General features: G+C 41.0%; 3 protein-coding genes across 6 annotated transcripts in view; 1 reads left to right on the top strand and 2 right to left on the bottom strand.

Moving 5' to 3' along the window:
• Window positions 1-7796: 7796 nt before the first annotated feature.
• GIPC1 (GIPC PDZ domain containing family member 1) lies at window positions 7797-63810 on the bottom strand. 2 transcript variants are annotated; one of them, XM_083354402.1, is made up of 8 exons: window positions 63756-63810; window positions 51460-51782; window positions 51005-51190; window positions 49264-49444; window positions 35052-35164; window positions 34492-34573; window positions 34133-34269; window positions 7797-7894 (listed from the first exon to the last, which is right to left on the bottom strand). In XM_083354402.1, the coding sequence occupies exons 2-8, from the start codon at window positions 51730-51732 to the stop codon at window positions 7865-7867; spliced, it is 1002 nt and encodes a 333-aa protein (XP_083210528.1). In that variant the 5' UTR covers window positions 51733-51782; window positions 63756-63810; the 3' UTR covers window positions 7797-7864. The 2 variants fall into 2 exon arrangements, with proteins under 2 accessions (XP_083210528.1, XP_083210529.1); XM_083354403.1 differs by lacking the exon at window positions 7797-7894 and having other exon boundaries at window positions 31611-34269.
• A 6483-nt stretch (window positions 63811-70293) lies between these two features.
• DNAJB1 (DnaJ heat shock protein family (Hsp40) member B1) lies at window positions 70294-74448 on the bottom strand. The gene is made up of 3 exons (XM_083356962.1): window positions 74115-74448; window positions 71751-72307; window positions 70294-71351 (listed from the first exon to the last, which is right to left on the bottom strand). The coding sequence occupies exons 1-3, from the start codon at window positions 74323-74325 to the stop codon at window positions 71121-71123; spliced, it is 999 nt and encodes a 332-aa protein (XP_083213088.1). The 5' UTR covers window positions 74326-74448; the 3' UTR covers window positions 70294-71120.
• A 26397-nt stretch (window positions 74449-100845) lies between these two features.
• Window positions 100846-144179, top strand: part of TECR (trans-2,3-enoyl-CoA reductase) — a 47794-nt gene continuing 4460 nt past the window's right edge. Inside the window, exons 1-12 of one of the 3 annotated variants that reach the window (XM_083357056.1) lie at window positions 100901-101008; window positions 122369-122419; window positions 124282-124519; window positions 128402-128453; window positions 129169-129213; window positions 129629-129732; window positions 129817-129932; window positions 134367-134472; window positions 134981-135053; window positions 136068-136111; window positions 137652-137709; window positions 141451-141539. In XM_083357056.1, the coding sequence (XP_083213182.1) occupies window positions 124508-124519; window positions 128402-128453; window positions 129169-129213; window positions 129629-129732; window positions 129817-129932; window positions 134367-134472; window positions 134981-135053; window positions 136068-136111; window positions 137652-137709; window positions 141451-141539 (699 nt within the window). In that variant the 5' untranslated portion in view covers window positions 100901-101008; window positions 122369-122419; window positions 124282-124507. Of the gene's footprint in view, window positions 101009-122109; window positions 122420-124281; window positions 124520-128401; window positions 128454-129168; window positions 129214-129628; window positions 129733-129816; window positions 129933-134366; window positions 134473-134980; window positions 135054-136067; window positions 136112-137651; window positions 137710-141450; window positions 141540-144179 lie in introns of those variants that run through there. The other 2 variants (XM_083357055.1, XM_083357054.1) reach the window with 2 other exon arrangements.

The following is a 144179-nucleotide window of genomic DNA, read 5'->3' on the forward strand; positions in this document are numbered from 1 at the left end:
GGTGAATTGTATTTTGGGGTGTAGGCTATTGAGGTGTGTGAGGAAGTCATCCAATTTTTCTTTGCCGTGTGGCCAGATTACAAAGGTGTCATCTACGTATCTGAGCCAGAGTTTGGGTTTGTGGTTGGATTTTTCTAGAGCGAGGGTTTCAAAGTGTTCCATGTAGAGGTTTGCGATGACAGGTGAAAGGGGTGATCCCATGGGTGCTCCTTCCATTTGTTTGTATCTTTGTCCATTGTAGATGAAGTATGTGTTTGATAGGCAGTGGTTGGTCAGATCTAGGATGTGTTTTGGGGGGTTGTATTTATTTAGGATAGCTGTCAAAGCTTCTTTGATTGGCACTTGGGTGAAGAAGGATATGACATCAAAGCTCACAAGTAGGTCACAGGGCTGTAAGTTTAGTTTACTTATGATCTCTATGAATTGGAATGAGTTTTTTACGTGTGAGGTGATGGAATTTGCGTAAGGCTGTAGTTGTTTGGCAAGAAATTTGGCTAGATTTTGTAGAGGTGAGCCTATGGAGCTGACTATGGGTCTGAGTGGGGTTCCTTCTTTGTGTATCTTGGGCAGACCATAGAGCTTAGGACATCTGGATGATTTTTCTCTGGGAATGATTGTTTGCTGGATCTCTTCACTGATGAGGGTGGCTTTTATTTTGGATTTTGTGGTTTTTTCCAGGTAGGTGGTGGGATTTGTCTTGAGGAGTTTGTATGTGGAGTCTTGGAGTAGGTTGGATAATTTGGTATGGTAGTCAGATGAGTTCATTACCACCGTGGCATTGCCTTTGTCTGCTGGCAGAATGATTATGCTGGTGTCTTTTTTAGGTTAAGTAGTGCTGTCTGTTCCTCTTTGGGTAAGTTGCTTTTGGGTGGTTTGCTGGTGAACGGCTAATCTTGTCCTTATATCATATTTCCCAAGTCTCTGGGTCACCATTATCCTGATTGCCATCCTATGGATAAGTTTACTAAAAGTAAAAGCCAATTAACATATACATTCCCTACATTCTCTTTGTTTATTGTCATTACGTAATTGTGGTCATGATTATTTGTTGGAGCGCAGTCAGTTTTAAAATCTGGAGTGTCACATTGTCTGAATTAAATCAAATGTTTTCTGGGTTCAGCTCCTTCAGACATGTTTAGAGACTGTCAGTGCTCAGTTGGGCTGTGGTTAAACTTGTTATGGCCTGTCTCCAGTGATAGTCAGGAAACCGTGTCTGAAGCAGAAGTGTGAAAAGCCTCTGGAGGCCCAGGAACCTTGCAGCTGTTCCTGTGCCGATAGGCATGATCTGAGCCCAGCGAAAGAGCAAACATATTCCCTCCCTAAGCCAGAACGTCTATGCCAGAGCCCACCCCTCCAACTGCAGCCACCCCAAGCATGAGGCGTTTCAACAACCTCTTTGGTAACCCTGTCTGGAAATAATTAAATAGCTATAAGTCTCCAAGAGAGATTGTAAACCTTTCAGCTGAAGAGCTGCTCAGAGACAGGGTGTAGCCTAGAACAGAAGTCCCCAACCTGTTGAGCACCAGGGACCAGTTCCATGGAGAGTTTTTTCTGCGGACCATAGAGAACATGGTTTCATGTACTGCCTGCATCCCGCACATGGGGCTTTGCTTGTTTGCGCAGCCCTGCTTCTGGCATGCCATGGCCCAGTGCCGGTCCACGCACCGGGGGTTAGGGACCCCTGGCCTAGAACATCTGCACATTCTCTTGGGTTTTGGAACTTGTTGGAACAACTTTACTTTTCTCAGGAAGTCTTGTCTTGTGAATATTCTTGTATATAATCTTTGCTTTTTGCTGGTCTTATGGGAACTGGCTCCGGCTCTTCTGGCAGAATTCCCTCACAAGCAGAGTCCTTCCTGGTCCCATTCAATTCCAAACTGAGTTTCCACCTCCCTTCTACAGGGAGTTTTGCAGATCATTGGGACAAAATCCAGGCAACAGCCAATTGGCCAGTTTGTTACTGACAGGGCAGGGTAGCTCTTAGCTCTATCAATCAAAAGTCCTCACGTGCAACTATTCTGTATTTTCCCATTAAATGGAAAATACTTAGAAGTTAAAATAAAAATGGGAATTGAAGAAATGGGGACACAGATTAGGGATAGTAAGAGATTTGTATGTCTTAGTAAAATCTATTAGTGCTTCTGAGCACTTATCTGATAAAAGCATCATCAAGATAGCTTTCTTTGGCTGTGACTGCCTGATGCTAAGATTTGAAGAACAGTGCTTCGGAGCAGATTATAATCTCCTTTCACTGAAACATGGATTCTAGAAAAAAAAGTCACTGCTAAAAATAAGCCTAGAAAACATGCACAATAATGGCCCCAATTCAGAGGAAATGAACCAGGATTCCAGAGAACACAATTCCTTGGACAACCCTGGAAAAAATCCACGGTACACAGATTTTAAGTAACATGTGCGTGAGAAATGAAAAATAAATATAACTGTGTAGCAAGAGAGGCGTGGGAAGAGAATGGGAAAATATCATCGTTCATCCCAAGAAGCTTTGGCACAGAGTACTACCACCTCCTAAGCCCTCACAAAGCAGATTTTGTGTTATCTTAAACAAAGCTGGCTTTATTGCAGAAGTTGTATATATACAGTACATCAAAGCAACATAAACAGAAATGCATTCACTCTGCCTAATATTTATGCCATATATTTACTAATGGAGATTACAGGACAGTGCCATGTGGCTTCTGCAGAGGGATGCTTGTTCTGTATAGGTCAAGAAATAAGAACTATTGTGTGCAGATGCTATAAGGTAGCCAACTTCCCTGTAGAAGGAAGTGATGAGGCAGGCGATATGCTTGCATGTGCAACATGTTCTTGGAAGAGAGAAATCTGCTTTAAGCTGTAAAATAAATGCACACAAAACCAGAATTGAGAAGACAGCAACAGATAGAAAATGTCACCTCTGCAAAGAAGATGAAGAAACAGTGGACCACTTAATTAACTGCTGCAGGAAGATCACACAAATCCAAATAGGTGGGAAGGTACATAGTAGCTAAGTTATATCATAAAAATTGGGGCCAATCTCTTGCTCTGTGGAAAATTAAAAAACCAGGATGAAGACATTCTCCCAATAAACGTAGAGCATTATTTCTTCCAAAGCGTGCTGTAAAACTGAAAATAATCCCAGCAAGCTTGTCTGTTTCTGGAACATTGGCTCTAGCCCGTGAACTGAATGTTGGTGGTCTTAATGTTGCCACTGTATATATTTGCACCAATAATGTTTACATGATTTCTCAGTGTATTATTGAATCTTAACAGTTGTTCAGAAATCCGTCTGTCCATCCTTCCATCACCATCACAAAGGATGACATATTTATCACAAAGCAGAATGCTCTTCCTTCAAAAGCATTCTAATATCCAAAGTATTCCATGGGCCTTCTCGGCTTTGGAATTAAAATGCTGTTTTAATGATACCAGTGTGATTTTTGTAAACCTTGTTGCCTATCCGTATCCTGCCTCTAGCACAGAGGTCCTCAACCATGGCAACTTTAAGACTTGTGGACTTCAACTCCCAGATTTCCTCAGCCAGCACTGGCTGAGGAATTCTGGGAGTTGAAGTCCACAAGTATTTGCCAAGGCTGAGGACCCCTGCTGTAGCATGTCTCCTCTCATTCCTTACTGAATGCTACCATTCATGTCCCATTATATTGACAGTGATGGGCTGATTTTTCTCCTGGTTCTCCACCACACATCACCAAATGCAGAGAAATTATATCGGTTAATCACACCACTGTTGTTTGGAATGGACCCAGTTTGATTTCAGGATTCTTCATTACCTCTAAGTTTTTTCCTATGTCCTTCCTCTTTTACTGCATTCTATCACAACCTGAGCTGAGTAAAAAAAAATTTACAATCATGACTAGAATTAAACCTCAAAGCAGTACCTTTATAAGCCTTTCTCAGTCCTTCCTTTTATTTCCTTTCTTTATGTCGGCGCTGAATATCACCTTTCAGATTCCTCCATGCTCTGTTCTAGGCGTTGCGGGGGGGGGGGGATGCTTCTGCTCCTTTGCTGTTTTTGTCTTGCACCAAACTAGTAAGGACCATAAAAATCAAAACATTTACAGTATTACCAGCTGCCAGTATACCCCCACAGGTAGACCTTGCTTAGCAACTGCCCTGTTTAGCAATTGTTTAAAGTTACAACAGCACTGAAAAAGTAATTTTATGGCCAGTCCTCGTATGTACAAATTTCCTAGCATGGCTGGCTTCCGACAAGCAGCATCAATGGAGAAGCTGGCAATAAGATCACAAATGCTGTGTGATGCAATGCCTCATCATCACTGAAATCGGAAGTGATGTCATAAGCCGTTGCAGTCCCATGATGTTTTGCTTAGCAACCCCATCACTTTGAGATGGGGTTTCTGGCTCCAGTTGCAGTGGTGGGATTCAGCCTGTTTGCACCACTTCGGCAGAACCGGTAGCTAGTTTTTTGTTCCCCAGGCCCAGCATGGACTTCCGGAAGTGGCATCCACACAGAGAACTGGTTGCTCACATATTTGAATCCCACTGCTGCCCAGTTGTGATCACTAAGCAAGGACTGCCTGCACTGTGCATGTTGTGTACTGGGTTCGTTGCGCAGGAATGAGGACGAGGTGGGTGAGTTCAGCAAAGATCATGGTTTATTGCTTGCAGGATCTGAACTAGAGAACTGGGCTGCAGATCCAGCAATTTATACCCTGGCCCCTAGGCGGCGGCCAATAGGTTTGAAGCAACCTATTGCCGCCCTAGGGGCAACTAATAGAAGCACTGGAGACGGTTGTCTGAGGCGCTGGGAGCCGTTAGCTAGCTCCCCACTCAAACAGCCTTCCAGCCGTTACCACGTGGTGTTTAACAAAACAAGCCCAATACATTACAGTGCAGTCTGACTAATGGACCGTCAGAGCAATACAGCTGGATCCTACCTTTTAAGTAGGTAAGAAGAGAATGAACCAGATGAGGCTGGCCAGAAACTGCACAGGAGAAATGTGTCCTCATCAGTGTAAAATGGCTAATGAGCATTGTTCAGATTCTCCTTCAAATAATGTTTTAAAAAGCTTTGTAACAGTCATTGGAGGCTGTTTCTAATAGGGAAACACCATTGTATCACCAGTGCAGTATAGCTCAGGATGACTTAAGACTGCTTCACTCTTGGACCGGGGAGGGCTTGAGGGGACTAACCTCCTGAGGCCATGGCAAAAAATGATGGTGCCAGGACATGTTTGTTCTGTCGTCAGGGGTGAGTAGGGAAGGCTCAGTGACTCACAAGGCTGAGTCTATACCAGGGGTAGGCAACCTTGGCTCTTTTATGACTCGTGGACTTCAACTCCCAGAATTCCTGAGCCAGCCATGCTGAGGGGAAAGGGAGAGTTTCCAAGCTGAGCCATGCTGGCTCAGGAATTCTGGGAGTTGAAGTCCACGAGTCATAAAAGAGCCAAGGTTGCCTACCTGTGGCTTATACTGATTGCCCCATTTATTATCAACTCTGCATCAAAGGTACCAAATAAGAAGAAAATGTTCTGGGACCATGTCTAGTATTTTTCTGTGTAGTGCTTAGAAAGACCCGGTATTTATATATTTATTTGGCAAATTTACACGGCCACCCCCTCTTCCCCAAAGAAAGTCTAGGAGGTGAACAGGAAAAAAATAAAAATAAAAACACAGCAGGAAACAATGTCCAAGAAAAAACCCATTTAAGATGCCCTAAAGAACTTTCCAATAGCATGAGAAAGTCCCCAACAGCATAAACCAACAAACACCACATGCCGGGTTTGGTTAACATTCCAGCTGCCATGCCTAAGAGAAAAGGCCTTTCAGAAGGCCAGCAGAATCAGGACCATCCAGGTTTCAGAAAGAAGACAGAGAACAACAGCGAAGGCAGATTGCCTGGTCCAGCCAGCTGCTCCGCTAGCTTCACAGAGCAGGGCCACCCTGATGGATCTGATGGAACAGGCAGAAACTGCAGGTAGGGGATGAACAGTCCTACAAGTACCCAGGACATGTCAGGCTTTAAAAATGACATCTGGCACATCAAAACCTACTAGAAGACAGTGCAGCTCACAAAACAGTGGTGTCATACAAGTGTACTGTAAGAAGTTCAAAACTATATTTATTGCCACTTTCTGTGCAATAAATAGGGCACTTTGTAATAAGCCAGATAAGGAGTGATTAAGCCAAGAGCGACTATCAGCAGTGCCTCCTGATCTAGGAATGGGCACAATTGGCCCACAAGATGAATTTGTGTAAATTCATTTGGTCACTGCTGTTACCTGCTTCTTAAGCATTGTCTCAAGAATTTGAAATAAAATGTATGGCTTCTAGATAGGGTTGGGTATGAATTTCTCATAAAGACTAGCTGTATTCAGTGGGTGGTGATACCAATAAATTGGAATGGAATGAACTCCACTGAAGTCAGTTGCATTTAGCATTTTCCACAGTGGTCAACTGCTGTGAGTGAGAAAGACAGCCTTTATGATTCTCCCCAAATAGGAAAGAGAGATGTAACTCCTTCCAGCTAATGTTACCCTGCAACTGATGTTTGGAGGTATAATGCCTAGAGGTGTCATTCAGTATTTTAGATTGGTGGTCACTGATAGCCCTCTACAAATTTATCCCATTTTAAAATCATCCAAGTTATTGGCCATCACCAGGGCTTTTTTTGTCATAGAACGCTCAGAACGGAGTTCCAGCACCTTTTTTGGATGGAACCTTGTAGGGTAGGCAAGGTGGGTTGTGTGACATGTGTGAGTTCCGGCACCTTTTTCTTTTACAAAAAAAGCACTGGCCATCACTGTGCCTCATGGTAATGAATTCCACAGGGCAATTATGTGTTTTGGGAAGAAGTGCTTTCCGCTACCCATTTTAGATCTCCCAGTCAACTTCCCTGGACAACAGTTAGCCTACGTTTTCTTGTTTGCATTTTATATATCTCAATCATATTGTCATGGTTCCGACAGATGAAACTCTTCAAAAGAACTTCAAGACATTGTTTACCTTAAAAGGATCTTTTATTTGAGTAGCATAATATCGGCACTTACATAATCAAAGCCTAAAACCGAATTCCCCTCCCAGGGGCACATAGTATCAAAGCACAATTCCCTCCTCCAGTTAACAGTCATAAATCACATTCTCCAATTAGCTTGAAGCACAGTTTCCTCTCCAGCTCTCCAGCCCACCAATTCTTTATCAGCTCCGAGTTCAATAACCTTGATTCTTATGCTAAGTGTAGTGTTGTTATGTCTAGCTGGACTCTCATTTACATGCCCCATCCCCAGCATCATCTAACTCTGAAAGCGAAAAGGAACAAATGCCTACATTTTCATCTGTTGTCAATGCGAAAACATCCGAAGTTAGCAGCGTTGACACATATCCTCTGTTATTTTCCCTTTTTCCCCAAGCTAACAAGTTCCAAAGTTTTTAACCTTTTCCTATAGGGATGAAGTTGAGACTCTTGATATTTTCTTTGTCCTCTTCTGAACTTTTCCCACACTCTTTTATAACCTTTTTCCTAGTGCATTGACCAGAAATGTACACAGCATTCCAGATGTAGACTTACAGTAGATTAGTATAACAGCACTACAATATTAGCATTTTTATTTTCAATCTTTCCTAATAATTGCAAGCATGGGATGTCCTTTCTCTCAGCTGCTGAACACTAAATACACTTTTTAATTACGGTAGATTAGCCACTAAGATCTGAAGATTTTTTTTTCCTTCTTACAGGCAGTTCAGCCCCATCAATGGGTACAAAGTTGTGTTTTGGGGGATCCTAGCAAGAATTGTTTTATGTTTATTTTAATGGAATGGAATTTTTCATTTGCTTGACCATTCATCCAGGTTAAAAAGATCCTTCTGGAACTGCATCCACTTTTGATCACCACAATGTAAAGAAGGTGTTGAGGTTCTAGAAAGAGTGCAGAGAGGAGCAACAAAGATGATTAGGGGACTGGAGGCTAAAACATATAAGGAATGGTTGCTGGAATTGGATATGTCTAGTCTAATGAAGAGAACGATGAGGGGTGACATGATAGCAGTGTTCCAATATGCCCCAAAGAAGAGGGAGTCAAGCTATTCTCCAAAGCACCTGAAAGCAGGACAAGAAGCAACGGATGGAAATTAATCAAGGAGAAAAGCAACCTAGAACTAAGGAGAAATTTCCTGACAGTTAGAACAATTAATCAATGGAACAACCTGCCTCCAGAAGCTGTGAATGCTCCAACACTGGAAGTTTTAAAGAAGAGATTGGACAACCATTTGTCTGAAGTGGTATAGGGTTTCCTGCCTGAGCAGGGGTTGGACTACCTCCAAGGTCACTTTGTTATTCTGTTCTGAATATGTCTGCCTTGGGGACAAATTCCTTGTGTGTCTAATTACACTTATTTATTTATTTATTTATTTATTTACATTTATATACCGCCCTTTCCCTGAGGACTCAGGGCGGTTTACAGGGAATTAAAAAATCCACCATACAAAAGTTAAAACCAAATTAAAAAATATTAAATTGACCCTGTACACTTAAAACCCCAATTAAAAATTTCTCCTCAGCCTGGGCCCGAGAGCTCAAAGAGCCAGGTCTTCAGGCCCCGGCGGAATGAACGGAGGTCGGGGGCAGTTCTCAGCTTGGCCAAATGGGAACTGGAAACTGTCCTATCTGTAAACTAGTCTACAAGGACAGATTATTTATCTAGGGTCTGTAATCTGTGCTCTTCAGGCAGAAATTAGGTGTCCAGCTCAGCCCTTCTACTCTATTGAGCCTCCATGCTATCAGCCCCCTTTATCACAAAGATCCTGCAAGAGAAAGGCAGCGTGGACAACCGTGGTATCTGGCAGGGTGAGAGCTATGAACCATAAACACAAAGCTTTTGCTGTGTCCCTGCATAACAGATACAGTGCCCTTGCTGACCTTAATAGGGATCTTAAGGAGACAGGTCAAGGTAGTTGTGATGATAACTCAAATAAGCAGGGGATCGTGGTCTGAGATGAAGAACTTGTTTTTGACAGGGAGAAGTGCGAATCAGGTACTACACATCAGTCATTTAAGAAGAAAAAGGCATCCAAAAAGAGAAGTCACCTTCTGGTTGGTGATTCAATTATAAGGGATGTAAATTTAGGAAAGGACACAGAGGTTTCAAAAGAGGTCAGGTGTGTTCCAGGTGCTACTGCCAGTAGGAACAAGAAGCGTTTTTTTAAAATAGTCAAGAATGCCAGCAAGGACTGTGATGTGGATTGTTATTGTACATCTTGGCACTAACGATCTGTTCCAAAAAGATATACTCTCTGTGCAGAATGATTTCCAATGCTTGGGGCAGGAACTTAGCAGGATAGGCTGTAGGCTTACTTTTTCAGAGTGTATAAGGAGCAAAATAGAAAAGGCCAGCGTATAGCAACATGTGGCTAAAGCAGTGGTGTAAAGGGGAAGGATTTGGTTGTATTAGTCATGTTGTCTGTAGATGGTTCAATGAAAAAATGTACAAAAGAGATGGTTTGCATCCATCTAAGAAAGGGACTGAGTTACTTGGCAATAAATTCACAAATTTTCTGGAGGAGTATTTAAACTAAACAATGGGGACAGTGAATTAATTGATACAGAACATTCCTGTCCCCAGCAATATAAAAATTATAGGTTATCAGTGCATGTAACATAGATGTGTATGTGGACAAGAATATCAACCTTTCTGTCAAGCAAAATCAAGCTTTTAATAGCAAGTGCCACACAAAGTGCACTAACCAAACAGGTGGTAAGAAAATAGGGGAACTCAGGCACCACACAGGTTATGTAGAAAGTAAACACAGGGTCAGTCATAAAGAACTCAAATGTCTATACACCAATGCACAGAGTATGAACAGTAAACAGGGTGAACTAGAAATTCAGGTAAATGGGGGCAGATATGATACTGTTGGCAAATCTAGACAGCACACTAAAAAGCAGAGACATCACCCTGTCAACAAAAGTGCGTATAGTCAAGGCTATGGTCTTCCCAGTTGCAATGTATGGCAGTGAAAGCTGGACCATAAGAAAGGCTGAGCGCCAAAGAATTGAAGCCTTTGAACTATGGTGCTGGAGAAGACTCCTGCAAGTCCCTTGGACTGCAAGGTGATCAAACCGGTCAGTCCTAGAGGAGATCAACCCTGACTGCTCTTTAGAAGGCCAGATCCTGAAGCTAAAACTCAAATACTTTGGCCACCTAATGAGAAGGAAGGACTCACTGGAGAAGAGCCTAATGCTGGGAAAGATTGAGGGCAATAGAAGAAGGGGACGACAGAGAATGAGGTGGCTGGATGGAGTCACTGAAGCAGTAGGCATGAGCTTAAATGGACTCCAGAATTAATTTAATTTAATTTAATATTTGCATTTATATACCGCCCTTTCCCTGAGGACTCAGGGCGGTTTACAGGGAATTAAAAATCAAAACATACAAAAGTTAAAACCAATTAAAAAGCATTAAATCACCCTGTACATTAAAACCTCAGTTAAAATTTTCTCCTCAGCCTGGGCCCGAGAGCTCAAAGAGCCAGGTCTTCAGGCCCCGGCGGAATGATCGGAGGTCGGGAGCAGTCCTCAACTCTACCGGCAGCTGGTTCCAGAGGGCAGGCGCTCCCACTGAGAAGGCCCTATCCCTGGGTGTCACCCGCCGGCAATCTCTCACCGGCGGAACCCTGAGCAGACCCTCCCTGTGAGAGCGCACTGGGCGAAGGGCGTTTGATGCCGGCAGCAGGTGTTCCCTCAAATAACCCAGACCCAGGCCATGTAGGGCTTTATAGGTGATAACCAGCACCTTGAATTTCACCCGGAGGGCAACCGGAAGCCAATGCAGCTCGCGGAGTAGAGGTGTTACATGGGAGTATCGGGAGACCCCCATTACAACTCGCGCGGCCGCATTCTGCACCAGTTGAAGCCTCCGAGTGGTCTTCAAGGGCAGCCCCATGTAGAGAGCGTTACAGTAGTCCAAACGGGAGGTCACAAGCGCATGAGTGACTGTGCGTAGGGCGTCTCGGTCCAGATAGGGACGCAACTGGCGCACCAGGCGAACCTGTGCAAAAGCCCCCCTGGTCACGGCTCCTATGTGATCTTCAAAATTGAGCCGTGAATCCAGGAGGACGCCCAAGTTGCGAGCCCTATCAACGGGGGGTAACACCTCACCCCCCATCGTTAAAGGTGGAATAACTTGGTTAACCCGAGACGCCGATATGCACAGCCACTCAGTCTTGGCGGGATTGAGACGAAGCCTGTTTCTCCCCATCCAGACCTGAACCGCCTCCAGGCACCGGGACATCACGGAGAGGGCATCACTGGGTTGGTTCGGGGTGGAAAGAAAAAGTTGGGTATCATCAGCGTACTGGTGATACCCCACCCCAAAACCACGAATGATCTCGCCCAGCGGCTTCATGTAGATGTTGAACAGGAGGGGCGAGAGAACCGACCCCTGAGGGACTCCACAAATGAGAGACCTCGGGGCGGATCTCTGCCCTCCTGTCAACACCGACTGCGAGCGGCCCTGGAGGTAGGAGGAGAACCACCGTAGGACGGTGCCTCCCACTCCCAACCCCCTGAGACGCCGCAGCAGGATACCATGGTCGATGGTATCGAAGGCCGCTGAGAGATCTAATAGGACCAGGACAGAGGAGCAACCCCTGTCCCTAGCCCTCCAGAGATCATTCACCAGCGCGACCAATGCCGTCTCCATGCTGTGTCCGGGCCTGAAGCCCGATTGGTACGGGTCCAGATAATCAGTTTCCTCCAGGAACAGAGGGAGCTGATGCGCCACCACACTCTCAACAACCTTCGCCAGGAAGCGAAGGTTGGAGACTGGACGATAGTTGTTTAAAACAGCCGGGTCCAAAGCAGGCTTCTTGAGGAGGGGTCTCACCACCGCCTCCTTCAAGGCGGCAGGGAAGACACCCTCCTTCAAAGAAGCAGTTATTACTGCATGGAACCAGCCTCGTGTTCCCTCCCGAGCCGCATAAGCTAGCCAGGAGGGGCACGGATCCAACAAACAGGTGGTGGAGCTCAGTCTCCCCATGATCCTGTCCACATCATCAGGGGAAACAGGGTCGAACTCAGTCCAGATAACGTGCTCAAGACCGCCTGATTCCTCCACATCAGTCTCTGCCCAGTCAGAGTCCAAGCCGGTCCGGATCCGAGCGATTTTGTCCGTCAGATGATGACTAAACTCCTCGGCTCGTCCCTGCAAGGGATCCTCCCTCACCTCCTGGTTAAGGAGGGAGCGAGTCACCCTAAACAGGGCGGCCGGGCGATTATCTGCGGACGCGATAAGGGCGGCAAAGTAGTTAGACTTCGCCGTCCTTATCGCCGCAAGATAAGACCTTATGAAGGTTCTTAACTGCAATCGGTCGGATTCGGATCGGCTGGATCTCCAACCGCTCTCTAGACCTCGTCTCCGACGCTTCATCTCCCGGAGCTCCACAGAGAACCATGGAGCCCAACGGGATCTGCGCCGAGTCAGAGGTCGCATGGGTACAACACAGTCGAGTGCCCTGGTGGCAGCCGTTTCCCAGGCCTCCACCAGAGCATCGACTGGGCTGTGGGTAAGGGTGATAGGTATCGGCCCAAGCGCCCTCTGGAACCGGTCCGGGTCCATTAGGCGCCTGGGGCGGAACCACCTGGTCGGTTCCGCCGCCCAGCGGCGGGGGATGGCATGACGGAAAACCAGCCTCAGGAGGTGATGATCTGACCACGACAGAGGGGTGATGGACGGAGAACCCCCTCCCAGATCATCCAACCACTGTCCAGACAGGAACACCAGGTCGAGAGTATGATCCCCCTCGTGAGTAGGGCCCTCAATAACCTGGGTCAGGCCCATGGCTGTCATGGAAGCCATGAACTCCCGAGCTAACTCCGACGACCCCCCCAGTGATGGCAGGTTGAAGTCACCCAGGACAATAAGCCTGGGGAACTCCACCGCCAACCCTGAGAGGGTGTCGAGCAGCTCAGGCAGGGCTGTTGCCACACAGCTGGGCGCCAGGTATGTGAGCAACAAGCCCAACTGAACCCGAGGACCACATCTCAAGAGGAGGGATTCACTCCCGGCCATCTGGACAATGGTGGCCTCCCGGGGACACAAAGTCTCCCGAATAACCACTGCCACCCCACCACCCCTGCCCTGAGCCCGTGGCTGGTGCAGCACCCGGAAACCTGGCGGGCATAACTCGGTGAGAGGCACCCCTCCCTCCGAACCCAACCAAGTTTCCGTGATGCACGCTAGATCCGCACATTCCTCCTCGATCAGATCACGGATGAGGGGAGCTTTGTTAACTACGGATCTAGCGTTAAAATAGACCAAGATGGTAGAGGACAGGAAGGCCTGGAGGAATGTTGTCCATAGGGTCGTGATGGGTCGGACACGACTTCGCAACTAACAACAACATGATACTGTTGCCATTACGGAAACATGGTAGGATGAAACCCACAAATGAAACACACAGCTAGAGGGTTTTAAATTATTTAAAAGAAACAGACCAAACAAAAGAGGAGGTAGAGTTGCTCTCTATATAAGAAATAACTACATCTCTACAGAAATAGAGCACAACAATGATGAAAACTGTCTTGAATGCATTTGGGTCAATATAAAAGGGGGGGGAGGGCGGAATGACATCGCTATAGGTTTATACTATAGGCCACCCAAACAAACAGAGGAAATAGATGAACTTTTTGCTAGTCAGCTAACTAAGATATGTAGGAAGCACATCACAATAGTAATGGGGGATTTTAATTACCCTGATATCAACTGGGAGACAAACTCTGCACTGAGTGGAAGATCAAATAGATTCCTGACAAACCTAGCAGACAACTTTGTCTCCCAAAAAGTAGAGAAGGGAACTAGCCATATTGGATCTAATCCTCACTAACAGAGATGAAATGATAGAAGGTGTTGAAGCTACAGGAGCCTTTGGGGTGGGGGGAGTGATCATGCAATATTGGAATTCAACATCATGGAAACACAAGCAATAGAACACAGTCAAGCTAGAGACTTTGACTTTAAGAGAGTTAATTTTAATAAACTTAGAGAGAGCTTGGGAAGGATTCCATGGATGAGAATCCTCAAGGGGAAAACAATTCAAGAAGCTTGGGAAATTTTCAAAAGTGAAATAATAAAGCCCAGGCTAGCACAATACCAACAAAGAAGAAAAATAACAGCTCTCAAAAGAAACCAACATGGCTGCATAAAGAACACTCTGGTAAATTGAAAGATAAAAAGGACAAGTATAAAAAGTGGAAAGAGGGGCACATAACAGCAGACAGCCCATGCCTGCAAAGTTGAAGTGAGGAAAGCTAAGGCTCAAAATGAACTAAGGCTTGCGACCAAAGTCAAAAATAACAAAAAAAAGCTTCTTTCAACATGTGAAAAACAAGAAAAAAGTTAAGGAAATGATTGGTCCATTAGTGGGGGAAAGTGGCAACAAGGTGACAAGCAACAGGGAGAAAGCAGAACTATTTAACTCATTTTTTGCATCTGTCTTTACATAAAGGGAAAAAACAGTCCAACCTATCAAAAACAGTAGCAAAAAAAAAAAAAAACCAGATTAGAAACACAAGTTAAGATAGGCAAGAAAATGGTGAGCACCTGTCCAGCCTAGATGAGTTCAAATCACCAGGACCAGATGGATTACACCCCAAGGCTCTCAAGGAACTGGCAGATGTGATCTCAGAACCACTGAACTATATTTTTCAAAGATCCTGGAGCACTGGGGAACTACCAGAGGACTGGAAGAGAGCTGATGTAGTTCCCATCTTCAAAAAAGGAAAAAAAAAATAGATCCAAGAAAATACAAACCTATCAGCCTGACCTCAATACCTGGGAAGATTCAGGAAAAGATAATCAAACAATGAATCAGCGAACACCTTATAGCAAACAAAGTCATTACTAAAAGCAACATGGCTTTGTCAAAAACAGATCATGCCAGACAAATCTTATTGCATTCTTTGACGAAGTGACAAAATAAGTGGACCAGAAGACTACTGTGATATAATTTGTATAAGGGCTCTGTTCTAGGCCCAGTGCTCTTCAACATCTTCATCAATGATTTGGACGAGTGGGACTCATCAAATTTGCAGATGACACCAGGCTGGCAGGAATAGCCAACACTCCAGAAAATAGGCTTAAGATACAGGAGGATTTGAACAAACAGTACTAGGCTGCATTAACAGAGAGAGAGAATCAAGATCATATGAAGTATTAATACCACTTTACAATGCCTTGGTAAGGCCACACTTGGAATACTGCATCCAGTTTTGGTCATCACGATGTAAAAAAGATGTTGAGACTCTAGAAAGAGTACAGAGAAGAGCAACAAAGATTATTAGGGGACTGGAAGCTAAAACATATAAGGAACAGCTGCTGGAATTGGGTATGTCCAGTTTAAGGAAGTGAAGGACAAGGGAGGACATGATAGCAGTGTTCCAATATCTCAGGGGCTGCCCCAAAGAAGAGGGAGTCAAGTTATTCTCCAAAGCACCTGAAGGCAGGACAAGAAGCAATGGATGGAAACTAGTCAAGGAGAAAAGCAACCTAGAACTAAGGAGAAACTTCCTGACCGTTAGAACAATTAATCAGTGGAACAACCTGCCTCCAGAGGTGGTGAATACTCCAACACTGGAAGTTTTAAAGAAGAGACTGGACAGCCATTTGTCTGAAATGTTATAGGGTTTCCTGCCTGAGCAGGGGGTTGGACTAGATGACCTCCAAAGTCCCTTCCAATATTATTATTATTATAAGTATTTAAAAAAATCAATTTCAATTCAATTCATAGTAATTTTTTATCTGTTTCATGAAAGGAAGTCCTCACTGTCACTAAGTTTACTCAAAAACTTTTGGTGAAGAACTTTGTCAAAGGGTTTTTGAAAAATCCAAACTGTGTCAATAAGATCACCTCCATTCATTCAGCAACACTCAAAACAGTCTAAACTATTGGCAAAGCAGGATGTATCTTTGTAGAACCTGTGCAGCTTTTCTTTCAACGAGGCTCAGTTCCTTACGTCAGTTTTATTGTGATTATCATTTATACAGAACTGCTGCATTCCTTTTTAAATATTGCTGTCATGTTTGATACCTTTCAGTCATCTGGCGCCGTGGCTCATTGGAATGATAAATAATAAAATTTTAGCTAGAAGTTAACAATTTCACATTTGAATTCTTCAAGGGTTCTTGGGTGGAGACACCAGGACCCCAGTGATCTTTAACTACGCTAGTCTCTCATCATGTTCCAGAATATCTTCTTTCATTATTTCAAATTGACTTAGTTGTTCCAATTCTCTCCCCAAGATCAGTTCTGCTTCTGGTTCAGGTGTTTGTCCTCTATCTCAGAGGTCCCCAACTTTTTGGACACCAGGGACCAGTTCCATGGAGAGTTGTTTTTCCACGGGCTGGAGGGTGTGTGGTTTTGTGTGCTGCCTGCATCTGGCAAATTGGGTTTTGCATGTTTGTGTGGCCCGGTTGCTGGCATGCCATGGACCGGTTCTGCTCCAGGGCCCGGGGGTTGGAGACCCCTGCCCTATCTTATCTCATAAAGGCACAGGCCAATAATTCCTTCAGTTTCTGTTCAATCCCCATCCACATGGTGAGGACCACTGTCATTCTAATGGCAGCTTTTCTGCTTCCTGCATATTGAAAACATCCCTTGTCCCTTTCGTGGTTGTTGGTTTGGTTTTTTTTGCCTTACAGGTTGTCCTTGACTTACATTTGACTTACTGCTAAGCTTGTAAGCCGCCCTGAGTCTTTGGAGAAGGGCGGGATATAAATGGAATTAAAATAAATAAAATAAATAAATAAATAAATTTGGTTGTTTAGTGGCCATTCAAAATTATAATGGATCCTCCCAAAAGGTACTTACATCTCAGATTTGAAGTTCTGACAGCCACCCAATTCAGACATGTAACTGCATATTGGCCACTCAGCAATTGGGCTGCATTTATGTCTGTTTTACATAGCCTTGTGGTCACATGACCACAATTTACAACATTTTTGCTGGTTCTGATTTTTGACAAAATCTGCCCCTAGTAAACAATGGGTATGCTTAATGATCGTGGCATTTGCTTAATGACTGTGGTGCTCACTTTATGGCTGCCTTGTTCACCTAAAGGCTGCCACAATGTGACCTACTTAATGAGAGGCACAAAATAATGACCATAATTGTGGGCTCAATTACTATCAAAGACTACCTGTACATACTGAACAATCCCTTTTCTCTTCTGTATTAAATCACTTACATGTTTTTTGCCAGAGTTTGCCTGTCTTGTTAGTTCTCCTCATTAGGATAAACTTCTTCTTTCTTGCCATTCTTGTTTCTTCCTAGGTTTGATTGACCCTTCCTACACAACACATTCCAGTTAAGCCTCAGCGATTATGTTTTTATAACCTCTGAGCATTATGAAGAGATTAGTTCTCTTCTTTTCCCTATGTCTGCCTTTTACCTCATTTTGCCACTTAACTGTTTGGGTATTTGTTGAAGTTTAATAAACGTCACGTTATTATTATTATTTTTTGCTAGATGAAAGTGAGTGGCATATATGGGTCTGCTCCGACCTAGATGCAGAGATTGATGAGGAGACTGCCCGGTGCATAAAGTCCTGGAAATTAACCCCAGTAATTTTCAAGCAATTATTCTCTGGATTTTAATCCCATGTATATCCCACCCTTCTCCGAAGACTCAGGGCGGCTTACAATTTAAGCACAAACCAATGTGCTTAGCACATTGTTTATTGTAAGTTGCCAGAGTTGTAAGATTTACTGGTATGCACTTTGGTTATTTAGGCAGAAAGGTAAATCAAGTAAGAAAAGTGCAGAAAAGTGTGAAAGACTCTGCAATATATCTGATTCCCCAGAACTCCTCCAGGGGATTGGAACTTCAGCAAGGAAAACAGTTGTTTCCCAGCCAGCCTTCCAAACTGCACCCCACATGCTCCCCACCAATTAGTTTTTAACCGAGGAATCTCAGGCTTAAGGAGAACCAACATTCCTGGGTCATCATGAATTTGAACCATTGTTAAACAAATGGTTTATTTCGAGGGCTACCTATACTCCTCAGAGTAGAGATACAAGAATTCTTAGCACCTGATTTTTGCAAGAAGCAGCCTTCCATCGTGTTCAGGCTCATGTGAAGAAGTTGCATGCCACAGGGGAGAGGAGTAGAGAGGGAGAGCTTTGCATCTGGCTGAAATTGTAGTTCCAGACAAAATTGAGTTTGTTATCCTATCCAGATTACTAAGAACTTTGATTTCTGAGGATTAATACATTGAGGACGTACATGAAATACTGCACACAGTGTAGGTATCAGGTCCAGCTCTGCTCTCTGTGTTATTTGGAGATTAACACAGGGCAATGAAGTCTCTGTGTTAGAGACCTCAGAGTCAACATATAAAGTGAGGTAACAACATGACATCTTCATTTGCAATTCAGAAGAAGGACTTGTGTTGCTTGACACAGCAACTCGGTAGAGTAATTTTTGTGTGGTACTTTGCTTGGAATATTGCTAGAGTAAAGCATATCTTTGAAACTGTACCCTCATATATGTATGGTTCCTCTGTATTTGGTAACCCTAGAGATCCTGCAAATTTGGAAAAACTATTGAAACTCTTCCATTTTCTTGAAACGTATTTACTGTTTATGGCTAAAGAACATTCCATCCAATGTTTAAGGAGTTTTAGGTGCCTTTGGTTCTGTAAATAGTTTAAATCCCTTCTACGAGAATCTGTAAGCCTTAAAATGCTTGTTTCTTTTTCTTGGATTGTCTTCCGGGTGAGATTCAAGGTACTGGTAACAGTGTTTAAAGCCCTTCATGGCATGGGGCCGGAGTACCTTGGGGAACATCTGCTGCCGGCATCAAGCTCCCTGCGCCCTGTGCGTTCCCACAGAGAGGGCCTCCTCAGGGTGCCACCGATCAGAGAATGTCGATTGGTGGTCCCCAGGGGGAGATCCTTCTCTGTGGGCGCTCCGGAGCTGTGGAACCAGCTACCGGTAGAGCTCCGGATGGCGCCCGATCTTCGCTTTCGTCGCGATCTCAAGACGTTTCTGTTTGTTCAAGCCGGCCTAGCCTGATGGGGATTGGTGGGGTTTTTATTCTTGTGTTTTAATTTTAACTTGGCGTTTTAGAACTTGATTCTAACTGTTTTAATATGGGCAATTATTTAATCTTGTTTTAACGTTTGTATTTAGTATTTTATTCTGCCCTGTGAACCGCCCTGAGTCCTCAGGGAGAAGGGCGGTATATAAATATTATTAAATTAAATTAAATTAAATCCTTAATTTTAGGAGATTTCACAGGGCTTCTTTGAAGTTGGGTCTATGATGTGTTCGACCCAAGTATTTCCACCTCTGTAAGAAGAACATCAGTCCAAACGCCAAGATAATGTATGTTTTTCTTCTAAGGCTGGCTCTTCCACCTAGAGTGCGAACTCACCTTTGCCAGTAATGCTGCTTCCTTGGGCAGCCTTCTAAATCATTAGTGGTGTACAAATTTTTTCCCCAAACCACAATGAGCAGTGAGCGTGAAGTTCAAGCCCACCCATTTTTGCTTCAAAGCCAATAAATTGTAAATGCCAATCACACTCCAGAGATCAAGGCGTGATGTTTGCAAACATGGAGGTGCAATCAATATGTCCTTCCATTTCCCCACAAACAAGAACTCCAGAACTGAGTCTCTCCATACATATGTGGATGGAGGCATGATTGAACGTGGGAGGAGGGACCAGGCAGGGCAGTTTTTCTAACTATTCCCAGTCAATATCACTCAGTGGATTCATATGCTGGGTTGTAGTCATGCAGGTTGTTTTCTGTCCTGTTATGTCTGCCAATGCAGTGCTTCTTATTCCAGAGGCTTTCCTTTCTCAGAAGAATGAGCACAATCAGCTTGTCACACACACCCAGCAGCAGAGAGGCAAGTGACCTGTGTTCGTATGGATGCTGGGCCTATGAAGGAGCAAACTCCCAATGATTTTAAAAGGCGACCATTGCCTGACTATTCTCTGGTTTCTTTCTCAATCATAGACTATGCCCCTGTGATAAATAAGAGGAAAAATGAGGGGAGTGGTTTCCCTTACACAGAAAAATGCTGCACTTTTTAGCTTTCTGCCCGTCTTCATCTAGGTTCATCCAAGTTAGAGGGGCCCACAGGGGAAGCAAAGAAGGGGAACATTCCAGGGTAGAGTTGAATTCAAGAGAAGAGGGTGTTTGCTTCTTCTGCACCTCTAGTTCTATCCTCAAACACCTCTTAGTCTACCTGCCCATCCTGCCTAGCATTGACTGCTCTACTCATCTCTGTAGCTCATTTCACAATCCCCTAAATCCTAAAATATCCTGGCATTTACTGAAGCCTAGATGCAACCTGATCCAAAGAGATCCCAGAGCATTCTGCTTCTTACCATCCCGGGATTCTCAATTATCAAAGGGTGATCACCGAGGCTCAATAGCGGTCTGACCAGGCTAAGCTATAAATTATTTTAGCTCTTTTTAGCATGGCATTCTTTAAATATCTTGCAATTTGTTCATCATTTCATCTCTTTCTGCCACCCACATCTGTTCTGGACTGAGATGATCTTCATCTGCATTTCAACCGTGCCTATAATTCATTGCCTTTAATGTGTGCTTGCTATAAATCTACTTAAAACACTGGAATGATATGTGTGAATAATGAGTTTTCAGATTTATATCCATACAAGGTCAGAATAAGCTCTGTTTGGGTGCCATCACCCAGCTTTCCCTACCTATGTCCCTCCGGTTGTTGGAGCCTGCATTGCAAGCCCTGGCAGATGTTGGAAGTGCTGGTCAGGAATTCTAGGAGCTGCTAGAGAAGGCAACATATTTCAGGGAAAACTGCGCTCGCCTGATAAAGAGAAACTGAATGCTGTAGTCCACATCTCACCAACCTCTTCATGATTGCATCAGAACATACTTCAACTTAGTAAGTTGGCCATTTTCTGAGCTATCATTTGCAATACATATCCCTGTCTTCTTTATCCAGTTTTTAACTTTTGTTTTAAAGTTCCCAAGTCATTTCATAGGACACTGACTTCCAGGCTTGATGGACCTGCGGTCAAATTGCACTGGGACATTTTCATATTCTTAACGCCTTACCCAGAGTAAGTTGCTGGATTTTTATATTATAAAAACAAATGTGTTTTGCCTTTCTTCTCATAATTCTTGAAGCAGGTTGAGTAGCCATTTCTATCAGTTTTTATTACATGTATGTTCCCAGATTACGACTGAAATCAAAATCTCCTGGTCAGAATGAAAATGTGGGACAGATGCTGTCAGTTCCACACACGATGCTTATTGTCTGCCATGGAACTCTAAACCAGCATTCGTCAACCTTGTCAACATTCAAGAGGTGTGGACTTCAACTCCCAGAATTCTTCATCGAGCATGGCTGGCTGGGGAATCCTGGGAGTTGAAGTCCACACATCTTGAAGTTGACAAGGTTGAAAAACACTGCTCTAAACTATGAAAGGGTTGGATAATGCAGTTGTATAGAGCAGGGGTCTCCCCAATCCCCGGTCTGTGGACCGGTACCGGTCTGCGGCATGGCAGCAACTGGGCCATGCAAACAAGCAAAGCCCCATCTGCAGGATGCAAGCACCACACAAAACCACACCCCCTCCGGTCCACAGAAAAACCTCTCTCCACGTAACCGGTCCCTGGTGCCCAAAAGGTTGGGGACCTCTGGTATAAAGAAGGAATTATGTAGGACAAGCAACCCCAATCTTCCCTGTATCTCACCTTAAACCAATGACTGGAACCATCTACTGAAGGGGAATAAAGACGATGAGAGTTATGAGAGGTAAGACATACCATATGAAGAAGCCATCATTGTTTATCTCACACTGGCTATTCTAGGAGTGATAGATGTGAGATACCCCAGAGTGAATGAGGCAGGTTTTCAATTTGGGATAGGATGAGATATCAAAAACCATTCTGTCACATAGGGGAAAGATAATGAACAATGGTCAGAGAATCTCATCAGCTGGTAGCTTGCTTTGTTAGGCAAAACAATGCTTACTGATCTGTACAGTTCAGTGATTTGTTCTATGATCTGAGAGAAAGATTATCTACTGAGTACAATAATAATCAGAGAAAGATTATGGAAACAAAGTTAAGAAAAAACACAAACCAATCAAAGCTACAGCCTTTGGTTTTGAGCCATATAAAGATCTAGAGGGGAGGATTATTGACAATATGGCCATATTAATGACTGACCTAATGGTTATTTCACTTGACAAAATGAAATAGTGTTCATGAAAATCTTGCCACTTCCATAGGTTGTTGTACTACAGCTTCCATTAACACTATGTTAGCTAAATTGACTAGATTGATCAGAGTTATAGTCCAACAAACTCTGGAAGAACACAGGATTTTCACTCTTGGTATAAGAGTGAGACCTGGAAGACTTAGCTTTTTTTTCTAGCTTAGTACAGTCTTCTGTGAGTAAGTAGACTCAATGCAATGTTTCTCCTTCTTACATTTGTATAGAAAAAAACATTAGCAGTGGAACTGGAGTTGATATAATCTATGCATTTACATGGGGTGAATCCTGACAGGCAGATAGGATTCCCTAAGAATCAAAAATTCAGAATTTTTGCAGTAGGATAAATATTTCTATGTGGGGCTTTGATGCTACTCCTCCATGTGTTCCCACACTTTATTTCCAACTCATCTGCAATAATATGGGCAGTGTTCTCTTTTCCATCTTTGCAATGCCATCTATCCATCCAACATCCATCCATCTGTCTTCGAAAGTCCCAGTGGAAATGTAGTATAATTCTAGCTTTGGCTTCAGTTTAGATCTTTTGGCCATCTTCATCCTTGCTTGAGGTTGTTCATGGACTGGCTAGGCATTAGCTGGAATTGAGAAGAGGCGCCTTGGTTGGAGGCCTACTGATCTTGCATCATAAAGCTAATTCTGTTTTTAAGAAGTAATGCCATAGCTATCTTTACCATAAACCAAAGGATTCCTGCAGTGTGAGAACATTCAAATATTTCCAGTTAGTAGTTATAGGCTGCCTGGAATTGTGGGGAGGGTTCCCAAACTGGGGTGGGGGAGGGAGAAGAGGGGAAAAAACCCTGCCTGGTTTGTTTCTATTTTTTGTCAGTGCCCTTGATCTGGACAAGCCAGGAGATTAATGTTTTCATAGTATCACCATCAACTAATTTCTGCAGATTGTACTGATGGTAGAAGCATGAAAGCAGATGAATGATTGGGTGGCTCACTGCTAAGAAAGCAGTTCCTATTCCTAAGCAATTTTTATGCACTATTATTAATAGCACTTTAATCAAGGGTTCAGTGGGATGTCAGGATGACTTGCTCCCAGATGAAAGCTCTGAAAATGTTAATACTTCTTCCATGTTTAAAGCTCTGTCAGCCTTGGAATAGGACAGGAGTAAATACAAATTGTAGCCCAAGGAACTGCTGATACAATTCTACAAAGGAATTATTGAGTCTGTCATTCACACCTCTATAACTGTCTGGTTTGGCACAGCAACCAAATGAGACAGGCACAGACTTCAACAGATAGTTAGGACTGCAGAAAAAATGATTGCAACCAGCCTGCCTTCCATTGAGGACCTGTACAATGCATGAACCAGAAAGAGGGCTGTGGAAATATCTACAAACACCTTACATCCTGGACATAAACTGTTTCAACTTCTTCCCTCAAGACGCTGCTACAGGGCATTGCACATCAAAACAACCAGACACAAAGACAGTCCTCCCCCCACTATCACTCTGTTAAACAAATAATTCCCACCACACTGTTTATGCCATGGGGCTGCATTAATTATCCTTCTCATCTGTCCTATTACCTATTTCCTTAAATTCTTATGACTATAATGTTGTATCTCATGATTTATGTTGATTGCTTTTATTTAGTATCCTATTATGATTTATGTTGATTGCTTTAGTATCCTATGACTATCACTGAGTGTTGTATCTATGACTTATGATGATTGTGTTTTATGATTATTTAAGTCGGGTTCGCGGATTGATGAGACGCAGGTGTAGGTGTGTGTATAATCTTTATTGGTGGTAGCGTGGTCTGAACGGCCGGACAATGGTTACCTGGGCATGCTTTTATACCTGCCCAGGTGAATGCCTGACCAATAGGTTTGAACCTTGGTTTCCCGCCGGCCAGGCGGCCAATCCCTTTAAATCTGGCTTTTCCGCCGAACGTAGTTCCTGCACGGAGCTGTCCAGCTCTGCGCTTCCTGATGTGGCTGCTACATGTGTATGCGAGCCCAGCATACACTACAATTATCACTTGTTGCTTGTATGTACACTGGGAGCTTATGCATTGGAGACAAATTCCTTGTGTTTGTCCAATCACACTTGGCCAATAAAGAATTCTATTTCTTGGGGAAATGCAGCTGGCTGTTAGGTAATGAAAAGAAAGGTATCTAAGCCCCTTTCCCCAACTTATGAGTAAAATCTTTCAGAAAGCAAGAAGAAATCTAGCCAACATAGACTTCTATGTGCGCTGAATAGAGGGAATGGTATTTAGGATTTATTTTTATCTTGCATGGGCTCAAGGCTAGTGCCTGGTTTCTTACAAAGTTGCTGATAATCTGGAAATGTGTTTCAAGAAGCCTAGATGACTTAAATGCCCTCGCATTTCTCACTTAGTAAGTGAGAAAGAGACAAATATTCTTCTTCCTTTGACATTGCTCCTATAATCTGTGCCAAGGGGAAGAAAGTAAGATAATGGCTGCTAATGCCAACTGAAGGCATTCAGTGCTACATCAATTTCAGGCTGTTAGATACCTTTCTTTTCAATTCCTAACAGCCAGCTACATTTCCCAAAAAACCCCCACAACAGAATGAAAACTCCAGCATCTTCCTCCTTTGGGACAGATTCTGCATTGCTCTGTTTTGTAGACTGAGAGGAATGTCCATATAAGGAACTTTCCTCACAAATTGTCATATTTCACATTCAGTTCATTTTTGTCATCCCTTTGAGATTCCTTCCTTCCTTCCTTCCTTCCTTCCTTCCTTCCTTCCTTCCTTCCTTCCTTCCTTCCTTCCTTCCTTCCTTCCTTCCTTCCTTCCTTCCCAAGACACCATCAATACTAGTTAACCCATTTTACATTTTGTTAAAGCCTGATGGACACTTGGATCACAGTCTTGGTGCAGAATGCGGCCGCGTGAGTCGTGATGGGGGTCTCCCGATACTCCCATGTAACACCTCTACTCCGCGAGCTGCATTGGCTTCCAGTTGCCCTTCGGGTGAAATTCAAGGTGCTGGTGATGACCTATAAAGCCCTAAATGGCGAGGGTCCGGGATATTTGTGGGAACACCTGCTGCCAGCATCAAGTTCCCTTCGTCCAGTGTGCTCCCACAGGGAGGGTCTCCTCAGGGTGCCACTGGTTAAAGACTGCCGGCGGGTAACACCCAGGGGTAGGGCCTTCTCAGTGGGTGCGCCTGCCCTGTGGAACCAGCTGCCTGCGGAGCTTAGGACTGCCCCCAACCTCCGTTCATTCCGCCGGGACCTGAAGACCTGGCTCTTCGAGCTCTCTGGCCCAGGCTGAGAATATTTTTAATTTTAATTTTAACTGGGTTTTAATTTTCTCAGGGTTCTATTTGATCTCTTTTAATTTGTTTTAACGTTTGTATTGACTGTTTTTTAAATACCCTGTAAACCGCCCTGAGTCCTTCGGGAAAGGGCGTTATATAAATCTAAATAAATAAATAAATAAATAAATAAATAAATAAATAAATAAATAAATAAATAAATAAATAAATAAATGAGGAGCAATGACAAGTCTATCAAAGTCCCCCCAGAGAGTCTATTCTGGGAGAAGAAAATGCCTTTTCTTTGCACTCATTACAGGAAAGTTAAGATTTCTTGTTCTGGAATCATTACTAGGGAGGAGACGGAATACATTAAACCCACAGCCTGCAAACCAATGTTTTCCTTTGACATCCTGGCAAGGGTCAGCAACTTTGTGGAGAACAGGTCCGTCTGGTGTACCTCCTTTTAGGAGTACTGTTCTCCCTCCCTCCCTCCAGAATCCTTCTGCCAAAACTGAAACCCAGGTGTGAGTGCCAGAATGGGAAGTGTTCCTAAAGGCAGGGCTTCTCGTCTCTCAGACCCAAAGAGACATGGCATCTTGCTGTCTCATTCCACCTCATAAATCTAGGAGTAACTTGGCAAGATGAGCCTATGCTTTATCTGTGCCAGAGCTGGATCAAAGTCTTACATTTAGCCATGAGCTTTGTCCCTGGAGCCAACTTTGGAGCAAAGCCAGGAGGAGATGGGCAAAATGTATTTTTGGACTTCAGAGGAAAGAGATTGAAGCAGCATCCACCTTTTCAGTTGTCAGCTTGGAGACATTTACCATGACTCCTAAAAACACAAACATCATTTTGTGGAGCTGACTTTTCCTGAAGTATTTTATGGGCTACATGAACAAAACTTCACTTTTGCTCCCTGGCAGTGTCCTACCTGTTGCATCATTCTTGTGCCGTACTTAAGTGCCTGAATATAAATACAAAACATTACAGTAATGTAGAATATGTACATAAAAGCTGTGTACATAAAGGTGGTGTGCATCTCATGGCATTCAAACTACTATAAATTACAATCTAGGATAAAATAAGAGTGTGTAATGTTGGCAAGTCACCCTTCAAAGGATGTTGGGAGCATGTCTCCCTTTACTAATGAAAAGTCATTATTTTGTAAGAAAGATGCCTTGAACATTAGAAGAGACAAAAGTGATGGGCTGTTCTGGAAGTGAGACTTTCTTCCCTTATATAAAGAATATTGAACTGATGTATACTGTATGCATAGAAAATGAGTAAATGGGTAGAATTTGTTTTAAAAAAACATTTGGTACTATTCGTTACCTTGGTCTTTCACAAAAGAATGCCCCGAAGCTGCAATGGGATACAGTTCCCAATTACTGTTCAGATTAAACTATTGTGTAAGAAACCAGTCTTGAATGGACCTGCATTTCACTGGGTTGAGGAAACTTTGAACTAAGTATGATATTTACAAGCAAGAATGTTCAACTGTTTTTTTCAATATTCCAAAGAACTATGATTTGCTTTGTTCTCATTCAGATTGGCTGCTCTTGCAATAGCCAGTGGAATGGATGGCTTTGGGACCTAACAAGCTTTATTTAAATTCAACCTGAGCCCCTCCAATCCTTCTAGCCAAGGCTTAGCAAGCAGCCTAGAGACTATATACCAGGGGTGTCAAACTGCCGGCCTACTGGCCGGATGCATAATACCCCAGCTCCGGCAAGGGGGAAAAAGTCACGATACATTGCGACACATCACGTGATGCGGCGAGCTTGACACCACTGCTATATACCAAGGTCAGCTGAGATTCTCTCTCTCTCTCTCTCTCTCTCTCTCTCTCTCTCTCTCTCTCTCTCTCTCTCTCTCTCTCTCTCTCTCTGGGTGTAAGCATGGGGCCTTGAAGTAGATGCATGATTTCATGCTGAATTCTTTGATTGTACAGTAGGTAGAATCTGGTTCAAAGTCTGCTCCAAGATCAGTTTGTCAGCTTCACAATAAACAGGTGGCATTGGAGCTACAAGAATTTAATTTAGTGTTAGCTTTGAATACGAGATTGCCCCAGGGGAAGGCAGTTCCTTTAGGACTTGTGCAAGCAGGCTTAGTGTTCAGGTGATATATGTGCATTGGGACAGATCTCTATAAGGTTTGGCTTACCACCTTACTCTTGAAATGTATCGTGGCCCCACCTGGTGGCCATGTCTGCGTTAGTTAATACAGCATATGCATCTTTCAACCTAATTTCTGTTTTGCTTGTGTCAAGAAGGGCTGATAGTCCTCCTGGAAGATGGAGATTTGGTTTATGATCAAGGAAGGATTCAAAAAGAAGAGCCACGTTTAGTACAGTAGTTAAGGCACTAAGCTGGAAACCAGGAGACTGTGAGTTCTAGTCTTACCTAGGCACAAAAGCCAGCTGGGTGACTTTGGGCCAGTCACTCTCAGCCCAATTCACTTTACAGAGTTGTTGTTATGAGTAAAATAGGAGAAGGAATGAGTATTAGGAATGTTCGCCTACTTATTTCTAAAAATAAAAAAAATAAAAAAGCAACTTTTTCTCTGAACAGATATCTGCCGGTCTTAACAAGCTGAAGATGCTGATGATTGAAGCTCTCCTGGACCTTAATTTTGATGGTGATCAATCTCATCAGAAACCCTAAATCCTGTAATATGAAGACAGGTTCATCCAAGTCAATGAAACTTACACTTTTAAGGCAGAATTCAATTGGAGCAGATGAGTTATGCCCGTCTTTCGATTGCATGATAGGCTGGCTGCCACAGGTACTGTTTTGTGGCAGAAAAATTGTACCTCTGCTGATTTTACAAATGTTACCTACTCTTATTCTTTTCAAACATATTAGCATCTTAAGAAAAAAAACTCAGGGGGAAGAATCAAATATCAGTTCTTAGAACCAGCTTTCTTATGTGTAACTTGTGAGGGTTTCGGCTGTTTATTTTCACAGAAGAGCCGAGTTGGAAGGGACTTTGGAGGTCTTCTAGTCCAACCCCCTGCTCAAGCAGGAGACCTAGGTCCTGTGCCATTCTCATGACCAAACCATGAAATCTAAATACTGCATTTATCCGCAAGGAACAGAGTGGCTAGTGTTCAAATTGCTTATTTTAACAGGCTGTTGAAAAACGATAACCCAATACAGCAGGCAGTAATTGTGAGCAGGTTGCTTGCCAATTCCATCTGGGAGACTAAAAATCAGGCAACTGCTGAACACATCTGGATTGTATTCTGTGTCAGCTGTGTTGTGTGTTTGTCTAGCATTTAGAGGTAATCTATATGAGAGACCTTAAAAAAAATAGAATCCACTAGGAATGTGCTCAGTGACTCAGTTATCACGCAGGATCTATCAATCTCTTCCAAGCTGGTGGTTGCCTGCAAGGAAATATTTTCCACCTGATGCTCAGTGTTAAGTTGCAGTGATTCCTTGCCTTCACAGTCCTGAGGAATGGGGTTTGCAAGTGGTATCTGAATGGTTACAGCGCTAACCTATCATGTACCAGATTCCCACTGAATCCTAAATTCCTCCTGCACTATTGTGGAAGGAAATATTCTGAGGACACAATAAAATTTGCTGCTGCTACCTTTTACAAAGCAAGATTAATTGTGGCATTCATCATCATGTAAAAGAGTTACAGGCTGTTGCAGTTAAAAAAAAAAGGTTCCCAGCCATGAGACTAACTGGAATTTTTTCTGTGCTCCCTACCCCAGCCTCATGAAAAGAATATGAGTTGCCTGTGTGATTTAGAACTTCCTCTTATATCTAGATGGTCACAGATGGAACCAGAACGCCAGAGTCTTTTCTCATATAGTCGCCTAGTCTTTAGACACTCTTCCAACAGTTTTCTGGCAATTGTAAATTAATGTCCTTATGATGGTCTAAACCAGGGGTCTTCAAACTCGGCTTTTATGACTCATGGACTTCAACTCCCAGAATTCCTCAGACAGCCTGCCTGGCTGAAGAATTCTGGGAGCTGAAGTCCATGAGTCATAAAAGGGCTGAGTTTGAAGACCCCTGGTCTAAACCATCAGGCTACCTACTCTACATCATAGATGCACAGAGTTCAGCTCTGTGAGAACATATGATATTGGCAGAGGTGCTGTTTGGGACAAGGGAGCCCATGGAGGGAATGGCAAAAATAAAAATGGGAAGTGAGCTAGGATCTAAAAAGATTTACTGTACATGATATTCTGTAACATTTTAAGGTGCCACTAGATTTTTTTTCCCATATAAGACACTAAAACAGTTGCTCTTCTTGAAAAGATTGTGGTCATTAAAGAATGTCACACCATTAGACTCAGCCTTTTCAACTATCAATTTTATAACTCACATCCGGCATACTGAAGGTAATAGGAATTGTGCTATTCCTGTGGAGAGGCTATTCAACAGTGGCTCTGGATTAAAAACTGCCCCGTTCTGGGCTCCTGCAAATGGATGGTTTTCATTTGTGTGAAATCCATTGGGGCAACTGGTACCCACATATCATCTGGCTAAGCATCAACCAAGACAATGCTGTGAAGTGTGAAAAGGACTGTTCATGAGGATTGAGCCACTTAGCTGGAGTGAGCCACTTAGCTGGAGCAAAGCTTTTTTTTACAGCCATGCATCTATGCAAGGAGTCCTTGGTGTTGGGAGTGTACAGAGCGGGCTAATTCTAACACAACCTCTCAACACTTGACAGTCCCACCAATTTCCAGCAGTCTTCAAATTTGGTCTTTATACATAAATTTAAATGGACCCAAGTAGATCGCAAATAAAGCAAAATCAGGAAGTGTGAAGACAAGTTTAATAAACACTATCCCAAATGCTTTAGTATATTCTTAGAACACATTTTGGAGGCTATTGCTAAGCACATTGATTTGTGCTTAGATTGTAAGCCGCCCTGAGTCTTCAGAGAAGGGCGGGATATAAATGGGATTTTAAAAAAAATGAAAGGGGAAGGATAGGGGGTCCTTGCCCCACCCCCACCTCAATGTTTTCAGAAGCAGACTAGAAGCTGTGGTGTTCCCAGCCTTCCTCTACTGTGCTAGTCTCTTGACAGATGGAAAAATATTTCATCTGGCACATGAGCCTAATGAATCTGATTAGACCTGAATTCCATCTCATCTTGTGCATCCTGAAACAAATTGACAAACTGACCCTATCTCATTGTTTGTTCTTTATATCCCATGGGGGGAAATATCCCATTTCCTAGCCAAAACCTAATCAGCAACAGGGTATGTTTATTCCTGCTCTGGGCTTCTCAAAGGCACAGCTGATAGTCCCACTCCAATGCTGGCAGAAGCATTTGAGGCAAAGCCTAGCATCCATCTGCACTGTAGCCTCTATGGGACAGGGAGTGCCTTCAGTAGAGAAGCCGAGTAGTAAGAAGGCCCTCTAGCAGAAACCACTTTAAAAGGATGCAGGAAAGAGGGGGAAGCAGTATTATTCTTTCTTCAGATCAGAGGTCCCCAACCTTTTGGGCACCAGGGACCGGTTAAGTGGAAAGAGGTTTTTCCACCAACTGGAGGGGGTGTGTGGTTTTGTGTGCTGCCTACATCCTGCAGAGGGGGCTTTGCTCGTTCGTGTGGACGGGTTGCTGGCGTGCCGCAGCCCCGGTACTGGTCCACAGACAGGGGGTTGGAGACCCCTGCTTTAGATAGGGTGGGTGGGGTGGGGGATGAGTGTTTCAGTTGATTTGGGCCATACTCATTTTAATTTTCACCAGTCTCCTGCAATGGTTTCTCTTCAAGCTGGCAGACGCTGGGGAGTCAGCATCTGCGTTTTGCCTCTTGCCTATCCTTTTTACATACGTGTCATGACTTATATTAGAAAGCCTGTGGTCAAAGATCACGATGCTGTTGATCTTTGTAAAGCAGTTCTGGAAATGAATGCTTCCCTATTTAAAGACCGAGGGCATTCTAAAAGATAAGATCTTTAAAAGATTCCTTCAGAAAATCTCCAATAACTTTAATGTTTGACTTATATTATGTAGAATATGAAAGGATGGATGTGGGGAAAAAAAAAGCTTTTAAATACCCCAAGTCCATCGCATAGGACTGCGGAAGAATCCCAGAAGGCCTATCAAAATGCAATTGTTTTATTTATTTATTTATTTTATTTTAATTCCATTTATATCCCGCCCTTCTCCGAAGACTCAGGGCGGCTTACAAGCTTAGCAGTAGCCTTCATTCTATGTATATGCCTGCTTATTAGGGCTTTCACACACACACCCCCAAGCGGCATGATTACAAAGTCAGCTTAATTGCCCCCAACAATCTGGGTCCTCATTTTACCTACCTCGGAAGGATGGAAGGCTGAGTCAACCTTGAGCCTGGTGGGATGCGAACCTGCACTAATTGCAGGCAGCTGGTGCTACTTAAGGAGGCACTAGCCCACTGCTCCACCAAGGCTCTGTTTGTTGTTGTTGGCTCCATGCAACAGATTCTCTGGTTCAGCTTCACCTATAGAATCCTTTTCAGTCATCTACAGATTGCTCCACGTGAGCGGGATATATGCCAACTCGAGAGAAAGAATACCGCTGCCATCCCATGCACATCCTTTTTAAACTGCAGCTGTTTATAGGGCACGGGTCTACGAGAGAAATTTCCAATGCTTGAGAAAAAAGAAAGGGCAGTAAAGTTTCTCAAGGGAAGGCCGCGCCAAAAAAAAAAAAAAAAAGCTAAAATAAAATGAAGACAAAACTCCGTCGGCTGCAGCTGGTTTCTTCCGTACCGCTCTGGATATGTCTCTTTTCCCAATATGTAATACAGATTCTCCAACCCTTTCCACAGGCTCGCTGCCTTCTTTCCCCTGTTATCGGTTTGTTCATTAGGAGTAACTGTTCTAAACACACCACCGTGCACACAGTTTAATAGTACTGATATATTTTATCTTAAAGACAATTTACTTGCAGAATACAAAAGTATGCCCAAGGAGGACATGGGGCCTGATTTCCTTAAGAGGTTTCCAGTGCCAGGACACGAGAAACGGCAAGGCTGTTAGCAGAGCCTCACATGCTCTGCGCTCGAGGTACAATCTAGAGGTCTGCAAGCTCTATACCAGGGGTCTTCAAACTCGGCCTTTTTATGACTCGTGGACTTCAACTCCCAGAATTCCTCAGCCAGGCATGCTGGCTGAGGAATTCTGGGAGTTGAAGTCCACGAGTCATAAAAGGGCCGGGTTTGAAGACCTCTGCTCTATACCTTACCTGGAATTAGTGTTTTAGAGATACAGTAGGTGAGCTGAGGCTGTAAGGTGTATGTGAAGGTCTTATTAACTATTGGGTAATTACAGTAATGGATTGTGGCACAGGGGAGAGGCCCAGAATTTGAGAAGGAGCACATGGCTGAAAGAATATAAATAACAAGAAATTAACTGGGCCAACCCTAGGAGGTAGGTCAGCAGGACAAAATTAGTTCAGACAGGCATTCAGAAGGGTATGCCCATAGAAAGACAACAAGGGACTTCTGCTGTTGCCCTTCCTCCTGGAAACAGTCCCCAAATTTTTGGGGGAACCCCCCCCCACAAAAAACCCTACTTTTGAAAAGAGTTTGCTATAGCCAGCCTAGAAATGGAATATCCTAGAATCAGTGAGGTGGAGGAGAAAATGCCACTGAATTAATGATATTCAATACACTTCCATCCCCTGAAAGAACACACACAATAGCCTTTGTACTATCCACACATCACGAGTTGCCAGGGATTAAAAGCCCAAATATAGAGCTAAAAAGGGCAGGGTGGATGAGGCTGAAAACGGCACGTGGTTCTGAGACTGTAACCTTCAAACAGCAGCATGTGCCAGGCCCAATCCATAAGGACAGGTACTCGGGGGTTAGATGTTACATACGTATGCTATATGTGCTCTCTGTACTGACTGACTGTGTGTGGATTATTTTCCAGCCACAATACTTGAGGCCAGATCAGGTTCCGCAATTGATGCCTAGCAGAATCAGCAGTGATACTTGATACTGGAGGGAGGGGCTGTCTGTATGTGCCTCGTACCAACACAAATGACAGGTGAACTGGTGAAGGGTGATCAAGCTTTCAGAAGAACTAGGACATGTGTCTCCTCAGGCACCAACCTGCTCAGAGGAAATATGCAGAGCTAGGATCTCTCCTCCAGTTTTATTAGAACTGAAAAAGCCAACTCTGTCCGTCCTTCCTTCAGTTCCCATGGAGAGTATCTGATTCTCAAAACAAAAGCTGCTTGTCATCCACCTAAATCTGAATTGATTTTCCAGTTATGTTTGCTCTCAAACCAGAATAAACTTAGAAATCCAACATGCAGCAGCCATACCGCTCTAAGAAATAGCAAACTGTATGAAGCAACTGGTAGCACCTAGCTCAGAGTAGGAAACAGAGCAAACCGAATGGCTTGGTTGTACCCAGGGGCTGAGGGAATTTCCAACAAGAGGGGGCTGGAAGCAAGCAACAGCAGCAGAAATTCTGCCCCCAGTTCACATTACACTCCAGTCAATAATGCAGATTACTTATTGCTCTAGGGCTCCTTCCAATCAGTGGGCCCAGCATCCAAGGTGAGGGCGCTGTAGTGTTCCAGATTCACCACCAGTCTGTCCATAGTTTCTGTGGGAGGGGGGGGTCTAGTATGTTTACAGTCCTAGTAGCGCCCAACCTTGGCATCTCCAATGCTTCCCCAGACATCAAAGACAAACTCATCCGGGAAGGCAAAATCACCCAGCTGCTCATCCAATGCTTCTGCAAATTCATCAGGATTTTGCTTGTCCTTGCCCAACTCCACCATGGTAGCAGCTGCAGAGGAATAAAAAATCAGAAATAAACATTAATTCTATCTCCAAATACTTTATAGGGATATATGCATAGAGCCTACAGAATTAAACATAAATCTAAAGGACACAAGGAAACCCTCACATTTATTTATATTCCTAAGCACAGGAGTAAAAACAGGTAGGAATAGGCTGTGATCGGCTGCCTTAGCAAATTAGGATCCAGATTAAAAAAAAAAAAGCTTACCTAACTCTGTGTCACGGATACCCATGTAGCTCTCCAGAAGATCATCCACCTTCTCAATGGCCTTTTCCTCAAATGCAGAGGGCTGTGAAAAGAAAAAAAAACATACTTACCAAAATAGCAACAATATTCCCCTTCTGCTAACTGAAAAAAACAAACAATCCATATAACTATCCCCAGTAAGACAGAACTGATGGTGGTTACAGTGCAGCAAAACAGAGATAGGAAAAACGAATTAAAAGAAACAATACGAAAGGGGGAAGAATTCTGATCCAAGATCCGCAAATGTAAGTTTGGTACAGCAGCCTGTTTTTATTATTATTGCTTGCCGCTGATTCTGTCGTTCCCACCACTTTTTTTTTGCCACACAGAAATGAGGAAGGAAAGTGAGGCACAGAAAGATGAGGCAGCAGAAGTGATGCTTGGTGTGTTACAGGACATACTTCTCAACAGAGCTTTGTAGCTATCTGCTCTGTCTTATCCTTGGATGGAAGAAAGGGCTCCACTTTCTCAGCAGAGCTACTTATCTTTCTAACCAATGTAGTTGGGACCATGGAACACACCTGTTCTTCTACGGTGGCTGGCCCCTTGGCCCGAAGACGCAGAGTACCCCTTCCTGTGCCAAGTTGAGCACATCCACTGTTTTTGCCTCCTTTGGACCTTTGACTTATCATGTCTAGAACAGAATAAGAAAATGTTTGCTGAGCCTTTGTTTGGTTTGCACAACAGAAACCCCTGCTTAAAAACCAACACAGCAAAGCTTACTTGCATGTCCCCAAGCAAGAACAGCAGAAAAAAGGCTTATTTATCATTAGTCAGTATTATGTGTTCATAAACAAGTGTTATTTTTTAACTCTGGGGCGTGCCACTGCTGACCCATATTTATTAGGGTTTCAGTTCGCTTGTTAACATCATAGACACACCATTATATACATAGACCCTGACCCAGACAGATAAGTTTTTACATTATTGCTTTAGTGAAATGTTTATGAATTTAAACTCAAAGAATATCAGGAGTCCAAATCCCCAACCAAGAACAATGAATCCTTTAATATCGGTGACTGCTAGTAAAAAAATGCAACTTCAAAAATGTTAATTATAATAGCCTGGAAAGAGCATTATAAAATCATATTTCAAAAACGTAAGTGCACACGTAGGAAATAGACTGTCATTGGAATTGGGAAGGCTATTTGGAATAAAACATGTGAGACAACATATACCAATCAAAACAGAAAAGAAAAGATCTTCGAAACATAAAAAAGTATCTGAATTGCAATACCAATCATAGGACAATATACCCAGAATTGGAAGAGTGGAATGTCAGGGAATCTGATTTTTAAGTGATACTTCGAAAAAAATTACTATCTAATGCAGGTCTTCTACATTCATTCCTCACTCATTCCAAATAGGGAAATGATGATAATAATCAAGTTAACTTACCCCAGTAAGTACCTGTAATTATACAATTCTTTCTGGCATGGCCTATTGGAAATCTGAGTGTACTTAAAAAGGGAACGTCACCTTAAGGACAAATTGGAGTACCTATGCCGGGGGTAGGCAACCTTGACTCTTTTATGACTCGTGGACTTCAACTCCCAGAATTCCTGAGCCAGCCACGCTGGCTCAGGAATTCTGGGAGTTGAAGTCCATGAGTCATAAAAGAGCCAAGGTTGCCTACCCCAACCTATGCCAAAGGTGATGTGGCACCCATCAAACTAAATAATGACTTTTGTGGTCCCACAGCACTTTTGCCTTTATGGATCCCTCCTTCCATTAAAAATGATATTACAAATTATATTTTATATAAATTTAATATTTTTGTCATATTTGTACAAAGAAATAAGGAATGGTAAATAATCTAAATACTATTTTGTAATAATAAAGAGTTGCAGTTTAATTATGTCTATTGCACATCATCATTACTAAATTGAAGAAGTCACTTTTTTGTGGGCCCTAGGCACTGCGCCTATTGTACTTAACGGATAAGTTGTTCCTGGAGCACATATCGTAAATTAGAAGAGAGTGCTGCTTCCAGTGGAACAAAAAGGAAATATATAGTTTGCCAACGGATCCACATCTCTTCGGAAAGGAAAAAGGCCAAAATCCAGCTCTATAATTAACCAAAGGAAGCATGACCAAAAAAGTTAAGTAGATGCAATACATGGAAATGTTTGCATATTTAAAGAAAGCCGTCACAAGGACTTTGCACAAGTTACTTGTCGTGGTTCCAGGTATCACTGCATATCTTCTATGAAAAGAATGTGTACTCCTTGACAAATTGCAGTCCCCATTTCCTTTGGTTAGCCTTAGCAGATTCTTTCCAACTTCAAGGCAAATTTAGACGGATCCTTCAGATAAGTATAACTTTACCACTGCCAAGGCTTGCTGGAGAGGAATACAACTGGCACTAAAATGTGTCCTTGCTCACTTCCTATAAACAAAATTTGATGTGGTGAAACTATGAGCTGTAAGAGTCCTAATCTCCTTGCTATTTCCCTTGTTCTGCAATCTCTTGTATCTCCATTGCCATCACTGATCTGTACTCAGTCTAGTAGCAATTAAGGGCCTGCCTTCTGCATGTACGGTAGCTGTCTAAAAAATGGTTTGGTTAACTGAATACCTTTTTTTAAAAAAAATAAACCTGAAACAACTAATTTCAAAGTGACTCCTGTTAGAATACTTGAAGAATTTATTTTCTGGCTTCCAGATACATTACAATATAAATAATCCTTTTTTAAAAAAAAGAAAAAGAAAAGGATGAACCCAACACATTTTGTACTGTAAAGGGAACATTTCATTTCAAAGGGGATAATAATATCAGATATTGTTCTGCAATTCTATTTAGCATGATTGGTAAGGATCTAACTGAGAATATTCCATTTACACAGTCATTCTCTTTTAACATGTATTTCTATGGGTTCTTGAGGCAATATTTTTTCCTTCCCCTCTCCCCAGTCATAAGCTCTTTTGAAATCCGCAAAGGAACTGTTCTTCCTTAATTGTACATGTAACAGAATATTTAGTAACTCATTTTCAAAAATTAAAACTAGTTTCTGGCAAATTGCTGCTATTGTAACTGTCTTATGGAGAATGCCCTCACAATTTAATACAAACGATAAAGGCAAACATGTCTGTATATTCTTAAGGCTGAGGAATGTTCTATTTCTGGCATTTTTCATTTCTACCCTAATTAGATTACTATAAAAGTTATCTGGAAACAAGATTTAAACCAAGCAAAAACATGTTTCTTCTGAATCTGATTTTAAATATCTGCCAGACAAGATGGCTTCTGAATATAGGCCTTGAACATGCCAGTCCCAAAAGAGAATTTTTCTACCATTACTTGTAGTTTAAGAAAGTTTTTGCTTACTATCTGTCCCTCTGACATGGGATGTTCTGTCCTCTTTCCTTAATTTCTCTCGGGTTAGCAGAAAATATAACTTTCAATAGGTGAACACTGTCCCATTAATCCTTAAAAGAAAAGATTGTGAAGCCAGACTCTAAGTTTTAAAAAATAGGCAATAGGAGGGCAGATACAGAAGTGATTTCAAATCTATCAAGTAAAACATTTTTTTCTTCTGCAACCACTGGAGAGCAAATTAAGAAATATACTGTAACATTAATTCTCAAACCTAGTGACTGGTGCTAGTTATCCACTGAAGCAATAAAGTATTCACGAAAAGGGAGAAAAAGTTGAGAATTATTTTTATTATATTTGTGGTACTCGATTGTATCAAACATTTACATAAATATTTTTTTCCTTAAAAAGTAATTTTCATACTAATTCAAATCACCACATTAAAAGAAACTGGTTGGTATACAGGTAGTCCTCAATTTACGACCACAATTGAACCCAACATTTCTGCTGTTAAGCAAGACATTCGTTAAGTGAGTTTTGCCCCATTTTATGACCTTTCTTGCCACAGTTGCTAAGTGGATCACTGGAGTTATTAAGTTAGTAACGAGGTTGTTAAGCGAAGCTGGCTTCCCCATTGACTTTGCTTGTCAGAAGATCGCAAAAGCTGATCACACGACCCCCGGGACACTGCAACCGTCATAAATATGAATCAATTGCCTAGTGTCCGCATTTTGATCATGTGACCACGGGAATGCTGCAACAGTCATGTGAGAAACAGTCGTGAATCACTTTCTCACTGCCGTTGCAACTTTGAACGGTCAGTAAACAAACTGTTGTTAAGTCGAGGACTACCTGTACAATAATGACTCTAGGGCAGCTTTAGGAAGGGAGTGAAACAAATTCCGAAGCTTTCAGATGTATCTTGCCGCCTAAAGAAAGCACTACATCTGTTCTAAATTATGGGACGGAGCACTGAGTGTGTGTGGTCCTGGAAAAAGAACTGGCAGGTTAAAGTTCCAATTGGGATTGGAAGGACACGCTATTCTAGGAATGGAGCTGGACAAGACATAAATGCGTCGGCATGATGTTTCAAGAATAGTTCATGTTGCCAGACTGCAAAATAAACATCATAAAGTCGATGCGAGGATTACAGCAATCTTTGGGTAAGTACGTTTATCAGGGGGCAAGCAGACTTTAAAATCGTATCTGGGGGGCACATCTGGAACAGGCAATTGGGCTGAAAAGTAGTTTTTCGTGTCCCCACCACAGAACTGCTTAGAGACTAGAGAAACTCTGTCAAAGACAGAGCAAATGTTGAAGAAACCGCGGCCAGATATATTACTAATGTAATTACAAACTCAGAATCTGAAACGGTAAGAAAAGGTAACGGGATATCCCTGGGTGAAAGTTTTGCATTTATTTTTCTTGCCTCCAGAGATCTTCCTTTTAAAAATGAATCTATAGTGTCACTTTACTTATCATGATCCGGAACTTTTGTCACGTTTTTGTGTTAGCTAACAGCGTAATTCCTGATTTAGAAAAGATTAACAGGCCTGGTCTTGATTCTAGGGATCAATGTGCTTTTTTTAAATCTTTACTTATTTTCAGTCCACTGGGTTCACCTCGTTTGGCCTTACCTATAGCGACTCATCTTTAGCATTTCATCTAGGATTCTTTCCAAAACTTATCTAGCAGTGCTGGGGGCCGAGCTGGCAAACTGCAAAACATATATGACATTCTACAGCCCTTCCCTCTCTGGCCTCTTCCTGTATCTAACCAGAGAGGAGAAAAACATAGTGTGAGCTTTAGGTGTGTTATGTATACTAACTAATCATGCACTTGAATAGGCCACTTCTCAGGAATTGGAAGTCAACACCATTTATGTGCTTTGCTTGTTTAGGCACGCACAGCAGTAATGCTGCTTTTATTTTATCTGTACTTCCAAAGGACACAAAATGCCAGGAGATGGTTATGCATTTTCTTATTGCCAAAGTCAGAGACCGTAAAATAGTTAATAAAAGAGCATGCCACGGGGAAGATATCACAAGCAAAACAAGCCAGTGCAGGTAGTCCTTGACTTACGACAACAATTGAGCCCAAAATTTATGCTGCTAAGAGAGACGTTTGTTAAGTGAGTTGTGTTTCCTTAGTCTGTTAGCAATGTAAGTTTGGTCTAGAACAGGGGTGTCAAACTGCCAGCCCAGGGGCCGGTTTCATCATACTGAAGCCGCACCCACCCCATTGCCGGCAATGCAAAAAGAGTCGTGATACGTGATGTGACGAGTTTGACACCCGTGGTCTAGAATATTCCTGGTCATTTTCTTAGCTGGGCACCCAAGCAACAACTTTTCTTTGCAATTTACTGACAGCCAACAAGTATCCAGGACAGTACTCATCCAAAGGGAGAAACAAAGGATACGACAAAATGTGATGTGTTGCTTTACTCTGAAAACTACACGAAAATGTGGTGTATTGCTTTGTTTTGAAAACTCAATAATTGGGGCTAAACCGGAATCACAGCTTAGGTCAATGTTTGGGATTCACATATTTATTTAGCCAAAATGTACCTTATTCGGTTTTAGTTTAGTGTGCAGATGTGATTGGTATAAGGCAAGTTGTGACGTGTTCAGACGTATGGTGACTTTTTAACCCTTGCTGGAGCTGGGGTGGGCACGGCTTCCACGTGTATTGAAATGCATTGATTCCTGGGCAAGTCTGAAACTGGGCATGCTGGAATCCAAATTTAATTCATTTTGGGAGAATTCTAATACTTCTCCTCTAACCCTAACATACGGTATTTATGTAACCTGTGGTGAGAACGTTTTACTCAAAAGACCTGCTATGGTTAAAAATAATGTGCTGCTTTAATAACCCATGGTTGGTTTAAAAGACATTGATGCAAGAATCTGAACAGAAGGCCTATACTTCCTCCTGTGGCTTCTCTAAGATATTTTTCTGTTGCTTTTAGTAAAGGGTTAGTGGCTAAATGAAAGGAAGGTTAAAAATGGTAATGGAGAAAGATGACACTGCTGCAAGGAAACCAAAATCACAGAAAGAAGAGCTCTGTCACAGAATGAACATATGATGGCTACAGGGGCCTTGTTATATTCCACAGATACATGTGATCCCTCTGACAGGCAGCATCTCCTAAGACTTAAGAAAATCTCCCCTTGATTACTTTTACCCTGGCCTTAATTCAGACTGTAGCTACCAGTTTTTCATTGCACTGTTAGTCACCAGCTTTTCATTTACTATCAATTACCAGATTCAGAATGACCACATCTCAGAATATGGGAAAGGAAAGGAGAGAGGAAAAAGGAGAAAGAAGATTTTAAAATGTTAAAATATGAGATGCTCAGAGATTCTATTAAAACAATTATGGCATTTACTGAAATGTAGAAATTTGGTTTATGCTTACAAACTGCTGCAAATATATATTCAGGCAGATATATTTAAATATGGTTGTATGTATAGAGATATGTTCTGTACCAGCCTACTACCGGCCCTGCAGAAAAGGCAGGGACAACCCCTTTACAAGAAGGCAAGAGGCTGGAACTAAGCCTGCCAAATGTATTAACATAAAACAGAGTAAAACAAGACACGAACCATGAAACAGGAGCTATTCAAATGGTTGCCTTCAGCAAACCAGCCCTCCCACACATTCCCCTTTTAAACAGTTCAGGGTGTGGCTTCTCTCTGCCTCCTTCCGAGGTGCCCCATTGCCTTCCTCTGTTTACTCCTGATTGACTGTCTCCTGCATCGGGCGTCCTTGAACATGGCCAGCTGTGGGTCATCTTCATCCACGCTGTCAGGCTCACACAGCTGGGTCTGCGTCGTAACCAGGTGGGAGGGGCCTGGCTGAGGGCTCTGCGGAGCCTCAAGGCCATCATCAGCAAGCTCTCCAACACCCTCAGCAAGCTCTCCAACACCCCCCTCCTCCTCCTCTGAATCGTCCGACCCAACTGCCGAACCCACAGGCTGACCCTGAATCACAACAAGATACTTTTTCCACTCACAACACATTAAATGAAATATTTATGTGACCTGAAGAGAAACCAGTGTATAGTTGTAATGTTTAAAATTACTTTTCATTATGTTATAATATTGTAAATTCAGTGTTGCTGTCCAAATCTCTTATTCTGATCATAGATCGAATAAATGTGATGAACATGCTAAGTCTACTAGTTTTCAAAAAGATATTTGAAAGAGGGCCTATATGTTCCTATCTGGTCACTGTTACTATATGGTCGCTGTTCTATTTTGGACAAAGAAAACTAGCAGCATACATTACATTTCAGAACAGTTTTTTGAGAAAGGAAGAAATATTGTCTGAAACCAGGGCCTCCATTTCATAGCTCAATTCTCTTACAGTCAAAGATACCTGCCCGGAAGTGATTGAATTGGTTAGCTTAAAAAAACCCAAACAGTATAAGAGATTTCATTTGAAAAAGGTATCCATTCTATTCCTGGTTAACCACCTTTACACAGGAGTAATGGATGAAGAAGCAATAAACACAATTTTCCTGCAGACTAGCAAATATTCATTCGGCAGGAGTATAGTGAAAAACTGATGCACATACAGCACAATAGCTTCAGCCAATGAAGAAGTAAAGTGAACAGTCAAACACCATCACATTTCCCAGAACCATCCGATGAGTCACTCAAGTAGGAAGGAATCTGCAATAGTAGAGGCCAACTGAAGTGATGGATAAGCTGAAGAGCAAATCCAGATGTACTGAGAAACTTGAACACTTAACTAGAAGTAGTGTTAGGAAGCATTATAAATATTGAGTGAACTAGAAATACACAACTCTAAAAGTGATCATGTAGCAGGTGCTATTAAATGAAACAGGTTAGGCTCTAGAAAATACTCAGGGCCAAATAATTTGTATAATAACTAGCCTAATAGAATTGAGGCCTTTGAACTGTAGTGCTGAAGAAGACTCCTGCGAGTCCCTTGGACTGCAAGGCGATCAAACCGGTCAGTCCTAGAGGAGATCAACCCTGACTGCTCTTTAGAAGGCCAGATCCTGAAGCTAAAACTCAAATACTTTGGCCACCTAATGAGAAGGAAGGACTCACTGGAGAAGAGCCTAATGCTGGGAAAGATTGAGGGCAATAGAAGAAGGGGACGACAGAGAATGAGGTGGCTGGATGGAGTCACTGAAGCAGTAGGCGTGAGCTTAAATGGACTCCAGAAGATGGTAGAGGACAGGAAGGCCTGGAGGAACGTTGTCCATAGGGTCGCGATGGGTCGGACATGACTTCGCAGCTAACAACAACAAATAGAACCAGGACAGAGAAATTAAATGACAGCAAAAATTGACACTCAGCACCACCTGAGAATATTCAATAAACACATGCAAATACACACATCCTCACCAAAGGAGCTTCTTGCATGCCTCACCCCAAAGCTACAATTCTCCTGCTTCATACTCAGCTAATGTAGATCACATCTCAGAATTCTGCGGGACATCTATAGGCTACTGCCCCATCCTTCTTCCCAATGGGTTGCCACTATACCCTTTGCTAACCATGCTATCTTTTCCTCAGGGCTTAACAAAAGTTCCAGATTGAGAAGCAGAGGCCCACAGTTTTTTCCCTGGCTTTGTCAGCCAAATTTCTAAATGTAATCAGCATGGCACCAAGAAAAGTCTGTGCACGCATGTATTAGTATATGCTGCTGAGTAAGAGGAGGGCAATCAAATGTAGGTTTAAGGCAGGGGTAGGCAACCTCGGCTCTTTTATGACTCGTGGACTTCAACTCCCAGAATTCCTGAGCCAGCAGCTGGCTCAGGAATTCTGGGAGTTGAAGTCCACGAGTCATAAAAGAGCCGAGGTTGCCTACCCCTGGTTTAAGGGAATGAAAATTCTTTTTCACCGTTGACTTTTCCCCCCCGCCCATCTGAGAAAAAGGGAATGAAGATGAGAAGTGGGTCTTGAGACGCTCTGTTTTCAAAAACGTACAGGATCCAATCTGGGTCAGTCACTGGGACCAGAGGTTTCGTCTTCTGAGCTTTTGGACTCATGCTGGAGCCCCATCCTCGGGGAACCTCTCGCTAGCTCATTAAAAATGTGCATACAGCTTCTCTCAAAGGTTTCCTCTTTAAAAATGTATTGGCCACATTCATCAGCAATAGTCCTATGTCACTAACATAGTCAACTCAAGACTGTTCCTATTTGCATCTGCTCCATCTGCTCCATGCGTGAAACAGGATGTCTCGTTCTGTTATTACCAGGCAAGGCTGACCATTTCAGAGTAAACATTTCTTTCTGTTGCAGAATAAAAGGGGGGTTGGGGGCGGAAGAGAGAGAACTTCTTACTGGATGATGCCATCCTGACCTCTGCTGGTGAGAAAATATTGCTGCATTGTAATTCTAAATGGGGCAGATGTACTATAGGATTTCTCAACTTTAAGAGAACTTTAAGAGAAAAGTATCCGTATTTTTGTATCCTTCCTGTCTTTGATCAAGTACCAGAAATGTCATTCCACCACCTAACGCTTCAGATATTAGCATTATTTACATACTGTTTCATCATTTTTAAAGAGCAGGACTGTTTCTCCTTTGAATTCTTTCTATCACGAATGGTAAGAGACAAGCAACGTTTGTACTTGAAGTCCCATAGCAAGATCTGCCTGAGCAGGGGGTTGGACTAGATGACCTCCAAGGTACCTTCCAACTTTTTTTTTTTATTATTATTATTATTATTATTATTATTATTATTATTATTATTATTATTATTATTATTATTATTATTATCTCTAAAAACCTTTCTCCTTTCCCTCCCTTAAATTTGTATGACCCACTGACAGCTTAATTTGGGAAAATATTCTCAAAGAATGACTTATTGAAGGTTAAATTAGAGGAAATACGTTCCCAGAGCAGATCCCTACATATCCCCGTATGTTTTATAGCAGGGCTTTTCAACCTTTTCACCCATTGTACCACTTTTAGGATATGGCAACATCCGAGTACCACCAGTTGCCCAGCAAGGTGTCAAAAACTTGATGACCAAAAAAAAAAAAAGGGATGAAGTACAGGTAGTCCTCGACTTACAACAGTTCGCTTAGTGACTGTTTAAGTTACAATGGCACTGAAAAAAGTGCCCCCCAAGCCACAGCTGAGCAAGACACTTGCCTGCCCGCCCAGCGGCGCTCTTCCTCCTGTCCAAGGTTTTCATTGTTATGAGCATTTCTGTTGAGGATAGGCAGCAGGGGTGGGGTGGGGGTGTTTGGTTTTTATTCCCCCCGTCTGCTGGTTTTGGTCACTTCACATGACCCTGGGACACTGTGACCGTCATAACCAACATTCCAGCTGATCGGATCTTCTTCTGGACTCAGAAGCACCAGGATCAGCACCAAGCTCCAGCTGGAGTCTGGCGCTAATCCTGGTGCTTCCGCTGAGCCCTGACAGCCCTGCAGCTCCAGCCGTCTCTTGCTCAGACTTGTGTGGTGCTGCCACTGGTTCAGCTCATCCCCCTCAATGTTGTGAGCATTTCTGTTGAGGATTGGCAGCGGGGGTGTGGGAGGTGTTTGGTTTTTATCCCCCCCTCCCCTCTGCTGGGTGGTTGCAGCAGGTTTTGGTCACTTCACGTGACCCTGGGACACTGTGAACGTCATAAATATGAAACAGTTGCCAAGCATCTGAATGTAAATCACAAGACCCTGGAGATGCTGAAACATTCCAGTTGATTGGCGCTTCTTCTGGGTTCAGCAGACGTGCCAGGATCAGCACCGAGCTCCAGCTGGAGCCTGGTGCTGATCCTGGAGCTTCCGCTGAGCCCTGACAGCCCTGCAGCTCCAGCCGTCTCTCGCTCAGACTTGTGCGGTGGTGCCACTGGTTCAGCTCATTCCTCTTCCCCATTACCACTTTTCTAGGATTGTCACGTACCACCTGCCAGGTGCCGATGTAGCACAGGTGGTACCCGTACCACTGGTTGAAAAGCCCTGTTTTATAGGATATTTGGAAAAGAGATCCTTAAAAATGAGACAGCTGATGATCTTGTGCAAGTGAGAAAATTTTAGACTACAGGAAAAGTCCCAAAAGGGCTTTTTTTCCAAAAAGTAACTGTACTTTCTTTCTTTTTTAAAATTTCGCTTCTCACCCGAGGAGCTTCTTCAGTTCAGAACTGAAGAAGCTTCTTGAATGAAAAATGCAACTTTTTCAAAGAAAAAAAAAGCCAAGAAAGTCTAGTTGCCTTTTTTTGGGGGGGAAACCCCACCTTTGGGACAATCATGACCTGGATGACTGAGAATCTCCATAGACGTAGTGTAAAAATAATAAAAAAAAAGATATACCCAGTCCCAAGCTGGACACGGCAACATTGGTTCTGCAGAATTCCTACGGAACTGTTCCTTCAGTCTGGTCTCTTGAGTTCCTTGTGCTGTATTGGCTTCAAGGGAACCCACTACTCACATTTCTATATGCATTCTTTTTAAACAGGTTGGTTGCTCCTTGCATTGGTCAACCTAGGAGGCGTGAAGCCCTGAAACTCAGCAACCTATGCCAAGTTTAACACAAGCACTTAAAAGTATAATTAAAGGACTCCGTTCCCGTACCTGTGTGGTTGGGCGTTCCGTTTCCAGTGGCTGCTGTTCTCAGGGAAGCTCCAGCTTCTTTGGCTAGTTCAACAGCTAAACTCCTTTCTCAAACTCAAGCTGCATCTGCCTGAACCCAGATGACTGCTAGATGCCAACCAAGACATACAACCAGCCCAACTAGTGGCTAATAGGACAAATAGTTAACCAGTCAAACTATAATGTCAAGGCTTGTAAAAAAAGTTCAATCTATTGATGATATGATGGAAAAAGGGGAAAAATGCAATGCATGGAGTAATCAAAGGCTTAGGCTTGCCAACTGGAGAACGCTTTTCATATGCTGGATAATGGGAGCAGTGCTGATATTTCAGCAGAGAGAGCCACCAATTACAGTATAGAATTGTGAGTATTAAAGCTGTATGGGGTGCAAGGTAAGGGAATACTGTAGGTGTAGCAAAATTTGATTGCCTGATTTTTTGTTTACAAGCTCTGGAATGGGAGGGAATGGAAACACAGTAATGGAGTTTTGTGGATGTGGCCCACATGCTGTTTAAGAGGGCAAATTCCACTTGCCCTATAAGTTGAGTGCCAGTAAAAATAACTCACTGACACTAAGGAACTACCTCAAGTTCCTTGATATAAACCATGTTGTAAGCTGCCTAAGAGTCACCATGTGTGACCTGGGCAGCCATATAAATTTGTTTCATAAAATAACATCTTGAATTAAATTCAATGCAGCAATTTTTCCTAATTTCATTATTACTGAGAATGATAATCTAGCTATATGTATTTCAGCACAGGATGTAAATGTTGTAAACAACATTTACATCCTTGACTGAGTTCAGTTTATAAAACAAGGAATAATCAATAGTAAAGGACTCAAATATAGGCTACGTTATCTATTACCCTGTTATCCATTGCCCTAAGTCACAGTGCTGGTAATCATGGCTTTTTAAATAAATAATTGACTGGGTTCAACTCAAAACACTAAAGAAGAACCTGTGAACTAGAAACCACAAAAGCAGACATTCATATACTGCAAGCCAAAATATGATTTTACTTTGGGCTTACTGAAGTTAATGAACCCTGTCAGACATTCCATATGAACTTTATCTTATTAAATTAGAGACTTGCCAACTTCTAGAGAGTTCTGAGTTCACCTGCCATGAAAGGTCCACGGAATTAAGTCTTTAAAATGTTTTATTTGCTAAAAAAAACATCAAGTCAGAAAAACATGAAACACAAATGTCTGTCAAAGAAAGCTCTCAAAAATATTAATTTTGAGTTACACCGGAAACTCAGAGGAAAGCCCTGAAGAAGATGGCCTATAAAAAGCTTTCCTGGTAAGTTTCGCTACAACTACTGGCATACCCATGTAAACAACAGGTGCGTTCAGATTTGGGAAGAATTCTTTAAAATGTTTTGAACAAACAGCATAATGGGCTGAAATGTTTGTGTTTACACCAATTCCACATTTTTGAAAATCAAGTCCTAATGAGAATTTTAGTTAGAAAAGTCTTGAGTAACTCCAGTATAATTGTACCCAAGTTCTTTGTGCTGGTGAAATAATGAAGGGAAAACAAATACTTTAATATATCAGGAAGCTACTTCATTGCTACATCTGTATCTCTCGCCTTATTTTAAGCCAGGGCTCTTCAAACCTGGCCTTTTTATGACTTGAGGACTTCAACTCCCAGAATCCCTCAGCCAGCATGCCTAGCTAAGGAATTCTGGGAGTTGAAGTCCACAGCTCATAAAAGGGCCAAGTTTGAAGACCCGTTTTAAGCTTTATATCACATACTGCCTTTTTGCTCCTACATGGATATAACACAGAAGACTAAACAGAAATTATATAACTTTGCAGTTGGAACAGAGCAGCAACTTTACTCATCAGAATACAGAGCATAGATAAATTAAGGGGATACATCTACAACCAAACTATTTTTTAAAAAAAAAATGCCTGGAGCTCCCTAGATTATGCTGCTAAAATTTGCCAACAATTCAAATTACTTACATATTACAAACAAATTACTGGCAATTTTAGAACAATCCAAAACTAAACACCCTGCATTCTTCCACATTGCTGTTAGCACTATTTTATACAGAACTTAAAATAGATAAGTCTTGAGTTTTCTTGGCAACAATACCAACAATGATTTGCCGCTGTATCCTTCTAGAATATTTTTCCAACTTCCCAAACTTGCTTATTACCCAACTATTTCCATATGGTTTACTTTCTAAAGATTAACCAGCCTGACTCTGCTTAAGTTCTTAAAATCAAGCCAAGGAAATGATCAGTTTTGCTCTTAAAAATATTATATACCCGTGATTTAATTGTTTTTGTCAATTTTCTCATTAAGCAAACCTTATGGTCAGTTGAGTTCATTTTCCTCATTTCCAACCGGTGATCCAAAGGATCAACTCTGAAAAGAGCCCAGCCATCACAACATTTCTGACAATATAATTCATCTGGACAAAACTATAACTTTAATAAACAATGTCAATGAGAAAATATGTGTACTGCTAGTTTGCTTTTCTCTGACTTGCCTATTTTTTCACCTGATGCAGTTTAGAGCAGGGGCGTCAAACTTGCCATGTCACATGAGTGTTGCGATGTATGGCAACTTTTTCTCCATTGCTGGAGCTGGGGTGGACGCGGTTTCGGCATGACGCATCTGGCCTGCGGGCCGGCAGTTTGACATCCCTGGTTTAGAGCTAATATTATGTTAAATCCAGTTTCATATTGCTTCCTATATAAAATCATCTCAAGGCAATTTGAAATAAAAATGTGCAATAACACATTGCATTAGAAAAATAGCTGCATATTTTCACTTCTCAACAATCGGTAGATTAGTAGCATTATTAACATATACATACCAAAAGCCTTTCGGGGTTCAGTCAGCTTCAGAGTAAAAGTGCGACCTTTGGGCAAATCCTTGAGCATTTTTGCAACCTCATAATGCCGGCAGCCAATGAGACTTTGACCATTGATGGACTCAATCATATCTCCAACATTAATAATTTGGATTCGGTCAATAACACTCCCTTCCTTGATTCTCTGCCAAAAGAAGTGAACAATCACTATGCAAATACAAACCAAATAAATTCTGGATGCTAGGTAATTTGAAAAATTTAGAATGAAATGCAACCCAAAAAAACCCTAGATGAAAGTAGCATTCCATACAACAGGGGTCCCCAACTCCCAGTCCGCAGCATGCCAGCAAGCGGGCCGCACAAACAAGCAAAGCTCCATACTTGGGATGCAGGCAGTATTCAAAACCACACCCCCTCTGGCCCACAGAAAAACCTTTCTCCATGGTACTGGTCCCTGGTGCCCCAAAGGTTGGGGACCTCTACCTTACAATCCTAGTTCCCCAAACAAGAGACACACTCCTGACTAAGTGACAAAGCATTTAATCAGAACAACCATAATGGCAGAGCTACTCTTCTCTTGAATACCTGTCTTTTACTGGGTTATTTTTTTGGTAAAAGCTTTGCCAAGACCCTAGTTACGGAGCTTTTTGCTTTGTGCACAACCTGGCATTTCTTTGAATTGCACAGAGAATGTCTCTATATCAGGCCTTCAAGTTACTAAATATATATGAGCAGAAAGAAATCAAGCTCAATAGTAAGAGTGTAAACCTTGCAGCCCAACAACTCTCTATTTTACCTTAGGATGTATGATGATCTAAAATAATGGTTATGCATTACGCTAATCCAGAGCTGAACCTGCAACTTCTACTTGAGAAACGTGATTCATAATTACACTTACAACTGACTCACAGGGAAGACGAGTAGTGGCCCAACCAGTCTACTTTACTCATTTCTTCTAAAAACAACAACCCCACAATAATTCACACCTTGAAAGAAGGCCATGTCACTAACACTACGCCCTTAGACACAGTCTTAGAAAAAAAAAGATCGGATGAATGAGATGAATGTGTATTAATCCCCAGGAATTTATGGCAGCAGATCTTCTAAAACTATGTTTTTCTTAATATCTGGTAAAGCAGGATAATATCATTCCTTTTCCCTGACACTACAACTTAGAACTGAATGAGAAGACTGTCCATGTTCTGTTTTATATATTTACTGCATGTATCAGTAATCACAATGTCTTTTGTGTGGATTAAGCCCATGAAGTCAATGTAAATAATTCCTGTCTTTAGAAGCTCATTAGGAAGTAGTTACCTGAAAAGAAGTAGAAAAAAAAAGAGAAAGACTAAAACCAGACCCAATAAAGCCTCATTGTAGCTGCTTTAAACTTTAAAAATCCACTTATCTCTGTATAGCAGAGATTGAAAAAATATAGGACCTGATAATTTCGCACGCCTTCAGCAAATATGTTATCCATGAAAGGCCTTGTTATGAAATCACATCATTTTTGGCTCACTTTGAAAAAAAAACATTTTCTCAGAAAGATGAAAAAGGAAGAAAAAAAATAGCTAAGATTGGATTTCTATAAGCAATTGAAAACCTTTGTTTTTCAGAACTACAGTTTTTTTGAAGGACAGAGCAAGCAAAACAACGGACAGAGAAAAAGAAACCCAGAATCCTACCACCCCAAAGAGCAAAGCAAGAATTCAGCAGGAGGCTATATGTGACCATTCAAAATTACCTTGATGAAAGCATAGCCTGCACCATTGTCGGTGATAGTCAGGCCCAGGGCCTCCTCAGATTTGAACACTTCCACTTCTTTCCTCTGGCCCTTTGTGTGGGCAAAGATAAAATCTTCCAGGCCAATCTGACCACCCAATAATTTATCCATGTCCACTTTGTGGGTATTTAAAGTGCAGAACATCACCTAGAAAGAGATCAAGGACGAACAGTAAGAATCTGATATCGTTTGAGATATTGAGGGTGCAGGATATAGCTGTTCCCTTAATCTATGCAATAAAGGACCAGGAGACCTTTGATCACCAGCAATCATCTAGATTCCACGATATGTATCTAGACAACAAGCAGATATATTAACATCCTCAGTTCACCCAAAATTATTTCCCCATAGATCAAGTCTTATATAAAATCTACCAAACGTGCAATGTAATCAGGTAATACAAAAGATGTGTTTACCTCAGTTGGGGATATATTAAAGGCCTCTGCAATTTTGCTGTATAGTTCCTTGACATTAGTAAAGCCCTCGATCCGACCAGTGGGACTTCCATGGGCTAGCTGGGTGTGGAACACAAGTCGAGGACGGAGGCTGGCCGGTGGAGGGGGGAGTCCAGGCTGAAGTGCTGCCATGCCACCCACCCCCATCCCGCCCAGGCTACTGCGGATGGGCTCAGCTTCCTCATTTTCCACCAAAGGGGGGGCCTTCTTCCGGCGGCCTAGTCCAAGCGGCATGAGGGAAATGCGTCCAGCCACTAGTAAGAATCAGCTACCAAGATATTGACCTAGAGGTAGATAAGATATGGATGAGATTAATTACAGTCAAAAAAATTTAAATTGTATTTCTTTAATATATTTAAATTAAATATATTTAATATTTACATTTATTTATTTAAAGGCTTTTAAATCTTTTACAATTTAATAGATAAAGCTATCTATTTCACATACATGACTGGGTGGTTTACAGCAATTATAACACCAGAAAACAATAAAAAATACAGCCATGTTAAAATCATTAAAACCACTATAATAAGCAGCTGAGATACAAAGCTTTTCAGCTGCTTATTGTAGATGACCAGGCTGAGCCTGAGGGAGGGGTTCCAATGTGTCATCAGTCTTGTCCCTTTGCGCCCACAAAGCCAGCCACCTTGATTCTGTTGACTCTTAAAAGGTAAAGGTAAATGTTCCCCCGCATGTGCGTGCTAGTCGTTTCCAACTCTAGGGGCCGGTGCTCATCTCCGTTTCAAAGCCGAAGAGCCAGCGCTTGTCCGAGGACGTCTCCGTGGTCATGTGGCCGGCATGACTAGACGCAAAAGGCGCACGGAACGCTGTTACCTTCCCACCGGAGTGGGAAGATCAGGCTAATCTAATCTCCAGGGTGTAATGTTTCAAAGATGGGTACCATGGCAGAAAAGGCTCTCCCCCTGGGCTCCAGCACATGACATTCCTTTATAGATGGGATCCAGTGTATGCCTCTTCTGTCAGATATAATGGGGCGGGTAGATATATCTGGGGAGAAGAGGTCCCTCAAACAACTCGGTCCTACGCCCTGTATGGCTTTATAGGTCATTATCAGAACTTTGTATTGCACTGGTACTGCAACCAATACAGCTCACATAACAAGAGGTGTAATGTATGCTAAACAAGGAGCATACATAATCACTCATGCATCAACTGCAGTTTCCAGATGCTCTTCAAGGGCACCTCTATGTATACAGAATTAGAGTAATCCATTCAGGAGTTAACCTAAGCATCAGTGATCAACAACTGGAATGGTCCAGGAATCGGTGCACAACACAAAGCACAAAAGCTCTCTTGGCTGTGACTTCCACATGCTTCTGGAATGAGTTGTGAGACTAGGAGGACTCCCAGATTGTACAAAGTGTCTATCTGGGGCTGTGACACCCCTTCAAAACAAGGGCTGATAAATCCCAGGAACCAGATGGTCCTAAATGCCAAAGCCATTTAATCTTTAAAAAGTTATATTATTGTCAGGTGAGTTATATTATTATCAGGTAAGGCCAGGTAAATTCACAGGTGATTTATGCAACAGACTTGCATAAAATTTTACCAGTCACATAATATGGCAATGTGTGGGCTGGGAGCACATAATCAACCTGAGAAAAGAACTAATATTTCTTCAATTCTTCTTCAGAAGCTTCTCATCGTAATCAATGAAAACTATTCTTGCAAAAACATAACATGCAACTGGTTTGTTTTCTATGATATATGGAAACTATAAATTCATCACGGTGCCCAGTGGACATATGCCCAACACATTTATTATTTTCACAAGTGCCATAGATTCCAACTTAAAGGAATGAGTCTATCTATGTTCACACATTAGAAAGAAGGAAAAACAGTTTAGTAAACTCAAAAGTGCATGTGTTTATGTGGTACACGTCACAGTCATTTTTAGTGATGATCCTGATTAATGACTATTTGAAAATATAACAGTATTTGAGTGACTGTATTTTAAAACATTTTTGCTAAAAAAAATGGCATTTACTTCTGCTTTTTGGCAAAAGTAGTCCCTAGCGAACAATGGGTGCACTTAACAACCGCCACAAAGAAAGTTGTAAAGTCAGTCAGTCACGTGGGTGACCCATTTAATGACCCCCTGTAATGGGCAGGGTTCATTACAGTTGTCGAGGACTACTTGTATATGAGAATTATAGCTAGTAAGTTCAGATGATGAAGAAATAAGTTTCTGTTTCAATTCTATAACTGTGACCTGCCTTAAAAGATTTCTTAATTAATGAAATGCTCACAAAAGAAGATCTGAATAAGTTTCGAAGAAGAAGAAATAAAGAGCATAACACGGAATCACTTTATCTGGAAATGGATTTTTCTCAACACCTGAACTTCATCATGTCACAAAAGTGCAAAGATGAATTATGACTGCCAGACTCTGGGTCCTTACTTCCAATCATATCAAGCGCTTGTTTAACAGTATAAAAATCTAAAGCTCACTTGAACTGTGAACCAGTTATGAAGTATACTTGTCCTTGTACAGAAGGGAAACCCTCTGTGCACGCTTCCTGTCTCAGACTGTTCCCCATCTGAAGTCATCCCCCATGCACCACTACCCACCTTTCTTGACCTGCATGGCAACCCTTGTGCCCCACACCTTCTTTGGCCCACATACTTTCCCCAACATGCATAGCACCTCTTGGGCACACTCCAATGCACTCCTTCTGATCTGCCCCCCAACCCCCGCACACCAACCCTGACCTACATGACACCTCTCATGCACTCCCAAGAATCCTCAGGCTCCCTTCATGACCTGCACCACCCCTTACATGCCCTCCCCAACTTGTGCAGCACTTCTCATAACACTTGATACACTTTTCTTGACCTGTGCTGTGCCCCCTCCCACGCGCTACCTAACCGACAGAGCATCTCTCTCACACACTCTCCCATGCACCCTACTGTACTGCATGTCTCATGCATTCAAGGGAAGGAAGGAAGGGAAGATAACGACAAAATTATATGGAGGGAAGGAGGAAGGAAGGGAAGAGGGGAGAGAGGGAAGAAAGGGAAGGAGAAGGAAAAGAGAGCAGGGGAAAAAAAGATTTCTGATGCTTCCTGCCACCTTCCCAAAAGGAAACTCAGTGAGGAAACTGGCAGGAAGTCAGAAATCATTCCTGCTTCTCACTGCTTCCCCCCCCCCCATGTGCTCATTTTATTTCTCTGTTTAGGTAAGAAATATCTCTGAGACAATGTCCCAATGGGGCATGAGTTGTCTAGCACTGAATAAGAGGCAGTATAGGTACCCTTGTGTTATAGTACTATGAAGTACTATACTTCCCTCCGCCCTGTGCGTTCCCACAGAGAGGGCCTCCTCAGGGTGCCACCGGTCAGAGAATGTCGACTGGTGGCCCCCAGGGGGAGAGCCTTCTCTGTGGGCGCCCCGGAGCTATGGAACCAGTTACCGGTTGAGCTCCGGACGGCGCCCGATCTTCGCTCCTTTCGCCGCGATCTAAAAACATACTTGTTCGAGCAAGCCGGCCTGGCCTGAGGGGGGATTGGTGGGGTTTTTATTGTCATTTTATTGGGGTTTTTATTATGCATTAACTGTATTTTTAATGGGCATGTATTTAATTACTTTTTAACTTTTGTAATTCTGTGTTTTATTCTTGCCCTGTACACCGCCCTGAGTCCTTCGGGAGAAGGGCGGTATAGAAATATTAATAAATTAAATTAAATTAAATATATATTTAACATTGAATATCAATACAAAACTGTACCAGCCAAGGCACAGGAAGAAGATTTCGCTTTAAATACGAAGGAAGGACTGCATTTCACTTATAGCAGTACGGAAACTGCAGTACCATAATTGAAAAACAGAAATGCTTTGAAGGAAGGCACGTTGATGTTAGACAGTTAAGTAATAATTCTGCATTTACAGAATACAAGCAAAATTGAATACCCGAGACATCTCAGAAAACAATGGTCATATCTTTCAAAGAATATAGGCTTGGCAGAGAACCTTAATTATATGAATGAAACTCACAGGAAGGAGTTCTCTGAATGAGATATAATGGTAGATTAGAGTATTTTATTACCCTACACAGCATTTTCTGTGACTGGCAGTAGCCCTCTAGGGTTTGAGCAAAGAAATTGCGCTATTTGCTGAGCCTTTTTATTGGCGTTTCCTGGGTTTTAATCTGGGACTCGTTACATATAACACATGTATTTTCCTGTGAATTACAGTTCCTCCTTTAGATAATTAATCACGAGATAAGTGGCCTGCTTCTTGTAGCCTGGGCTGGTTCACACATGAATGCTGATCACTTGATACCAATGACGTGGAGCAATTAATTCTCATGCAGGAATAGACCAACCTGGCCCTAATGCCACGAACTATAGGAAGGGAACCTCTTTCCCTCACTCATTGTCAAAGGCTACATTTCCTTAAGTGAGAGATGTCATATCGGCAGTGGGAGTGTCCAAGATTTTTCACTCTGTCTTATTCATATATACTTGAACTAAGATATTGACTGCATCTTGTTAGATGTAAAATTTTCTATAGCCACCCATCTCAAATCAGTGACTCTGAGAAGAAAATAAGATACTAGACTGAAAGCGGAGATCTATTCTTATGTACTAATATTTTTAACTCCTCCTGCACCACATCAAAGGATCCTTAGAACAATGGAAAAAAATATACAGACTAGCAGGCATAGCTACATTTTCACTCTTAAGTAGTTGCTTTAATTTTATACTCGCTATATAAGAAGCCATTGTTTGAATCTTAATTTGGGCTTGTATTTATTAGTCTGTGTTCCAAACCATGTACATTTACACACACATGTAACTATACACTTTTCCCTTCCATAGTAATCAATATTATAAACAAAGCAAAGGAATAGCAACTGAAAGACATGAGATAAAAGAAAGGGAAATATAGCTCAATCTGGTTTACTCCAAAGTCAATCGCTAATGCACATAACTTTTCACTGTTGCTTCTATCATGTCCATACATAGATCACTTTTTATTCGTTAAACATCCCAAACATCCCAAAAAGAAATATATCAATTCTTTTTTTCATATATTTGTTTTGTAACCCAGTGCTGTTCAATCTCTCTGTATGACTACTTCAAAGCGCTTCTTCCTTTTTGGCCACCCACTTTTGTATTCGGCCCACATTCATTCTTTCATCCTTCATTTATTCTTGACCCCATCCCTTCTAAATTTACACACATTCTGTCCAGCGTTCAGTTTAGTACTGCTGTATATTTCTTCTCAATACCCTTTCACTTTGCAAAGTGATCAAAAGCACATTCCCAGAGACATACACTATTCTTCCCTGACAAGCATTCATTCCTCACAACAGATCACATATTTCCACAATCTTTCTGCCAGTATATGCATAGCTTACACAGGGCAAACAAATTAATCTATTTGTTTTAGTTTTATCATTTATGCATAACTTGCAGTTTTCACCCTGTCTTCTTTTCAAACACGATCCCTTTATTTTGATATATTGATTTTCAGGTGCATACTTCTATTCCTCATTGGAATTTACAAGACAACAGTTGCTGCAACTAACTTGAGTTCTCAGCCAAAACTTTTCTTCTGCATACAAAAGTTAATGCTCATTCACAGCCTCAACCCCTCTAGTGCCACCATAAACTTTCCTGAAAGGCTTATCCATAGGACGCTGAGCTTGTCCATCAGAAGGTCGGCAGTTTGGCAGGTCGAATCCTGAGTGCCGCGTAGCAGAGTGAGCACCTGTTACTCGTCCCAGCTTCTGCCAACCTAGCAGTTCGAAAGCACGCAAAAATGCAACTAGAAAAATAGGGACCACTACGGTGGGAAGGTAACAGCGTTCCGTGTGCCTCTGGGGTCTAGTTATGCCGGCCACATGACCACGGAGTCGTCCTCGGACAAGCGCTGGCTCTTCGGCTTTGAAACGGAGATGAGCACCGGCCCCTAGAGTCGGAAACGACTAGCATGCATGTGCGGGGGAACCTTTACCTTTACCTTTTCTCAACCTTTTGGGCATCAGGGATTGGATCTGTGGAGAGAGGTTTTTCCACAAACTGGAGGGGGTGTGGTTTTGTGTGCTGCCTGCATCCCAAGGATGGGGCACAGCCTGGTCTCTGGCATGCCACAGACTGATGCTGATCCACAAAATTGGGTTGGGAACATCTGCATCAATGACACAACATTTGCATTAAACAGTCAAGGAGGCTTCACATAGCTGTGCTTTACTCTCTTAGACTTTTAGAGCATTCATTTTAATTTCATTCTTTGTTATACCACTATCATTCCCATAATACGAATTTCTAAAACATGTTTTCCAGCATTCCCTGATTTCAGGGGGTTCCTTTAATCACTACTTTACAATAATTCCTAAGGAATAATTGAGGATTCCAGAATTCTTCCCTTTAGTTAAGAAAAGACCAACTTAAAAAAAAAACCACAGAGACAGCTCGTAAGTAAATACCACCAGATAGAATAAACCAATGTTTAAAACAATGTCAGAGACAGTCAAGATTTTGTGTTGGCAGTTGTAAATAGAAAACAAATTATATGTTACTATACTGTTGAATCAAAGTCAACCATAATAGAGGCAAACCACATCTTTGTTCCAAATATATGACTCCTTCCTTAAAAGATGGTTACTGTTGTTGAGAAATTACCAGGACACAAGAACCAGCACAGCTGCAAGCTATGTGCCCCCCAACAGTGAGAATTGCAAGTGTCACAGTAGGCTCCATTCCAGAAAAAAGCTTCCAATCTGTCTATTCTCAAATCAGGGTGGAGAACACCTATGCAAGTTGATTCAAAGCAGAGAAACTGGCTTCAGGGAGTTCCTTAGAGGGTGGGACGGCAAGGAAACACAGCCAAACTATGTTCCACATAAAGAATTCAGCCAAGTTACAGGGAAAGCACTGCACAATCTAAGCACTGCCTTTTTACCCTCCAATAACATTACAATTATCCAACAGAATTTGGTCTCATTTCATATTGCAAGTTCCAGTATACATATCCAGCCATTTTGAGGTCCTAGATATAAAATAGTATTTTGTACTTACAGCCTCCTTGGCTGCTTTCTTAAACTCAGGCACACAAACCAAGATCTTATCTTAAACCCATTTTATCCAAGATCCTCTCGCCAAATTTAGATCTTTGCTTCAATTTCTAAAAACTGCACATAACAACATCCACATTCTGAAACAAATCCAACAGAACTATAGGAATTTATACATTTTTAAATTAACTCTATTTTTTCAGGTCAAGTGTCCAAAGTGCTGAATTAATTGGTGTAGACAGAAGACACAGAGTGTTGACATATCCCCCCCATAATACAGACATTTATGCCTCCAGCCTTCAACTTCTGTACAGCAGTCCTGAATTTCAAGATTTGGGGTGCCTGAAGCAGATATAATTTTGGGAAGTTAAAGAAATCAAGAACTGTTTCATGAACTTCTTGTAAAGCTGTTCACTCAGTCTTGATGACATTCCATATTGAAGAAATGTATCTGTAATGAATTTGTTCAGAATTCTAAGTTCTGAACAAATTAAAGCTTCAAATAGATCAATCTGACAAATAGGAATTTTGTTAGCTGCGAAGTCGTGTCCGACTCATCGCGACCCTATGGACAACGTTCCTCCAGGCCTTCCTGTCTTCCACCATCTTCTGGAGTCCATTTAAGCTCACGCCTACTGCTTCAGTGACTCCATCCAGCCACCTCATTCTCTGTCGTCCCCTTCTTCTATTGCCCTCGATCTTTTCCAGCATTAGGCTCTTCTCCAGTGAGTCCTTCTTTCTCATTAGGTGGCCAAAGTATTTGAGTTTTAGCTTCAAGATCTGGCCTTCTAAAGAGCAGTCAGGATTGATCTCCTCTAGGACTGACCGGTTTGATCGCCTTGCAGTCCAAGGGACTCGCAGGAGTCTTCTCCAGCACCACAGTTCAAAGGCCTCAATTCTTTGGCGCTCAGCCTTTCTTATGGTCCAACTTTCACTGCCATACATTGCAACTGGGAAGACCATAGCCTTGACTATACGCACTTTTGTCGACAGGGTGATGTCTCTGCTTTTTAGTGTGCTTTCCTTCCGAGGAGCAAGCGTCTTTTAATTTCTTGGCTACAGTCCCCATCTGCAGTGATCTTGGAGCCCAGGAAAACAAAATCTGTCACTACCTCCATTTCTTCCCCATCTATTTGCCAGGAATTGAGAGGGCCAGATGCCATGATCTTGGTTTTCTTAATGTTAAGTTTCAACCCAACTTTTGCACTCTCCTTCTTCACCCGCAACAAGAGGCTCTTTAGTTCTTCTTCACTTTCTGCCATTAGAATGGTATCATCTGCGTATCTTAGGTTGCTGATATTTCTTCCAGCAATCTTAATTCCAACTTTTGATTCATCTAGCCCTGCCTTTCTCATGATGTGCTCTGCATATAAGTTAAATAGGCAGGGCGACAGTATACAGCCTTGCCGGACTCCAGCTGAAAGGATGTTTGCCAAGTCCCTGCTTAAAATCTGTAATAGAGATGGCTGTGAGATCACTAGATAACTAGCCATCCAGCATCACTTTTTTATGGCTAATGCATATTCTAGATCAGGGGTCCCCAACCCCTGATCCATGGACCAGCACTGGGCTGTGACCTGTCAGAAACCGGTCCGCACAAACAAGCAAAGCCCCATCTGTGGGATGCAGACAGTACATGAAACCCTGCCCCCTCCGGTCCTCGGAAAAACCTCTCTCCACGGAACTGGTCCCCGGTGCCCAAAAGGGACCCCAAAAGGGACCTCTGTTCTAGGTATTAAGTAAAACTGTTATTTTCTTCTTTTAAAAACTCTGCTTCAATATGGGTTTCTCAATCCAATTGGATCTTAAACATTCATTCTGCTGCCATCTCCAGCTATTAGTGAAATATACCTTTAGTTTTTGTCTATCCCCAGCATTCTATTCCTGCCTGCTTATTTACATGGAGATGTCTCACTAAATTTAAGAGCTTTTCCTTCCAGGTTAGGAGTGCATGAACATATATTCCCTTTGAAATATGCTACTTTGCTATCCTTATTTTAAAAACTTGGTAACTTTACCAGATGTTGTGACCAATACTACTACTAACGTTTAGATTTTATAAACAAGGTGACTCCTTTAGGACTTAATATTTTAATTACTCCTCAAGGAATAAAGAAAGAGAAATAACAGATCTTAATAAAACTGCATCAATATCAAAGCATATTTTTATTAATATGCACATTAATAAACACAAAATAGAAAAACGACCATTTCTTACTAATATGCAAAAATTGTAAATATGCAAAATTATTAGGAGTAATATATTACAAATACATAACTTCTACGTATTAAGAACAAAGTGAAAGAATAGTAATATTTTAAATTATTTAGGCAGAATATTTATGGAAACACAAAAATTCTTTTTCCTTTATTATATTCAGTCTGTTCCATAATTACCATACAACTGCTTATCAGCAGAGCTGCAGCCTATTTAGCCTTGTTATTTTCTCTAATACGATAAGAACATTATGGCTGTGGCTTTATCCTAGGACCTCCTAGGTCATTAAGACATATGTGAGCAAAGGTCTTAGCTATACCAACATATTGTGATGCAAAGTAGGAAAGGAACATTTCAGGATTTCAACCAAGCTATTTTTGTTTTACTTAAAAACAAATATTAAAAAGGATGGCTAAATATCAACTGAGCTCATGCTAAACTGTTGCTCCCTTAATTATCAGAGGAAAGATAACAAATAATATCCCTGGGCTAGAGTAGTTGTATTTTTTTTTTACTCAGGGACTAATGGTGAATGACCTCCTCATGACAAGCTAATAGACATTGGATGGGAAACTAGAGAAAAGATGAGCTATCTTGTAGACATTTGCATAGAACACAGAGCTCATTAGGAGCATTATAACTATATGCAAGAATACATAAGGTAAAGGTAAAGGTTCCCCCGCACATGCGTGCTAGTCGTTTCCAACTCTAGGGGCCGGTGCTCATCTCTGTTTCAAAGCCGAAGAGCCAGTGCTTGTCCAAGGGTGTCTCCGTGGTCATGTGGCCGTAATGACTAGATGCCAAAGGCTCACAGAATGCTGTTACCTTCCCACCATAGTGGTCCCTATTTTTCTACTTGCATTTTTGCGTGCTTTTGAACTGCTAGGTTGGCAGAAGCTGGGACGAGTAACAGGCGCTCACTCTGCTACGTGGCACTCGGGATTCGACCAGCCAAACTGCCGACCTTCTGATCAACAAGCTCAGTGTCCTAATCCCGAGCCACCGCGTCCCATGCAAGAATACATAGCATAGCATATATGCTATAAAAGACGCACATTATTAGAAAGTTATATCATATTGATACATCTTTCCTAAATATTTTGCTGACTTCAAAGTCTTAAAAATTTCAAAGTATTTGGAATGATACCAAATAGAAAAGAACATTAAATGGTTAATGAGGTTAATATGGATAAAAACTGGTGACAGGAGAAGGCAAGGGGAAAAAAGCACTTGGCAGAAGGCTGCTAAGGTTTATTTTAATTCCATTTATATCCCGCCGTTCTCCGAAGACTCAGGGCGGCTTACAAGCTTAGCAGTAGCCTTCATTCTATGTATATGCCTGCTTATTAGGGCTTTCACACACACCCCAAGCGGCATTATTACAAAGTCAGCTTAATTGCCCCCAACAATCTGGGGTACAATCTGGTTACCCCATAACTATTGAGAGCCCTATCAAATCTTTATTGGAAATCTTCCAGAAATAATTTTAGAAATTTGCATGATTTTCTGGCAAACAGATAATGAACTTGGTATTTAAAAGCTAAGCGATTGTTCAAGATGTAGACGACCAGTCCTTTTATATTCCATTGTTCGGTTACATTTATTCATGTATTTATTTACTTACTACAACTTACATCGTGCTCCAGTCAGAAAGGATTCTGAGAGAAGGACATACCCCTCTATACAGGCAGAGATCAAAAACATGACATCACAAGAATAAATCACTCACAATCCCCAGCTAATGTCTAGTTTTGGCTACAGTCTGGGTCTGACCACCATTGGGTTGATGTAAGATACCGGTCAAATGATATGGAAATCTGAAGTCAGAACTATGTACTATTACCTTACCTAAATAAAATGTAATTCACCTTAGCATACAGGGTAAAATAAAACCATGGATTATTGCTTAATGGCTACTAGGCTATACGCATTATTCAACTTCTGAAACAGCATAATTATAAGAGGGAATCCTTGTTAAGATTAGCAATTCATGTTACAAATCCAATCAGAATTCAGTGAAAGGATAATCTACAAATAAGAGAAGTGGGAATTTTCAACAGTTTGGAAAGCTGCGCAGAACACATTGAGAAAAATTAAATCAAATCATAAGTTTGGTTTTCTGTTCAGTTTCTTGGGAAAGACAGGAAAGTCGGTTTCCTCCGCGAGTCAGCATTTGGGTGTAGCTACCAAGTTACCTCTATACTTACACCAACAATTAAAGGAAAACGAAGGTCAATCCTAATCCTCCCATCAATGAGAACAGAGGTATTATGAGGAACAGCAAAAGCTAAACAGAAAATTCCCTACATTTTGAAGGTAGGTACTAATTAAAGGAGCCACTAATTAAGATTCCCTCCTTGATTTAACTCGATTCACTGCCTGTAATCCGAGGGCCGTGACATCTGCTTAGAATTTACACCACGGACGCTCACTTTTAATTTATCCGTATCCGTGCCCCGCCCCGCCCCCCCTCAAAAGCGTGAGAAAAAAAGAAACTTAATTAAGTGCAAAAAAAAAAAACCCGACACAATCTACAACTTCCATTCAGCGGCTCTCCGATTCCTGGTTCCCGCCTCGACTGACAGTTGTCCCAAAAAGATGCTCGCGGGCAAATGGACTTCATCGGATTGAGCAGCGCTTTCCAACCTTAGGAACTTGAAGATGCGTGGACTTCAACTCCCAGAATTCCCCAGCCAGCATAGCTGGCTGGGGAATTCTGGGAGTTGAAGTCCACGCATCTTCAAGTTCCTAAGGTTGGGAAACGCTGGGATTGAGTATCCAAGCAACCCCGGCCGGGGTTTCGACATGTGCAAACACGCAGGAAGCTTGCTGGGGGCGGAGGGGGGGGAAGAGTAGGGAAAGAGCAACGGATGCTCGGACGCCCGGGTCCTTCTCCAGCTTTTAGCCCCACTAAAAGCTTCCTTCGTGCCTGAAGCCCCTTCCCGCTCTCGGCAGTTCTCCGCGAAACCATCCGCCTCTTTCCCCCTTTTTCTTACCCCCCAGTCCGTTTCTTCTCCGGGCCCGTCCCTCAGCCGAACTACAGCCCGACGCCGCCTGCCTGTCCCTCAAGAGAGGGCGGGACCTAAAACGCCGCCTCCCAACCAATTGAGGAGCACGTCGCATTTTTTCCTGGCTAATCACCGAGCTCGGCTCTCTTGAGCCCGGAACATTCCTGGGCTTTATGGTTAACTTCCCTCCTCCGGCTTCTTCCCTCCCCTCGCCAAGGTGCTGTGAATGGAGCGGATTGAGGCGTGGAATAGAGAAAGGGATGTACCACCTTGGAAAAGGGGACGACGGAAAGTACCATCAAGGAAAACCGTAGGGGCAAGGTCTCGCCCTAGGAAACATCACCACAACGCCCAGTTGGCGTTTGTGGTTGCGTAGCCTTCCACCGGCCAATTCGGTCGCTACAGTCAACAGAGTATTAATGTCAAAGCAGAAGGGCGAGCCGGAGAAAACCAGGTAGCCAAGGGAGGACGCCTTATCTCAGGGGTCGTCAAACTTGGCCCTTTTATGACTTGTGGACTTCAATTCCCAGAATTCCTCAGCCAGCATCGCTGGCTGAGGAATTCTGGGAGTTGAAGTCCACAAGTCATAAAAGGGCCAAGTCTGAAGACCCCTGCCTTATCTGTACCTGCTGCTTGTCGGGCGGGCTGTGGAGGGAGAGGAAAGCGGCTCGTATGCAGCGATTTAATTTCATTTTCAGTGGAGCCAGATTTGGCTTGTGAAGCTGGGTTTTTAGGATCTCTCGTGAAGGAGAACATAAAATAGGAAGCATCACACATTTCCCTCTACTATTTTTTTTAAAAAAATTAATACATAGGCCACCCCATCTGCTATGACTCTGGACAGCTTACAATCTAAGAGAAAAATATAAAAACGAGAAACCTAAAAACTCCGGAAAAAATAGCGGTCATTTAACAAGCAGAATACTATACAAGGGTTCATCACCCAGTTTAACTCAAGGCCTGAGGATAACCAAATATTTATAACCAAAGTTTTCCACATCTGTCAGGACCTGGCTTTGAGCAGCTCATTCTTATTACTGGGCAACTTTATTGAACAGAAGAGTAGGATAAAAAGGCTTTAAATGAAGTAATATATATGTGTAATGGACAGAAGGAATAACATTGAAGAATAGGAGAAAGCCGCAACCAAGACAACAATCAGGTGTAAGAAATCTGAGTCCTGGGCAGGAATGCACTGTACTGTAATTTGAGAAAGCATCTGGGAAATGTCCCTCCCAAGTTCTTATGAAGATATTGGTGGGGGGGGGGGGGAAGTGTATTCAGAGTTACAAATTTCTATGTTCTAATTTTTAAAAACAAAATTAGTACTAACATATATAACTTTGGCTTTCTACTTGGGTCTACCTTAAAGAATGGACATATTTCAAGGTCCCAATTAGTACTAGATTTGGGGAGGGAAAAGAAAAACCAATGAAATCAATATATCTTTTAAACCTGCGTAGGTGTAGAAGGGATAGCAGAACCAGAGCATGGAGCAAAAAGGGGGATCAGTCTAGAATCCCTACATAGCCACAAGAGAACTAAGTCTAATTCCCCTTGAGTTCTATTGACCTTTAGCTAACTGTAAGCAAGTATCCACAGTGAGTTGAGAAGATTCCTGTGCATAGGCTTTTAGAAACAAATTAATTTAATTGAACCTTCATGTGTGGATCTGGTCAATTGCACCTGAGATTAGGATGGACTTGCAAGCGTAGGAACAGTGTCTTGGGAATCCGTTCCTTAACAACATAGTTTCTATGAAATTTCTATTCTTTTCCCCCCAAGAATTTCAGGATATACCTGTATCTCTCAGCCTCTTTTCTTAAATTCATATTTGATAAACTTGGTTAGGGTGAAGAGTGAAATTGGTTTGACAGCAACATTTGTTCATAGATGGGAATTTGGCTAGAGATGGCATTGTTCCAACATCATGAGCTTTGCTCCTATTTTTATTCCATTATGGAGGTACAGATAGTTCTTGATTAACAACCACCCGTACAGCAACCATCAATGTTGAGACGGCACTGAATAAATGATACTTCTGGTCCTTGAAGTTCCAGTTGTTGCAATACATCACATAATTGCAATTCGGGCACTTGACAACCAGGTTGAACTTACAGTGGTTGCAGCATCCTGTGGTCATGTGATCATCATTTGCAACCTTCTATCTTGGCATCCCACAAGCAAAGTCAATGGGGAAGCCATTGAATCTGTGGGTTCTGTTTCATAGATCTGACCATTTGTATTTCTAGCACAAATGTGCTTTGATCTTCAAGTTCTCAAATAAATAAAACAAGATTTAACATGACTACGGGAAATGTTTGGAAGCTGTTATTCCAAGCAAAGGAAATGCTGCAAAAAAAAAATGGTAGAGAGGATGTACAAATCTTTGCATCTGCCATATTCCATTTTTAAATCTATAAACAATGGCACATCAATAAGTATGCATTAAAACTTGCTGAAATATGTCATGCAGAACTTTGTACCATGTAAAGATTATTCCTAGTTTGGTTTACTTTGGGGTCAATTGAAACACACCATGTGATTGCCTAAATATTCATATTCAGGTGTGTATGTTTGTGTGTTATATAAAGAAATCAGTCATTTTTATTTAAAGTGAATTGAATGCAACAGTGAAATTTCCACATTTAAGGTTTTAGCTTGCTGTAAATGGAACAAATTTTGAAACAGTGTTAAAGCATAATCTAGACCAGACATGTCAAACACAAGGCCCGGGGGCTGGATCCGGCCCGGGAAGTGGTTTCATGTGGCCCACAAAGCCATCCTGGAAACAGTGAGGGAATGGCCCCCACTGCCTTGGCCCTGGCCTAGAGACCCTCCTTCTGCCAGAGACCCTCAGATCTGTCCCACTCCTGCCCAGGCCCCCATAGGCACCCTTGATGCCAACAATGTAGAGCTGGCCACGCCCACCCTGGCCATACCCACCTGGCCCCTTGAGGGCAATCGCAATGCTGGTGCGGCCCTCAATGAAATTGAGTTTGACACCCCTGATCTAGACTTATAAACCTATAGAAACAATAGTTGCTTTAAATTCATGAAAATTAGAATATAGCTAATGGGGAAAATATACATCTAGACATCTATATTGCTATTGCTCTACTTCATGTAGTAGGTTACACTTTGGAATAATCCTTGCCCTTCTACTATACAGAGACATGATTTTATACCAACCTGTTTATATCAATATAGGATACAGGTAGTCCTGAACTTACAACCATATATTTAGTGACTGAAGTTACAATGGTATTGAAAAAAATGACTTATCATTTTTCACTTATGACCTTTTGCAACATCTTAATGGTCATGTGATCAAAAGTCAGGCATTTGGCAACTGGCATCTATTTGTGACAGTTGCACTGGCCCAGGAACATGTGATCAACATTTGTAACCTTCCCAGTTGACTTCCAACATGCAGTTAATGGGAAATCCAAATTTGCTTAACAACCTCAGGGTAGCACTTAATACGCCTTCACAGTGCTTTGCAGTCCTAGGTGGTTTACAGTCAGCCTATTGCCCCCAACAATCTGGGTCTTCATTTTACTGACCTGGGAAGGATGGAAGGTTGAGTCAATCTTGATCTCTTAACAACTGCAATGATTCACTTAACAATTGTGGCAAAAGTCATAAAATGGGGCAAAACTCACTTAACAACTGCCTTGCCTGGCAATAGACATTTTGGGCTCAATTGTGGTCTTAAGTTGAGGACTATGTGTAATATTAAACACTGATAATTATCACCTATTGCTGCATTCTTTTCCATGAGTATGCCAGGGGCATTGAGTTGTTTGCTTAAATGCTTTACTACTGCATCGTAACACAGCAAACTATTTACTTTACTTTGCAAGAACAAAAAGAATCACACTATAAAAATACAATTTTACATCTAAAGTGAGTAACAGAAAACTAATATTTTAAATAATATTTAGATGCTTAAAAGCTTGGAAAAATGAAACTTCTCATTGGGCCTGAACTGCTAGTAAGTCTCTCTAAAGGGACAAAAAAACCCTGTAAGTACCATTGAAAAGCTCTTATCTAGTAGCCATTTTTTAAACTTGGTAAGATTTCAGATGGTTTTAGTAGCCAAGCAGAGAAACATAAAAATAGTGACCCAGTAACCTGATACCAGGAAATTTAATATTCTACTAGGACTTTGAACTAGGCAGGATGTTTTGGCTAGTAAGTAATGATAGCCTTAACTACTTCTGAGATTGTTTAGGATGCAGAATAATAATAAATTGCACATATACTGTACTAGAAATGAGTTGGAGTTAGCCTAACAACTTGTTAGAACCTGTATTTTGGACAGCTTTGATTTCAGAACTTTAATTCTACTTAAGTCTTTTATCCCTTTTTCACTGAGAATGTTTCTTGTAATGACAACTCACATGCAAAGTATTTTTTGTGCATAGCTGTCATGTGTGGTCATTGTACATACAGTAAAATCAACAGTGTAATTCAGGTACTTCAGCTTGTGTGTGCATACCATATACATTCGACATAAAAACAAGTCTATACATGTAGTTGAAATGTTCTTGACGCCAGCAAATAAATAAATTATACACACACACACATATATGCCCAAGGTGATTTACTTAGGCTTTTAAAAAGCTCTTATATTTTTTCCATATATCCTCTTTCCAGTTTATGAAGCATTAGGATGTATGCATACATCCCCACCAATCTAGCCCTCAAAAATTATACTTTGAGAAAAGACCACCAGGAAACCATGTCTGTAAGCTAGACCAAAAAACAAACAAAAAACACAACAGTGGGGAATCATTCCCTGTTGCTAAGGAACTACATGATCTGTTCAGTCACCTGGAGTCACTCAAATTGGACAGGTCAGTATCTCACTGAAGTCAGGGACAGCAGAAGACTTTTGGGTAAGACCTGTTTATAGGATATTTATTACTGAAATATTGTACACCCACAAATAAACAGCTGACATATTTTAGATAAGTTACTATAGGCAATCTAGCTTAACCACCACCATTTAGCAATTATATGATAGTGCTGAAAAAGTAATTTAATGGCTAGTCACACATGACAATTTTAGTGTCCTGTCGTCAGATGATTGCCATTTGCAGATTTTTTTAAAAAAATTGTATTTTATCTACTTTGTGTCACTTTATTATTTTTACAAATAACTCAAGGCGGCAAACATATCCAACATATCTTATTTTCCCCACAACCACCACCCTGGGAGGCGAGTTGGGCCAAGAAATAGTGACTGGCCAAAGATCAGCTTTCATGGCTAAGGTGGGACCATAATTCATGGTCTCCCCCTCTTTAGCATGGTGCCTTAACCACTAGACAAAGCTGGCTATTGTTATATTATCAACAAGATTATGGCCCACCCCAAGCTATGAGAAATATATTTCACAAGTCTCCTCCACCCAGGTTCCACTGTAGCAATAGGAGGATGTCATGCACACTGGCACTTCACCAATTTGATGAACTCATCAACTTGTATGATGAAGAATTGTAGGTGCACCTAGCTGTACATACTACAGCTAGAAGACCAACATACATTTGTTAATTTCTCTCAAAGCAAGAATCTGTCATTAAACCAATTAAATACCAAAAAGTCCTTGTTATATAAAGCATGTATACCACCTTAAAGGGACACAGTGGCTCAGTGGGTTAGGACGCTGAGCTTGTTGATCAGAAGGTCGGCAGTTTGGTGGGTCGAATCCCGAGTGCCACGTTACTTGTCCCAGCTTCTGCCAACCTAGCAGTTCAAAAGCACATAAAAATGCAAGTAGAAAAATAGGGACCACTATAGTCATGCCGGCCACATGACCACGGAGACGTCCTCGGACAAGCGCTGGCTCTTCGGCTTTGAAACGGAGGAGCACCGGCCCCTAGAGTTGGAAATGACTAGCACGCATGTGCGGGGGAACCTTTACCTTTATACCACCTTAAAGAAGTGGCACAAGGTTTTAGTTTGATATGGCTATCAAATATATGACACTTTGGAATTTATATTTATTAAATACTTACAAATAAGTAATGTGTACTTTTAGTATTAGCATTAGAATGCTAGCTGTCTGTGAATGACAATGTGTCCTTTTCCCAAACTAGTCAAGTGTTAAATTACCAATAATCTAATTGGGGATATGAAACAATATAAATTTTTGGAAGAATTGACTAGATTTCTTAACCATCTCTATTACTTTTCTGCAATAATCCTCCTGAAGGATCAAAGAGCCTGGTGGAATTTCTGTTCAAAATACTTGGCAGCACAAAATCTGTATTCATTAGATAGCTACAACTATATTCTAATTACAGTAAAGATTATTTCTTATCATTATTTAATCTGAAGAAAACAAAAGGTTTTCAGTAATTTCCTTAAGAAAAATAAGGTTTAGAATTACAGTCTTTTTCCCCTGACAGAAAACAGTGACAATTCATGTGTAGTTTTAAGTATCTGCTATTTTTTCAATTTGCAGCAATCATCAGATTTAATTAGGCATTTACCAATTTTTCAATAATCATAGGAGCAAAAGTGCAAAACAAATATTTTAAGCATAGATATCAATAAGCAAGACTCCGAAGTCTTTTTATTAAAATTTTCAACTGTAAATTTGACAGACTTGATACATTCAGTTCTTTTAGATTAAGTCCTCTAGCAGGACATATAAATATGTCTGTATAGAAAAAAATTATCTGGCAAGTCTGTAAATCAGATGGTTTCCTGTATTTTTTTTTTTGCATGCGTTCAAGAGCTGCCTGTTATTAGAAAAAGCCCTATTCAACTTTTTGAAAGAGGCAAACCTTTATGGCCATATGAACAACTTCTTTCCAAAATGTCAGCATTTGGTACTATTTAAAGAGTACCATAGGAATATCAAAGAAGCTGGAAATCTGAATACTTACTAAAAATAGGCTATGCCCCTTCAGGAAATAATGTAAAAGACAAAGACAACACAATACAACATAGACAAGAGATTGAAGATGTTTACTTCTGAAGTCCAGTTTAGATTTTAGTCTCATTTTTTTCTAATGAGAATCTGCATGGGCATGGTCTGACTAGGGCTTGTCAAATAGATGAAGCAGAAATCATGACTGGTTGCCATACCCAGATTCAAATTTTTGAGATGTTTTCCTGTTTCTTTCAGCAAATGGTCCCGGTTATAAATGCTATGAGCAAAGGGAATCTGGGTCTAAAGTCAGTTAGCAGTGCAATATTCTTTTTTCAATGGATTCTTTGAAACATTTTGTAGCATAAAGTTACTCTCATGTCCACTGCCAAAACAGACCCTGAAATCTTGATTCCAGTCTGTAATCCTCCATATTAGAGGTAGAGCAGTCCAATTGGTGCCAGTCTTATTATATTGGCAAGATCTGTTCTAGGACGCTTTTGGAAGACTGTGGAATTCTGTCTGGGAATCTTACATCAAATTCGATAATAAGATCCCCTCGCTGATTTTGATTCTTGGGAAATGGAAGACCTTCTCCAGGAATTCTTCGCTTCATGCCAGGTTTAATAACATCTTTGAATATCATTGGTATGGTTCTACCATCTAATGTTGGTGTATTCACAGTGCAGCCACACAAAGCCTGTATGTAAAAATAAATAAATCAGTACATTTTTTTATAAATGAGAAAAACTAGGTAACATGTCATTTTCATTCATTTGACAATGGCTTCAGTTGGATTTCATGCTAAGAGAAAATGCCAAAAAGACCTGAATGCCACATGTATACCAATATACTTTAATGTTGTTCCTGTTCAAGCTACTATAGCAATATGAAGCACGCTTCCAGAATGTGTTCCATAATGCTGCCAGTGTCTTGAGAGTATATACTCTTAGGGGCTATTTAAAGTTGCAACAAGTCTATTCTTATAGTTATGTATGGATTATCCAAATCAAACATTAATCTATTTCAAAATGCAGTAATTCAGACATTTTATTATTTAGTTCATCTTTCAAATGACAAATCTAGCTTTTTAACTTACCTCACGGAGGCTGATCTTAGCTGGGTATACAATATCAGACCCATCTCTCTTAAAAATGTTGTGTGGCTTGTCTTTTAGAACAAAAACAATATCAGCTGGAATGTTGCTTGGTGTTTGGTCTCCTTCTTTGGGGAATGTGATCTTAGTTCCTTCTTTCCATCCTCGTTTTACTTCTATTGTTAAAATCTTATCCTCACTACGTGTGCTTTTCCCATCTGGATTGAGACGCTTGTGTGAAATTTTCATTTTCTTGGTGCAACCTGTGTAAATTTCCTCCAATGACACCCTCAACTCATGGATGATTGGAGGATCTTGTTTCTTGCGGATGTTTTCATGTCCTCCACGACTACGAGTAAAACCAAAGTTTTGAAAACTTGAAAAAGGATCCTCAACATCCATGTCCTCATCTCCATTCCGCTGAACAAAAAAGTTATCAAAAGGATTCCGTCCACCGAAGAACTCTGCAAACATGGCATGAGGATCTCCATGGAAGGTGTAAGTGAATGAAGTACCATTGGGACCTCCTCCACTACAACTGGGACCACCGCCTTTTAATCCTGAAATATAGAAAACATAAAAATACACTTCATCCAGTAATACTCATGTCCGATGTCTCATGTTACAATATGTGCTCCATGTCAAAGTTTCTTTTTAGTATTTTTATTTTGAGAATGTCAAATAGGTTTAATCTTAGAAATGCCTTAAATTTTCACCTCCATTTTCCTTTCACAATTCCCTTTTTCACCATGTTCATGATTCAACTATATAAATTCAGCAAAAAACCTTTTTCAGTGTTTCAGTCTAACACTCTCCTGAACTGAATGTTATTGTAGATATAACAGAAATTATTGTTCATTTTTACCTCAACTGCATAAAGCAATAGGTATCTTTTAAGAATTATGGAAAAAAAAACATTCAGGACAAATAAAATATTGGAAAGGTCACTAGCATAAGAATATGCTAGAATATTCTAGCTACTACTAGAAAATTGCAGGAAAGGCTCCACCTATCTTAGACAGCTTGTCATGCAACCCAAATATATGCAGTGAATAGATATTTTACCAACTCTTCAGAGGAAAATTGCTGAGCATTTACTATGAATATAAGTAAGCAAGACAATGGAAACCAGTACTGAAAAGCTATCTCAAATCTGTACAAATTGTATAGGAAGAATGTTTTAAATGCTGTTTTATAAATGCTAGGTATGCAATGATGTTCTTTAAAATATACCTGCCACAAGGTAGAAAGCTGACAGAAAGTATACACTTAGCAATCTTTATTAGTGTAAATAAAATCATTAGAAATAGGGAGAAATTCTGCATTTTATTATTATTATTATTTTACTTTTCTACACAAAGCATTTTCACTTGGCTCCAAGTAAGCTTCCTAGACAGGAAGAACCTGTAAAGTAATGGTGGATTTTTGAGGAGTGACCTTAATACAATCAGAACAATTCAAAGATGGCAACTCATCTGGCCAGTTTCCAGAAGGGAGAGTAAAAGAACTTTCTTGTTCTTCACAATTTTGCCCTCCTTGAGAAATTAATCCCAACACGGTGGTTTTCCACAGCCGCTGGGAAAAGAATATTTATTAATGGGACCTAAAGGCTAGATCTGAGAATTATAATAGCAAACTGGAAAGTCAGCAGCTTTCTTTCAGAGTGGGGACAAGATTATTAGCAATCGAGGGAAACAGCCGAGTATAAATTTTTAACGTCAAGAGAAACGACAGCCGAAGGAGGGAGGAGACTCTTTGGCTTACGCCAATTTTAAAGATAAAAATATTTCAAAGCTGAAAAACATTTATTCAAGTCCCCCCCCCCCTGCCCGAGTACAGTTGTTTCATTTTAAAGTTTCACTTTCTCATTTCATTCGCTTCCGGGAGAAAAAAAATAATTCAACCGGGGGGGGGGATTTAATTCTCCTTTCCTGGCCCACCAACCAGTAATTTGTTTTTTTTTTCTTTGCGTCTTGCGATTTACACCGTGAGCCAGGCGATTTCCAATTTTCCTTTTAGACCGTACACCAAAGACAGCACACTAAGGCAGCGTTTCCCAACCTTAGGAACTTGAAGATGCGTGGACTTCAACTCCCAGAATTCCCCAGCCAGCATAGCTGGCTGGGGAATTCTGGGAGTTGAAGTCCACGCATCTTCAAGTTCCTAAGGTTGGGAAACGCTGCACTAAGGCAATTTAAGACAGTCCAATTCTGAACCAATTAAGATCCCTCGTCCCCGAAAACTTGGGATGAGCGACTACGTGTCCTACACTCTCTTCCTCCCCTCCCCCCCCCGAATTTATTGCAGACTCGATTTCCCCCTCCCGCCTATTCACACGACTCCTCGGGCCCGGCTCTCGGCACGCACCTTCCTCGCCGAACTTGTCGAAAATCTCGCGCTTTTTCGGGTCGCTCAAGACGTCGTACGCCTCGGCGATTTCTTTGAATCGCTCCTCGGCTCCGGGGTCCTTATTCTTGTCAGGATGGTAGCGCAGCGCCTGCTTGCGATACGCCTTCTTAATGTCGTCTTCGCTAGCCCCGCGGGCCAGGCCCAGGATATGATAATAATTCTTTCCCATCGCCGGTTGCAACCCCCCTCAGCAGCCGGCCGCCTACCCCGCTCGCTCTGTCTGCTCGGGCTGGAATTTAGGAGGCGCTTCCCCTTCCAAGTTTATATGGCGGGCGGAGGAAGCTTCCAGAGCCTGCCACAACATTCCCTCCCGAAAGCCCGCCTCTCCATCCTGCGTTCGCCAATGGCAGCCGAAGCTTTCGAACGCCGCCCCAATGAAGGCGCGGCGTTGCGTCACACATGGGGAAGTAACGGTTGCCGAGAGCCCGCCTTCTAACTTAATAGCGAAGGAGATAAGCGATTGCTCTTCTGTCAGCGCTTGTTTTCCTTCCGAATTCTACGGGGGGGGCTGGTCTCCGGGCGGGGGCGAATCGGGTGACGTCACGGGAGGCTGGCACGAGAGCTCTTCTATTAAAGCCTTTTCAGAAGACATTGAAGCCCTCCGGTCAATTGCTATTCAGTTAATCAAGAGCAGGGTGTCAAACTCAATTTCATTGAGGGCCGCATCAACATTGCGGTTGTCCACAAGGGGCCGGGTGGATATGGCCAGGGTGGGTGTGGCCTATTGGGTGGGTGTGGCTAGAGTGCATATGGTCTACTGGGTGGGCGTGGCCAGCTCTACATCATTTGCATCAAGGGTGCCTATGGGGGCCTGGGCAGGAGTGGGACAGATCTGAGGGTCTCTGGCAGAAGGAGGGTCTCTGGGCCAGGGCCAAGGCAGTGGGGGCCGTTCCCTCACTGTTTCCAGGATGGCTTCACGGGCCACATGAAACCACTTCGCGGGCCGCATCCGGCCCCCCAGGCCTTGTGTTTGACATGTCTGATCAAGAGGAAGCAACTCCACCCAGAAACCGATGTTTTCTTAAACCTCAAGTTAGCCAAGATCCAGAGAACCTTGTAACGGACACGTTTCATTGCAGTTTCGCTTATGTCGTGCCATTTTCTCCCAGTCTGGTGCCCTATGAATGGAATTTCGTTAGAGAGGGCATTGGGGAAGTTGGAAATCAAAACGCATCGGGAGAGCAGCAACTGGGAAATCATGAGCTCCACTGGATGGTTATACGACAATGGTACAATATACACAAGAACAGTTTTAAAACGCTGTTATAATAAATGTCATTTATGGCTAACCATAAGTAACACCAGCTGCCTGCAATTAGTGCAGGTTCGAGTCCCACCAGGCTCAAGGTTGACTCAGCCTTCCATCCTTCCAGGTAGGTAAAATGAGGACCCAGATTGTTGGGGGCAATTAAGCTGACTTTGTAATAATGCTGCTTCGGGGCCCCCGAAAGCCCTAATAAGCAGGCATAGACATAGAATGAAGGCTATTGCTAAGCACATTGATTTGTGCTTTAAATTGTAAGCCGCCCTGAGTCTTCCGCGAAAGGCGGGATATAAATGGGATTAAAAAAAATTCATCACTAATGATGGGTGTGACCCACATCTGTAAAACAGTTGTAACTATAAGATTCAATACACCACTGATGAGGGTATTTAACAATATGGACGTTCAAATCTATGCTATCTGCAGATTTACATATTCCAGCCAGCTAGCAACTAAAACTAAATTCAAGTTACAATCTTACATGAAAAGCCAGTTATTTGTTACCTGAAGCAGAGAAGCAAATCCCTAATTCCCACAAAATATCACTGCAATTACATTATTTTGAAATTTAAGGCAGCCTGAAAAGTATTTGAAAGTACCTCCTTGGCAATCATAAATACACTTGCTGCCTTCTTCATATCCCAAAGCAAGTTGCTAGAAACAAACGCAGTAAAACTGCCTCATTATTAATATTATTTTGTACCTTCAAGTCAATTTTGACTCCTGGAGGCTGCCTGGACAAGTCACTGCATCTTTCTTGGCAAGATTTTTGAAGTTATTTGCCATTATCTGATTTCTGCTTGCCTCGTGCCTCTGTTAAAACCTCTGAAATCCTATCTGGGCCAAAGACAAATAGGAAATGAAAAACAATATTAACACAATAACTGTATCAAGGTAATATTTTGTTTATAATGTTAATTTATATAGGTGCCTATATTTCAGTTGTGACTGCAGGTGAACACAAAATGTAAAACTAACAGAATAACTTAGTCATAGTCGTGGAGGCTCACCTAACCTATAGGGCCATTCCCAGGAAACATACAGTTGAAGGATTTGCAAAAAACCTCCAAGGGGGCGTGAGATTCCGAAGGGCAAACACTTCCTGGGTCTGCCTAGTACTGCTTAATAAATGAGCCTACCTTGCCTGATTTAGTACACCACACAGAAACAAATGGAGAAAGGGGTCCCACATATAAGTTTGAGTTTAATAAATAATTACAGGTTAGTGGAAAAATAATGGCAGCAGTTATTTCCATTTCCCTCTAAGTCAGGGGTGTCAAACTCAATTTCATTGAGGGCCGCATCAGCATTGCAGTTGCCCTCGGGGGGGGGCTGGGTTTTGGCCAGGGTGGGCGTGGCCTACTGGGTGGACGTGGCTGGAGTGCGTATGGCCTACTGGGTGGGCATGGCCAGCTCTACATCATTTGTGTCAAGGGTGGCTATGGGGGCCTGGGCAGGAGTGGGACAGATCTGAGGGTCTCTGGCAGAAGGAGATGGGACCAGGGAAGTGCCAAGGCATGGTCCACCGGAGGAGCCTCACTGTTCCTCTCAGACCATGGGGGGGGGACTGGACGGTGGTGCGGAGGTCAAATGCCTAGCCCAGCCCTCAAGCATCCATGGCACTAAGCCCAGCCCCCCTTCCCCAAGGGGGTGCCCAGCTCCCCTTCCCCAAGGGGGTGCCAGCCCCCCTTCTCCAAGGGGGTGCCCAGCCCCCCTTCCCCAAGGGGGTGCCCAGCCCCCCTTCCCCAAGGGGGTGCCCAGCTGCATTTACCTCCTCCTCAAGGCTGCTGTTGCTGTGCTTGCTCTCCTTAGCCAGGTTGCTCATGATGGGTACGAGGGCAAAATCAAGAGGGAGGCCCATTCCCTCTCCATGTGAGGAGACCTGGCTTTGTATCCAAAGCTTCCTTAGCAATAGGGAGACCCCCCCAGCATAGGCCAGGAGGAGGGTGCAAGGGGATGGTGAAAGGGCAGCAGGGCAGGACTAAGGTAGGACTTCCCTCAGACCTTCCCTTTCCTTCCTTCCTTCCAAATAACAGAGTGGTGGGAAAATATTTGAGATGAGGGAGGGAGAAAAACAGGCAAGAAACACAGCTGGGGAAGTGTCATCCTTCTTGAGGAATGAAGAAATGCACCATCGCCTGGAAATGGCCAGCACATGGCCCTCGCCTACTTCACATATCCGGCTTGGTGGGCTCTATGGGAGGGGATGCCATGAGCAGCGTGAGAGTCGATGTTAACTGTGCAATGCTGCCCAGCCCCTAGCCTGCAACTGTTTTGGCAGGCAGCGGGGTGCTCTCCTCACAGTGCTGAGAGGCTGAGCCGGGTGGCATGAATCTGAAGAGAAGCACAACGCTGCCCAACCCCTAGCCTGCCCGAAGTAGGCAGGGCCATGTGCTGGCCACTTCCAGGCAATGGTGCATTTCTTCATTCCTCACAAAGGGTAATACCTCACCAGCATGCACCAAGGGGGCAGTGCCGACACGGCACGGGCCGATCCCTCGCTGTTTTCAGATGGCCTTGTGGAGCTAAGACTGAATGTATTTCAGCATAGATGACCACCACAAAATTGTACATTGGCTCCTGGCCAGCCAGGGTTGGGCCCAAGACAGCGGGGGCCGTTCCATTACTGTTTCCAGGATGGCTTCGCGGGCCATGAAACCACTTCACGGGCCGCATCCGGCCCCCGGGCCTTGTGTTTTACATGTCTGCTCTAAGTGTAGCAGAATAAGTCCTTTAAGCCAAGTTTCTGGAAAAGAAACATAAGGCAAGTATTTCTCTGAAATAACCTGTCTGCAGGGAACTGTTATATGGATTACCGGTAAGTGATTGCTTAAATGCCAGTACTGTAAAAATCTATAAAACCACAGTGTAATGATTTTTTTTGGAAATGTTTGATATACTATCTTGGGATATCGATCAACCTGTCAAATATCCATACTCAGTACCATACAGAAATGTTGATTTTGTGCCATGGAAAACACTTATATTTCTAATAATTTAAATGGATCTAGAAGCAATCCCAAAACTATGAATTTAAACTGAAAATATGTTGAATGCTATCATTTCCAGGGGTAATATGTCCAATAATAGCACTTCCATCTTGTCTGGTTCAAGTTTCACTTTGTTGTCTGTCATTACATCCCGTAGTACAGTCAAGCTATTGTATTGAACTGTTAAGGTGCGGGAGTAACATTGCAATATTTCAAATTTTAATTCACACCCCAGAAGGAAAGCCTGTGATTGGTTTTTAGGCTTGTCACTCACAATCCAACTATCTCTTTGTGAGATAGGTTGCTATAATTGTTGCCAGCATGAGGAAAAAATAGAAGGATAGAACACTATGTTAGCTGCCTTAAATTCCTGCACACAAGATATCACAACTAACCAAATAAAAAAATACTGCCTCACCTGGATCTCAGGAAAAATGCATATGTGAGCTATGTGTCATCAGAATTCTGAATCTTCAAAAAATGTTATTCAGTCTTTTAATGTAGATTTAAGTTTAAGAATAAAACTTGCAGAACCTCACAAAACAAATATTAAGCAAACATGATGGGTTAAATGTCAATTTAAGGCTGATCCAAGGGAACTGCTTTCAGGCTCTTTCATAAATAATTCCCAGATTCAATTAAAGTCAATATTAACTTGCATTTTTACATTATTCTGACGTTGATTCAAATCTTTACTCTCATACAGGTAGTCCTTGACTTAAGAGTTCATTTAGTGACTGTTTGAAATTACAATGACAATGAAAAAAGTGACTTATGACCAGTTTTCACACTTATGACTTTTGCAGCATCCCCATGGTCATGTGGTTTATATTCGGGTGCTTGACAACTGACTCATACTTATGACCATTGCAGTGTCCCGGGGTCATGTGATCATCTTTTGCGACCTTCTGACAAGTAAAGTCAATGGGGAGGCCAGATTCACTTACCTGCGTTAGTAATTTAACAACTGCAGTGATTCACTTAACAAATGTGGCAAGAAAAGTCATAAAATGGGTCAAAACCCACTTAACAAATTTCTTACTTAGCGACATAGATTCTGGGCTCAATTGTGGTTGCAAGTTGAGGACTACCTGTACAGGTAATCTTCGACTTACAACTGTGATTGAGCCTGGCATGATGGCTGCAAGTCGTGTTACATGCAAGGGTCATCATGTAACCGCCCTTGATTTTACAACCTTTTTGCGGTGGTCATTAAGCAAAGTCAACATGACGGTCCTTAAGTAAATGCTATGGTTGTTCAGCAAACTCATTCTTTGCAATGGGTATTTTTTGCCAGAAACTGGAAGTAAATGTTGTAACTTGTGGTCAAATGACTATGGAGCATTGTGAATGGCCATAAATGTGGGGTGTTTGCTGAGCACCCAAAATTCAATCACTTGATTTCAGGAAGGGGGGGGGCAACCATCAAAACTTTGAATCTAAGTTGTAAGTATCTTTTTTGATGTCTATTGTAACTTCAAACAGTTGCTAAATGTTGGATTTTAAGTCAAGGACTACCTGTAGCTGAGTCTATCATTGTTCTAAAGAAGGAATTATATATAATTTCCAGAAAGAATAAAGATGTGTACAGTTTCTTAGGAACTGTTATCATATACAGAGCCAATTCCATATACTTTGGAGGAATATAAGGATTAATACCCAGTGTTGAATTTATCCCACCAGGCAATGTAATTTGAATAAATCAATATACATGATCATGGAAAATGTTTTGAAGTATAAAAATCTAGAAACCCAGATATATTATTTAATATATTTAAAGAAAATTTTCTTTAAAAAAAAAGAAAAGTGCTTTTCTTTGCTCTTCTCTTTCTTAACTGCAGTGTTTCCAAGAACAGCTGCTGATCAAAAATAGACAAAAATTTCTTCTGCATGTCTTGCAGATCTCAAGAATAGATTAAAACAGCTGATGGTATGTATTAATGTAGTCCTAACCATGTAGTTGTCTTGCTTTCTTACTGTCCCACAGAAAAACGGAATGAGAAACTGTAAACCAGCTACATCAGCTTATTTTTCATGGAGGTGCCAAATATTAGGCAGACCCAGTTGCTGTATTAAAAAGCCTTTTTAGGGACAAGATTGGTACATCTTAACTGAACCCTTTTTTAATCATTGGGTCTAACCAGGAGAGAAATATATGCATATGTTATTTATTTCTTAATTTCCATTATACAGTACATCAGTCCTTTTAATCATCTTTATATAGTATCACTGAAAAATAAGTTTTAAGCATCAATTTGGCCTATAAGACAATGCTGATACGGTATATACAATCTCCACTAGTCCCTAACCTGCCTATAATATCTGTTCCAAGTCATTGTCAAATTATGTTGCCTGATTAGTGAGTGTGACTGTTATTATTGGCAAAATGATAAATTTTCACCTCCAGTTTTGAACATGGGCAGTCTCCTTGTTTATTTCTCCATTTTCTTCAGGGAAAGTGGAGGGTGAAAGAAATAGTAAATAGAAGGAAAGAGGCAAATAAACAACAAAGGCTCTCAGTTCAATAATCCTTCATTATTTTTTAAACACTGCAATAAGGAAAATTGGACGTAGTGCATCTTAAGGTGAAAATCTCACCTGATGGCTTTTCAGAGTATTTTAATATCAAATTGAGTCTTCGGAGAAGGGCGGGATATAAATGTAATGGAAATAAAAATAAATAAATAAATAAATAAATTGCACAAACAGGCCTCCTCTTCTCCAGATAAAATAGTGAAGGTCTAATCTTTCCTGAGTCTTGATAATATGGAACTGCACAAATGAGCCCTATTTTCAGATAAAATAGGGGAAGTCTGGTTTTCTCTACTCCACCTTGTTGGAAGCTTAAAAATAGAGCGGAAGAAGGTGGTAGATTTTAAGTAAAAGGGAATGTGCAAAAAGACAGAGCCATGCTGGAAAGGAAGGTGGTATAGGTGGGCTCTGGCTAGCATTCATAAGGAACTCCCAACACTCCTCTGGTGATGTCCATAACAGAGTACTTAACCTTGCCCCCAAGTGACAAAATTTTACACATTGCACACACTTTGAAACTGGTATAATGAAGGAAAAAACTATTTTATTCTGGTATAATAGTGATAATTTAAGGCTGTTTCATTCATGAGTTGAAGAAAAGACTGTGTAATTACCGGGGGTGGGTGAGTGGGTGATTTGGATTGTTAGGAGATGCTATTGCTGCATTAAACTACAAGTGACCCGGGGGGGGGTTGTGTGTGTGTGTCTGTCTGTCTATCTGTCTATCTATCTATCTATCTATCTATCTATCTATCTATCTATCTATCTATCTATCCATCTATCTTTCTTTTTCTAAAATAGTTTTAAAAATGTGAGCCTCGGGTAAGTACACATTTAAAAACTAAAACACAGATCACCGAGAATAAAAATTAATTTAAAAACTTTTAAATAAATTTTTAGTCTCAGTGATCTGTGTTTTAGTTTTTAAATATCTTTTGATCGATCGATCGATAGATAGATATGGGTATGTTTATGTAGATGCCAGGAAGAGTTACCATAAGGACCTGAGTGAAAATGCAGACTAAAAATTCAGCATTGAGATAGAGGATAGCAACTTCTAATTAGTTATATTCTTAGAAACAAGATCATTTCCAAAATAGCAAGGCTTAAAATACATGAAATGCACTTTGTCTGGAGATACACTTATGATGTCAATCATAAGCACATAGAGCAAAAGAAAAGGGAGGGCATCCATGAAAAATGTCTTGAGAAAGCGATCAAGCAATTTACCCTAGTATCTGAATGACTGCTGTTATCTGCAGAATTCCCTGAAAAAGTAATTAGTTATTAATTTAATTAATTCTTTCATATTTCAATAATCTAATTAGAAAAGAGATAGATTAATGAACTTTGTAGTTCATGGACAAGGAAAAGGAATGTTATGTTTTTATAGAATTCAAATATGTACATTTTTTATATTTTTTATTAAAGTTTACTATTACAAAGTTAAAAGATCAATACAAACTAAAAGGTATAAAATAATGAAAAGAAATAACAGAAAGTGTAGAAAATAAAATATAAAAAAGAAAAATGAATAGAAAAAAAGAAAAGAAGTATATAAAGAAATAACTTCACCCATCATCACAGAAGTACACTACAATTTCCCTAACTTATTACCTTCTCTGAATATACAATAAAGTATCTCTTCCCCCCAGATCTCATCTCTTACCTATAAAGAAACTGTCAAAGCCTTGTCATTCAATCCTTGTCAGCAAAAGTCCATTAAGGGTTCTAAGAAATAACATACATACATACACACACACACACACACACACATATACACACACATGCACACACATATGTGTGTGTGTGTGTGTGTAGATCTTGGCGTATTCGGGTCTTTTCCTGTGTAAGATTGAGAGTGTCTTGGCGACGTTTCGACGAGGTCCCACTGGGACACTCTCAATCTTACACGGGAAAAGACCCGAATACGCCAAGACCTACATACCTGTACCTGTGAAAATCTATGAAAACACACACACACACACACACACACACACACACACACACACACACACACACACACACATATATATATATATATATATATATATATATATATATATATATATATATATATATGTTTAAGTATTTGTCAAGGCTTTTTGAATGGACCTTGCTAATTAACTCTTTCATTCCTGTTTTGGCCCGGCTCAGGGCTTATCCACAGGAACTAGTCAACTTATGACAGCTCATTATTTGTGCAAATTATTCAAATTGCTAATAAAGAATTTGGGAGGCTAAGATATATAATATATATATATATATATATATATATATATATATATATATATATATATATATATATATATATATATATATATATATATATATATATATATATACATACATACATACATACATACATACATACATGTTTTCGTAGATTTTCACGGGTACAGGTATGTAGGTCTTGGCGTATTTGGGTTACAATACTAAAGCTCGGGATGTCACAACACAGCCAACCACCCAGGATGTTGCAACACAGAACTCAGGATATCACTACACTAGAGCTCAGGATGTCATCACACAGCCCATTATCCAGGTTGTTACAACACAAAAGACTAATGGACACACAGCCAACACCTCAGCCACACAGGATGTTACAAAACAGCCGACTAATCTGCAAACAGTAACGCCATCAACCAATCAAGATGTAACAACACAGCCAACCAACCCGCTTACAGCAAGAAAGCCAGCACCCCCACCCCCCCACCAATATTTATAGAGAGACGGCAGCTCTGATCACGCTTTGCTCGCGCAAGCACGAAGCCGTAGACACCAGCTTGAAGATGACAAGTCGGACCTCGTCGAAACGTCGCCAAGACACTCTCAATCTTACACGGGAAAAGACCCGAATACGCCAAGACCTACATACATATTTATATATATATATATATAAATATATATATATATATATACACACACACACACACACACACACACACAATCTTTACATTCCTTTCCTTCCCACACAATATCATTTTCTCTGAAAATGCAACAAAAATGTCTTCTTCTCATCACTGTCTTTATTTATAAACAAATCTTTAAAGCCTTGTCATTCAGTCCTGTTTTATAAAAGTCCATTAAGACAGAGGTCCCCAACTGGTTCAGTGAAGAGAGGTTTTTTCCACGAACTGGAGGGGGTGTGGTTTTGTGTGCTGCCTGTGTCCCACAGATGAGGCTTTCCTTGTTTGTGCGGACCGTTTGCTGACGTGTTGCAGCCCGGTACTGGTACAGACCGGGGGTTGGGGACCCCTGCTTTAAAGGTTACCGGAAACAACAAATATATATATTAATCTTGATTAAATAAACCAACTTTGTATTTCTTCACTTTGGTTTTAACAATCTTGTCTAATCCCATTAAGTAGTGCCCCAAAACTTGATTTCTTTTAATTTTCTCCTATCTCTTCTCAGGAAATCCTTCAAAACTTTAACAAATCTGTTCTGTAAATCCAGAATAAGAAAATTATCCAAATCACTCTTCTGGTTTGTTATTTGTATATTCCTTTTAATTATTGACTTACACTAGTTTCCTTTATGCATTCAGTCTAATATATTTTCCATATCTTTCTTGTAATTTGCCATTTTAAAATCCTCATTCAAAATAGCCTCTTTCAGTGTGAGTCTCTTCTTTATTTGAAGGATTGAGCTAGTTAGTGAAAAATTCTCAGTATTTAAAGTTTTCTATCTATACTTTTTTCAAAATAAATTTTGACTATATACTATATACTATATACATATATATTTGCTAAATATTAACAGGATCCAAGAATGAGTTCTTCATGCTCACTGAGCATAAATCTCCAAAGACAGCTTAAGAAGAGAAGTATTTGCAAACAATAAATGAATTAATGCGTACTGTACATTTAGTTACTTCACCTGACACCATGAGATACAAGATTAATTTTGCCAAACATCCACAGATTATATAATATCTGTCTGATAAGATAAAGCAGCTATCACAATTTAAAGAAAACAGCCATGTCTAAATCAGCAATGACGAATATTGATACCGGTAATTACAGGGATTTTATCCTGTGTGCATCCTAGGACCAAGTTCTTTGGAAATATTTCTTACCTTCTTTGAAACCAATGTTTTTGGAATCTAAGTTTCAATACTTAATATTGGATACAAATAGATTATACACCTGGTTAAGAAACGGTGATGTTTGTAGATATTCTGTGGTGGTTGCAGACGCAGCTAGCACCTTTCTGCAGAATGTTTCGATATTTGTTGAAGAGGTTGCTGCCACTTGTTTCAACAGTATAAAATTTAGATTGATTTATTCTACTCTTTTGTTTTCCTTGGTTTAGATTCCTTTGCTTTCAGAGATAGTAGACTCATTGGCAGTTAGAAGCAGGAATGAAAATAACACAAAATCAGAGAAAGGTCCTTTTAAAGGAAACAGAACCCGGACAAGAACAATTATTTCCTCCTTCCTCTTTGTCTGAGACCCAGGTTCAAAGTGTAGATTGCGAACTAGCAGAATCATGGTCATGAATCATGTGCAGAAGGAAACCACAGGCTTGGACTGAAGAAACGACCTTCTACCAAAACATCAAGCAATAACAAGATGGAGGGTTTATATTTTCTCTTTTATACTCAACATCCAGAGGTGAATTTTTTGAGCTTGAGTTGAGGAAGAAGTTCTTGCTTTCTGGATTAATGCCTAATCAACCAGATTCAACGCCAAGTATGCACTTTACTCTATAAGAATTATTAATATCAGATTGGATTTGAGTCCTAGAAGCAGACATCTTGAAAAAGTCATCATCATCTCTTAGCAATTATGGTAAACATAACTGATTTATTCTGTCCATCAGCACTTTTGAAATTGGTAACAAATATCTTGTCCATGGTGGCCCAAGTCCTTAATACTGTAGTCATATCTGGCTTATCCATAAAGCATTTTGCTGATCGATCACTTGAATTCATTTTGTCTTGGGTTGTTTCCAGACAGACAGCACTTACCATTAACATATTAAAAGTGCAGTTATTCCTTAATAGATGAGTTATTTAAAAAAAGGACAGAAAGAGGAATAGAAAAGGTAGGAATTTACCAATAAGGCAATGTGCACCTATAGTTACCCATAACATTTTATGAACAAAGAAGAAAATTGCATTCTTAAAAAATATTTTGCAAGTATTTTTGAATTACACATTAGATGAAATCCAAAATGTCATTTTAATACTTCCTTTTAAAATTGCTTGCATTTCTTTCTGATCTTGCAGCCTCAGGATATTGATAGAACACCTGGTGAAATTCAACTTGCACTGATTCTTTTCTGTCAAGCCTTTATAATAGAGAGAACTAATCAACTGGATCCAAAAGAAGTTAGTGTCTTTTTAGAAGAAAGAATGTTGTTCACTCTCTCTTTTAAAAAGAGGCATTTTTTCACATTTATAAAAAAGCTCTAATTAGACTTGTCAGGCAAGACATGAAATCATAGTTTGATCTTAGCTTAGATAGTTTAAATATAGGTATCTAGTTTGGAAGATTCAGGATTACACTAGATTAATTTAAGAGATGGAATCAGAAACTTCATCTACAACAGGGGTGAGCAATTAATTTTCCCAAGGGGCCACATGAAAAACTGGGACTGTTGTGGAGGCTCAAACCAATAGCCCGTGAAAGGGCATAGGCACACACATATGTACATACATAAATTGCACACAAAAATAGCAGGCGCCTTCAAAATTAAAGCAATGCTGTTGTATTAAGTGCATGGCATGTACTTATTTACATTTGATTTCTAATTTCCAATCGACCACATGCAGGCCAAACAGGGACAGCGAAATGGCTGGATGTGGCCCCGGGGCTATAAAATGCTCAGATCTGCTCTACAAAGCAAAAATATAGGACTGGATTTGCACAGTCTATGTGGTTTCTTTTTATTTCTGAGTTAGACAGAATATAGAATAGAATAGAGCTGGAAGGGACCTTGGAGGTCTTCTAGTCCAGCTCTCTGCTTAAGCAGGAGAACCTATACCATTTCAGACAAGTGATTGCCTAGTCCAGACATGTCAAACACAAGGCCCGGGGGCCGGATCCGGCCCGCAAAGTGGCTTCATGTGGCCCGCGAAGCCATCCTGGAAACAGTGAGGGAACGGCCCCCACTGCCTTGGCCCTGGCCCAGAAACCCTCCTTCTGCCAGAGACCCTCAGATCTGTCCCACTCCTGCCCAGGCCCCCATAGGCACCCTTGATGCGAACGATGTAGAGCTGGCCACGCCCACCCAGTAAGCCATACGCACTCTAGCCACGCCCACCCAGTAGGCCACACCCACCCGGCCCCCTGAGGGCAACCGCAATGCTGATGCGGCCCTCAATGAAATTGAGTTTGACACCCCTGGCCTAGTCTCTTCTTAAAAACCTCCAGTGATTTGACTTATTTTATTTATATAGCAGTAGCCCCAACAAAATAAGTGGCTCAAACAGCAAGAAAAATTAAGTTTTGTGACTAAGTACTGGAACCAATTGTAAGTAAACAGAAAATAATATGCTTTACTATTCAGTCTGCCTGGACTAAAAATTATAACATCATCCTGATGGATAGGATATTTTTAAAGATAGTTTTAAAAAATTGCATTGATGTTTTTATTTTCATGTGTTCATAAACCAAGCTATATTTGCATTCATATATTATATACATTTGTATATATGGACCCATCACACTATTCCACTTCATTGGTAGCAAAATGCAAAAAAGATCTAAGAAACATAGAACCAACAAACTAAAGAACTGAGATATGGAGAAGAAACATTGCCAACACAAGTTTATACTGACAACATTCATGTATTGCTTCATATATTTCTATCCTTGCAAACCTTTTTTCCAACATGTCCCTACTTTTGTTCTTTAAACTTTTCGACTTCCTCTTTCTGACGATTTCAGCAGTTTCACCTAACTACAACTTTCTTGGTCTTCTCTTTCTTCTTGACCCATTCAGTCATTTAGTGTATTTGTTTTCCAGATGGATCCTCAATCATCCTATCCCTACAATCAAATCATATCAATGTACTTCTTTCACAATGGTCCATATTTAACACCTATTTGAACTTATATATTGCTTGTTAAATATACATCTTTAAATGCCCCATTTCTGCTGCATCCAACTTACTTGTATGTTTCTCTTATATTCAATTCTTTTCTTATCTGACAAAGTTGGCAGAAGCAACTTCTGTTCATATACAGCCAGTGCTTTTTTTGTGCTGGAACTCACATCTTGTTCATCTTTTATTAAAAAAATTATATATTCAGTTCTTAACATAAATGTAATTTATTGTATTTAAGGCAAATGTTCATAGTAAATTTTACATTAAAAATTAAAAAAAGATTTTCAATTCACCAACGATTTTTAAAATAAAGAAATTATTTACCTTTCGCACATAGTCAATCATTGTACACACACCCACACGCCAGTTGTGTAATGAAACATAATGGTCACCGCCTGCAGTAAGCACTCAGCAGGCAACCACACGACCAATCACAAGCTGAACAGTGCCACAAGCCGAGCAGCCCATCATAACCAGCGCGGATGAAGTACGCATGCATCGGACTCGACACACAAGCATCCCGCATGCACCGTTTTAATGATTTTGCCGCCAACCTGCTACACTCGACAGGTCGATTCAAGTCCACGTGGACCAAACATCAAATTTTCAAAAGTTACTTTTAAAACTTGGAAAATCCATCGAAGAAAGGTGCCGGACCTCCGTTCCAGTGCATTCTATGACAAAAAAGCACTAAAATGTTATTAGATTAATTTTCAGATCCATGCTTCTTGTTGCAACATGCAAATTAAAGTTTGCTGCAAGTTATTTGGTATCATCTGCATACAAATCTACATAAACATTCATACCCCCAACAACCACAAGCATTCTTTATGTATTTATCCATAAGAACATTAAACAACTAAGAATCGTGTACTTCCTGTTGCATTTTGAAACATTCCTAAACATGCAATTTATTCTCAAAATTTACTTTCATAATATGCCACCCTTATTATTTTGGAATTTTATAGTCATATACAATATTCCACAATACAAGCCTATTCACTTTATGATACATTTTCTTTAATTGACAAATGTTCAATAATATTTCTTTCTTAGATTAATATCCTGATAAAAAGCAAAAGTCTACACTGGTCTGATACATAAAATTTTGCTTACTCTAACTTCCTGCATCTTTGCAAAATTTTAGGAATTCCTTGCTCTCTTTGATTACATTCACTGCAATCACTTTTTTTTCTTTGTACACGTTATCTCACATCTATGGTGCCCATAGTGATGGTCACTGGTTTCAAAACAGAATGCACAATTGTGATCAAAGCTCTAACTCTTTAACATATATAGTATGCACTGCATGGAGTAAAAAAGACCGGGGCTTTGATCACCCAGTCAAATTTGCAATTAAAAAATAATAATTTATTTTTTCACTTTTAATATTCTGAAAGACAAGGAAGAAATAAGAATATAACATAACATACAAGAACAGTATAGCTCACAATTCAGTTATAATTCTCATATATCACTGTCAAAATTACAGTTACTATTAACAAAGCCTACATTTTTCCAGATCTGATAAAAATGTGATTTATCTCTTTCAAATTTAATCTGTGACTTTTTCAAGAAAAGCAATACTTTAGCACAGCGGCTGTCCAATGATAAATCATCTAAGAATTTCTAGTCCATTGAATTAGTAGCCGAGAGTAAAAATAAATTCTTTTTTAATTCATTGAAAAATATATGATAATCTCAAATCTGGAATAGATTATACTTGTTTAGTGACCATTCTGACTTCCTCTAAAATTTTCTTCAAGAAAGATGCAATCTTTTTGCTAGTCCATCATAAATGGAAAAAAAAACTAGTCTCTCCAACATTTGGAGGAGTAATTTGCAGTATTTTAATTGGAGATAACTGCCAACCAAGGTACCATCTTCACTGCATCACTTCTTAGTGAGCTAATTGAAGTAACTTGATTTCCATAGTATTTCCTACCCCATCTAGTATTTATTTTCCTAAATCTGTATGCAGTACTTCTTTTAAATCTACTTGGGGGAGGTGCATGTGTATGTTTATAAATTCCAATAACTTATACATTTTTGAAATTGTTCTTTTAGGTTGGGAAAGATAATTATTAATTTTTCCAAAGTAAATACTGATCTTTTGACTCTCATATCCTTCTTATTCAAGGAGGATTTAAGCTGGAGCAATGTTAGCCAATAAAGGGAGCAGGCTATTTGTAACTAAATCTCTTCTTTATTACATACTGTCTTACTGTATTATTGTAATAGCGATTAAGGTGTCTCCTAGGCTTCAATTACATTGACTTATCTTAATTACAACAGCTCATTTAGTGACTGTTCAAAATTACAATAACACTGAAAAAGTGACTTATGACCGATTTTCATACTTACGATCGTTGCAGCAACCTGATGGTCACATTAGTAAATGATTCACATTTATGATGGTTGCAGTGTCCTGAGGTCATGTAATCACCTTTTGCAACCTTCTGACAAGCAGAGTCAATGGGGAGGCCAAATTCACTTAACAACCGTGTTACTAACTTAATAACTACAGTGATTCACTTAACAACTGTGGCAAGAAAGGACGTAAAATGGGGCAAAATTCACTTAACAACCCTTTCACTTAGCAACAGAAATTTTGGACTTGTGGTCATATGTTGAGGACTACCTGTATATCCTTTTTGGAATGTATATTATCTATTTTTATAAAAATATTTGCAAGAAAAAAAATGGCTTGTGGATCCAGCTACCTCGTGTATGTTTTCCAGTTTTATTTACTGTCTTCCTGGATCTTCCAATATAGAATAGAGCTGGAAGGGACCTTGGAGGTCTTCTTGTCCAGCTCCCTGCTCAAGCAGGAGAACCTATACCATCTCAGACAAGTGACTGTCTAGTCCAGGGGTAGGCAACCTCGGCTCTTTTATGACTCATGGACTTCAACACCCAGAATTCCTGAATCAGCTATGCTATGCTAACTCAGGAATTCTGGGAGTTGAAGTCCACGAGTCATAAAAGAGCCGAGGTTGCCTACCCCTGGTCTAGTCTCTTCTTTAAAATCTCCAGTGATGGAGTGCCCACAATTTCTGAAGCAAGCTGTTCCACTCGTTGATTGTCCTCACTATCAGGAAATTTCTTTTTAATTCCAGGTTGCTTCTCTCTTTGATCAGTTTCCAACTATTGTTTCTTGTCTTGCCCTCTGGTCCTTTGGAGAATAACGTGATCCCCTCTTCTTTGTGGCAGCCACTCAAATACTGGAATACTGCTATCATGTCAACCCTGTTTCTTCTTTTCTTTAGACTAGCCAAACCCAAGTCCTGGAGCTGTTCTTCATATGTTTTAGTCTCCAGGCCGTTGATAATTTTAGTTGCTCTTCTCTGAATTCTTTCCAAAGTTTCAACATCTTTTTTGTAGTATGGTGTGTGTGTGTATACACCAAATTGCCCTATCCAGATGACACTAATTCATATTTTCTGATATATATTTTAGTCCTTTCATTCATAATTAATCCAACAGTTTTACTTCCCTACATGTATTCATCAATTTCATCCCAGAAGATCAGAACCATCTTCATCCTGATTTATTACATTTTCATAGTTTCACAACCATACAAGATATTTAATAAACCACAAGCACAACAAAGCACAGTTTTGTATGAATTATGCTCATGCTAGCTCCCTGAAATATAGGCTGTCAGATAGACTACCTTGCAAGCCAACATACCATTGCCTATACAGTACCACCAATTACAAAGTAGATGCAGTGTACTGACAAGCAGATATGCATACACACATACAATATCCTATATCTTTAATTCTCAGTTAAACATTGGTACCACATTTATTATTGTTTTTGTGAAAAATCTAGAGAATATGGTAATGCATACTTTGACATGCATTATCTTCTCATATTGCTATATTTTCTTAAATATAGGGTTGCCCTATCTGGGTTGCATCAATTCGAATAAGCATTGGAGAGCAGCAAAGCATTTTTATTCTGAATTGCAAATATAGTACTTACAGGGTTGAATTTAATTAAAGAGACAGGATGTGGGTCTCACTCCTAATTCACACTATGAGTATAGAGGGTAATGAGCTATGCTCTTTGAATATCACTCCATTTATATAAGTTCCCGTCTGTGCATCAGATTTTCTACTTATGTGACTCATAGGTGAACCTGAGTTGAGAACTTTATAGACACCTGAGTGGAATTATTAAAAGTGGAGAATTCTAGCCTTAGAAACATATCAGTAGAACTGAGTCAGCAAGGTGTGGTGCTGGAAGTAACAGAGAAAACAGTCATTGAGCAACTCACTAGGTTAGTAGTTTAATTGAAAAACCAAGATGGTATTGCATGTTCATGCTTGCAATGCTCAAACTTGCTAATGTTAGTAATATTTTTGAATCCATTCATGTGGTATAAATTGTCCTAGCAGCAGTTCTTTTAAAGTATTAAGCACAGGATTAAGGTAATGCTGCCCTGGATTAGTAGAATTTTGGATGAACGGTAGATGGAGCGCTTTAAACAGGACAAATAATTTATTTAATTTTTTGATTTTGTATGCTAACAAAACAAATGACTCTATTCACATATTTGGACAAATACAAATTAGATTAGCAAAGCTTTTTTGAAATATGAGGAAATATGCCTTCTACTAAAGCACCATAAGCAAGCTGAGAACCCTTTTCCATTAGCATTACATTGTCTTCTACTCACTCTAGTCTAGAATCAACAGAACATTGTACTTGCATGAAATGTATGTATGTATGTATGTATGTATGTATGTATGTCTTTTAAGCTTTTGTATAGTTTTTATCTTTTTAAGATTGTAAGTCACCCAGAGTTACTCTGTGGCAAAATGGATGGTCAATAAAATTTACAAACAAATAAATATATTTGTTATCTTTGTAACTGAATCCCTATCCTGGCTCAACTGCCCATGTTTCAAATCACTGCAATTATCCGATTTCCTGCCAACTAATCTGTGACCAAACATAATAAATTTTACATAATTTGAGATTACCCAAAGAAGTGTCAAAGTAAAGGAATAAATACTATTTTAACACAATATAGCCAAGAATGAAGGAAATCTGACTCATGGGGCTCCTCCAGTGGGTCAGCTGAACTTTGACCTACCAAATACTTCAGCCAACAGAAAACTATACAAGCATAAAACATGCTAATTAAGCTGTTGATCCCTATCCTGCCAAGAATGCCATCAAATAGTGGAGTCTTCATTTACTATGAACTGGGCAGGTTTAGGAAAGTGATTGTGGAGTTCCCCAATATTGTTCCCCTCCTCCAAACCACCAAATAACCATCATAACCTAACATCATAAAATATTGATCAGTTGTTCTTAAGTGGGCTAGGGTTGAGAAACATGTCAATTTTGACAGATGATGAGATCAGTACCTTCTGTCAGTATTCACTGCAGGGTTTGCACAAGCTAAGGGCCTTGGGATCATAGGAGCTAGAAGAGGTAGCAAGGGAGGTGAAGAGCTGACCCTTGGCTTACAAGCACATGTCAGGAAAACCCCCAAACACTGAGGGTTCAGGGTGTTATGTGGTCAAATAGGAGAGACCCTGCCTCACAGCGTGTCCCAAACTCCGGTACCTGTCAATTATTTTTCAGGCTCCTTTAGAAAATCCCTATTTGCTACTTTTTCAGATGAATGCTAAAAGTCACCCATGTTTAAAAGTAGGCCAACTAACAGCTGATAGGCAGGCAGATGGGTGTTTGGTACAGTAGTAGAACCTCCTGCCACTTCCGATTTTGTCTGATTAAGAAGAAAATACTAATTTATAGCTGGCACGGCTAAGGACAATGTGAAAATGCTTGAGGTATGGGGTTAGAATAAGGATGAAAGCAATGTCATGAGATATGATAGGGAAAAAAGTTGCTGATCGTATTTGTACAGTGGTTAGGAACAAGCTGAGAAGTGTCTTTCACAATACGACCAAGCACAATCATTTAATATAACGTAGGGAAATTCTTCAAGTGTTTATAAATGGACTAGTCAGGAATGTTTCAAACAGTTCTTATAAGTTCACAAACCAATAATCTTAGCACTGATTCAGAGACTACAAAGACCCTAGGAAACTGCAAAACTCACATACTGTAATTGTTACTGGTTCCTTCAGAACAGCCCTCAAGAATTCAAATATTGGTAGATAAATCAGCAGCCAGTCCCCAAAGGAAAGCGATTATAGTATCCAGGAAATTACAACTATATTATAGAATAGCATATAGTATTTAATATAGTATATTAAAATAATATTATAGTATCCAGGACATTATTTTACATGTAAAATAATAATTCCCCTAAAAAGATGACTGTCTTCTATAGCAGGGATCTGCAACCCCCACGCCACGGTTGACTATCAGGCCATGGCCTATTCGGAACCAGGTGCACAACCGGCGGGCGAGTACTCGCACACAGCTCCACTTGTGCAAATGGTGTGATTCACACTCACACACACGCCTGCCACTCACACAGAACCATTCCCTCTTCTCCCACTCCGGGCCACCAAGCTGGAAAGGTTGTGGACCACTGTTCTATATAGGATGATTTTCAAAAGCAAGGAGGATTTAATACCATTGTTACAATGTAGGCCAGTGCCGATTCCTCAACATCACTGGTTTTAGAATAATAGCTGAATGTCAGATTCGCAATTGTTTCAAAATTAGAAAATGCTCCTCAAGCATAGTAGGCGATGCTAAGATGTAAGAATTCTCAGTATAATTTACTACTGTATACAGTTTTCTTTTTAAAAAAATTAATAACAAAGATACAACTTGTATAACTAATGTAAAGTGAAAAATTCATAGAGATGTTAATAATTATAATGAAATTCATGCTGCTTTATTTTCAAATAGTGTTCTGAGTGAAAGGACTAATTTCATTTATTGGGGGAAATCTGTAGCATCTTAGATCTTGCTGAACTACAGCATACTTTTAAACAGTTCTAGCCTTTATGGCCAGGAAGGAGCCACCAATTCTGTATATTATTTCTGTGTCGTGGTAAGAACGATTGTATTTTACAGAGAAGTTACTATAGTACTTGGATATGTTGTTCAAGCTCCCTAAAAAAATATGGGCAATGAATCATTCTGTGGGAAAGAAAATGGAAGAAGTGCTTAGGAAAATATTAAAGAGCACAATCATGTTTACAAATAATGAAACAACATACGTAAAAAAATATCTATATTCTACCGTTTTCCTTACAACTAATTATCTGATTATATCACAGAACCTACAGTATGATTACTTGCCATAGTTAATGTACAGAGTTTTTAAGTTATTTGACCAAGTTCTTAATTACACTGGAAATTAAGCATTAGAATGCATATAACTGAACATCAGCTATTTGTATTTTTATAGATGTGCACATTAATTTAATGTCTAAATTCCACTAAAAACATCTTTGCAATCACCAAACTGCTGCTCAGTGCAAACTCTTTAAATGATGGTTTTTTAAAAGACCATCTTTTCTCTGCAATACCTCCAGATATTCCACTTGTACAAACAAACAGGCGCCAACACGTATCGCACAACAGAGACTTGAAATAGGCAAAAGAGCAAAGCTTACAAAGCAAAACAAGGAAAAGGAATTCTCCCACATGGAAGAAGTTACTGTGCTATTCCTATCAATCTGAAGATGAAGTAGAAAGAAAAGAATTTGCTGAGGTATTTATTTAAAATATTTTTATTTTATTGTACTCATCCACTCACATGTTTTTTTAATACCGGAAACCCGTTCGTTATAAACCTATTTATTACACTGATCTGAAGCAACAGTAGCTCTTTCATATGAAAGAGATTCTAATTCCTAATTTAAAATATAGCGTTTTCTTAAGATTTTTGTTTTGTTTTGTTTTGCTTTTTGGGATAGGGAGAATTAAACAAGAATTCTAAAAAACTCAGTTTTGGCATTTTATATTATTTTTCTTTATCAGTCTTTCACCTGTTTCTAGAATCTGTACTATGTGTGCTTGAAATAGCTTTCTGATTTCAGTATGCATGAAGGGCATTTGTTAAGGAAAGAGGATTAAGGAAAGGAGCTAAAATTAACAAGAGACTGCTTCTCCTTCTACAAGCCCTCAAATGATCATTCTGCACTCATTTTCTGATCCTGGTCCTCATTTCCTATGCTGCTATACTATTGGGGAGGGGGGACAAATTGGGGGCTGCGGCTGTTTTACAAGATAGAATTAAGTATTCTTCTTGATCTTGCTTCCTGCCATCTCATATCAAAAGAGTATTACATTCAACAAACCAAAATATACTGCTCAAAAAAATAAAGGGAACACTTAAACAACACAATGTACTGTATTTAATAGTAGGATGTCTTATCTTGTGTTCCCTTTATTTTTTTGAGCAGTATATTTCTTGGTCATTCCTGCAATACAAAAGAGAAAATCCTTACATATTTCTCCTGAATTCCTATATTACAAAAGCAATGATATTTAAAAGTTTTTTGTACATTGTAGATTCATCCAGTTGAAGTGAATAAAATCAATTGACTTGTATTCTCCCTAGTAGCAGGTCATAATTAGTGGATTATCTTGACATTGTTATCTGACAATGAAATCTTGTTCGCAATTTCCACTGGTTGCTAATGGTGTCAGCTCCTCATCTGTGTGTGACTTCCTTTGTTTCCCATTGAGCTACTCACTAAGAAACTATCACAGGACCCAACTATTTTAAATAATCCAACTTTTTCCCCCCAGAGAAAGTTGTTGAGGGTAGTGAGAGCTGTAGTTGCAGGGGGCTCTAAAGGAAATGGATTCTCTGGACTTTTTTCAGGCAGGGTTCAGGCTGAACACAGGTATGGAACTAAATCTACATTGACTGCTCTTGTGAAAGAACTGGGGCAGTATCTGTAGGACTGTCTTCTGCAAAGGCCTCTCCACATGCATTATTAGGAACTGAAAGAAAAGGATCCTTCCATGCCCTATTTGTACATGTCATTTGTAGAATCCTGGGTTAGGCCTCTCAGTCACTATGTCTCTTGCAGGATCCAATCTGGGTTGTCACCGAGATTTAGTCTTCCATGTTTTCAGACTTGTGCTGGAGCCCATCCTCAGGGAACTTCTTTCTCACCAGAATGTGCCTCTTCTCTGGATCAGTGTTCTCCCTGATATAGTCAGGCTCTGAACCTTTTAGTTTTTTACAGTGCCATTAAGACTTGGCTATTTTGGTGGTCCTTTGGAGCTGAGGGAACCATTTTACTCTCTGCACATGACAGTGGTCTTGTAATTGCTTGTTGTCATGTGATAGGGTATTTATCACACGGTTATTAGCTTTTAGGTTTACACTGTTACAATGTTTGGTTTTAATATTATTGTTTGGAAATCTATAAGCTATTCAGAGTCAGACATCACTGAAGGGAACATGCAAGTAAATTAACAATTAATAAAATAAAATAGTATAACAACATCAACTTTCAATAAGTGAAAAACCAGTATTATTTTCTCTGACAATTATGTCAGATTTCTGATGCTAACTAAATACGAAAATAGATGGGAGTGGCACACAAAACACTATTGGCCCATTCGTAGCTCTGGGTGTGTATGAATCACCAGGTGCATTTTTGTACTAGTTCCTGCTTGCCCATATTCTTAGATCACAGTATTTTCCCAGGCATCATTTTAAAGGATTTCATCACCATATGACTCCATGTAATGGCAAGACGATAGAATCATTGGGAAATCCATTAATTAACATATGGGTATTTTCCCCTTTAAACTTTTAAAGGTTAAGATATTAATTAACAAACCACTGCATAAAATTGGTTCAAGACCTTACAGACAGAAATGTACATAAACATATATATTTGTTTGAGCCATTTTTCAGAAAAGACATGAAATCAAAGAGTTATCATAAAATGAATAATAAAAAGATGATGAGAATACAGCATTTACCTTTCACAACTTAAAGTAAAATCTTTGAGTATGTAGATCATTTCTAGACCCTGAAATACATTAAGGCTAATGGTTGTCAGAGCAGTGGATTTTCTTCTGAAAGTTTACAATATGGAAATGGAAGAGTAAGAACTGAACTAGAAAAATGCAGTGGTGCAGAACATGAAAAAGAGAAGATATGGATGCATACTGTTGATTTGATTGCTATAGCCACCCATCTCCACACTGGATGTTGACATTGGGTGGTGAACATTATAAAACATAAAATCAATGTAAAGCAATTACAAAGAAAATATATATGGCACTAAATAACTATGGATGGTAATATACCCAGGAAACAAATCCCCTAACACACTTGGGGCCCTAGACAGTAACTTGCCCCCAAGCCTTGGAAGGCTTTGAAGATGATAACCTGCTCCTTGAATTGTACCTGGGAACACCCTGGCAACCAATACAATTCAACCAATACAATTCACAAAAAATGATGTTATATATATGTCGGATATCTGACACCCTTTACTGCCTGTGCAGCAGTTGAGACTTCCAGATGCTCTTCAAGAGCAGGCCCATGTAGAGTGCATTGCAGTAGTCTGCTGCATATTGGATTTACAAAATGAATACAGCTTAAGAATGGCAGAACTCGAAGAGATGACAGATAGAATCAAACCTGGGTATCCAAAATGTTAAAATAATTTGACAACACAATTTAGAAGTTGGAAGTACTCAGAATAGTTCATTATGAAAATAAAAAAGGGAAAAGGATAAATCTAAGTTAATGATAAATATTAAGATGACAAAATTAACACCACCCTCCCACTCTTTCTGAATTTGAACTTAATGAAGAAATTAAGGTGGGAAATAATTTTGTTTACTTGGGTTAAAGAACAGATAAAGTGAAGAGGGAATAAATTCTAGGAAGGAAAGCAGTGACAATCACAAACTTAGGACCATGAAGGATAAGCATATATTTACAACAAGGTAGGTCAAAATGGTTAAAATTAATAGTCCAGTGGCAACATAGGACTGTGAAAGGTGGACTCTGAAAATAGCTTTGATTGAGGGAAATAAAACTGGATCCCTTCGAATTACGGGTTTGGGTAGGTCAGGGGTAGGCAACCTCGGCTCTTTTATGACTCATGGACTTCAACTCCCAGAATTTTTTTTTTGCTCTCATCTCTACCTTTTAATGGCTTACACCAGAAATGAGCTACTTACCCTGAGAACCTCCTCCCTCTCTCAGATGTGGCCTTCCAACCTGCGCCACCGTTTCCTTAATGACGGGTCTTGGGACCCCGAGAGGTGGCATGGCACTAAAAAGAGGCTTTTGGGTTTTCTTTTAAATTTTTTTGAAGGGTTAGGGAGGGGGGAGGGTCAGGCCCGGCAGAATGAGAGGAAGATTCTACCGGACCTTCCTCAGTCTAGGTTGGCCAATGGCCGCGGCAATATGGGGGCCGGGGAGAAGCTTGGGACCCAGGGGGATGGGGTAGGGATACCGATCCCCACAGTGATTGGGAATGGCGGCAGATGGATGAGCAGAGGGCCATATCGTAATTTGAGATCACACCCCCGCTATTTCCGAGCTGTGGCGCGCTCCGACCCTCTGGCTCTCACCTGCTGTCCTGGGGAAGGGGGAGGGCAGACACCTGAGCTCAGACTGATCTATTTCAATGCCAGGTCTGTTGTGAATAAAGCTCCCCTCATCCATGATTTGATCGAGGAGGAAGACGCAGACCTGGTATGCATCACGGAAACTTGGTGGGGCCCGGAGGGAGGGGTCCCTCTGATTGATTTATGCCCTCCAGGTTTCCGTGTGCTGCATCAACCTCGGGCTCAGGGTAGGGGAGGTGGCGTGGCGGTCGTTATCAAAGAGACCTTCCGTCCACGGGAGACCACTGCCCCTCAGACGGATGTGAATCCCTCCTCTTAAGGTGGGATCCTGGTGGTCAGTTGGGCCTACTACTGGTATACCTCTCTCCAAGCTGCGTAGCAACGGCTCTACCCAGGCTACTTGATGCCCTCTCAGGACTGGCGGTGGCTATGCTGGCTCAGGAATTCTGGGAGTTGAAGTCCACGAGTCATAAAAGAGCCGAGGTTGCCTACCCCTGGGGTAGGTTGATGGACAGAATGGAAGTAGTTACCGGAGCACATCCTCGGAAGAGCGACTTGTTCCCAAAACGGGGGCAAGGTATTGGTATTTGTACACGGAACCGCCAGTCATCGAGCCAGACCGGACCGGCATTGAACTAATTTGATAATTACTGAGGTGGAACTTAAAAAAACTGTTCTTAAGTTAGTAAGACTTACTCCAGAGTAAAACTGATGTAGAACTCTACACAGCAACAACTCTTTTCAACCAATAGGAACGTAAACTAATCGTTCTCATTTATTTATTTATTTATTTTATTTAAATTCCATTTATATCCCGCCCTTCTCCGAAGACTCAGGGTGGCTTCGTTCTTATTTATTTATTTATTTATTTATTTATTTATTTATTTATTTATTTATTTATTTATTTATTTATTTATTTATTTAAATTCCATTTATATCCCGCCCTTCTCCGAAGACTCAGGGCGGCTTACAAGCTTAGCAGTAGCCTTCATTCTATGTATATGCCTGCGGCCGACCCTGAAGGAACTTCCAGTAAAAACTCTCCAGGTAAGCAAGCGCGCCCTGGAGAACTTTGCCCTCGGAATCTTTTTCTTTTACTTCCCCCCCCCTCCCCAGCTCCCACCGCGTCACCTGCCGCAAGCCTTCGAAGGTCATCTATATTTGCTTGCAGCTTTGTGATTGGATCCATTCTCGGATGTTACGATTGCTTCGGCGGGATGCCCCTTCTACCCTTTTGCCACTTGATTGGCTCGGGGGTGGTCACGCGCCACCCGTTGCCATGGTGACGTTTGGAGGCGGGGGCAGGCAGGCGGGAGGGAGGGAGGGAGAGCGGCGTGCGCCTAATTGGCTGGCCCGCCGAGATAAGAGTTCCCCGGTGATTCGCCTTATAGTTCTTCGCGCCGCGCCTCCTTCAAGCGAAGTTTGAGCGTGTCACGTGAGGGGGAGAGGGCGCTACGCTGTCGGGAGCGCAAACGAGCGCGGAGCTATGAAGCACTACGAGGTGAGGGCGGCGGTTGGAGTTCGAGGGGCGTCGCGCGGGCTGATGGAGGGGGGTCGTGCGGGGAGCGGCCTCGGGCTCAACAGCCGGAGGGGAGAATCGGGTCCTCGCTCTCTGACCTAAGGGAGGTGGTGGTGGGGGGCACGACGCACGCGTGGGATTCCGCCTTTGTAGAAAGCGCGAGAGGGAAAGTACGCATGCGTGGCGTCTTGAATAAGCATGCGCTGGGAGTTGGAGGGAAAGAAGATGGGCTTTTAAGTCGAGGGTCAAGTTTGTGTAGCCCCGGGGTAGGCAACCTCGGCTCTTTTATGACTCGTGGACTTCAACTCCCAGAATTCCTGAGTCAGCATAGCTGACTCAGGAATTCTGGGAGTTGAAGTCCACGAGTCATAAAAGAGCCGAGGTTGCCTACCCCTGGTGTAGCCCTTCTCTGTTTCGTTGGCGTGCTCTTCAGCCTCGCAGGTTGCTTCCGCTGCTTTGTGAGGGAAGGCTCCCAAAAAAAAAATCCTACATACGTCGTTGGTCTTTTGGAGTGCTCTCTTTCTCTCGGTGATCGATCACTCGAGCTTTCTTTCTAGTGATCGCAGCTCTGCCTTTTTCTTGTCGACTGTGTAGAACGGATCACCGTATCTAACTGTGCTTCTCTCCAAAGGGATTTTGGAAAAGTAGGGCTCCAGATCGAATGGTTTTCAGACTTCTTCAGATTGTGGAACCTGTTCGTTAAATAAAAATAAAGACCCTTGACGAAGAGGCAGCGCTTCATTTGATAGGAAAATTGGCTGTGTCCAAGTCAACGTTATTATTATTTTTTTTTTTTGGCCTCAGGCTGTCGTGGAACACCATCAAGTTCTTGAAAAACCTAGTACATATTGCTCTCAGATTGACATGGAAACAGTGCCTTTCTGCATATATTCTTTGATGTGTCTTTTTGTTGTTAGTTGCAAAGTCGTGTCCGACCCATCGCGACCCCATGGACAACGTTCCTCCAGGCCTTCCTGTCCTCTGGAGTCCATTTAGGCTCATGCCTACTGCTTCAGTGACTCCATCCAGCCACCTCATTCTCTGTCGTCCCCTTCTTCTATTGCCCTCAACCTTTCCCAGCATTAGGCTCTTCTCCAGTGAGTCCTTCCTTCTCATTAGGTGGCCAGAGTATTTGAGTTTCAAGATGTGTCTTTACATTTTTCTGCAGGGTCACGTTCAATGAATGGTAGTAATGTCAAATTGAGTTGCCACATTTGTTGTTCAGTCACTAAGTCATGTCCACCCCTTCTCAACACCATTGATGATAGCATTCCAGGCCCTAATTAGCCCAAATTAGCCCATAGCATTCCAGGCCCTAATTAGCCCAAATTCACGTTTGTTGCATCAGTTACACTATCTAACCATCTCATCCTCTGCCATCCCCTTTCCTTTTGCCTTCAATCTTCCCTAACTTACCCATCTTCTTCAGAAATCTTAATTTTAAAATAATTTACTATTATTGTGTGTGTGCATGTGTACATACTATACTTTCAGTATATAGGTTCTTTTTTTAATCTCCAAATCTTCCTGCTCTTTCTTTAATCTTTAATAGACTTCTTGTCTTTTCTGTTGCTTTTGGCCTGATTACTCAACCTAAAAGTTATTGTGCAAGGCAGCTTTGATATGTTAATGTTTTAGCTTGCTCAGTTAAACAGGTATTGCAAACCATACTATTAATTTATCTTTGTACAAAGTTAATTATGTGTTACATTGCTTTATGTTATTGAATATTAAATTTAATACTTTTCCAGTATATCACTGAACTGGAACCTTAACATTTCCTGAAGATTTGCAGAATTTCTTATAGTTTTGATTACTTTTTGCAGGAAAGTACTCTCTTAATTTTAAGCTTTTATAACTTTTTATGTCTTTTTTCATATGACTAGTCATTGAGTGGAAATACAGATATTTAGGATAATGGATATCATTTATTTGTTTGTTTGTTTCGATTTATATACCGCCCTTTTCCCAAGGGACTCAGGGCGGTTTACAGGGCAAATTAAAACAGTGCAATGTACAAATTAAAATAAAATTAAATTAATAGCCCCAAAAGAGTTTAAAATATAAAATTGATTGGATTCCTTAAAAGTAATGTGGAAGAGAAGGGCATTTCATTTAATAATAAAAATTAGTGTCACCTGCTATGTTCAGATAAGATGCTTAGGCTGGTTTAATGAATTTATTTTCTGGGTTTGCATAATATAGTAGTTTGAATCACAAGCAAAACAAATGACCTGTGTTTATATAACATAGTAAGCCATCAAAAAACCCCAAACTAACAAAACTTAAAACTAACATGCTTAACATGGTGTACACTGTTGCTAGTACATTAATAACTGATTTAAGCAATATAGAGTTTGAGAGGACTAAGGAGCAAGAGAGACAAAGAACATAAATTGTCCTGTCTTTTTTTAAGACAAGTAACTGTGTTAGATTGGGATATAGGCTTAAGATGTAGCCTGGGTGACCCAATTACTAATAATTATAGGTAAGAGAATAGAACGTTACAGCATACTATTGGTTGCTACAATTTTTTGTTCAGGATTGCTCTTTTATCTTGAAAATTGATGCATGATAGTGTACTTGAAGAACATGTTACAGAACCTTCATATTTTTTGTAGTCAGCTTCCAAGACCAAGAAAGAAACAGATATACATCTTAAAAACATAACCAGCACTCTTGTATTAGTAATATTATCTCCCAAGTGCCACAGGGCTCTTATAGCAACTTTAAATTAACACAACTTTCTTCAATCTTGATTAGTTTTTTCTCAGAGCAGATATTTATTTTTTCCTGGTAGATTATGTTAAAAAACACCCCAATTCTTCAATTACTGAACATATGCTAATTTATGAAAGTAGAATAGGGGAGCTTTGCAAAAGGCTTTTGTATTTCATTGAAGGTCTTCTCTTATTTGATATAAGAGACTTAGGTTCTTGTGCTACATCTAATTACTAAGCATGTAATAACTGCAACTGATGCCCTTGTTGGCTCTTTAGCGATCCACTTTATATTCCAGCTGAATATATCCCATACTGCATGCCTTAGTGTCCTTTCTGTGTTCTACAGAACACAGATGTATGTAGAAATTAAATACTACTCAGCTAAGAAAATATCGATATAGACTGCAAAGTAAGTCTCAATGAGAACATTCACGTTCAATCGTTGTCTCTATTGTTTTAATACTATGACCAGTTCCCGTCTAGGAGGCTTCTACCCTCGACACAGTTGCATGGTTTAAAAATTATTTAGGTGTTTGGAATGTTTTTAAAGACCAAAAGGTTCTTGTGTGGATTACTTCAATATTTTTTTTCTTTTCCTAAGAACAGTTTGTAACTTTAAAATGTTGTTTGCAATACAACTTTTGCACATTTGCCTTACAATCTGGAGATGATCTGGACAGCTCAGTATATTTTTCCAGCCTTGAGATCAGAGTAGCCTTTGCACCTGTCTTGTAAATGGATATATGCTTAGCAGTGCAACAGTACTAAGATTGGCTCTTTGCATGGCCTGCTCAGCTCAGCAGTTTTTCAAATGGCCCTGTCTGAATACTGAGCAGTTGAGTATTTAATAGCTGTTCCACAATGCCCTGAGCTGACAGAGAATAATAACTTTTCCCATAATCAACTGGCAATGTTGCTTATTTGCTAACAGTTTATAGTTTTTTTTAATTCATTAATTTCCTGATTTTAACCTTCTTGCCCAAACCAGGCTCTTACAGCCACATGGTCTCCAAGTAGCCATGTGAGACCTTTGATGACATACAAATCTGGAGGGCATTTAGTTGGGAAAGACTCTCCTTGGAGAATATTATTTCTCCAGATATAACCATTTGCTAAGAAGACAAAGATCAAAGAAATAGGCCATCTAGAGCAGGGCTTTTCAACCTTTTCACAGATTGTACCACTTTTAGGATATGGCAATATTTGAGCGCCACCAGTTGCCTAGCAAGGTGTCAAAAACTTAATGAGTGAAAAAAATGTGATAAGGTACAGGTAGTCCTTGACTTACAACAATTCGTTTAGCGACTGTTACAACGGCACTGAAAAAAGTGACTGACCATTTTTCACACTTATGACCGTTGCAGCATTCACAGGGTCACATGATTTACATTCGGATGCTTGGCAACTGATTCATATTTATGACGGTCGCAATGTTTCAGGGGCAAGTAACCCTCTTTTGCAACCTTCTGACAAACAAAGTATGGGGAGACCAGATTCACTTAACAACCGTGTTACTAATTTAACAACTGCAGCGATTCACTTAACAAATGTGGCAAGAAAAGTCGTAAAATGGGACAAAACTCATTTAACAAATTTCTCACTTAGCAACATAAAATTTGGGTTTAATTGTGGTCGTAGGTTGAAGACTGACTATCTGTATACCCACTTACCACACTGTTTTTCTGACATTAATCTTTGCATTGTTCTATCCCCTTCTCTCCCTCTGCTTGTCTCAAAGAAGCTTCTCCTCATCTCTTTCTCCATCCCCTTCTCTTTTTCCATTGTCTTTTTTTCTCTCCCTTTCCCACCAAAACCTCCTTTTATATCCTCTCCTTTCTTCCCCTCCTCCTTTTCTCTTCAGTGCAACTCCAGCTGACTCCTCTTTCCCAGGCTGCCCACTGCTCTGTCTCTCTTTCATTGTCCCCATCTCTCCCTCCCTCTCCCCTGTTTTTTTTAAATCTTTTCACCCTTCTAATCTAGGATAAAACCCTGATGACATAAGGTAAGGGTATATTTTTCTATTCTCCTCAAACCCTTCATCTACTAAGTGTTTAATACAGTTCTGTTGAGTTTCCCTGGTTTGAATAATTTAAGTAAAAGAGGTAATTATCTGCTACAGTGGTGTGCATTTTGTCAGCAAACAGTATATCTCACGTGTAAGCCAACTGAGAATTGCTTTGTAGAGCAACTGTAGGCCTTTTAGTTGTCAAAGTTTTGTTGTACACCAGAGGGTGCTGTTAGCTTAACTTGGAGAATGATTGATTCTTCTGGCTTAGTTTTCCTTTCCCCCTCCTAATGTCATTAGCTGGTAGAAAACATTTCCAAATTATTAAAGCGATCCAAGAATTATCTGGGACTAGCAACTATGAACTTCTGTACCCTTCCTCTTACTAAAGACTAAGCACTGGGAAGTGAAAAGGATCATGAAGGAGCTCACATGCACATACAGTAATCTGTGAATGAACACAAATGATGATTTCCCCTAGTTCCGAAGAACTGAAGAGGGAGCTGTAGTGCTTCTGGGCAACGACACAAGCAAACGTTATACAGCATCAACCCTATGTCAGCCTTTTGTAGGTAGCAAAAAAATATATGTAAATGCTAACATCCACTGTGGTGCTTCTTGCAACCTCCTCCAAAAAACAATCAAGCAAGGGAAAGCTCCCCATCTGTATGCAGAAATTGAAAAGTATCTTCCATGCTTCTGGAATGTTTAGAATCTGAGAAAAACAAAACAGCAGTAGAGGACACGAGCTAGGAATTGGAGGGAGAATTGTCCATATTGGTTTAAAATGGGTAATAAGTACTTAATTTTTATCACTCATGATGGAAGGGGCATTGAAACATGTCAGATTTTATATGCCTTGCAACTTGCTATTTGTAGCTTAAAGACGAACACTAATACGGTTCCAATAAAACAAAGGGAGACGTAAGTTTATCTCACTTTGTGTACTCAATAAGCAAAGGTTGCCCATGTAAAATGATGTTTATATAAGAGATAAAGGGCAAGTGGAGGAAGGCTTGAAATCTGTATCCCTGTACTGTTAGTAGGAACTAGTATTATGCTGTAGTAGTCTGTCCTATTTTAAGTGCTATAATGTGGATTTTCATTTGTTAAAATACAGGTTTCCCTTGTTATGCTATATTTGTTGTTTACTAAACTATAATGTGACTTGTTGGATTTTGATTTAGTCTGTTATATGAATCTAGATATTGTGGCTTATTCCAATAACTGTTACAGGGTTAAAACATTCAGAATGATATAAGAATCCAACAGTTGGATTTTGCAACACTTGGTTTCAAAGGCAAAAAGACATTTCAGACCGCTTGGATGTTCATGCAGCATCTTCTGCAAGTTCTTAAACCAGGGATCTTCAAACTTGGTCCTTTTATGACTTGTGGACTTCAAATCCCAGAATTCCTCAGCCAGTGTGAAGTCCACAAGTCATAAAAAGGCCAAGTTTGAAGACCCCTGCCTTAAACCAAGCACATCTTTTCACTGCTGGTGAAAGGCAGCTTTGTGATCTCAAGAAATAATGCAGTTATTTTAATGACTTGCAGATAGGTGTTACATGGCTATCCCCATCTTCTCCAAAACACCCTCCACTGATCCCTCTGCTTTCCCTCCCCCCCATTACTGATGTCAGGTTGTCAGGTTATGATGCGTAGCTTAGCAAAATGGCAGCCATGACATTTGTCATCACCCAAGTCAACAAGAACCACACTAGATATTGGAGTTCCTGGATATATGGTGACAAATGAGCTACAAGACTGAGGACTGTTGGCTGAGCAACCACAACCTGCAGCTGCGGGACTATTGGAAGAAAGGTTATTTAGCTGTCACAGATACACAAAGACTGACAACAACAACAACAACAACAAAATCTGCTATTACAAATAAAATCCAGTGAGAAGATGATGTTCATTACCTTGAATTATTGTAAAAATATTGGAGGGAGGGAGGAAGGAAGGAAGGAAAAGATAAAAGAATGTACCAATTCTGGAAAGAGCAACATCTAGAATCAGAAATAGCAGAGGCTAGCATATCAACATCAATTTATAATGTGAAATAAAAATATTTACAGAAGCAGAATTGAAAGAACTGCAAAGGTCTACACAGGGCAAACAAATCAAAATCTTGCTAGAAGTAGCTCAGACTGTAGAGGCAAACCAGGGGGAGTTGATAGAGGAAGCTAGCATAGCTATTGAATCGTTTTTCATTCCCAAACCCGGCACCCTCTCCTCTGCTTTTGCCTCAGAAAGACCAAACCAAATATAAATAAGAGGAATTGAAACAAAGTGCTTGAGCATCTAGAACAGCACAAAAACATCAGAATAAGGTTGTTTGCATTGACATTTGTTCCAAAGAAAGAGTTAAACCAGGGGTCTTCAAACTTGGCCCTTTTATGACTTGTGGACTTCAACTCCCAGAATTCCTCAGCCAGCTTTGCTGGCTGAGGAATTCTGGGAGTTGAAGTCCACAAGTCATAAAAGGGCCAAGTTTGAAGACCCCTGAGTTAAACTATTCAAAGTTGACAATATTGTGATATCAAATATAAGCAAAAGCTCACTGTAAGAAACAAACTAACCAATGCCCAGCCTGACTGTAGCTATAACTGAATACCCTGAATGCAAAATCAACAAACAAGAAAAAAACCTAAATCGTGCGCCACCAAAATGGAAGACGGTTGGTTGAAAAATAAGATCAGCATGCAAAGATCAGATGTGAGGAAGTTAGTAGATGACAGAAAAAAAAGCTGAAGAACAAGCAGACCAAAGAATACCTGATAAAGAAATGTCACCTAGAAACAAGTAAGAGCAAGAAACCAGTAGAAATAGTAAAGCAGCAAGTAACATCTACAGCCAAGAAGATCAACAGGTAGGAAGCTAAAAGTGCACACGATAGACAGAATCTCCAATTTCACTCAAGTCAGAAACATCAGTGCATCAATGGAGGGATTGCAATGAACCAGTCAATACCTGGCAAAGGAGAACAGTGTAGTTCTGGCACAACTATGAGACAACTCAAAAAAAAATAGAACAACAATGCAGCCTGGATAAAGGAGGTGGATAAGATTTATTTTAAAAAAGATGAAAGAAAGCAGAAATGGTTCAGAATAGGGCAAAGAAGATCAAGACTTGGTCAGCTCTAAGGGAAGATGATCTGCATGGTTTTTGGTTGAAACATCTGACTCGCCCCTACCCATTATTGCTGGCGGACAATACCCAGGGGGAGGGCCTTCTCTGTGGGTGCGCCGGCCCTCTGGAACCAGCTGCCTGTATGTAGAGCTTAGGACTGCCCCTGACCTTGGCTCATTCCGCCGGGACCTGAAGACCTGGCTCTTTGAGCTTTCTGGCCTGGCCTGAGAGTATTAACTGGGGTTTTAATTGTATTCTAATTGGGGTTTTTATGCCAAGGTTAATGTAATCATTTTAATTGTTTTTAATTTTTGTAATTTGCTGTAATTGTTTTTAAAAAACCTTGTGAACCGCCCTGAGTCCTTCGGGAGAAGGGCGGTATATAAGTTTAATAAAATAAAAATAAATAAATAAAATTACAGGTAATCCTCAAGTTACAAATGTAATGGAGACTGCCAATTACATTCGTAACCTGAGGATTCATAGGAGTGAATCATGTAACTTGAACCTGATTGCTCCCTGCTTTCATCCATGCATTTGTTAAATGAAATAAATGCACGAGGTATCTCGGTGGGGAAGGCTATGGGGGGCCTAGTGCTTCTGACCACCCAAGGCCTCCCCTGACCCTCTGAGATATCTCACGGTTCCCCCTCCACTCCATCCTGCCCGGCTGGGTGACTTACCTTACATAGATCTTGATGATCAAGTGGTTTCCTCTCCAGCATTTCTGCTGTAGTTTCACCTTGAACAAAGGCTTGCCGAGGCCTGCAGGGACTGTGTCGCTATAGGCTCCAGTCGTCTTTGCAAAAAGCCCTTGCCTCCAAGAACGGAAGCTGGGAGGGGGGGTGCGCATCCTCCAGGCCTAAATGGAGGCCCGGAGGGATGACTACTATGGTGCAACATTCATAACTTCAGGACTGTCGTGAGTACCTGGGGGGGGGTATTTATGTCATAACTTTGAATCGTCGCTGAATGAACTATTGTAACTCAAGGATTACCTGTAATTGCCAAGCAGTTTTAACAACATATTGCAAGGAGGTCAAATTGAAGATTGGTTAACATTTGGCAAAACATACAGGTGAAACTCGAAAAATTAGAATATCGTGCAAAAGTTCATTTATTTCAGTAATGCAACTTAAAAGGGGAAACTAATATATGAGATAGACTCATTACATGCAAAGCAAGATAGTTCAAGCCGTGATTTGTCATAATTGTGATGATTATGGCGTACAGCTCATGACAACCCCAAATCCACAATCTTAGAAAATTAGAATATTGTGAAAAGGTGCAATATTCTAGGCTCAAAGTGTCCCACTCTAATCAGTTAATTAAGCCATAAGACCTGCAAAGGGTTCCTGAGCCTTTAAATGGTCTCTCTGTCTGGTTCAGTAGGAATCACAATCATGGGGAAGACTGCTGACCTGACAGTTGTGCAGAAAACCATCATTGACACCCTCCATAAGGAGGGAAAGCCTCAAAAGGTAATTGCAAAAGAAGTTGGATGTTCCCAAAGTGCTGTATCAAAGCACATTAATAGAAAGTTATGTGGAAGGGAAAAGCGTGGAAGAAAAAGGTGCACAAGCAGTAGGGATGACCGCAGCCTGGAGAGGATTGTCAGGAAAAGGTCATTCAAAAGTGTTGGGGACTTTCACAAGGAGTGGACTGAGGCTGGAGTCAGTGCATGAAGAGCCACCACACACAGACGGATCCTGGACATGGGCTTCAAATGTCGTATTCCTCTTGTCAAGCCGCTCCTGAACAACAAACAACGTCAGAAGTGTCTTACCTGGGCTAAAGAGAAACAGACCTGGTCTGTTGCTCAGTGGTCCAAAGTCCTCTTTTCTGATGAGAGCAACTTTTGCATCTCATTTGGAAATCAAGGACCCAGAGTCTGGAGGAAGAATGGAGAGGCACACACTGCAAGATGCTTGAAGTCCAGTGTGAAGTTTCCACAGTCTGTGTTGATTTGGGGAGCCATGTCATCTGCTGGTGTTGGTCCACTGTGCTTCATTAAGTCCAGGGTCAACGCAGCCGTCTACCAGGAGACTTTGGAGCACTTCATGCTTCCTTCTGCAGATGAGCTTTATGGGGATGCTGACTTCATTTTCCAGCAGGACTTGGCACCTGCCCACACTGCCAAAAGCACCAAAACCTTGTTCAATGACCGTGGGATTACTGTGCTTGACTGGCCAGCAAACTCGCCTGACCTGAACCCCATAGAGAATCTATGGGGCATTGCCAAGAGAAAGATGAGAGACATGAGACTGAACAATGCAGAAGAGCTGGAGGCCGCTATTGAAGCATCCTGGTCTTCCATAACACCTCAGCAGTACCACAGGCTGATGGCTTCCATGCCACGCCGCATTGAGGCAGTAATTGCTGCAAAAGGGGCCCAAACCAAGTACTGAGTACATATGCATGCTTATACTTTTCAGAGGTACGATATTGTTCTATGTACACTCCTTGTTTTATTGATTGTGAGATTGTAGATTTGGGGTTTTCATGAGCTGTATGCCATAATCATCACAATTATGACAAATCACGGCTTGAACTATCTTGCTTTGCATGTAATGGGTCTATCTCATATATTAGTTTCCCCTTTTAAGTTGCATTACTGAAATAAATGAACTTTTGCACGATATTCTAATTTTTCGAGTTTCACCTGTACTACTAATGAAAGATCCAGCAAAAGATGAAGCACCAGGAAACTACAGGCCAATTACCGTATATACTTGAGTATAAGCCGAATTTTTCAGCCCACTTTTTGGGCTGAAAAATTCCACTTCGGCTTATACTCCAGTCAACAAAAAAACTTACCGAGGACTTGTGCGCGGCCGAGGCTTTGGTGCTTCCGGGATCGCGCGCACCTCTCCCAAGCCACCGCCATCCGGAGACCTGCCGAAGTTTGGGGAGGTTTGGGGAGGTGCGCGCATACCTCCCCAAACCTCCCCAAACGTCGGCAGGTCTCCGGACCTCCGCGCCTTGCCTGCCTGCTTCTTTCCGCAGCGGAAAGAAGCAGGCAGGCAGGGTGCGGAGGAACGGAGACCTGCCGACGTTTGGGGAGGTTTGGGCGCCTCCCCAAACCTCCCCAAACGTCGGCAGGTCTCCGTTCCTCCTGCCGACGTTTGGGGAGGTTTGGGCGCCTCCCCAAACCTCCCCAAACGTCGGCAGGTCTCTGTTCCTCTGCGCAGACCTGCCGACGTTTGGGGAGGTTTGGGGAGGCGCCCAAACCTCCCCAAACGTCGGCAGGAGGAACGGAGACCTGCCGACGTTTGGGGAGGCGCCCAAACCTCCCCAAACGTGGGCAGGAGGAACGGAGACCTGCCGACGTTTGGGGAGGCGCCCAAACCTCCCCAAACGTCGGCAGGTCTGCGCGGAGGAACGGAGACCTGCCGACGTTTGGGGAGGTTTGGGGAGGCGCCCAAACCTCCCCAAACGTCGGCAGGTCTGCGCGGAGGAACGGAGACCTGCCGACGTTTGGGGAGGTTTGGGGAGGCGCCCAAACCTCCCCAAACGTCGGCAGGTCTCCGTTCCTCCGCGCCCTGCCTGCCTGCTTCTTTCCGCTGCGGAAAGAAGCAGGCAGGCAGGGCGCGGAGGTCCGGAGACCTGCCGACGTTTGGGGAGGTTTGGGGAGGTGCGCGCGCACCTCCCCAAACCTCCCCAAACTTCGGCAGGTCTCCGGACGGCAGCGGCTTGGGAGAGGTGCGCGCGATCCTGGAAGCACCGAAGCCTCGGCCGCGCGCAAGTCCTCGGTAAGCTCCGGGCGGTCACTTGCTTCGCGTCTCCTGAGGGAAGGGGGGGCGACTGGAGCGGGCATGTTTCCTCGCCTGCTGGGCGCCGCGATTTGCCCGGGGAACGCGCGGGCCCCGAATGGCAGCGTGGAGCGAGGAAGTGGACAGCCAGGGCTTCCCCGAGAGCCGCGGCCACACAGGGTATTCCTGTGTATTCAGGCTTGCAAAATGGCGGATCGAGCCTCTGCTGGCGGCAGAGGCTTGCAGAACGGCGGATCGGCTTATACTCGAGTCAATAACTTTTTCCAGTTTTTGGGGGTGAAATTGGGGGTCTCGGCTTATACTCGACTCGGCTTATACTCAAGTATATACGGTATCTGTTTACCAACAATATTCAAATTGCTAACTGGTCTGGTAGTTGATGCAGCCCAATAGCTAAGTTTTTTTTCCACCTGAGCAGAAAGGAAAACTGCCCAAATAGCAGAAGAACAAAAGTTTAGTTCCTAATGGACAAGATGGTTTTGAAAAACTGCAAGAGAAGGAAAACCAACTTGAATGTAGCTTGGATTAATTACGAGAAGAGATTCAAGTCCCTGCCACATGATTGGAGAGTCAAGCACCTAGACTGGGTATTAGCTGTATTGATGATATCTGACCCCAAACCAACAGATCGCCTCACCCAGTGGCTTCATTAAATGTTAAATAGAAGGTGAGAGAGAACCGAACCCTGAGGTATCCCACAAAGTGGGGGTCGTGGGCTGGGTCTCTCTCCCTCTATCAACACTGACTGGAACTGACCCCAAAGCAAAAATTGTACCAATAGTAATAGGTGTCCTGTGTACAATCCCAAAACATCTGGAGCCACCATTTGAATGGCATCGGCACTGACAAAATCACCACCAGTCAATTGCAAAAGGCAACTTTACCCAGAAAAGCTTACATCCTGTGACAATACCTTTACATCATCGAACAGCAACTTCTGCCTATCCCAGGTCCTTGGGTGGATTAAAATGCTAAATCTATTCTAAACATCTCGCTGGTTGTGCAACCAACCCAAATAATATGTTGAAATACTCTGTTACCCCATTTCTTTAGTCAGTTTATAGATTACTTAATCTTTGCTGTCACTGTAATGACCGAACGGCAATTACCATCTTGCTACATCTCAAAGATGCTTCATTGCACTAATCAGAAAGGTGTCAAATGTTTTTCAAAGAGCCTCTTGGCACCTGCCTCACAACTGTCTCTTTTATAAATTGGAAGGTCACGTCTAACTTATTTTCACATCTTCATTCTTACTGAAGGGTGTTGAAATTGTCCAGACTTCTGCCAATTATTTTTTCCTAACTATTCCAAGAATGCTAGAGCTATGATAAAGTGCACATTTCTTTTTATTTTTTACATTGTAACTTGAGAATTTTTTTTAGCTACCTTGGTTTCCAAAGTAAAACTGCCCAAGGAATTTTGTTAGGCCTAAGTTTTTGATTTAGCTACTGATTGTAGATTGTGTATCTTGAAGAACTGATATCAGTTACGGAATGAAACTATTAAGTAATGAAATTTTCTTTTGTGACATAAACTTCTTAATGGTTATATCTTTGGAAATGTGTTAGATGGAGAAAAACAGCAGGGAATCAGTCTGACACAAGTTTGAGTTGTTAATATTTTCAATCAGTGGGGAATTAAGAGATACTGTTACCACATTCTTGCACTGTCTTCAGTTGCATCTGAGAGCAAGGGTGGGAGCAAAACCATAATTTCCTTTCTGATACCCTTCATGCTGATCTTAGGCAACTGCACACGCATACATAGTAGTCATAGCCAGCATATGCTCTCTGCCCCCTCCCCCCATCTCCAGCTGCTGCTTCTGTGCTATATTCAAATAAAGACCCCAGAACAAACCAAAATGGATGGTTTATAGCTATACTACTTGCAGGCACAAAGATTCTGGGTATGCCTGCTGGTTATGTCTGCTTGTCCAATTTCATCTTGAATTTTTAAAAGCACTAGCCATAGGACTACGGAACTGGATCCAGCATTTGATTTTCCATGCAACTTTATATGCAGTTTTCTTTTTTCCAGTGTGCGATGGCCAGTGGCCACTTTACTATGCATATGTTTAATCTGTCCCAGAGACAGCCATAGTAGATTATACTCGTTTAATAAGTTTTTAGTTATCTGCACAAGCCTACACTAAGTACAACAGGTTTATTTACTTCTGCAGTATATTTGTCTTTTTGTAAATAAAGCCCATTGCATTTATACAGAAACTGCAATTAATTGGAGCAACAATTGAAATAGTCATAGAGATAACACATAAATGCATCTTGAGAAAGAAACATCTGAAATTAAAAGCCCTGGGAACTCAAAAGGATCTTTGCAGGAATTAAAAAGATAACAGAGTAGACACAAGCCAGCATTTTTAGATAGTATAAATGCTATACTATAAATACATAGCAAGCTATTCTTTGGAAAGTTTAAATTTATCCACTGAACAGCATTATTCTAGAGAATCTGAAAGAAAGGTTCTGATCATTTTAGTGATTAGATGGGCATATATTGGAAGAGACACGCCTTGAAATGTCATGTCTATGAACCTGTCTTATGAGTCAGGTCTCCCTAAAGAGATGTAGAGAGTTTTTAATGCTTATATGAAATTAGAATTAATATTTAAACTGTGCTTGAATTTTGTAAGCTGTTACAAAGTTAGCTATTTAAATTTATTTCAACATTTGAGTATAGATTGGGTGTGCCAATTGGGAACATTTTGTCTATGAGAGAATTTCTGTGAGCCGAAGTATAGGTTTATTTAATCCTTAATCTCTGTGGTCAAACTTGGCAAATTGGACACCTGAAAATTCAGTTCATCCATGAAAGGAATGTTACATTCTAATGTACATTCATTATGAATAGCCTAGAAAGTTTTCAGCGTTGAATTGTAAGTGACATCAATTAGTTGAGGCTACATAGTGGGGAAAATGGCCCTACCTATGTGCTGTATGGCTCTTTGCATTTTTATATTTTATTTTCACTTCAATGCTTAGCCAAGCAACTTATTAAGAATGATGTGTGGGTGGATATCTCAACAAACACCACCCTTATTTGCAAGATTTCTTGTGTAAAATGTGTGCTGTAGTATATGCAGGTCTGATTAGGATAAGCAATTCACATGTTGATCTCTATATTCCACTAGCTTCCCTCACCCTTTACCCCAACAACACTTACTTACCTGGGCTTCTTGCTTTTTTTTTTTTGTCTCAGGTTGCTTCTGTCTGGATTAGTAAGTACCGTAGTTCTTCTTACTTTCATGGTGATTTTTTAAATTTTTTCCCACAGACTTACTGAGAGGCTTCAATTGGAAGCTGCTTTATTTTCAATATATTCTAACATTTCTTGCATTTGTCTGGCATCAAGCTGTTTTTCTAAGGCATTCTCTCTCCCTTAGTAGATCATATTATCTTCAGTTCTTGCTGCGCAACTGATTGTAGTTTACAATAGCTTAATTTGGTCAGCATGATCTATGTGTTGCTTTCCACTGGAATAAATTCTTTGTTCTAGAAGCTCGGAGGTATGAGAGTGACCATTCCTCTCTGAGGCTCAGTTCTATTAATACCCCTGTTTGGAGCTAGTCCTTGGTATCTGTTGGACATGCTGAACAGACTCCAAATGTTTGTCCCATTCAAGACAGTTCTTAATTTCAAAGAGCTAAGCTCTTGTATAAATAAGAGAAGAAGGAGATTATGTTTCTGTCTTTTGGAAACAGTGACATTTATTTACTTCATTTATTTATTTAATATTTATTATTTAATATTATATATATATATATATATATATATATATATATATATATATATATATATATATATTAAATAATAAATATTAAATAAATAAATGAAATATATACCATATATATATATATATATATATATATATATATATATATATATATATATATATAAATATTTATTTAATATAAGAAAAGCTTTGTAAAGTTAAGCAGAATAGTATAATTAATTTAATTCAAGATCCTGTCATTATTAGGAACCTTATTCTGAAAGCCTAGAATATTAAGTAACAAACATTAGCAAGCGTTTGAGGCCCAATGTAGTCCTTGGCAGTTGTTTAAGTGGGTTTTGCCCCATTTTACAATGTTTTTGCTACCGTTAGGTGAATCTGGCTTCCCCATTGTCTTTGCTTTTCAGAAGGTTGCAGAAGGTGATTACATGACGAACTGTCATAAATACATGCCAGTTGCCAAGCCTCCAGATTTTGATCACATGACCGTTGGGATGCTGCAATGGTCATGTGAAAAAGAGCCATGTCACTTTTTTCAGTGCCGTTATAACTTCAGTCACTAAATGAATGGTTGTAAGTTGAGGACTACCTGTATTGCAAAACAGCAAGATAATTACAGCTGATTTGCAAAGGATGTGTCACTCATTGGGCTAAATGTGTCAAAATAAATAGCTCCTACATGCTTTCACTTTTGCTTATCCTCTAGGTATTTTAGCGTATCAAGAGTGGAAGATGAATCCTGTTGCTTTATTCACAGTCATAAACTAGGGCCTGAAATAAAATAAGAAAACTAGTATCAGGTATTGGAATTTAGTATTTTGTAATTAAACAGAATATCCATTTTGTTTAAACAGGGAATGATAGTAAGGCTCATGTCAGACTTAATATCAAAGTGCAGATCCCCCTTTTAAAATTTTTTAACCTTTTATTGGATCCTTTTCACTTCTAGAAGAAACATAACCTGACATAATGAACTTGCTATAAAAAGTGTAAATCCCTCATGGCCTCGGCTCTCACACATCAAGTTTCCAGAGATCATGTGAGCAATCTTGGACATTTTCGACATATGATGGTGCATACTTAACAGACAGGGAGATAGCTTTTACATTCTTCTATTTATTTTTCTTTGGACTAGGTTCTTTGGTTTCTAAAAAGCCTTTTGGAGTATAATAATTGTTCTTCCTTTGGATTGATTGATAATTTAATTTTAAGGACCTGATAACTTAGCTATGTTTGGTCTCTATGATCTTAAACTCTGCCAGTTAAAGTGAGCAGGGAAAGGACCCAGAGACCTAGTTAAGGTAGTCAACACTGTTGATTCTCATAGGTAACTTAGGTATTTTTGACCTCCAAGATGGCTCAGTGGTTTTTTATATAACTGGCAACTGCATATTTTTGGAATGTCTATGAATATTGAAAAATTGAGCCATTACATCAGAGTGGTTCTACTTCTTCTGGGTATATTGGACCCAGTAGAAGTAAGAGAGTTCTGAACAATTACGTTAAATATCAGCCCAGTTCATAACAGCAATTTGCCATACTTGTAATTTATAACATGGAATAGATAACAGCACTCCCCTAATATTGTGTCCTTATCTTCAGACATTAAGAAGTACCGTATTTTCTGGCGTATAAGATGACTTTTTAACCCATGAAAATCTTCTCAAAAGTCAGGGGTTGTCTTATACGCTGGGTGCTGAAACTTTAGGGACAGGGCTGGCTGGAAAACCTGGAGCGGATCTCCCATTTGGTCTGCACAGGGAAAGCGGGACCAATTGGAGAAGAAGCTGCAGTCTGTGATTTTTTATAGGCTGGGGTCTGGGCGTCTTTCCTTCTAAAGTTGAAGAGCAGGTGCAGTCTATCCCAACTTGAAAGGCAGGTGGGGAATGCAGCAGTCAGAGCAGCTGCTTAGCTCTAAGGACACATTTGACTCAGGAACTGGGCGGGCTGGCTGGAAAACCTGGAGCGGATCTCCCATTTGGTCTGCGCAGGGAAAGCTTTAGAGTGAATTAGGAAAAGTTTAATCCACTTGCACTGTTTTATTTTTACATATTTGATGACAAACAGCCTTATGTTTATAAGTGACAGTTTTCCTACTAAGTACATGCATGTCATAAGCATTTGAATTAAAAATACCATATTAAAATCAAATCTGATGTTTTTTAATTTTTATTTGGTGTGCGTTGGAAGAGGGGTAGTCTTATACGGCGAGTATAGCCCAAACCCTATAATTTAACAGGAAATGTAGGGGGTCGTCTTATACGCCCAGTCTTATACGCCGGAAAATATGGTATATAGACTCTGAAGATGGAGGTTTCATATAATTAAAGTGGCTAAGTATATAAATCATAATAAAATAGAAAAGAATCCCATTGTGGACTTTTAACTTACTGGTGGCAGTAACCCACAGACACATGATTGTGATTTGTGATTTTTATAATTGGCTTCCAACAAACCATGTCAGTTGCAAATCTGGCAGGAAATCACAAGTCATGGTCCTGTAACATTGTATGTAACAACTGCATGGGATTCGAACGTAAGCTGGGTGTGGTTACATGATATTTCACTTTATGACCACATCACTTAGTGATAGTCACTGATCCCAGTTACAGTTGGTAAGTGAGAATTATCTGTCTGTTCAGGCTGCTAAACTTTTAAAATTTTGCTTGCAACCTAAGAAAAGTATTTGCTGAAAAGCGTAAGCACATACAGTATATTTTAATAATTATGACATGGCATTCTGTATGAACACATACTATATAGTCTCTTTTTAAGAATCCATCACCTTATGTTTTGCAAAGAAATTGGGAAGGGTCTATAATCCTGTCAGTTGCACTGTGTTTATACAAAGAAATAAGAATATAGACTTTTAGTTCTATCATTTTAAAATCTACTTGGTGTCCTCATTCTCACAGATGATAGTGATAAAAACAGTGGCAAAGTACAAAATAAATATTGAATTTTTTTTCTGAAATAAAATATTCTCAAAGCATGATTAAAAGTATATTACAAAGGAGTTTGACACACTTTTCTAGACAAACGATTGTGCAATCTTAAAATTGCCAAAAATATCTGATTTCAAAACTTGAGTAGAAATACTGAAACAGAGTTATTAAAAGCTAATTAAATAAACCTTTTATGTCATTAGGTCCTATATAACTGGTTTAAGACATATTTCAGCGTATTCTGTTAATCAGTCTACAAATTTATTTATATACTACTAAAACTCTTGTGTCTGTAACCTTTAACTGGGTGAAACAATGCATCACAGGGAAAAACCTTTTGAACTCTGGTACCTCAAATGAGCGAACTTACAGAATGGGTCGAAAATCCTGGACCCATGATTCCTATAGAATTGAAATTTGGCAAATTTTATAAAACATTTTATGATATAAAAATCATTATAAAGCATATTATAACATCATACAAAATGTCCTAAAATATTTCTTGAGGTCAATTGTTGATGTTTGATTGTGCTATACAGTGCAACGTGGGCTACTTTCAAGGCAGAAACATTTCTGCATATCTCCCTTCAATAACTTTTCAATTACATTAGAAGCTTTGCCATTGTTGAAAGTGTTGAATTGGTAAGGAAATATCTCTGAAACAATAATATAATTAGTTATTTTTAAACAGCAAACAATCTACAGTTATTGTAAACAAGTTCTAGTCGATGTGTTTTTTATGTGTATTTTCTGAGAAGAAATAATTCAATATATGTGGATCTTTGATACATCATATTACAATAGAGAATTGTGAAGAGTTTGGCTCTTTTGTTGCAGAGAAATAATCTGTGGTAGATTTCTTTTAAATGTCTTCTATTATTAAGGGTGTTTAAGACCAGGGCTTTTCAACCAGTGGTACAGGTACCACCTGTGGTACATTGGCACCTGGAAGGCGGTATGCGACCATCCTAGAAAAGTAGTGGGGGAAGGGAATGAGCTGAACCGGTGGCAGCACTTCACAAGCCTGAGCAAGAGACGGCTGGAGCTGCAGGACTGTCAGGGCTCAGCGGAAGCGCCAGGATCAGCGCCAGGCTCCAGCTGGAGCTCGGTGCTGATCCCGGCACTTCTGAGCCCAGAAGAAGCACTGATCAGCTGGAATGTTGCAGCATCCCCAGGGTCTTGGGATTTACATTCAGATGCTTGGCAACTGATTCATATTTATGACAGTCACAGTGTCCCAGGGTCATGTGAAGTGACCAAAACCTGCTGCAACCACCCAGCAGACGGGGGAAATAAAAACCAAACACCACCCCACCCCACCCCCGCTGCCAATCCTCAATAGAAATGCTCACAACGATGAAAGCCTCGGACAGGAGGAAGAGCGCCGCTGGGCGGGCAGGCAGGTGTCTTGCTCGGCTGTGGCTTGGGGGGCACTTTTTTCAGTGCCATTGTAACTTCGAACAGTCACTAAGTGAACTGTTGTAAGTCGAGGCCTACCTGTACTTCATCACTTTTTTCCTTTTGGGGGGGGTGTCATCAGGTTTTTGACACCTTGCTAGGCGACTGGTGGTACTCGGATGTTGCCATATCCTAAAAGTGGTACAATGGGTGAAAAGGTTGAAAAGCCCTGTTTAAGACAGTGTCTATACATAAACTGAGCCCAGAAACAGATCATCAACATGTAAAGCCACTACAGACTTATGTCAGACAAGCTGACTGCCTTGTTTCTGACCGCATCTTAGCAGCCATCTTTTCTACCTATTGCAGGGGTGTCAAACTCAATTTCATTGAGGGCCGCGTCAGCATTGCGGTTGCCCTCAGGGGGGCGGGTGGATGTGGCCAGGGTGAGCGTGGCCTACTGGGTGGGTGTGGCTAGAGTGCGTATGGCCTACAGGGTGGGCGTGGCCAGCTCTACATCGTTCGCATCAAGGGTGCCTATGGGGGCCTGGGCAGGAGTGGGACAGATCTGAGGGTCTCTGGCAGAAGGAGGGTCTCTGGGCCAGGGCCAAGGCAGTGGGGGCCGTTCCCTCACTGTTTCCAGGATGGCTTCACGGGCTACATGAAACCACTTCACGGGCCGGATCCGGCCCCCGGGCCTTGTGTTTGACATGTCTGACCTATTGAAATTTCCAATTATATTCATGGCAGCTCCATGTGCCACAGCAAGCATTAAGTAATTTGTCCTAGCATGATACACTTCTCCCCACCCCTAAAAGTACTTAGGAATTGTTGTTGTTTCAATTATTGTGTTACTGTAACAGGAACACCTGGTCTCCTGGGCAGAGAAAAATTCTAGGCTCTAATATCAATAGAGAGCTGGATAAGATCCTAGAATCTGTTAGTTCTGCCAAGCAGCCCCCTGTACTAATGTGCAGTCGAAGGGAGAATTTCCTGAATACCTTTTTCCTCCCCAAAAGATGGCTTGTGAAATCTGAACATGAATGCATTGGCATGTTCCCTTTGAATGGGAGATTAACTTTGAAACGAGGTGGGTGCCAAATAAATTTCATAATAAATAAAAATAAAAGGCTTCAACATTTCCTGAACTGACTTAACTCTCCAAGAGGCTGCTTGCAAGAAGTTTTTTGCTGGGCTCAGTTTTATATTTAGCTGAGAAGGGTTAGTGGTTTAGCTACCATGCTATCGACTTACGCCTTGGAACACAACCTACAGAATAGACTAAAAGGGAAGCCCCTTTATTTGCTGAGCTGAATTGCTTAAAAGGCTGAACCTTGAGTATTAATCTCAACAGGAGCTTTTTTTTGGGGGGGGGGAGACTCAAATTTTCACACAGATCAGAAATGATCCATAATTAAATTTTGATCATAGGGAAGGAAGCTTATTGTGAACAAATTTGTTGACTGGACGTACTCTTTGGGATTTGCTGCTTTGTGAAGAGGCATGGATGGGAAATTGTTGCCTGTAGAGGGGTGTCCATCCAGAAATATCAATGATTTAGGGCCACACCATTCTACTAAGAAATCTAAAAGGGGTGTTCTTTTTTTTGAGGTGGAGATCCTGGATGCCAAGACCCGGGAAAAGTTGTGCTTCCTGGATAAGGTAAGGGTCTTAATCTTGGAAGAGGGATGTGAAGCCGAAGTTGGCTTTTTGTCATTGTGGAGCTTTAGAATTGCTTTAGTCTTAAAAAATATATATAATATTGTACTTTCATACTGAAAAAGTGAGATATTTACTAAAAACTGCCATAAATCAAAGCTTGAATGAAATATACCTGAAGTCAGAACTTCAGTTAGCAAGTGAGATCTACATATGCAGGACTTGTAGTTAGCAATGTGAGATATTCATGCAAAGAAATTATAGTCAATTGCAAAATATATCAATGTATGCTATCACAATGCAAATACACGTGTTGCAAAATTATAAGAAGTACTTTTGTTTTGCGGTTGTGTGATGCACCATTTAAGTCCAGTTTGCTCTATAATCACGACCACCTATTTCTGATCTGAATGTGTTAATCATTTTTTCAGCTGTGTTTGATATTAAGACCTTTTGTAGGACAGCTCTAGAATTATGATTACAATAAGCATATGATGTGACCACCAGTAGAGTTTTTGTTTTTAAAAAAAATGCTGATGTGATACCTCTCTATGCAGACCCTAAGTAAGGAACAAAGGCATGAACCCTAACTCCATGGAAATGGATTTGTAATATAAGTGAAAATCAGAAATTTAAAGCCTTGAAAACACATTCATGCTTACATAATAATTGCACTATCACTGACAACGGTTAATTTCACAGAAAAAATAATTCTTCTCGATCTGCATGTCTATCACTGTAACTAGACCCATCTTCAGATTTTGGATATATTTGAATCTCCAAAATATGGAAGTTGTTTTGGTTTAGAAGATAATGAAACAAAATGCTATAATTGTTTACGCATGTATCTGGTTGGCTTGAGGAAACACAAATGAGTGGACTTCAAATTTTTTGTTTGTTTCAAAAAATACAATCCACAGAACATTTCCTATTGGCCAATTTTTCAATCTTTAAAGATTCAGGACAGGACTCTTGTATAAAATAGATATTAGTGCATTTTGGCTCAAGAACTAACTCAAAGACCCAGTACCAAAAGTATCTGTAAGATAGGTAAACTTTTCAGACACAGGTCTACTGGGTGGAATTTGTCATTGCAAAGAGTGATAAATCCCATCCAAAAGTGCTAGCCAATCTGATTAGAGGGAGGATTTTGAACCCTTAATATGGTGACACCTTAGTTACAAATGGCTGTCTGCATTTGCATTATAGTCCTTTTTCTGCATAAAGTGGATCAGAGAGACGTTCTTTTTGAGATGTATATTCTTTGGATGAGATAAACTGGGAAGATAGGAAACATGTTTTATAGGGAAGGATAGGAAAAACAGATGTGGAAAGGAGAGCACCAAAGAGGGACATTCACCTTTTTTTTTGTCCCGAAGATTTACTAACCATGGCAGTTCAGTTTTGTGTCAGCACTGGGTGGTAGTAGCAGCTTGCCCTTTTTCATTTTGATTCCTATGGGTATTGTTAATCCTTCCAGACAAATGAGACTCCTGCATTAACTGTTGAGGAAGCAAAGAGACTAAATATAGAGATGAGACTAGAGTAACTTCCAAATAGCGATAGTTGTCAACAAAGCATAATCCTAGTTTTTTCCACTTTGTTGTATGCCATGTATAGCATTTGGACCCTAGTCTTATGTCCCAGTAACTGATTTTTTTTTACTAAAGTGCTACGGTCTTCCATAGCCATGCATTCACCTTACTTTACTATTTTGTAGTATGGCAGCACAAATCAATAGGGTAACCTGTTTTCTGTGTGTGAATCTATGGCTGCTAGGCATTTATAATGACTAAAAATTCTAAAAATATAAAAATGCAGCTCAGAATTCCAACACAACATTCCTACACCCATTTTATTATTAGTTTATTACGAGCATTTTTAAGTCATTTTAATCAAGCAAATATAAGGAACTTACAAAAGGGATATAGCAATAAATCAGCCACAAAGAAAAAAGACGAGCATATATTTTCAAAATTCTTTCAACTCAATAATAACAGCAAAACAAGAATAAGCAGCATCCATACACATCTCAAGTAAGTATGTCATCAATTCCTAACTGCCCAGAGCCCCAACTTCTACCTGCTCCACATGGATGAAAAAGTAAGTTAGCCAAGAGTTTAAATTTTAATTTATGTCGTCTTTGAACTCATGATACTGTTATATACTGGCATTAATTGTTTCCTTTTTTTACCTTTGTATATATTCACCTACATAGCATTCACATACGTATATCCTGCATGCTTTTGTGCCATACAAAATCTGTTTAATACTTTAAAATGTCTTCTGTGCCATATAACAGTCACATCAACCTGCAAATCTGTTATTTCACTTTTATCATTTTTTTTTCTTTTTAAACTTGGAAATAAATCTATAGACTGCAGGGGTTCTATCTCTCTCACGTGTCAGGATTAGGAGAGATAATGCCGGGTAAAGATGTCCCAATAGAAATAGAGCTGGCAGCAGTAATTACCAAGCAGTTATACCCAAATGCAGAGGAGTTTTGGAAGAGAATTGAGATACTCCTGTATTATTCAGATATTATGTGTAATAATGGCTAATGCAGATACAATTATTCAAATTTGTCATAGTAATATCCAAATATTTAACCTTCTTCTCAATTTGTATCGTTTCATTGTCACCCATTTTATAAAATTCTCTCCAAAAATTCTTAACTTCTAAAACTTTAAACAGAAAAGATTTTAAAGATTAATATACAATTGAAACCAGAGGCTGGGGACTGATGGATAAACAGCTGGAAAAAGTCATGTAACTATGCGCGCACACACACATATACATAATTGCAGTGAGATTATATAGAGCAGTGTGGTGGCCTAGTAGTGAACACACTCGCCTCCTACTCAGAGGTTTGAGAGTTCACTCCTAGGTAGTAGGAGAGGTTTCTCTCCTAGAAACACAAAGCAGAAGGGAAAAAAATCTGCAAACTCCTCGCAAGTGTCAGGAAGGACATTTAGCCAGTAAACACTCAGCTCCATGCAGTTGCCCCAACTCTACCCCGAATAGGGTTTACACGGTCATAAAAAGGAAGTTTTAAAAAGTAAGATTACTAATATGCTCAAAAGTGGAAAGGTTCAGTACTGCCCATAATGCAGGAATAGTTGGAAAAGATAACAAAACTTGCAGAAATGGCTACATTAACTTCTTAGAGAAAAGACAATGTCTACATTTGTTTCTGAGTGGAAACCCCCTATAGACTTTTTGCATGGAACAGAAAAAAATGAACTTGTGATCTATGGTTTTGACATTTAGAAAACATTAGATAATAGAAAAGGAAAGCTTTATTTGTAAACATAAAGAGTCAGAGGCAATTTTGTAATCGTCAGGTAGTCCTCAACTTACACAATTAAGCCCAAAATTTATGTTGCAAGTGACATAGTTGTTAAGCAGGTTTTGCTACATTTTGTGACCTTTATTGCCACAGTTGCTAAGTTAATCATTGCAATTGATAAGTTAATAACCTGATTTTTTTTAAGTGAATCTGGCTTCCCCATTGACTTTGCTTGTCAAAAAGTTTTCGAAAGGGGATCACCTGGCCCCGGGACACTGCAGCCATCATAAATACATGCCAGTTACTAAGCATTCAAAGTTTGATCACATGCACATGGGGATGCTACAGTGATCATAAGTGTGAAAAGTGATATAAGTCACTTTTTTCAGTGCCATTGTAACTTTCAATGATCATTAAACAAATGTTTGTAAATTGAGTAATACCTGCACTTGGATTTGCTACAAAGAAGATTAAAAGTCTCTTCTTTTATCGTTTTTTGTACTTTTGTCTTTTCCCTTTTCTTTCTTTATATTAGTTTTTGACAGTTTTTTCAGACTTTTTGGAAGAGCGCCTAGATTTGCAAAGATTTTCCCAGCCTCTATTAACCATAGACATATTCACCTTTTTATTTGTTTTAATGCTTAGTTTTTGCACTGGCTTGGATGGATGGATGGATGGATGGATGGATGGATGGATGGACAGAGAGGGGGGATAGATAGATAGATAGATAGATAGATAGATAGATAGATAGATAGATAGATAGATAGATAGATAGATAGATAGATAGATGATAGATATTCAGAGATTCTGGCACACAGAAACAAATGAAAATTTACAACATTTGTAGTTCATTTTTTCTGAATGTAAACACTATTGATACCAGTAGCTTCACATTCACATGCCTATCTTTCCTGGTGGGGCTGGGTTTGAGTTCTTCAAGAATCAAGCAGGAAGTATTCATTCCATGTTATGGCTTCCAAGAACTACAGTTCCCAGACACATTTATAACTTAGCAAGAATTGATCAGTTCTTTGAAGTTTAGCTAGTCCCAACTTGACACTTCTCTTATATCTTCTTATATTTTTTCATCAAAGAAAAAAAAACATACAGTAGGAACCATTTACTATTTTGAGAACTTTTTGTGTATTTTTTGAACTCATGATACTGTTATAATTATATACCGGTATTAATGAACTATGTATTAATATATTAATATGCCTTTATATACTCTGGGGAAAAATAAGAGGCAGGAGTATTAGATATGTCTACTACCTCTAGTTGACCAAGACATTTATATATATGACAGGCAGGATGAAAATATAATTAACATACCTAGTCTACCTACTAATTGTTTTTGTTACATGAGAAGTCTCTTAGTTGCAGTAAAGTTGCTCTGTTGCTTTATAAATTTTATGAGTGTGCCACTACACTGTAAAGAACACTAACCTTCAAGTTACATTAGGCAGTCAGTATTGGTGACATCAGCGTTGATTTAAGAAGTTTTATTTTTTATTTTTTATTTTAATTCCATTTATATCCCGCCCTTCTCCGAAGACTCAGGGCGGCTTACAAGCTTAGCAGTAGCCTTCATTCTATGTATATGCCTGCTTATTAGGGCTTTCACACACACCCCAAGCGGCATTATTACAAAGTCAGCTTAATTGCCCCCAACAATCTGGGTCCTCATTTTACCTACCTCGGAAGGATGGAAGGCTGAGTCAACCTTGAGCCTGGTGGGACTCGAACCTGCACTAATTGCAGGCAGCTGGTGTTACTTAAGGAGGCATTAGCCCACTGCGCCACCAAGGCTCTTTGTTTCAGTATCAATTGACTGTTAAATCATTTCATCCAAACCTATTCTGGATGACAGAAATCGCCTTCCGAGATGGAAGAAAACAAGTTTACATTCACTTCTTACAGTAAAATGATTAAAATAGATATAACAAATGATTATACAAAATAACAGCAACCAAGGTTACTGAGAAAGGGAGAACAAAACCTCTAACCACATTCTTGATGCTGTGTTCTTACAAAAGTGATTGTGAACAACATAAAGGGATTAATACCTCGGCTAACACATTCCTATTGACCAGAGGCTAGGCGTATGCAGTGCTTTGGATTTTCTTTGAAACTTGTGGGAACATGAATGTGCCAGATGTTTGTAACTTATTAAAGGATTTTCCCCCTAGGATTGCATGACTATAGTGGAGAAACTTCTGTAGCAGCCATGCCAACATAGAAAAAGTTGCAAATGCACAGGCAACGGTTGCATAAATGCTTTTGAATATTCCAAAGACTTCATCTGGACTGAATCCAAATTATTGCACCACGCTATTAGACAGGGTGCAAGCCACTAGGCTGATAAGAATATAGAAGTGTGTGTGAGGCAGAAGCACATTTCTTACTTGTTATCTCCAACAGTGTTTCTGGGGTGCTGAGAGAGTATTGTTTCATCACAGCTTTTTAAATTTTCTAATTGACTCATCTAGTGTTATTTTGCTTCACATGCTGATACAAGCCGGTGGTATATTTCCAGTTTAGGCGTAATTTGAATATGCACTTGTTATGTCTGAGGCATTTTTGTTGCTGTTGCCTGTTTGTCAGGTTAGAAAGTAGTTGAATCAGAGCAGTCTTACTTGATTACACAGAATAGTAACCTTTGGTTTTCTGATTTCTTTTGTGTGTTTCCTTTTCAGGTAGAGCCCAATGCTACCATAGCTGAAATCAAGAATCTCTTTACCAAGTCTCGTATGTATAGAAAAATACCATCTTTGTTGTTTATCATATCTTTGTGATGGGTTTCAGTGTTGTAAGTGCAGAGCCCCTTACTTTATTAATAAAATTAGCTATTGAAAACTTATTGTTACATCACTTAAATGGCACATCTTTGAAAATATAACTATTTTATTTTTCTTTGATTAGAATTACTATTCAAAGATCAATGGCTTCAGCATATGAATTTAACTTTTTTTTATCCCTTTACGGAGTTGAGAAAGAAAAATGTCTAGATTAAGAGCATTTCCCCCCTCGTGCTGGTTTATTTCTTGACCGGTTACTTTTACTTGCTATGAAAGGTAAAGGAATCTGAAGCTGACGAGAGGATCTAAGATTTGTTTGTGTTTTCATCAATTTTCTAGTCCTCTCCAGAACTGTTGGGCTTCAGCTGCCGTATGGCCATGTAGGTTACCTGTCTAAACGTGTATAACATCTTTAAAGAAATAGTAACAGCTGTGAGTTTAGGCATATACCCAATATGTATAGATTATACTGTAAAACACCATTTGGAAATTTTATTCATTGATCTAGAATGAGTAATTTTCCTCTAATTCTTAAATTCTCTTTCTGATGAAAACTGGGGCAAATTTTTTTTGTCTACCTTCACATCTCTAATTGCTCTTGAGTGCTGCCAATGGATGGTGCTAATGGTTCTGACTCATTATAAGAAAACTTTTTCTTTTCTCAGACCCTCAGTGGTATCCAGCCCGGCAGTCCCTGCGACTAGATCCCAGTAAGTTGCTGTGCTAAGATATCTCCTAGTACTTGACTTCTCTCTTTAGGATAAAGTTTTTGGTGAAAGATATGGAAAAGAACAAAACAAAGGCTGGTATTTACTTGAATGAGATTGTATTAGAGAACAACATTGGTGTGAACATTCTGTGGCTTGGGAATTCACAAGAAGAGCCTCTTTGAAAGAAATATTTACCTACCAATAGTTAATTGCTAACCGTTTGCTAATCACGAATAAAGTAAGAAGATAATTAAGCACCTTTCATCTTGGGTTACTCTGCAACCATTTGTCCTTTAGAGTGTCATGCTAACAATTTCTTCTCTGTTGTATAGCCAAACAAGCAGCTATTGTGTTTGATGTTCATATCAAGATTCTTAGTCCCGCAGAGTTTCAGTGTGATTTCTCTTTCTTCTAGAGGGAAAGACTTTGAAGGATGAAGATATCCTTCAGAATTTGCCAGTTGGTACAACGGCAACACTGTATTTCCGGGACTTAGGTGCACAGATCAGCTGGGTGACTGTGAGTGGTATTTCAGTTCTCCTCAAGAAAACACTTCCTTGTGAATTCCTTTTGCCTTTTTACATTCTGTTTTTGTTCTGTCAGGTATTCCTCACAGAGTATGCTGGGCCCCTCCTAATTTACCTGCTCTTTTATTTCCGGGTTCCCTTCATTTATGGCTCAAGATATGACTTCAGCTCCAGCAAGTACTCTGTGGTTCAGTGAGTATTTCTAGGCCACAATAGCCATTTCACTGCTTACATTTAATTTAAACTGGAATGTTTTCCACTAAGTGAATTGAGATCTTCTCCAAGGAAGGGCAGTCCCAAACTTAATTCATTTTTCTTCCTTGCTAGGACTAGACATTTCCCTTCATATATCTTACTCTTGTAAAGGAAAACTTCCCTGTGTTCCAACTGACAATTTCTAGAGTTGGCAGAAAAGAATTAGTCTGAATATTGAATTCCTTTTTGCATTTGGGTATTATTGAAATATTACATAAGGACATAAAGTTTTGCTCCATCAGATTACAGGTACATTCTGTGTAATAAAATAGCCAGCTGGATGCATTTGGAAGGTCACAAATTTAGGTGGGAGTAACTGCCACCTTCTACTTACACGTTCCAGTAATCAGTATTTAAAGCTCACTGCTATGATTCAGGTAGATGGTGGGATTCAGCCAGTTCGCACCACTTCAGCAGAACCGGTAGCTAATTTTTTTATTGCCCAGGCCCAGAATGGACTTCCGGAAGAGGCATCCACACAGAGAACCGGTTGTTCACATTTTTGAATCCCACCACTAGATTCAGGGGGTAGTAAGTTGCTATATATATTAATAATCATCGATACTCTGATCTTACATAAATCTGCCCAGACCTTTCTAAAACCATGCAAATTGGGTGCTTATTGACCAAACTCCTGATAGCAAATTGTACATATCAACAATATGTGAAAAACTTTCCTTCTATCTATCCTGAATCTCACTGAACTTAGTTTCAATAACCTCACCTTCTAAGATTGTGAGAGAGGAAGAAAAAACGTACACTTTGGCTATATCTTGGCATGTATGATTTTATATATTGTTATCATGACTTTCATTGCAAGTGACAGCTCTAGCTGCAATAGTCTTTTCTCATAAGAGAACTCATCCAGTGCCCTAATCCAGTGGTCCTCAACTCTACCCTCTACCAGGCTGTTAGGCCGCATGAGTGGCTGGCTAGACTATGCGCAGGCGTGTTCACAGCTCAACTTGCACGAGTGGTGGGCTGGCAGGCACTTGTGTGCATACATTCCGGCCTGCTGCTCACGCAAGTTATTTATTTATTTATTTATTTATTTATTTATTTATTTATTTATTTATTTATTTATTTATTTATTTATTTATTTAGTGTACTGCCCTTCTCCCGAAGGACTCAGGGCGGTGTACAGGGCAATAAATACCAAAAGTACAAAATACAAAAATTAAAAACAAATTAAACAATTGTGCCCGAATACAATAAATTAATTAAAAACAGTAATTTAAAACCCCAAACCCATCAGACCAGGCCGGCTTGTTCAAATAAATAAGTTTTTAGATCACGTCGGAAGGAGCGAAGGTCGGGAGCCATCCGGAGCTCAACCGGTAAATGGTTCCAAAGGTCTGGCGCGCCCACAGAGAACGCCCTCCCCCTGGGGGCCATCAGTTGGCATTCTCTGACCGGTGGCACCCAGAGGAGGCCCTCTCTGTGGGAGCGCACTGAGCGGAGGGAAGTTGACGCCAGCCGCAGGTGCTCCCTTAGGTACTCCGGACCCATGCCATGTAGGGCTTTATAGGTCATCACCAGCACCAGCCTGGCCCGCCATTCGCACAAGGTCTGCGTGCGTGCATGCTGCCACTCACCTGGCCCATTTCCCTTCTCCCCCCCTACCCCCCCAAGCTGGCTACCAAGCTGCAAAGGTTGGGGACCGCTGCCCTAATCATTTTGATTGTCCTTTTATGCATCTTTTCTAATTTTGTAATAGTGTTTTAAGGTGTCTGGACCAGAATTATACACAGTACTGTTGAGGATGGTCTTATCATAAGTTTGTATAAAGGCATTCTTATATTCATAGTTTTATGTTCAGTTCTCTTCTCAATAATTCCAGATACGTTATTTTCTCTTTTTTTCAGCAGTAATACAAGGCTGTCATGTTTATTAACTTGCCACCTCCAAAGCTTCCAAAAGCTTTTCTTTTTCTTATTCCCTTTCCACTCAGGTCCCTTTTAGCTAACAGTTAAAAGTTGGATTTTTTTTGCGGGGGGGGGGGGGGGAGAGGCAACATTACTTTACACTTTTTTATACTGAACTTCTTTTGGTATTCTGAAGTATATTTACAAGAGTCTTTATAACATTGGTTATGATGAGCAAACGTGGCCATTACCGATCATCTCTAATCTCAGTTGTATAGAAGTTGGAAAGCATTCCAATTCTCTCTTCTCCCCCCCCCTCTTTTTCCTCTATGCACAAATTTAGATATATTTTTCTGCCAACACTTACACTTGCAGTTTTTTACATTTTAAAATGTCTTTTTAAACTTCATTCCATGTCTTAACATGGTTATTTTGAAACTACATACAGTTCGTATTTGTCCTAGGGATACCCAGATATTTTACTTCTCAGTCTTAAAGCCTGTTTTATTCTTCAGTTCTGTTTGATGTTTTATTTTCATGTTTTTGTTAACGTCTTCTATTTGTTAATCTTAAATCTTGCACCATTTTTTTAGTTTTGCCATTAATGTTTCAATTCCCTTTAAAGGCTATTTCAAAAGCCAGTCATCTGCGAAAACCATTTACTTTAAAAAAAAAAGTTTTTTTAAAAAAAGTTTTATACCTACAACCCTTTCATCTTGTGATTTCTATTCAGTATTTCAAAAACCAAAATAAATAAGAGAGGACAGTGGACATCCCTTTCTTGTTCCTTTTTGTATCTTACAAGAGTTTGTTAGATCTCCATTAACATTTATTTCCCCCCAAGCTGAACGCTCCTTACATCTTGTTGGGGTTCCCATCAGAATCATGTGAAAAGCTTTCCCACCAGCCTTTTGATATGATGTACCAGCATTTTGATAACTGTTCTGATTCTGGTTTTGTACAGACTTGGTTTTGTACATATTAAAGGTTTTCTCATTGTTTTAAAAATCCAAGCTCCTCCTCCTCCTGACATTATTATGTCATCCCTGCATTATAACTACTTAATTCTGTTTGCCTATTTGGCAGACTGTGTAGAACAGATAACTTTTCAAGAGAGTCATTTCAGCAGTCTTCAATTTCAACCTCTTGCCCAACAACCCAAATTTGGTTTCCCGGCCTGCCTGCCTACTTTTCTTCTCATTGTTAGTACTAACCTGCATCCCATCTACTGGGTCTAGTCCAACATTATCTATCTAGATAGTACAAGATGTCTGCATCTTCACAGTGGGAGGACAAGTCCCCATATGGTTGGCAAGCCTGTTCCACTTCTATTTGTCTAAGGATGATAGAAATATAATAATAGGATAGCTCAATAATAGAATAATTAATAATAGAATAATAGAATTCCTAATACTAAAGTTCTTCACTACTAGAAGCATTGTCCATGAGGCAATATATGCGTTCAGTCACAAAGAGTGGGTTCTTTCTTAAATTTTCTTTCCTTTTCCATGGGTGGAGTTCTCCTACCCTAAAGGAGTTTTATTTTTCTGTAAATAATGAGGAATCATGGTTGGGATGAGATGCACCATCATCCTTGAAGGCCTCTGCTGCTACTCCCTCTGTCTATCTTAGCTTCTCCAGCTCAATAACTTGAAAACCGTCTTTTCCATTGAGTTCCCATTGATCCCATGACATGGCCAAAATAGTAAAACCCTTCATGGCATAAGGCAAGTATTTGAGAGATCACCTCTCTCCAATTATATCTACCCATCCCATCATATCTAGCAGAAGAGAGATGCTACAAATCCTGTCTATTAGGGAATATCATTGCGCAGTGCCCAAGAAGAGGACCTTTAGAACATTATCCCCCAGAGATTAGATTTGCCCCAACCCAGCTAGGCTTATGTAAGGTCTTAAAACAGGCCTGGGCATTTTATGGCCCACAGGCAATCCCAGGCCAGCGTGTAGCAGTCAGGTGGGACACAATAGCAGAGGCAGGATGATGGGAGCAGGGTAGTGGGGCAGTCGGGGTGGGGGGCAACCGCAGGTGTCAGGGCAGCAATAGCAGGAGGTGGGGCGGTGACAGCCCTCCACAAGTGTCCCAGTTTCTCATGTGACCCCTTGGGGAAATTAATTGTGCACCCCTGCCTTAAAGTCATGGTTGGGTCACCATTGGGAAGGTGGATGTGTTCCAAAGCTTATGCAGTGCTTGTGCTAGTTTGTTTGTTGATTGGTTATTTAGGTTTTACCTGAACTGCTGATTATTTTTTTAAAAAATAATTAGGTATTTTTTATTGTTATGTATAGTTAATGTAGTTCTTTTATGTGCTACTAGCAACTTAGAGTGAAGAATTTGAGATGGGTGGCCATATAACTTTGGAAATGTGGATATACCTTATCCTTTGTCTGATGATGATCAAATAAGAGTAGAATAGTATCTCTATATTTTTTTTTGGTAAGGTAGTGATTCTATTGTTAGCCATCTCTGTTTTCCTTTCCTTTCTAGCTTGGCTTGCATTTGTCACTCTTTCCATTATGTCAAGCGCCTCCTCGAGACCCTTTTTGTCCACAGATTCTCCCATGGAACAATGCCTTTACGTAACATCTTCAAGGTAATGACATTTTCAAGCAACATAGCTGTAGACCAGGGATGTCAAACTCAATTTCATTGAGGGCCGCATCAGCACTGCGGTTGCCCTCAGGGGGCCGGGTGGGTGTGGCCAGGGTGGGCGTGGCTAGAGTGCATATGGCCTACTGGGTGGGCGTGGCCAGCTCTACATCATTCGCATCAAAGGGTGCCTATGGGGGCCTGGGCAGGAGTGGGAGAGATCTGAGGGTCTCTGGCAGAAGGAGGGTCTCTGGGCCAGGGCCAAGGCACTGGGGGCTGTTCCCTCACTGTTTCCAGGATGGCTTCGGGGGCCACATGAAACCACTTCATGGGCCGGATCTGGCCCCCGGGCCTTGTGTTTGACATGTCTGCTGTAGACTAAAAACTGCCCTCCTTTTCTGCTGGGTCTCTTCATGGAGCAATGGAACTGATGCAGTCAGCAAGTTCTTTGTTTTAAATACTATTACTAGTATGTTACATCTTTAATGTGATACTTTTAATTCTTTCCTCAGAATTGCACTTACTATTGGGGCTTTGCCGCCTGGATGGCATATTATATCAATCACCCATTGTATACACCACCTGGTAAGCTAAGAAAAAAAAATAATATCAGTTGTTTAAAGAAGTCCATTTGATTTCTAAGAAACTGAGTTTTAAATAAGATTAATGTTTCTTTCCTTGTAATTAACTGGAAGTGTGTACTTGGATGGGGGAGGGGGGAATCTCAGCATGGGCTTGCATAAGAAGGGGTTCTGCCTAGCTAATGTGCTTCTCACTGAATGAGTACTAATAGTACTAATGAGTACTAATGAACTAGTCATTGGAGCGGTACAGACTTCTACCCTTGAGAAATGGAATAAATAATAATTGGGCAGCATTCCAGCTTTCTTTTTTTAAATAAAACTTTCTAGGCTTTTTAAAATACTAGTTTAAAAACATATAAGCAACGTCTGGTAAAATTCTTCAGATCAGAAGCAACAGTAAGTATTTGTTGAAGTAGAGCAAGATTTCCAAGAGATCAAAATGCAAGTTGTTCTTGAGTGGAAAAATACGTAAGTGTATTCTTTAGCTGAGGGACAGATATGTATTTTTTTTCTTTATCTTTCCACCTGAGGATTACACATTAAAGGATTCCAATGTAATTAGAGGGGGGGGGGAAATCCATACATCTATATATCCTATTATGAACCTTTAGTAAGGAAACTTTGTCAAAGGCTTTATGAAAATACATGTATACAATATCTCTTGCATTAGCCTGGCAACATGCTTGTTGACACCTTCAAAAATGTATAGGTGAATCCTATTCTTTGTATCATTTGCTGGTTTGTTTTACCATATAATTAGTGAATGGTGAAAGGAAAAAGGAAGACACTGAAGGGATTAACTAAAGGCCTCTAGTTTATCCTTGTTTCTTCCCTTCCTTATGAATATTAATGTGCTACTACACGTATAACTGTCTAGTTGCTGTCATGAGATTTTCTTTCATTCAGTTAGAAAAACTTGAGATCTGTCATTGGGGAATGTTTTTTCCTTCTAGGAACATTCTAGGTGCTCCAGTTGTAGTTACTCCAATTGTGTTTTTCTTTTTCTTTTTTTCAGCATATGGACATGAACAAGTGAAATTGGCGCTTATCATATTCCTGGTAATTATTTGTAGATTCTTGAGGAATAGCCCTATGTAGTAAAAAACAGGCAGATGTTTCAGACAGAGCCTAGGCCAGTGATGGCGAACCTTTTAGAGACTGAGTGCCCAAACTGCAACCCAAAACCCACTTAGTGGGTGTGGCCCATTGGGTGGGTGTGGCCCATTGGGGTGGGTGTGGCTGCGGTGGTAACGGCAGACTGGGTGGGACTAAAAAGTTCAATCAATTCCAACTTTGCAAGATCTTTTTTTTCCCCACGAGAAGTTAAAATTGATTGATTGAACCTTTTTTTTTGCACATGGCGGCGGAGGCCTAAAGCGAAAAGGTTTTATAAAACCCAGCTGAAGGCCTAGGACTGGGGCGATGGCGCATGTGCCCACAGAGAGGGCTCTGCGTGCCACCTGTGGCACGCGTGCCATAAGTTCCCCACCACGGGCCTAGGCCAATCTAAGGTAGGAAGCTTTCCCGTGCAAAGTCAAGTGTTAAAAATCAAGAAATTGTTTATCTAGAAACAAAAGTTCTGACTATCTGTTTATGGCACACAACCAAGATTTATAATATTGGATTTTTTACAAACCATAGTAGTTCCCTCAAATAAGAGAAAGATCAATTGCCTTTTTATTTATTTATTTGTTTGTTTTTATAAGAAATCTGGTAGAATGGACCTGGAACTATGTATAGTAAAATATATATAAATATACTTCTCTTTCTTGGTGCATGGAAAGACCATGAAGCAGTCTGGTTTGGGAATGGATTGTGTATCTGCTGCTATTGCCTGGAGATAAAGTTTTTTTCCCCCTTACACATGTGCTCATGTCTTAAGGCCAATATGTTAGCAGGACTCTGCAGTGGTTCAAATTCAGTTCAAGAAAGGTGTTTTAGACGTGCAAAAATGTGAATATAGCACTCTACTGCAAGTTTTGAAGGCAGCCATTTTTTTTCTTGGACTCGTCTGACTCCTGCATTAGGCAGTTCTGTGATCTCAGGAAAAAAAATTGACTGCTTTAAAGAATTGTAGAAAAATGCTATATTCATACTATGCAGTCTTATTTGTTGATTGTATGTATATGATGCATTATAAAGAAGACAAGTTCCTGCCCCAAATAAATTCAAGGGAAACAACAAAAGGAGGGGAAAAAAGACAGGAGAAGGAAAAAAAGGCAACAAAATTTATTTAGTTATAGTACTGGAAAATACTGGGTCGGTCTTGGGTTTCTTGTCTTAGAGCCAGAACTTATTTTTGCACAATTGTAGAACAACTTTATTAGTACCAGAGCTGTTAAGTCGTTCTGGGGTGATGCTGCAGAGCAAGGGATCAGAAGACATGAGTGATAAAAATCCCACATTATATCGGCACGTTAAAAGTTTTGTGTTTTCTTCCGAGCAAATTCCTAACATTTCTACAAAATTATTTGAATCACGGGTGGGGTGAGCTCTAGGAGGTTTCTGTGCCATTATGTGGTTCCTGGTGGTGATAGTAAGCCTAAAAGATCAGTTCTTGCCCCTTTCCTGCTAACCCTGGTTTTGTTTCTTCCTGCAGTTCTGTCAGTTGGGAAACTTTTCTATTCATATTGCTCTGCGCAATCTCCGCCCAGCTGGTGAGTACAGAGAAGGGCCAAATGGAAGTGCAGACGTCTGTATTAAAAACACCCTCTGCTCTGTAGTGGGAACAGCTGAGCCTTTAAATAACAAGCCAGCCTTAGATGCCCAGAGGTGGTCACCTGACCTCTGAAAGCCAAACAAGGGACAGAAGAGAGTGCTGTCAGGTTTGGCTAAGAAGAGTTTTGCAGGTTTTTTGGAAGTGGGCTTGAAGCTACCTCAAGCTAAAATCATGTTAGAATCTTTCTGTATTTTATCTCTTTTTAATAAATCCTGTGAAGTATACAGATGCTTCTTTTTGTCACTTTTGATAAAGAGAAGGGAGACTTTTACAAGTCTGGTGCTTTTCTGTACCTCTTCTGTGTAATGTTTTGAGGGGTTAGGGAGGGGGGTGGGTTTACCGGTTCGGTTGGAAACTAGGGGGGTTCCACCAACCGTTTCTCAGACCAGGTCAGGGACTGATCGCGCCGTGGTGGGGGCTGGGCTGGGGGCCTATGGGGCCCCGGGGCGGGGTGTGGGATTATCTATTCCCACGGCGGTTGGGAATGGCCGCAGGTGTAGGAACAGAGGGCCACATCAATACTCTTCAATGTCTTCAAGCGGTGATGCGCTCCGACCCTCTGATTTCAGCACGTGGTACCGGGAGCGAGGATGAGCAGCCACCTGAGCTCAGGCTCGTGTATTTTAACGCCAGGTCCGTAATGAATAAAGCACCTCTCATTCGTGATCTGATTGAGGAGGAGCATGCGGACCTGGCTTGCATTATGGAGACCTGGTTGGGCCCAGAGGGCGGGGTCCCCCTGGTTGATCTTAGCCCATCAGGTTTCCGGGTGCTGCACCAGCCTAGGGCTCAGGGTAGGGGCGGAAGAGTGGAAGTTGTTGTGAGGGAGACCTTATGTCCGCGGGAGGCCACCATAGTCCAGATAGCCGGGTGTGAGTCCCTCCTCCTGAGATGTGGTCCCAGAGCTCAGTTGGGCTTGCTGCTGGTGTACGTTTCACCTAGACACGTGGCAGCAGCCCTTCCTGAGCTTCTCGATATCCTCTCAGGGTTGGTGGTTGAGTTCCCCAAACTTATAGTTTTGGGTGACTTCAACCTACCATCCCTGGGGGGATCATCTGAGTTAGCTCGGGAGTTCATGGCTTCCATGACGGCCATGGACCTGAAGCAGGTTATTCTGGGCCCAACTCACGGGGGGGGGGTCACACGCTCGATCTGGTTTTTCTATCCGGACGGTGGTTAGATGATCTTGGGGGGGGTTTCTCCAATTAATTCACCCCTGTCATGGACCGATCATCATCTCCTGCGGATGGTCTTCCGTTTTGCCACTCCCTGTCGTGGGGTTGCTGAGCCAACAAGATGGTTCCGCCCTAGACGCCTTATGGACCCTGAGCAGTTCCAAACGGCGCTTGGGCCCCCACCTGCCTCCTTTGCTCACAGCTCGGTCGATGCCCTAGTGGAAGCCTGGGAAAGGGCAGCCACAGAGGCACTCGACCAAGTTGTACCCATGCGGCCCTTGACCCGACGCAGATCCCAACGAGCCCCATGGTTCTCCATGGAGCTCCGCGAGATGAAGCGTCGGAGACGGGGCCTAGAGAGCTGTTGGAGGTCCAGCCGATACGAATCCGACCGATTACGACTAAGGTCGTTTACGAGAACTTATCTCGCAGCGTTGAGGGTGGCTAGGTCTAACCACTTTGCCACTCTCATCGCGTCCGCAGATAATCGCCCGGCCACCCTGTTTAGGGTAACTCGCTCTCTTCTTAATCAGGAGGTGAGGGAGGAACCCTTGCAGGGTCGAGCCGAGGAGTTTAGTCGATTTCTGTCGGACAAAATCGCTCGGATCCAGACCGGTTTGGACTCCGACTGGGCAGAGTCTGACGAAGAGGATACAGGCGGCCTTGTCGATTTAATCTGGGAAGAGTTCGATCCTGTGACTCCTGAAGAAGTGGACAAGATCATGGGGAAGCTGAGCTCCACCACATGTTTGTTGGACCCGTGCCCCTCCTGGCTGACTTATGCAGCCCGGGATGGGACACGAGGCTGGCTCCAGGCAGTGATTACTGCCTCTTTGAGTCAGGGTAGTTTTCCCGCCGCCTTGGTGAGACCCCTCCTCAAGAAGCCTGCCTTGGACCCAGCAATTTTAAACAACTATCGTCCGGTCTCCAACCTTCACTTTTTGGCGAAGGTTGTTAAGAGCGTGGTGGTGCAGCAGCTCCCTTTGTTCTTGGATGAAGCTGACTACCTAGACCCGTACCAATCGGATTTCAGGCCTGGGTACAGCATGGAGACGGCATTGGTCGCGCTGGTGAATGATCTCTGGCGGGCTCGGGACAGAGGTTGTTCCTCTGTCCTAGTCCTTTTAGACCTCTCAGCGGCTTTTGATACCATCGACCATGGTATCCTGCTGCGATGTCTCAGAGGGTTAGGAGTGGGAGGCACAGTTCTCCAGTGGTTCTCCTCTTACCTTCTGTGACGTTCGCAGTCGGTGTTGGCAGGGGGGCAGAGATCGACCTTGAGACCTCTCATTTGTGGAGTTCCTCAGGGATCGGTTCTCTCGCCTCTCCTGTTCAACATCTATATGAAGCCGCTGGGTGAGATCATTCGTGGTTTTGGAGTTGGGTATCACCAATATGCTGATGATACCCAGCTTTTTATTTCGACCCCAAACCACCCCAGTGATGCCCTCGACGTGATGCCCCATTGCCTGGAGGCGGTCCGGGTCTGGATGGGGAGGAACAGGCTTCGACTCAACCCTGACAAGACTGAGTGGCTGTTCGTGCTGGCATCCTGGGAAATTCCGATCATTCCATCATTGGCCATGGGGGGTGAGCTATTACCCCCCGTAGATAGGGCCCGCAACTTGGGGGTCCTTCTAGATTCACAGCTCTCTTTGGAAGAGCATATTGGAGCTGTGACTAGGGGGGCCTTTGCCCAGGTTCGCCTGGTGCGCCAGTTGCGGCCCTATCTAGACCGGGATGCCTTGCATACAGTCACTCATGCGCTCGTGACCTCTCGTCTAGACTACTGTAATGCTCTCTACATGGGGCTGCCCTTGAGGTCCACCCAGAGACTCCAACTGGTGCAGAATGCAGCCGCGCGAATTGTCTTGGGAGTTTCCCGATACTCCCATGTTACACCTTTGCTCCGCGAGCTGCATTGGCTACCGGTTGCTCTCCGGGTGAGGTTCAAGGTGCTAGTGATGACTTACAAAGCCCTTCATGGCATGGGTCCAGATTACCTACGGCAACACCTGCGGCCGGCGTCAACTTCCCTCCGTCCAGTGCACTCCCACAGAGAGGGCCTCCTCAGGGTGCCGCCGATCAAAGAATGCCGATTGGTGACACCCAGGGGGAGAGCGTTCTCTGTGGGCGCGCCAGACCTCTGGAACCGCTTACCGGTTGAGTTCCGGATGGCCCCCGACCTTCGCTCCTTCCGGCGCGATCTCAAAACTTTCTTTTTCGAACAAGCTGGCCTGGTCTGACGGGATGGGGTTGGGTTTTTATAAATAGTTTTAATTTTAATATGTATTAATTTTATGGGCATAATTTTTAATGGCTTTTTAATTTTTGTATTCTATTTTTATTGTGTATTGCCCTGTTCACCGCCCTGAGTCCTCCAGGAGAAGGACGGTATACAAATTAAATTATTAAATTAAATTAAATTAATGTTAGATGAGGAGGGGTTTTTTCGCATGCAAATTGGTTCTTTGTGTCAATAACATTCTTATGATTTCCTCCAGGTTCAAAGGCCAGGAAGATTCCATTCCCTACGAAGAACCCATTTACGTGGCTTTTCCTGCTGGTCTCTTGTCCCAATTATACCTATGAGGTACAACTATGTTTTAGCTTTGGAACAAATTATGGGCACTTAAATCTGTATTTTGTTAATGAATTCTGCTTAACAGGAAACATACAGGTAGAGTGACAGTATCTAGGCAAATAGTCTGAAAATCATGACTTTTACCTGTCTTTTAATTGAATGATTAATTCTTATTGCTCAAAATTGCTGAGTCCTTCGGGAATAGGGCAGTATAGAAATTTAATTTAATTATAATAGATTCCTCCACTCTTGACTTAAATTAAAATTTCCTGACAGATGGAAATCTGGTTTCATCTTGAATCTTCCAGCAAAGTGGACCTTATTTTTTCTCTCAGTAATTGGTTTCACTGTTGACTTATTCTTTCAGATAAGCCTTTTTTTTAAAAAAAAAGTCAATTAGAATATTCATTCATTCTTGTAATTTAAAATCATTATTTTGTGTCCTAGAATGATAGAGAGTAGGTTGTGGTCTTGTATATGATAGTCCTTCAGATATTTGAGGGCAGATATGATAGTATACTTGTCTTCTCTCAAAGTTAAAATTTCTCAGTTTCTTCAAATCCTTATTATATAATTTTGTTTTAGTCCCTTGATCATGCTTCTTACATTTCTTTGAACCTGTTACAGTTTCTCTGAATGCTTTGTAAGGTATAATACCCAGAACTGACTTAAGTAAGATGTTTGATACATTAGATACAGCCTACTTCTTGGTAAGAGAACAGTGTGGGATAGACATCACCACCACCAGATGGATTTGCAGTTGGCTGACCAAACACTCTCAGCATGTGGTCCTCAATGGAAATACATCTGTGTGGAGGGAAGCATACAAAGGGTTCTGTCTTGGGCCCAGTGCTCTTCAACATCTTTGTAAATCATCTTGAGCTGCCCAGCTGCACTCATCAAATTTGTAGATGACACCAAGTTGGGAGGGAATTGTGAACACTTTGGAAGATAGGTTCAAGATTCCAGATCTTCGCAGACTTGAGCTCCATCCAACAAGCTGCAGTTCAGTGATGAGAAAAGCATGGTCCTGCACTTAAATCAGGAAGAACCAAATCACAGATACAGGATAGCCAGTAACAGGCTCAATAGTATTAACTATGAGAGGGATTTAGTGTCCTGGTGGATCACTGCTTAAGTATGAGTCAGCAGTGTGCTGCAGTTGCCAAAAAAAAAGTCAATGTTGTCCTAGGTTGCATCAATAGAGGGATTGCATCAAGATTGTGGGAATTGATAGTACCTCCCTCTACTGCACTAGTGAGGCCAGATTTGGAATACTATGTCCAGTTGTGGTCACTAGGATACGAAAAAGATACTGAGGCCCTAGAAAGAGTACAGAGAAGAGCAACAGAGGTGATAAGGAGTCTGGAGGTTAAATGGCTAAGGGAGCTTGGTATGTTTAATAGCCTAACAAAGAGAAGGCTCGGGAGTTACATAATAACAGTCTTCCAATACTTGAAGGACTGTCAGTGGAAAGAGGGGGTTAATTTATTTTCCACAGTACCTGAGGGCAGGACAAGAAGCAATGGATAAAAAGATTGTCGAGAGGGAAATTCAACTTAAAAATAAGGAGGAATTTTTGCAGTGAGAATCAATGGAACAGTTTGCCCCCCCCCCCCCGAGTTGTGAGTGCTGCATTGCTGGAGGTATTCAAGAAAAGATTGGCCAACTATTTGTCCTTGGACAGGGGTTTGGGCTAGAAGAGCTGTAAGGATCCTGTTCCATCCCTGTGATTCTATGTTTTATAAATTGGATATAGTGGAGTCTGACTAAGTAAAATGGAACTTCTCATCATCTGGAAATTATATTTCTTTAATGATTGATTTTGACAATTGATTTTGTCCATTTTGCACCCACCTCATACTCATTCATGAGCAGAAACTATTCATTTCTGCAACCTATTGAGATTGTTTCAAATTTATTAAGTTACCCAAGTAATTTAAAAAATGGAAGAGTAGAGAGCCCAGGAGCCCATTTTGGACCCCTTTAAATGTATCATTCTGGTTTAAAGAGAAACCATAGATGGTTCTTTGAAGTTGTTTTTTGAGAAGCTGTGTATCCACTTGTAAATGTCATCCCTTTCACACTTAACTATCTGGATAATCAGAATGTCATGGGATACTCTGTCAAAAAACTTTGCTGAAGTTAAGATACATTAAATCTATAGCATTCCCAGATTGGCTAAGGAAATTACCCAATAAAAGAATGAAATAATGTTAGTGTGAGGAAACTTGTTCTTACCAAATTCACGTTAGTATCTTTTAATTATTTTAATTACCTCGTTTGCAATGTATTTCTGGGTTAATCTCTTTTAAGATCAGCTCTCAAGCTTTCCTACCTATTTGATTAGTGTGTAATCCCTTGGATCCTTTCCCCTATTCCTGAAATAGTGACACATCTGAGCTCATTGAGTCATATGTCATCTATTCTCTAGAATTTTTCAGAGTTCAGTCAATCCACCAGCAACATTTTTCAGGTCCAAATATGTTGCATTTTAGGGAATATGAAAGGTATACTCATTTGAAATGAATAGATATTGAATAGATATAGGTATATGAATAGACAATATATTTGTCAGCCTCAAACCTCAGTCCTCTTTGTTCATGTTGTCTTTATATTTACCAGTGGGATACACATAACTTTTTTTCT

The sequence above is a fragment of the Vipera ursinii genome (assembly GCF_947247035.1).
Source record: "Vipera ursinii genome assembly, chromosome: 2".
In the NCBI taxonomy this organism is placed as follows: Eukaryota; Metazoa; Chordata; class Lepidosauria; order Squamata; family Viperidae; genus Vipera; species Vipera ursinii.

Bases quoted from the DNA above. Each gene is read 5' to 3' on its own strand.
- GIPC1 (XM_083354402.1), bottom strand. From the start codon at position 51,732: ATGCCGCTTGGACTAGGCCGCCGGAAGAAGGCCCCCCCTTTGGTGGAA. The intron at 34,270-34,491 runs GTAAGCTTTTTT...ATTCCTCTGCAG, and splicing joins TATCCGTGACACAGAGTTAG to CTGCTACCATGGTGGAGTTG. The intron at 7,895-34,132 runs GTTGGGCGCTAC...CACTCTTTCTAG, and splicing joins GAAGCATTGGAGATGCCAAG to AACCTCAACACCTTCTTTAC.
- DNAJB1 (XM_083356962.1), bottom strand. From the start codon at position 74,325: ATGGGAAAGAATTATTATCATATCCTGGGCCTGGCCCGCGGGGCTAGC. The intron at 72,308-74,114 runs GTGCGTGCCGAG...TCTATATTTCAG, and splicing joins CGACAAGTTCGGCGAGGAAG to GATTAAAAGGCGGTGGTCCC. The intron at 71,352-71,750 runs GTAAGTTAAAAA...TTTTACATACAG, and splicing joins CTAAGATCAGCCTCCGTGAG to GCTTTGTGTGGCTGCACTGT.